Source organism: Sinohyriopsis cumingii, chromosome 12 (genome assembly GCF_028554795.1).
Source record: "Sinohyriopsis cumingii isolate HCF-2022 chromosome 12, ASM2855479v2, whole genome shotgun sequence".
NCBI classification, from domain to species: Eukaryota; Metazoa; Mollusca; class Bivalvia; order Unionida; family Unionidae; genus Sinohyriopsis; species Sinohyriopsis cumingii.
Window position 1 is genome coordinate 127,133,735 of NC_142972.1, and position 144,179 is coordinate 127,277,913.

At 36.6% G+C, this 144,179-nt stretch overlaps 1 protein-coding gene across 1 annotated transcript; it reads right to left on the reverse strand.

Moving 5' to 3' along the window:
- Nucleotides 1-27,526: 27,526 nt before the first annotated feature.
- LOC149787425 (uncharacterized) lies at nucleotides 27,527-91,578 on the reverse strand. Its single transcript, XM_089976102.1, has 6 exons — nucleotides 91,220-91,578; nucleotides 63,551-63,659; nucleotides 58,839-60,574; nucleotides 51,605-51,653; nucleotides 32,881-44,715; nucleotides 27,527-28,248 (listed from the first exon to the last, which is right to left on the reverse strand). The coding sequence occupies exons 1-6, from the start codon at nucleotides 91,576-91,578 to the stop codon at nucleotides 28,126-28,128; spliced, it is 14,211 nt and encodes a 4,736-aa protein (XP_089832228.1). The 3' UTR covers nucleotides 27,527-28,125.
- Between the last annotated feature and the right edge of the window lie 52,601 nt (nucleotides 91,579-144,179).

The window sequence follows — 144,179 nt, forward strand, 5'->3', positions numbered from 1 at the left end:
CAGATTCCATAGGCAAGATTTTAGTCTATCCTTGCTATGATAAAGAGGCTATATAATATAGTCCTGTATTTCATTCATTTAACTGCTTGTTCATTTTTTCATTTCTTTAATTGTCTAACAAAATATTGAATATATATTATATAGCACCATGCCTCTGCGTGGAACACAGAAGTGTGTATGGTTACCTTATGGTAGTACTTAAAAGTGTAACAAGTTCTGTACGACAGTGTACTAAGCTCAGCATTATGTTCTGATTAAGCGTGGAAGTCCAGGGATGAAACCCTGTTTGGGATGTCAAGATGGAGTTTGAGGTCAACTCCAAGTGTATCAGTGCTGTGGAGGACGAAACATCAGAGAAAAAAAAAACAGAACTACAAAGAAATCCAAAACCATCAGAGCTACTCAACGAGTTTCTGACTAAGATTAAGCAGGAAACGGCGGAAAATGTATCCCGTGTTTAGTCGTTACGAGGCTAACGAGGAAGGAGAGGTGCGTAGTACGCACAAAAATCAGACACGCGTTTAGATTTAGCACCAGCGGATATTCCATTGTTTGCGTGTTTGTCCATGGAGTGAGGGCTAAGATGTACCGTCATCATTTTCTGTGTTAAGCTCATCCTGGAGTGGTTCCCATTAGATATTCCGCCTTTCTTTTCCACGAAGATACCTCGGATAATCGGCTGTGTAGTTTGGATATAAGGGTATAGCAAAAAATATTTCAAAAACCGTGTTTTCACTCCTTTTTTATGATGCCTTGGTAGATCTGTATAACAACTTAGGAGTTCTTCTCGATGCATGCAGGAGATACAATGCTTGAACAGGAGTTATTTATCGTAGGTTATGTTGAGCGTGCCACTGTCGTAGAATAGTTTCTGCTGAGCCGCTGTGAGCAAGACGAGGTCGTGCCCTATATGCACACGACTTTGGTGTGCGTGAGATCTACGCTGATGACAATGCTGCGATGGAACGCGTTGACGATGGCTTCCTCGAGATCTTCCCGATTTTCAACGATGACATAGGTACGATACCGCGTATGGTCTGATACGCTCTCGGTCATCTCTACGTCCTCCATGGTTCTGTACTAAGAAAATTATATCAACGTTTTTTCACACAGGCATCGAATGCATTGCTGTCTAATCAGATGCTTGTCGTAGTAGATACCATCTCTGGATAAGTCTGATCGTTGCTGTCGTGTCATTAAGGTCTGTCCACGCGATGCTTCATGTGTTATGGTCAGCATCAGTTCGATGTTCATAGACACGTGATTCCGTAAGACAGGAACAATGGCTTCGTAGAGCAATTCGGAGTGATGCAAGATCGTCCATGGTTCTCATTTCGCTGATCAGTAACGCCATGTTAAAAGGAGCTCTTCTCATATCTCATGGCTAGAAAATGTTGTGGAGGTGGATTTTCACATCCTTAAGGATATGGTGAACACCAAGACGTCCCCAGACAAAGATCACTTTACTGTTCAGGCAGCTTACGGAGTATTAAACACCGTCACTCAGAGTTATGGTACCTCCGCCAGGACCAAGCCAGGATGACCTGACAAATGACGCATGACAGAGCTCGACAACCATTTAAGACAGTACAAAGATGGTCTGAAAGAAGAAGGCAAGCAGAAAGAATAAGAGTACAGAGACGCCCTATAAAGGTCACGTCTTCCATTGTTCATGAAACAACCCATGGAAGAATCGTCCGCCCAAAAAATAAGTATTACAAGGAACAGCTGAAACTCATTCCTATGCCTCGACCTAGAGAAAAGCAAAAACATCTGAAAGCAGAGTCGAGAAACTGACCTACTCACTGCTGCTAAAACTAGCAGAGGAACGCGTGAAATCGCAAACAAAGTCACATTACTTAGTACGTCCTCGGGAAGAGATCCCTGTCTTCTTCACTACTCAGTCTCTTCCCCAGGATTAGACACCGCTCGATTCAAAAAAGGATCAGAAGAAGGAGACACAGCAAGCCTACCTACGAAGGAAGTAGCATCCTCCTAATTAGAGATCCCTCCATCCAAAGAAACGCTTGCAAAGATAATAGTAGCCGAAACAGTCGTGCAAAAATCCATTGAGTATCTAAAACAAAATATTCCCGATGAGGAATTAAGAAAATGGGTCATCAAGGAAAAAATGAAGTATTACCAGGAGGAGGAAATGCATAATCCTGTTCCTCGTACGGAAGAGATGAGACAGGGATGTGCGAAAGAAGCAGACTTTGCCCGAGTTGGTCAAGTTATCTATACTGCGTGATAGTCGGCAACCGAGAGAGAAGCAGGAACATGAGCCCAAAAGACAGAAAATGAAAGCGACTCTCACAGAAGTACAAGGACTCTGTCGTGACGGCAGCATCCGCTACTTTCATACACATGCCGAAATCATCTCGCGTCTCAAACTGCTGGTCGCTTCTAAATAGGCGGACAACGTCAGTGTAGATATCGATAACGGGATGGTCGACATACTCAAGATCAAAACCCCGTCATCTGAGAGCAGTATCTCATTTTGTACGAAGACTTGATATAGATGACATGGAGGATACCACGCTCTTGTTAGACTCGAAGTAGCTCAATCCCACGTTGAGGTATAATCTTCCCCTGGAACTGGACCACAACCGTATGAAATCTCCATCATATCCGACGCAATATGGAACAGCATCTTCAACGTCACTGCGAACAGCAGTCGGTTTTCGTATGTCGTCGCGTTTCAACAAACAAAAAAACGATCGCGATCTCTTCTGGAGGATTCAGCATCACCGACATCGCCACGGAAATCTCCCGTCTGATCACCGCCAACGGAGATATCTCAGCCAACATTAAAATCGAACATAAATACTCTACGCTGCTTACTCGTCTCACCCTCTCGCGAAATTACATCGTGCGATTTGACATCGCAATCTCTGTTGGATCTCTTCTTAAGTTTAACGCGGAAACGTCCCTGACTTAAAATGGAGTGTACGAAGGAGATCTGCCCGTCAATATCACCAATGTCAACAGCCTCCTCATCAACTGCTCCATCGCTCAAGGATCCTTGTCCTCCATAGGCTCTGCCTCCAAAGTCATTCAGCTCGATTATCGTCCCTACAGTCTCGCTCATGCAACTTCATCCTAATCCTTTCATTTACAATCCATTACCAACACGTACACGATTTAGGAAATCATCATGTGGCTGACCGATCAGTTAGGTAATACCGTCGATGACAATAACAAAAGAATCACCTATTACCTGCAAGTGAGTCAGATTAAAGAAAAATGAGACCTTCACGCGTACATCAAAGTAAAATCATCAATGGATTTTTTTTCCTCCACGTCTTTTTCTTCCGTACGAGCTGCATCACCAGGCATCGCCGCCAAAACCGCCTCCATCTCTCTCCAGGCTACCGAAGCTGGAGCCACCGGGAGAGCCTCTATTGCGGGGACGGCGGTATGACAAAAAATAGCCATCAAAATCATGCTTTCGTAGCTGCACCGATGACACCCGTATCTCAGCGAGAGTTGTCCAAAGAAGTCAATCGAGCTCTTCAAAACATGGCTATGGTCCTCGACAGTCGATCCGAAAGAATTTTACAAGACCTTGATAGAAAGATGAGTACGCGCAATATACAAGGCCCCTCCTTGTGCGTCGTCATGTCCGGGTATCGCTTAAAACGATTATGGTAATTTTTTATACAGTGTTAGCATAACACGATGTATTCGAGCTTCACTCCCGATTATCGTGGGATATCATGACATCAACATCACCAATCTCGAATCTCACCGAAAAATAGAAACGCGTGTAACTGCTTCCCCATAAGGCCGTTCTGGAAGTCCACGGAAAAAATACAGACTAACACCCACCCACCAGTGGACTATAACGCCAATGAAAAGATCACACTCCCAACTAACCGGGGATAGTTATTCAAGTCTGCGCAATACCAACTGAACAATTAGACCGTGGAAGAAATAAATGGCTACTTACCTCAAGTCAGCACCATTCTGTACTTAGTCATGTACAGCGATGAATACATGTAATCGTGCGCCTCCAACATGTGGTGGTTCAGAGATGCCGATGCAGCAGTTTCAGTAAGCAACTAATTTGCTCCTGATGAGCATAAAATCACTGCGGTAGTTGTGGCAAATTGTAATAATGAAGTGACTGAACAAATTATCAGGGATAATTTTAAATTTACGCGTACTGCTGGCTACAATGTGTGATTTGCCGCACGACGTGCTCTGACGGGTACTAGCCACGAAATCTGTAATGACGCTTCCTGTCAGTAGCATATTTGGGGTATGTCGAGATATCCGTACCATCTTTAGAGGCGTCAAACACACATTGGTGCTGGAAAGAGACTCACCAGCTCAATATATGCACAGGTCAATAGTTTCAACAGACAGACAATTCACCATGACGTGGTTGTCGTTGTGGATGCCTAAAATTACACCCTTCACTACACATATGCTTTAGCTGGAAAGACGTTTGCCCGATTTACCACAAAAAAAGAACAACTGTACTTAAAACAACACCGCATCTACATGCAGCAATTTCTTGCGGTTCAGACCTCTACTTCATGTAGAGTCGCCACCAATTCACTCAGCAAACTTCCAAGACACGTCTTCCCCGGCTTTTCAGCCGGCAGAGCAGCCTAACGCTCTTCAACCACAAACTCAACAAGCACATCTTCAACAATCTCAGTCTGTCTCGCATTCATGTCCGCATCAACTCCAGACAATAACCTGAGCGAGAACTCGATTGAAACTTTGCTGTGGCTACCTGAAATTATGTTCGCGCCTACATGATGATGATGGAAACCAAGCAAAGTATCAAGACGTCGATACAGGCACGCAAATTTCGATAAGCGATTTTGCTGATTTGTACCCAATATTCCACTTCGATGTCACCAAACATTCCAATCGTCTGAAAGACTCTCCCGCTGACATCGAAATCCGATAGACGGTCTCTCCAAGGGCGGATTACCTCTGGTACGTACTGGTCACTTCAAACCGATTCATGACGCTGGATGTCCTCAATGGAAAAATCGATATCCTTGTATAGACAACATTCCTAGGAAAAAGACAGTTCGACGTAGACGACAGGACGAGGCTCCATTTCCAACAACATCGTTCCCTTCATCAAGACCATGGCTCCTAAGTTGTTTCCTAATGTCCTGGCACCCTTAGGACTGACTGCAGCCACGGGAGCTATCACCGGAGCTACTCAGAGGGCAACCCTAGGAAACGATGTGCGTCGAAGACGAGCTCTGATAAAAGGGCACCGTTTGGTGACAAGAAAATGGAAAAAATAATAGCATTTTATATAACATATCATACTTTCCAGTCGATGTCACGCTGTCCCTACAACATAAAAAGTATTGCTGAGGATGACAGATTATACTGACCCAACGTCAAGCCACTGCCGTCGCTAAAGATAAGGCGTCTCGGAATTGCGTCGTTCTGAACTTATTCCTCGCTCAACTGTCCAAACAAGGAGGATTTATCGCTCATCTGCTCGTAAGCCTGGTCTGAACCTTACTGCTAGGATTGCTTGGTATCGGCAAGGTGCCCTTGCTGCCAGGCATCACCAGAGGCAAAGGCAAGAAAAAAAGGTATTAAGCAACTTTGATCTTGAACATCTTTTAGACTTTCCTCATTTTCGAGAGGTCCCAAAAAAAATCATGCCAGAGGAGAGCTGCGTCATTAATCTCCAAAATTATTACGATGAACAAGGCACACACTGGGTCGCTATCGTCAATGATTCTCATTCTAACGATGTCGAGTACTTTGATCGTTTGGTTTACAGCCTCCTGAGGATGTTGTGCGCTCCACCCATCACATAAAGGAGTGGTCTATAACTAGTTACAACTTAAAAAACGTTGACGATAACACCTGCTTATAGTACTGCGTCAATTACTTCCAGAGCTTGCGTAAAGGAAAATCCCCTGTAGAAACACTGTTAGATCTTACACATTACCATGGATTCGTGGTGTCTCAAGTGTAAGGCCAAGACGGAGAGTGTCGACCCCGTTGAGGTGGTCACCTACAGTCAACGCCTCATGATCAAATCCACGTGTTCTACCTGTGGTTCCAAAAAATCACACTTAATCAAGACAACTAAAATGTAGAGAGATCTGTATAAAACATGCATCACTGCAGGCAGTGTGATAGCTTGATACGAGTTGTGAAGACCTTCTCATGGAAAGAAATCATGCGTGGGAAATTGTAAAGGTAGCGGACATCGACGAATTCTTGAGGACCTATCGATGTCCATGTGCTCATCGGAGAACTTCCCAGGCCTCGAGGCAGATGGACTCTGTTGTTGTCGTTGTGGGGTTTAACGCTATTTTCAACATAAGATAGGCTAGTAATGGCTGCCAGTATTAATGGTGGAGAAAGAAACCGGGAAAACCTCGGAAAGAACCACCGACCCACGAGAAGCCACTGGAAAGCTTTCTCACATACCCACATAGGCCGGATCCGGGACTCGAACCCACGCAGACAGCGGTTAGATGGCAGTGATATGTAACGGTGACCGCTTTAGACCACTCGGTCACTCGGGGTCCCGATGGATGCTTTAAGGCCAAAAATATACAGGGCCATGGAACCCCTTAGAACAACAACTGGATGAAAACTAAAGAAGAGCAAGTCCTTCCAGGCCAGGAACCCTACAACGGTGTCGATGCCATCGCGATGCACCACGATATATGTTACCAAGATCATCCCAAAGATAAAGCGGAATACGATCGATTCATAATGAGGGACTTAAAGAACTCAAGCTTAAAAATTTCAGGGAAAGTGTAGACCGAGCTCTCGTCAGAGGCATCATTGGCACTAAATATAAGTTGGGAATAGGTATAGGAACTGCATAAACCCGCACTGGATAACATCGTGTTACGTATATTTGATTGAATTTATATTTGATTTAATTTGTGTTTGATTTGATTTGATTGTTTGTGGGTTTAGTAACCTTTCAATTTTCTTTATATGTCTATGTAATGTAACTTTGTTTGATAGGAATTTGACATTTTTCCAGAAAATTCAGTATGGCCTGAATCTTTCCAAAGATACATAATAATAGAAACACTTTCTTTTTTTTTACTTAGTTCCTGACCTTGGTTGAGGGTCAAGTAAACAACTTTTTCTTGGAGTAAAATAATTGGCTTTTATCCAGGACTTACAGCGGCTACGTGATTTTTGTATGTAAACACGATCACGTGATCCTCTATTTCGCAATTAGGAATTTCCAAAATTACGAAATACTTAGTATTAATAGTGATGTTTAGAGAGAGAGAGAGAGAGAGAGAGGGGAGAGAGGGAGAGAATCTCAGAGACCGGGCTTTTAAACACTTGATGTCAAGTGGTTTTCTTCTGTTGTGACCAGTTTTGAATTCTTTAGTTATTTGTTCATTTTTCTTCAGATTATTTGGACTCTGAAAGATTAATTCGTTTCTCTGGAAATATTATTGTATTCATACAGAATTCTTGTACAAGGACATTTTGGAAAATTTTATTTGAATTTCTAAAACCGGAGGATTCATTTTTGTGTTTTTACCGTAGACTTCAACATTGCATACGTCATCGCCTTCTATCTTAGATTCTTCGTCGGGACTCGGACTTGAAATCATTAAAACATTTCATCATTAGGACTTCTAAAATTTTGATCGTGGATTATTCTTGGATTATTTTTGAATTTGATTCTTAAAACCGTAAGATTATATTGTTTTCATTTTTACAGTATTTTTCCAGAGAAAAAAATTATTTATTATATTTATTCGAGCCTAAACACGTAAAATAATAATCGTAGGAAAACGAAAGCCCCATAAACTTTGGGCAGATCATTGAAATTATGTTATAACATCACCTTGTACAGCACTCAAATCCCTCTCAAGGCTTCTGTCGTCGAACGCTTAAACATAACTCTCAAAAGTCGCACGTGGAAAAGATTCACTAGCGATAATATTAACCCATACTTAGATTTTCTCCCAGACATCTTTGACAACTACAATCATACTGGTATCGAAACATTCTAACGAATCTTGTAGAAGCCTCCTCCAAAACCCCAAAACGACAGGTCGCAGAGGCCTTGTTTTTTAGAGCCAAATTCAAAGTAGGGATCGCTTCAGAATCAGCAGACAAAAATCCACCTTCGAAAAAGGATCCACTCCGAATTGGACGGAAAAAGCCTTCGTCGTCGATACCATAAAAAAACCCACTCCAGTCACCTACACACTCTTCAGAAGAACCCATCCAGGACGTCTTCAGGATTGAAAAATCCTCTCTACCAAAGGTAAAAATTACTCAAGTCGTTTGGCTATCCTGAACAATTCAACTCCCGGATTCCTACAGATTCCTTGACGACGATAGCGCCTCCAAAATACTCTTATGATACTCCTCCATCAAGATCTTCCCAGAGATGGTCTTACATGTTCACCATGTTAGTGAAGATCCATCTTCTCAAAGATACGCTTAAACACATACTCAAATTTTATGAAGTTTGCACGATCCACCAACTGCACTCGATTCATCTTATTCAAACCAATAATAAAACTCATTTCGCTGGGAATCCGACAAATGAAAACGCTTCAATTTATTCCTGATTTAATACCACTTATTGTAGCGCTGCACTGGGCGCTGGTGACGGTGACTAAGCCTTGCTTACTCCTCCTCTTCACAATAAATCATCTCAGGCACATAATTCAGATCCTTATTCACGTACGCACATAACTCGGATCCTTATTTACGTACGCCATCAAATCCTCTGCACACTTCAACCATGCCTGAGACTCCTCCTCACTTAGTTCCTACTCTGGATCTGGACTCTCCTTGCTCAGACCCACGTTGTCTATACTCCAGGGATGATATGGAAGAGACATCTTCGCTATACTGCAAAGCACATCTCTAATACAGTTAGCTAGAACTCCCCTTCAAGCACAGGTGATGCAAAGTGAGCAGAAATTCTCCCTTCCAACACAGGTGTGCCAGAACCCACATAACACAGTAGTAGAGTTCTATGAAGGTTCTCACTCACCTAGACCACGCAGTGGGATAGGTGAGTCAGAACCCCCATACGCCTCTACTACTCACATATATTGCAGGCCAGACATGGAGGATGGACACAGTTATTAAGCGATTTTAAATAAATCATGAACTGTAAGACATTGGTGGCAATAGTTGAAAGGGTTACATTATTACATCATTGACACACTTTTCAAGTAATTTGTAATATATACTTAAAAGTAGGCCCTAAAAGGGCCCCAATTGGTGAGTGACATGCCAACTCTGCACCAGAATATTATTCCTGCCAGGAATATGATGAACTCAGAGGGAAATCACTTTCCAGCGAAGTAGGTTCCTAACCTAAATGCAAACGGAAGGGGCATGGGTGTCTCATTGTCATCTGAGGTACGCTACCAATAGTGTGATGTTCAAGGAGACCATCCTTACTTGATAGACGCACTCCTGTAGTGCTGGAAATACCACCTTCATTTCCAAATATGTGAAGATAGCTTCTTCCTGGGACCAAGAACCCTGAATAAACAACACGTCTGGCTCCAAGTCAGTTCACCAGCCTGAATCTGAACAAATAGAAGTGGGTTCGGGGTGCACATGGAAGCTCCGGTTAAAAACCGATCCCGATTTACCCACTAACACATGTGGTGACAAAAGTTTGATCTTAGAGACATCAGCGCTGTCAAAGGATCCCTGTGCGGTTTCCTATTTGTCATGAGAATCTGAAGCGAGCAAACTGCAGTTTTTGTAGGGGAATCGTGTCCACAGAGTTAACGATCCTCAGAAGGGACAGATATATACGAGCTGATGACAAAGTCTTGGTTTTCAGTGCTTACCAACGGGTCAGGATTCTGTCTGCTCTATCCAGTGTGACACAGACTAATTTCTTGTTCATAAGGATATTCATCTCATGTGAAATCCTGAGATGGAAATAGCTCCGAGTTTAATAGTTTTGTCGTAAGGCCCAACCGGATCACTATGGACTATCAGCGAGACAGATAATGTCCGAGATACTCTATAATATTATTGTGGATCATCGAATTATCGAAATACTAGAGGCTAGGAATCCAAATTGATTTTAGGATGGGCGGCCACTACATCATTTACTCTGAAAAAGGTCACGGGTGCAAAGGCTGGCTGAAGGTCAGAGTAAAAAACTGGAAAGCCTCTTGGTTCATACAAAACCGGAGGTACTTTCAATAAGGAGGACAAATTTAGATATGAAGGTACGCATCCTGAAGATCGAAACAGACCGCCAAGTCTCCGGGCCTTATGGTATTCCTGAATGAAGCTATGGTCTCCATCCTCAACGGTTCCTCCTGCAGAAACTTGTTTAAGGCGGAAAAGTTTATAATCAGCCTAAACTTTTTGTCTTTTGTGGAAACCAGAAAAAATCCGTGAGTAGAAGTCCAGAAACTAGCCGTTTAACACCCTCTCTATTATACCCTTCTGAAGAAGGGAGTGCACCTCCTTCCTTAACAGAAACAGGCTTGACTGGTGGAAACACATTGTGTTCCTTGTCAGAAGAGGATGTTCCCATAATTTAAGTCGGTATCCTTCATTTATTACAGGCAGGACCCATCCTTTGTTTATTACGCTTGACCAGACCTCTGAAAAGAAGGTTAGTTGAGCACCTATGGGAATTGTTGTTAGCAAGTTGCACTGCAGAGAGGTCGAAAGTCCCAATGGTTTCCTCTCCCTTAGTTAGAAAAAGTATAAAATCCTCCATAGACCTTCCCAGCGATACTGAATAGCGATGAGCAACATAAATTGTTTTTGTTGTGGGTTCTTTTTACTGAGACTGCGCCGTTATAAAGAACGACATTGACAGTCACAATGTGCAATTATAATGAATCTGCTTCCTGGCCAGTTTCAATGGGACATGGATGGATGCAATGAACTGGAGTTATTGGTACTTCAGGTCTTGAAATGCCATGTAGAAAATGAGCCCTCCAGAAAGGTACTCTGCCTTGAAATGAGCAGCCTTAAAAAGGTTTTACTGTGCTTGGAGCAACATCTCTGTCAAGGTGGAGCAGCTCTGCTGATAGCACCATGGACAAGGATAAGGCGTGCATAGAGGTTTTGGCGACCACCTCTAGCAGGTGCTATAGCACAGCTGAATACTAAGATTTCTTCTTCAGAATACCAAAGTAAGCTACCAAGAAAAGATCAGTATGTGAGGCTATGGTGACAGTAAGTTCCAGTGCCTTCGGCGTCTTAACTGGAAGGTAGGCTTAATTCCCCATGGATATGCCCACTTGTGGTACCCCAGAGTCCAAGGCGGGAGGTTTAAGGGTACTGACAGGGAAGTGTACACTGTAGCTAGGTGCAAATATATGAGGTCTTAGCAGAGATGGGGAACTGGCTGCACATTAATGTTTTCTAGCAAGCTCTTGGTTCTTATACAACCTTTGAGAAAGCTCCCCACATCAAAATGAGGACAGCAAAAGGAGACAGCCCCGGGGATTTTTTTCAAACTTGAGAGCTTTTTCCTTTCCTCAAACCCCAAGGCACAAATGCTTCAGTAAAGGGCTCCACTGCCAGTCACTGGGTGGGTGAAGGCAGGAGACTTGAAGGGAGGAGGAGGTGCCATCTCAGCATGTTCTTCAGCGAATTCATTTGAATTCACGAAAACTGACAGGACATTTTTGTCCAGCTTTTGCTATTTGGAGACAGGACTTTGTGACCCTGCAGCCTGCAACATCAACCCTGCTTTAAATGGGAAGGACAATTCAATTTCCTGAAATGGACGTTCTAAATCTCATAGAGAAGGGTAGATGCCAATCTGACCCCATCCTTTGTCTGGTGCATGTACGCAACTCACAGTTCACAAAGGGGTCCAGTGAGAGGGGAATCTCAACCTGATCCCAGCTGCCTTACCAAACGGGCTCTAATGACCAGTGACTGGTACTCATAAACTGGTGAATGTTTACCAGTGATGGTTGACCATTGCCCTGTGTTTGGTGATCAGTCACAGGCTAATGACTGGTCAGACAAACTCTGATCTGCAGGAGGACCCCTCAGCTAGATTGTAGGTCTCCCCTTCCAGCATTGCTCAATTGGCTTCTGTCCATTCCCATCCTAGTAATTCATTCATGGGGAGGGACCCTGGACCTAACCCTAACAGGTTTCTGAGCCCAAAGTGATTTTTAAAGGATCCAGTGCATTATTCAGATGAGGAGGAAGAAGGATATTTCCTCCTCCCCTACTTATGTATCCCATGGGTTTCTTTGTGCCCATATTTTCCTCCACTTTGCCAAATTCTTGCAAGAAGAACATTCTGAAAACAAAACACTAAAAAATATTTATTATAATATTTATTATAATATTACTGAAGGGTGTGAAACCTGAAGTAAAACACAGTTTAATATTGGCAATACTTCAACTGCCCATATGGCAATGAATTGTGGTGTAATGCTGTAGTCAGAAATATCAAAAATCAGCAAAACTTAACCCGAGTAGTGAAGTTAAGTGGTCATATGTACTTAACCCAATTATTGAAAATAATGAATGATGTGAAAGCAACAAAACACAATATCATTATAAAAGAAGTGTGCGACTACCTGGACACACTCATAGAAGATAATGTTAATGTGTAGCATCCTTATGCGAGTTTAATAATAAACACACAGGATTAGTCAATAAATCTTCAATCAAGATATTCTCACATTGAATTGTAAACTGAAATAAAGGTCACAAACAATTCCAGGGATAAATGAAGAGACTATGCTTACACTAGAGTCTAGACAAACAAATATAATTGAATTATGATAAAAATTAGGAACATTTACCGATTACCTTATCACCAATGGGGAAAGGTAATGCTAATGGGATTTGATGACAAACTGGAAAAATAAATGCCTAAAATCTCACAAGAGAGCAGCAACTATGACTAAATATACAATGGACTGAGACTATAAACATTCCAACTATACAGAAACATGCAATTCGATGCCAGATACGCATTACGACATGAAAGAAGAAAATTCTGAAGAGCATAAAGAATTGAATCAATCGACAATATTATCCAGTTATTGTACATGGGCCTATGGCATGTGGAACAGACTGGGTCTGTGTTCTTTCTAGTTCATAATTTTCCAGAATTTGCTATCTAATGGGCGGATGGAATTTTTATTGTATGGATAAGGGTAATTTCCAGCCCATAAGGCAAACAACACAACAGCAACAGGCAGCACATTACTGATATCAACATTTGTACCAATCATGCTGCTCTGCAGAAACCATTATTCTAAATGTTTCCATGATCATGAACAAATGACAGGTTTCCTCTGTGAGCCTTTTACAAAAGTGGTGAAGCTCTAGTTCATTAAGCAGAAATCATTGGTACACATCAGGTCCAAAGGACCTTGACCCTTAATCAATTGACCACTTAATTTTTAAGTGTTGTCCCACAAATGTTATTTAAATTTAAGATGTCCAAAAGAATACTGGGGTGGAAACAATATTCTTACTAGATATGTGTAAAAATGACATGGATATCCTTCCCTCATCCCTCTCAACTAGTAATGAAATTTCAAGGTCATCAACTGAACAAGGCTACATTGATAGAAATAAGAGGGCCATTTCAGGTTATTCATGAGAGGAATCATAAATGCAGAAGATATAGGGTTGTCAAATTACAACATATGTTTCTCTTTCAAGTATCATAGTTTCAAAAAGCTAAAAAAATGACTAATTATTATACCTGAAAGACTTTTATAAATGTGAAGATTTGATGCTGCTTCTTCTCATAAAGAAAAGTCATATGAGACAAAATATGCATAAGACTTTGGTCGTCATAGAAACATGTTCCCACCAGGCTTATTCATGAGAAATAATAGCATCAAATCCAAGACATTAAGTTCATATATGTCTGTTTATCCAGTGACAATTAAGTTAAGAGAAAGGGAGACGGGGTGAGTATAAATCGGATATCTGATAACTTAGGAATAAACAAAATAAAAACAAATGCAGCCATAATCCTAAATCTGATGATAAATGAATCTTCAGACTTCTTCCTTGTCATAACTTGTCCCATGTGTACATGTGTGTGTGTGTGTGTGTGTGTGTGTGTGTGTGTATGTGTGAGAGAGAGAGAGAGAGAGAGAAACACAACAAAAATAGCCCCAACTGTAATCCTAAAACATGAGAAAACTGATCCAGACGCTTGCACCAGAGAGAGAGAGAGAGAGAATGGAACTGAAATGCATGCATAGAGATTTTAAAAAATAAAATAAATACCACAAACTGTGTTTTTGCAAGCTATATTTATTTTAAAGGCAAATCCATCTATAATTTGAAAATGAGAGCAATCCATCATATATGAGCTACAAATACTGTCAAACAATCAATTAGCCATGATTGTCTTGCAATATGCCCAAAAATGCCTGACTGTGTAAGCATCTGAGATTGGTTTATGTTACTTCACATAATGCCAAATGTCAGCTGCATTGTCATGTCAAACGTTCAGGTGGTCTTATAAGCATGTAAACAATATATTGATTAACAGAATTCCATAAAATGCGATGTTTCACCAGCTCCACTATGGAATAATCCAAAATCCCTGAAACATTGCAAGAACAACATAGTAGATCACTGTGACCTACGTTAGTCCATGATGAATCTTGCCTTTTAAGATGAATACACAGTAAAGTTTTACCTAGATTATATATACAATCTCAGAGAAATTGTGTTTAAAGTAATTACTGGAGAATGAAAATCTGACCTATTTATGTGCATGTAGTACCCTCCATGATTAAAGCAGCCATCATGTTTCATGGCTGTAGATACAATGGTATTAAAGCAGCTTAGCTCAATGTAACAACTTAACACTTATACCATTAACAACAATACCACTGAAAACGTGATTGTTCTTGTTTTACAAACACTTTGCAAGAAAGAAACAAGCTCTTGATTGGTACAATTTTGATAGATATGTGCCAGCTAAATCTTGTCCCTTAAAGCCTGTAAATAAAACATGTTCTGAAAACATCTCATTAACATTATTTTGAGAAGTATGTTGGCTAACCATGCCCTTTGACCATTACCACCACCACAACTTACGATCTGTAGCTATGTCCTGTGCTTAAATACAGTGAAGCAGTATACCTCAAAATTGGTTTGCAGAGAAGTTTACTTGATAATCCACTTGTACAAATAACAAAAAACTTGTACAGTTTCTCCTATCATCTGTTTCTATTTTGATCCTTAAGAGAACTGAAATGAAAAATACGATTGCAAACACACTTGGAAGAAATGACTTTTCTTCTACTACTATGATGAAAAGCATTTACATTCTAACTGTGCCTCTCTAACTCTAGTTCATTCTAAAATTTAAATTTTGATGGTCTACATAAAAAACTAGATGTACTTGTCTTTAATTTTCAAATCTGAATGAAAGATCACAAAATACATGTTTAATTACAAATCACTCACAAATAATAAATTGTGTATATATTTCTCATTTAGATAATTTTTGTGTTAAAAATTTCCCTCAGCAGCAGAACTTGTCTTGTCTTCATTAATTTATGTGCAGTTATGGTCCAGATGAAATGCACGTTGCTGGGGTAGGAGTCATGAAGACCTCCCCCACTAGAACCACCTCTACTTAAAAAGTACTTTTGAAGAGAAACATGAGTCCCCTGAAGTGACTGATTCCTTATTAGTAAAAAAAAACTTTACAGGAATCCGCAAGTTCATTTTCTTCTCTCTGTTTATTCCTTTTAAGTGACAAGTATTGAAGCCATCTCAGATATTCCAGAGAAACTCCAACATCTGGTAACAAATATACTTTCTTGTACGTCTGATGTAATATGTTCACAAGATACTTTTAAGTGCCAGACAAAATTCTTCCTCATGGTCTTTGACCTTAAACCTGATGTCATGGATAGAAGACCACTGAACTTGTCTCAGATACTGTAAACATATGGTCACAAGCTTTGTTTGGTTAAATATACAGTATCATTAAATTTGTTTTGGAAAAAAAAGTCAAGTTACTGAACTGGTGTCATTTACAGTTTTCTTCTACAAACATAAAAATTCCATTTACACTTATCTTTGTTATCAAACTCATAAGCCATTACAGATGCAAAGTGGAGTCAAGACTTTAGACTTTAAAATGAATGTCAGAGTGCTGGTGATCCGTATGCTTATTGGAATGCAACTAAATTCAAGGTCTGGTCTAAATTTATTTAGGAACAACTACATATTTCAAAAAAGGTAGGATTCTTTTTTTAAAAACCAAAAACTTTTCTAGTATGACCATTGCTTTTGGAGAAGTTGCTGCAACAAGATTTTTCTCAATAGGAATTGTGGTGGCTACTTTGAGAGGTACTATTGGCACCATTTTCATTTAGTGAGAAGTGTTTAACTATGATATATCATCCTTTCCAGACAAGTTGCAATAACAAGATTTTAAATGACTGCCTGATTAGCAACACTTTCACTTAGGACTAACTGCATATTATAAGAAATCTCATACTTCAAGCCAGTTTAACCATTGGTTCACGTGGTGTAACAATTTCTTTTCCCCAAGGCATTCATTATGGATTATACATTTTGATCAGCATGACTTTTATTATGGATCAACACTAAAGTACTGAAGACTTTTAGTTAACTTTCCATGTTGATATGACCATAGGCAGTCATAACAAGATTTTCAAGATCATTGCAGTAGCAGTCATCTTGTTGGTATATTCTGTACTATCATCATTTAGGACCAACCTGATGTCCTAAGAAGTCTTTCATTGAAACCCCACGTAAATATGATCTTCTGCTCAGGGGTAGTAGCAATAACAGGATTTCATAACTCTTTTAGTTTAAACCCCATGTCACCACAACTGTCTGTTCAAAAGAAGTGCCTATAATAGTATTTTCAAGATGGCTACTATGGTAGCTATCTTAGAAGTTATTTGGCACCATTTTCATTTAGAACCAACTAGACATCATAAGTAATATTTTAGTTAAAACCCCATGCTGATATGACCATCCATTCAAAAGTAGTAGTTGAAAAAAGATCATCAAGTTAGCCACCATGGCAGTTGTATTAGATATCTCAGCAGCAGGGTTTTCAACTTGACTTCATTAAAGTCATTTAGTAAAGATTTGAGCTGATATAATCATCCATTCAGAAATAGCAGCAATACAATCTTCAATATTGCCACTGTAGTGGCCATACTGCATGTACAGGGGATACCATTTTCAATCAGAACCATTTTGATTTCAGGATTAAACAGCGTATCAAGTTTCATGATCTTCCTCAGGTGGTCATTTTGGGATCAGTAACAACTAACAATTGCAGATGGATGATGTCCCATTGTACATACTGTTTTGGTCCTTGACCAATGCAGCTAAAAATGCAGAAGATTGGCAATATTAAGACAAACAGATTAACCAATTTGAACATCTAACCCTGCAAAAGATATCTGGATCTAACAGTATCGGTATCAGAAAAGGTTTAAGGTTTAAAAATATGTCAAAGACAAATTCTAAAAAGATGCTGATAATGATGTACATCAGCCTCCACTGTATTAACATTTGTCAGGATTGCTCTCATTATCAAAATATCAAAAAGCATTACATAAAATACATTATTCATGACTTAAATACATAAAATAAAGATTGTCATTATTTATAAATCTTAGAAGTAATCCGAATCTGACAACTACCCAAAACATAACTGATAAGTATAATGCTTCAATTAATTAAACACCACACCTCACCCAAATAGTGTATCAATTTTATCTTTACAATCAAAACCTTGTGCAATTATGACACAAAAAAAACAGTCTTTGACAGATAAATCCATTCATTACATGAATAGTTGACATAATTTTCACTGGCATAAATACAACAAAAATGCCAGATATTACACAAAAATAAACAAGGTTGGTCTGAAACAAAGTTTTTTTTCTCTTTCATTCGAAAGCTTATTATCTAAGATTTTAATTCTTCAAGGACACTGCATGAATTAGCAAATAAATCTGCGTGAAAAGTCTATCTATTAAAATTGTGTAATTAACATATTCTTAAATTAAACTGATAATTTATTTTATTTTTTTTAAAAGATTGGTCAATAGGAAAATGCAATAATCTCCTTTAATAAAATAAAAATTACAAAAAAGAATTAGTAATACACTGTTCACAAAATTCAAAGAAAATATAAGAATAATAACTGTGCTCATCTATCCCAAAAAGTTGTTAAATATATTTAGAATCAGCACAAATGAATGATTCATTGCCAAGCTCAAAATCTGTTATTTCAGTATTATACTGATCAACTAGATAAATTATTTTCAAGGCCTGAGCAAAAGATTAGACTTGCCCTTATGTTTACTCCTGATTATTAAATATTATTAATGAACATTAAATGATGGCAGATACATCATCACTCACAAGAAAATATCTGCAAGAATCAAAATCCCACTAACTGTGAGTGGATTAACCCTACATCATGAAATTTTTGTACTAAAAGTTTGAAATCTGTCTCTAATCATTCAAGCTTAATGCACTTACACATATATCACAATTTTTTGTGCAGAGTATCATTTTCTGATAGGGAAATTGCTGACTTATTAAGTATCATTTACCTATTATGTGCTTCGTAACTATATGGGAAAAACTCCAGCACTCAATGACTGCTCAACACATTTTCTTGTTCAAAGAATAATTTCTACCTGTTATGGTAGTTAAAGTGACATCTACAAATGCAGGCAATATGGGATCTAATCAGTATATTTGATTACAAAACTTTTGTCATCATAAATGTAATACTGTACTTGTATATTTCAATTAAATATAGCAAATGATGATTAAGCTATAAGATTTTCAAACTTGGTTGCAAGATCTTAATGTTCCTGCATCTGCTAAATTTTGGATTAATACAAATATTTTTCAAGCAACTAAAGAATGATAGCTGGCTCATAACAATGAAATATTGCAATACTTCAAAGTATATGTAAAGAAAATGAGGATGCAAGTCCTTAAGACAGGGACCCATAATATATATTTCACAATTAAATTTACACATATTTGCATACTGATTAACTTTGCTATGGAATTATGCAAACTTCCCTTTTTAGTACAATTTAAATTTCAGTTAAGATAAATAATTATTATCATACAAATTAATGTTCAATACAAGTAAAATTATATTTAAAAATGCAATGTTTAACATTTCAATCAAACATTTAAATAGGTTATAATACAAACTGTATAAAGAATCCTCTACAGTCTCATCAATCTGATGCCAACCACCATGGTTAAAATGTTGGACAAACCCAACAGTAAGATAAATAGGTCTACATTTGAACGACTATATGCTAGTGGACCATAAAGTGGGTTCAATTTTGATGCATGTTTTATTTTGACTTTAGTCATGATCAACAAGTCTTTAGCACTAATGATCCATACAAAATAAAATATTAATAATGCTTGACAGAAAGCAGCATGAAATTATAATGGCATGAAAATATTACAAGATCTGAAGCACCAAACTGAATGACATGCATCTAATTGCAAATAGTTTGATTTCAAATCACCATTGAAAAATAGGTTTATTTGTTGGTTTTAATGGCACTTTTATCACATTATTAACTATATCAAGCTGAGGAAATGGGAGTCATGTGCCTTTTGCAAGGACAAAAAGAGGCAGTCAACCCAGAATCTCCCGAGTTGGTAATTTAAAGAACTTGTGTCCCTTGGATTACAAGTCTAATGCTTAGCAACCAAGTTACTGTTGTTCCTTGCAAAATGCACAGCACATACATCAGGGTGACAGTTTGTTTGAAACAAAAGGCAGATAGAACAAGGCCTTTAGATATTGTCTGCTATGAATCCTGTAGCAGCAATGTATCTTAAGATTTATAGTAACCAAATATCTAGACATTTTGTTGATTACTGCATCCCATTAAAATTGTAAATAGCTGGGGAAATGACAATAAAGGATGTCTTTGAAAGTGAATAAATACCTACTTAAACCAATAGCTGATTTACCTTTCACTGAATAATGTATTCCTCTCTATTTTCAAATTAAATCATGTACTTTTTATCCCAATCACTAAGATTCTACTTTTATGGGTTACAAATACCGAAAAATGATCTCACCCATGTCATTGGCTTCCAAAAGAATAAAAACAGTATCGATAATAATATGCAATCAATATGACAATGAAAAAACTTGCCTAACATAATTATCAGATATGATGAATCACAATACAGTTTATTTTCATGTCACTTAATTTTTGTGAAGACTTGAAATTGAGCCACTTACAATTCAAAGACATCTGACTATCAATACCAAATCATATGCTTTCTCTAAAACATAATTTTGAATTTAGTTTCCTCATGGCATTTCATTAGACTCTGGTCTGCTAACATGGTGTAATATACAGAAGAGAGGATTAATTTTAAATAAATCACATACATTCACACTGCTGAACTGAATCCATTTCGAAAACAGCAGCAGCCAGATAAATGTGACCGGACTGTACATTCATTCATCTGAATCAAACCTTAAAATTATGACAAACTTTTCCTTAAAAAATTTGGTCAGTTAAAAAAACAGTAGCCAAACTTTTTACTGAAGCAAACTCCATTTAGAGTTTTATAACAGATGGCCATACATTCTTTGACCTTAATTCTTTTTTACCGATTTGGTAGCCATTTCAGCACCATTATTTCATACAATTGTTTTCCTATTATTAGCTTTATTACTGGGTACATGTTTATTATATTTCCAGCACTATGGAATGTTCCATTTCGGTAATTAATGTATAATTAATTTCAGCTAATAATCTTCATATGCATGTCTTATTGGGAAATGTGCAGCTTGTAAACTGACTCTCTGATTCCCAAAACCAAGTTATTTTCTCATTACACCTGTAGGTAAGCAATAATTTCCTGTTTCATTGAGTTAACTCCCTTTCTGGAAGGATTACATTTAAACAGCTGTAAGAATATATTTTGGCATACGAGATCTAAAACATCAGGGCTTGTAGTTTAGCTTGTGATGCTTGGTGAGATCAAATAATTTCATACAATATAGTTACAAAGAAAACGAATTCATCTCATTTGGAAGCAAATTTTTTTAAACACAAATAGCATTTTTTTCAGGAGCATGTCGAAGTTCTCTAAGCATCCATTATTTTGTGGTGAAACTACTTCCCTACAATTTACTTTACTGTGGCTGTAGTAATGATGAATCAAGTTTATAATGATTCCCCATAAAATGAAGTTAGCTTTGCATACAAAACTTTTAACCTGAATCAATTTCACACATACACATAATGCACTAGCACACATAAATTTGTTTTAGAACTAAATATAACAGCATAATCATAATGTATAGTTCATGGTCTGACCATACAACTATTTTAACGAAAATCATGATTATCAGGCTGAAGTAATCTGTTGGACATATGTCATATGCTGTACATCAAAAATAAAGACACGGAAAACAAAATATAGATGACTGAAAACATTTGACAAGAATAGATATGTATGTATTCTTTCAGTTATCTTTTCATCAAAAGCTTCCAAGAAATGTTTGGAATATACTCTATGTAAGCATAGCAAACAATACATGTGCAAAGAGATTTAATTACATGCTGGATATGTTATTTATACCTAATAACAAACAGATGGGTTTAAATTACTCAAGAAAATAAAACTCCTTTTTTGATGACATGTTCTACAAAATCTAACTCAGCACAGCATGTCAATTTGTGCTTGAGGAACATCTAATCTTTTCTTAAATTAACAGATTATTGTAATGTTTGATACCATGACACAAAAATGTTACAAATAATGTTAATGAATGCACTATACATTGTGAATACTGCCGAGGAAAGGTACACATTTTTTACTCTAAAAAGTCTAATGATGAACATGTTTTCTGCTTCAATTCTCTGACGCAATAAGCATGATTGAAACAGATTATAATCATGTAACACTTACAATATGTTACATAAAGAATCAATTACATAAAGTTGAATCAAAAAGCATCCTATGTGAAAGTAAAATTATATTTATAGGTATCATTACTAAAGTTTTTCTTCTTTTTTCATTCATTCAATCACCAAAACTATTTTTTCTCCTCATACAACAATGATGTATAATACATTATACTGATCTGATACCGACTGTATGATTTAAATTATACTAATGAACAACTTTTGCAATGTGACACCTGATCCAAAGCAACGAGTTATACACAAGATAAGTTTCTGATACTTTCTGTCAAAATGTAAATCAAGAGGTATTAAGAAATATACTATGTCTTGGGGTTTTAAAAGATGCAGAGATAAAATTAATTACTAAAGTCTACTTACAAAATCAAAATTGCAGGGCAACTTTCTGCAGATAAAATGAAAGCAAGTGTTAATAAAAATGACTGATACAAGTCACTTTCAAGTCCTCACGATACTTTGCAGTCATTAGTTATTGACAAGACTAACCATGCTGATGACAGTTAATAGGATAACAGAACCATTACTGATACAAAAGGGTCATAAATGCTTGTGCAACCAAATTATGTACAATAAATATCTACAAGGAAATCTTCAACACTGTACAAATAAATGTGCCAATACCATGATCAGCTACTTCTTTAATGAATTCTAGTTACAAATTAAACTTGTACCTCAACTACTATAATAATCTGTATTACAAAATACATAAATATTAAATTCAATATTGCAAACACTAATGATGAAGCCTGTCCAATTAGTAAATGTCAACAAGCAGTTCAACATGTCATGATCCTCATCAGACTTGGAGATCAAATGGCTATGGAAGAAATTCTTAAAGTAAAAAGATAACTGAAATTTGTACACAAAAAGAAACATTTTGAAAGTTTCTGAGTAATACCAAAATAGATGTATGAATACTATGATAAACAAAGCATTAACTCACAATTCTGACTCTATGAATCAGTACAAAACAACTAAGAGGAGAATGATAAAAACCACAAGGTATGAAGCCTGTATAAAAATTATCTAAAGTTATTATTATTCAGATAATAAAACCACATAAAACAATTATAAATAAAGAGTACATGAAAAACTGGTTATAAAGCCTACATGGTGCTATCCAAAGCCATCATGTCTTTAAGTAGAACACCAATCTACCAATCTTTAACCTCTTTACTTTGTACACATAAAATAACTATCTGGTTGATTATATTTTAAATATGCAGAACAGAATATTTCAAAGACATCTTGGGCTATCTTGAGTTGTTATTAATTTTTTTAAAAACCATTTTGATCACCAAAACATGAAGATATTTACATATTTTTATACAAACAATGCAACAACCTCAGAGTTGAGCAAGTAATCGACAGTAATGGTTCTGTGTACGGCAGTACTAGATTATTATATAAAATTTGTACAGCATTACTCTACTCTTCTACATGACCTGAACTGACATTCTTTTGGCTGAGACACGAGTGCCTACATGTATTTTTGTTTATGAACATCATAAAGAGCTAACAAAACAAAAAAAACCTGATAATTAATTGATTGTTTTCATATGTTATTAAATTCTAATATACACAGATTATTTATAAAGCAGCTCATGTAGGACTTTTTGCATATATTCTTTGTAAAACAAAAGCAGGCAAATAATAAATTTAACAAGATAAGAAATCCATAATCTGAATAACGACAAACCTGTAGGATGATCACAAAACATTGTAATAGGTCCATATATGTATTTTACAATAAAACATGTACTAAAATACTAAATGTACCAAATTTTTTTAAAACAACTGTGTCAGTTCCTCTATTAGTAGCTCTTCTCACAAACTGCTTTGCAAACAAGACTTTGTGAAATAACCTCAAGGTGCAATACTTGAATTTTAAATGAAGAAAGAATGAACACAAAATTAAATATAGAGCTTGATTTAAATTATCTGAAGTGATCCAGATTTAAGTAATACAAGTTTGCTTTGCAAACTTTTGCTGGCCAGATTCTGACTATAGGATAATTGCAAAACCTTTATTCTATAGGAACATACTTATGTTCCAATTACAAGGAACAATTTAGAGCTGTTTGTACAATTTTGCAAAGTAATCTCAGGTTTCTTGTAAAACACTCAATAAATGTTTATGATACTGCCTATTTACAGAGGGAATAACATATTCTTGAAGCAATACACAAATATGCATTCACATTTAGAGCCATTTCTACAGCTTTTGTCCCATTAGGTCCCCCCCCCCCCCAATCGTTCTGGGTTCATGACAGAACAAGGTAGATAAAAGAAAGCAATTTCTCAAATCATTACAAATATCTTATATCCCACATCCAGGTATTAAAGAACCAAACATCAATAAATCATATTTACAAGAGCTACACCAAACAACAAAATACTTTTCAATTATATGATATGAAATATCGTCTTGAATATACATACAAATTCAAACTTTTAAAACTTACAACCGCAAGCCAAAATATTATTGAGCTTTGTGAATTTTGTTTTTGCCATGTCCTACTAAAATTTCTTGTCTAATTTGTCTTCAACATGGATCACACTCTGACACTTCTAAAATTGTACGAATTCATGGCAAACATAACACTTGAGTTTTTTCCTGTTAATTTACTATGCAGGACCATTACACGCAAGATCTACTAAGATACGTACTATAATTATCAAGAGTAAAACATGAAAGCCACAAAAAAATATGAAACTTATTTAAAAATCTGTGCTCTATTTACATGGTATCGTCTCTGCTGCAATTTCTTTTCAAATCAAAGGGTACAGAGATAATCATTATCAACCATTATTAAAGCAATATTAAATACAGTTATGTTATTCTGCACACCATATAAACACCATACTAATCAAAAATATTTTATGTACATTAATATGTATGAACAAATTACATATAAGTTAAACCCATCTTTCACTCAGACCACTCTGAAAATCTAGAATCAAGAAGTGTACATAGATATCAACAGATCAAACAAAATATAAAAACTGCAGCACACAACATAATAATGAACATTTAAATATTCAACAATTACTTCATCTTTTAAGCATGCCAATTGATCAATGTATGATCAAAATACAAAATCTTAGAAGCAACAAAGACAAATTTTAGAACTTTATATCAACAATGTACATATATTTTTATAGATGCAAACAGTGCGAACTAAAAACTAACCTCATGAAATTCTTACTTTTTCAAAGTTAATGTTTTTATATTTTATAACTATAAAATATGTTAATTAATATATACAAAGCAGCCCTTTCTAGTTTTGTGCAAAGTTATTTTCTGTACTTATCCCCCAATATATTACATTCCATTTGTCACAAATCTGTGAAAAATACAAGAACATTAATGCAATCAACCAACTTACAACTTTAGACACATGCAATGTGATTATTTGGAGTCCATCTCGAATCATACAATTTCAGCAAAACTGAAAGAATGCAAATAGTGAGAAATTCAATAAGCCAAATTTGCACAACATTCTGTATGAAAGAGCCGACATCACTGCTGAATTAAAATAAGAATGTGCAGCATGGTAATGTTTTCATCATGACCATCCAGCAATCAGTTTTTATGATACCATTGGAAATACAGTTTGTTCAGATGCTGGAAAACAAGAGTACACTATCTCCAAAGACAGATATGGCTGTTTCTATAAACAACAAAACCTCAGCAGAAAATATCCTTAATGAAATAAAAGAAAATTATCATTGGAAATAAGGATGAATTTAATTTTTTATAACATGGGAATAAAAATTTACTAAGACTGAGAGTGTTGAAAATCCTACAACTATGTATGTCTTAGCCTCTTGAACCTGTTATCAAAGTGAAACCATGTCTAGGATCCGCAATACCTATTTTTTGACTATTTAGTAATATTATACAAAAATCCACGAACACATCTGCACCATGTCAAAATGAGCATCACCAAAATGGTAAACAGCTTTTTATTGCTGTTGTTTTTCACCCAGAAGGTCAATTAGCATAATAAATTTACTCCATTTAAACCAGCAACATCATATGAGCAAGGGAACTATTATCATAAACAGAGTCAACTCATAGAAAGGGCACCACAAGCTGGTCTTCGTGAAGTAAAATTTATATACAATATGTCTGTACGGTATTTATAAGTACTATGCACATGATAACTTCAATTATTTCCAAACTGCTATGCAGACACTTGAATTTAAAAAAAATCATTTCAAAGAATTCAACAAAGCAATATTATTTACATTTTCTTATTTACAGATTTTAAACACAGGTAATATATATATGATACATATAAAGCACAAACTGAAAGAAAATAATGAGCTAGAAAATCAATGAAATCAATACTTGGAGCAGGAATGTAACAACTGGGTATTTTATGTTTGGTTAACAAAGCAACTCTGGGAAATTATAATATATACAATATGTGTACAAATAATTACTTTTTGGAAAGGAAAGGACTAAAATAAGTGCAGTGAATGGTTACATTTCTTGCAGTCAGTAAACCTCAGAATCAGGGCATGTAACTAGGACTTTGTGCCTTGAAAGATGAAGCTTGTACCATGATGCAACATCAAAACTCTACATCACATGCTAAAATACAGAAATATAATTTGTTTCAGCTCTAGTAATTATGAACATTATTACTATATTAAACATATGTCCATTTTCAAGCACTGATCCTAGCATGGCTTGTACAAGGGAAGCCAAACCTACAACATTATGATTTTCCTGGAATTTACCATCATACATGCTGTGTGTATCATTACCACTTTACATTATGGATTTAATCAGTGTCAAAATTGATCTAAGTGTCTTTTGTTCAGATATGCACTGCCAAAGTGTACAGCTCCCAACACAGTCAAAGGAAGCTTACCCTTCTAATATATACATATCCATGATTGTTTATATCGCCAGTGTGCTTTCATAATGACCAGGATTAATTTAACAAAATTTAATCCACAAATAATTAGGCACATGTATTATTCTCAATAAAGTTTTCTGTAAAACGAGTAACAATAGTGCATGAAAATGCACATGTGGTTTGTTTATATAAATTTGCGCTAATTTTTTTTTATTTGATATTATTTTTTGTTAAATCAGATTAATCTAGAACAAAACATTGGTTGGAAAGAGTGGACTTTAAACACTATAATACTAGTCATTTCACAGTATCTGTTCTCATGAATAAGACTACTTCCGTGTTGGCCTACTAACAATGAGTTACCAACAAATGGGAAAAATAAAAGTCATTGAAGTGATACTTCTTATCTGACTAATTTAGGGCAAAGTTCAAGTCTGCCTCAACAAAGAAATTTAAAGTAAATGTAACAGATTTTATATACAGATGAGAAAAAAAATGATAATGATACTAGTAGTAAGTAACAACATCTTAATCATATATAAAAGTATGATGATTATATTTTTTTATAAAATACAATATTTACATTGTAAATGTAATATATATATATATATATATATATATATATATATATATATATATATATATATATGACATGATAGGTATCTCAATAATTTATGAATTAAACATTAGGTACAAACTGTTCCATTTGACTAAACATTGACTAAACAAATTATAATGACATTTTAACTAATATCTGAATCCCGTAAAATAATTTAACTCCAAAATCAAAGTATACATGAATGTAATTAAATTTATCAGTGGTATACAGGTATATCAAGAAAATAATGGTATCCACACTACTGGTATTCTCTATGACAAAACCCACAGTTAGCACATTTATTAATTTAACACTTTTGCATCTGCATTGTCATTTCTTTTAAAATCTGAACCCATTGCAGAACAAATGTAGTCAGTCATAACCAGGTATATATTTTTTTAATTTTGTAGCTGTACATGTGCTAACAAATAGGGATTAATATCCTCAAAACAAATATTCTAATCAACTCCTATACAGCAAGAAGTGAGACTGCAAAATGTGATATGCTACATGATGCAAAAGCAAACCATATGATGCATGTACCTGATGAATGTTCATGAAACTATACAATAACAAAAAACAATAACAATGTATCCTTGGATCCTCTGTGAGATTTTTCCATGGACTAAATCTTATTATGAATCAAACATAAAGACACCTGATTCTCTATGGAAATTATTCCTTACACATCATCATGGGTGTGTAATTATGTCTTGCTGTACCCTTTTGCTACTGCTCGCCGTCGATTTGCCCGAGTTCCCTGAGTCTTGGTCTGGCTTGGAAGAGATTGAAGCATCATAGTCATGCGTTGGTCCTTTTTCTTGCTTTCCTAAGGACGAGAGACAGACTATTAAAAACTCCTCCACTAGACAAAGTTGTCTACGAACATAATCCTACCATACTTTTAAAAAAGACTAGTTTATTCTTAAATGTACTTATCTTCGTTCATGTATAAACTACCAAAACGTTTCAATGTATGAATGCATTAACTGGGCACGAATACTGATTAAAATTATGCTTTACAAAAAAAGGGATTAAGTTATCAGATCAGAATCTTCAAGACACAGCACTCCTTCATTATATACTACAAGTCATGTATTCTTCCAACAATGGATTATTGTTCAAATGTATGGGGAAACTGTGCTAAATCTGAGCTTGACAGGATTTATCAACTTCAGAAACAAGCAGCAAGCATAATTTTAGATACGTCTATTGATCATCCCTCAAAAGCATTATTTACAGAACTCAAATGGTTCACAATAAATGACAGGATAGATTTTCACAAGGTAGTTCTTTTATATGTATATCTACATGGAACTGCACCAGAGTATCTTCGGGACTTATTCAGGCCTTTTTTAACACAATACCAGTTGAGATCAATATCACATGGAAACCTTCTAGCACCAAAACCAAGAACAGAGCAATTTAAAAAGAGTTTTCAATACTCTGGTACAGTTCTGTGGAATAAGCTTCCACTAATGTAAAATCTGCTGAAAATATTAGAGTATTTAAGAAGAGATATCATGAGCATGTATGTGCTTCTACTTGATAATGGAATTTAGTATTTTAATACTAAACATGTTAAAATAAACAGTAATTATTGCTTTCTTCATATATTGTGCATTTTTATACTCTCCTTAAGAGGGCTTCAAGGGAGAATAGTCCTTGACTAATGAGTCACCCTCTATAAATAAAGTATTATTATTATTATTATTAATATAATGCTGTACATGAGTATACTTCCTTATCAGCTTATATCAAAAATGTTTTATAATGAAATTCCTTTAAAAATACTTAATACAATGTAATATTTGACCATACTCACCTTATAACAAGACCCCTGCAATAATGAAGTTAAAGTGAACGAGTCCTATGTACATATATGGCTCACATTCATAGTATCTACTGCAATCCACACAAAAAATGCTCCTCGAGCTAGTTTTAAAGATGTACCTGATATGCAGAAGATTGATGAATATGACCACATTTGAATGGCCCAGATAGGACAAAATTGGTGGCCAGTCTATAAAGGAAGCTGATTTATAGCAGTTTGGGAATGTTTTATAATATTTATAGAGCCGTTTTTCATTTATATTTAAGGTATAGCTTTACAAAAAGAAGAGTCCATCAAAAGGAAATCCCAGGAATTCAAGATAATAAATTTTGCTTCTTTTTAACTGCCAAGTGTTGAAACCATCTCTAATATTCTTGAGCGACCGGATTTTCAAACTGGCAACTGCAGCACCCATAACCAAAACACGATCTGCACCATTTACATTTCAGGCAAACTAGACATCATTAGTAGACTTTTGGTTAAAATCCTTTGCCAATATAACCATCCATTCAGTGGATGTCTGTAGGACACCCTTTCATTTAGGACAAACTAGATATCACAAGTCTTTTGGTGAAAACCCTATGTTAATATGAGCATCAATTCTAGAGTAGCATTAACAATATTTTCAAGTGGCTGCTATGGCGACCATACTGAATTTCAGATATGCTTCTTTTGGACTTATCAATACAGGTAAAAACCCTGGGGTCCAAAGAAAAACATCTTGATATAAGCGGGATTGCATTAACAAATTTTTCATAAAACTTCCCCATAGAAAACGTGCATTAAAATTTCAATGTCATTAGTTTTAACTAAACTTATCATATATCATTTGCTTTGTTCGCCGCAGTTATCAGATATCAAATATACTTCAGTTTTGAGTTGTATACAGCCAATATGGTGGAAACGGTGCATGGTTAAGTTTTAAAGGCAACATTAAACGCAGTGCTAGGATTATAAATCTGCTAGGGATATGAATAAATAAACCTTTCCAAGAGCATGTAATTAGGATGTTAAAAAGGAAAGTCACCTTAAAAAAAAAATGGGAGCCATGCTGCCATTGCATTATAAGCAGAATTACATTATAACAAATCATGTTACATTACCTGTAATTAGAACGATAAGAATCTTGGTGAAAACCACATCAATACAACTTTCCATTCAGGAGGGGAACTGATAAGATTTTCAAGATGGCAGCCATGGTAATTATTTTGGAGGTCATATTGTTGGTACCATTTTTATCCAAGACAAGCTAGATAACGCAACAAGTTTTCTTTTGAAGTTGATATATAACTTTAGACTCAAGAGTAGCAATAACAAAATTTTCAAGATGACTGAATGGGGGCCATACTGAATTTCAAAACAGGTACAATTTTCATTTAGCACCAAACAGACAAGTTAAGAAATCTTCTGGTGAAAACATGATGTCAATAATATTCCATCTAGGAAGAACAGTGGTAAGATTTGCAAGATAACCACTGTGTTGGCCTTATTGGACATTAGATCACAATTTTATTTAAGATTTACCAAACCCTATAAGGTCAGTGGTGAAAACTCCATGCTGATATGGCTTTTCATTCAGGAGTTGCAATAAGATTTTCAAGACTAAGCTACAATTTCATTTGGGACCACTTGAAATCAAAAGAAGTCTTTTAGTAAAGATCCCATGCTGACATGGCTCAGGAACAATCATACCAAACTTTTCAAGTATGACTACCTCACCCACCCTCACTCACCCAACCAAACAAGTAGGTAGGTATGTATGCATTGGATTCAACAGCATAACAGCAGAATTTTACCAATATAGAGCCAGATAAACCAAAACAGAAAAAAATGCACTCTCTGAACAAGGCCAAGTCCTTCTGGAACATCATCATGGGACACAATTCAGGTCAAAAGTTTACTGCCATTAGTTATCTCATACAATAGGAGGACCTAGGTCAATCTTCATCGGTGAGGAAGTTATTGACCTGTGGGTCTCAATGACCTCAACCTTTGGTCAAGGTGCTTAGTCTTGAACTAAAGTTACTGTACAGAAACCATTTTTTTCTTATTCCCTAAATGTAACCATAATCTTTGATCTTATGACTCCAAGCTAAACAAGCTTCTTTCTTACTCAATGTGTAAGTTACCATAAACGTTGGTGAGAACTTAAACATTTTTCTTATTTCTGTCAGTGACTATGACTTTTGACATATCTACCTCTAAATCTATGGGCTTCTTCCTTAACCTTAAGTGCAAGCTATTCAAATATTCTGGTTCAGGGTATAGATATAAGGTTACAGCTGTATGAAAACCATTGTGTGAAAAGCTTCTTCCAGCCATAATAGCATTGGCCTCTGATCTTTTGATCAAAAAATCCATAGGCTCCTCATTGCCCCAAGTGCAAGATATCCACTTTGTTTGGTCCAGGTATGTGATGCAGAACTAGTATTATTCTGCAGAAACCATTTTTCTTTTTTCAGTCACTGTGACTTTGATATTTGACTCTTTAACCTAAAACTGATAGGCTTCTTCCTCAAGTTAGCCACCATGTCTGACAAAGGTATATACTGAAAAAGTGAAGTTATGTTATGGACTTGCAGTTTCACAGCATAATATGATCAATAGGCAGGCATACAAAATAGAAAAGGCAATAACATTTCCTAAAAGTACACCAAAAAAGTAACCTCTTCAAAATCAAAAGTAAATATGTACCATGGTACAAAGTATAAAAGGTAGTGACTTATTTAAAATTTTAAAAATACTTCCCTGGAAAGGCAACTAAGGCCAAAACAAGAATCCATTGATGGGACTGATGCTCTACAGACCAGACAGAATTTATAGGAAGTCCAGACAAGACTATTTCTTCTTAAATACTGAGTATTGCAACCATCTCTGATATTCTTAAGCAATAGCAAGATATTCAAGATGGCTGCTATGGTGGCCATACTGGATGTTGGAGTGGTACCATTTTCATGTAGGACTGAGTAGACACTGTAAGAAGTCTTTTGCTGAAAAACTACATATTGACAAGTCCATCCATTAGGAATATCATTAAGATTTTCAAGATGGTCATCATGGCAGATATACTGGATGCATGACTGGCGCCATTTTCATTTAAGGCCATCTTGTTATCATAAAATGTATTTTGGTGAAATCTTCCCCATCCATTCAGAAGTAGCAATATCAAGATTTTTAAAATGAACACCATGGTGGCCATATTTGTAGTCAGATTGGCATAATTTTCATTAGGACCAGCATTAGGCACTATAAGAAGTATTCTGGTGAATGGTGGTCATAATGGATGTTTGAGTGTTATCATTTTAATTTTTGGACTACCTAGACCTCTGATCAATGTGTGTGAAGTTTCATGGCTAATTTCCATGTAGTTTTGTATGAGCTGCAGTAACACACTTGTTCTAATGGATGGATGGATGACAGATAACATGATATAACATAACCTCTTCTGGTTGATGACCAGTAGAACTAAAAATGGGGTAATATTAATTTAAAAAAAACAAAGTCAAAAGTTACAAGACATTCTCAGTTAAAACAAAACCAAAGGACATGTAGGAATAATGACAAATAATGATCCATTTTTACAGAAGAAGCTCAAGTAGCATATTAATATGGAATATATTAACTTACCTCTACTTTTGAATCAAGCAGCTGGAAAAATGTGTGCACATTTTGAACTGTAACATCTTCTGGAAATAGCATTTGTAGATCTTGCACCAGTTCTCCATGCTTCAATATGCCATTGCTCACCATCCCAAATGGCCAGAAGGAGTCTTCACACAGGTAATTTATAATCCTTTGTGAAATGTCTATGTTCACAGATGACAGACATCTGTGAACAAAACGCTTTACTGCCTTTAGAGCCAACTCTGCCAATTGTGTATTCTTTGACAGAAGATCAGAGACTTTTCTCTGGGTGTGTGATGACAACTTTATACGGAATGTATCATCCAAAGAATCAATTATGCTGCCTGCATTCAGTTCTTCCAGCAGTTCATGCAGAGACACAAGATGACACAGTCTAATGCTGTTCTCAGGACTTGGCAGCAGGACTTTGGGAAACGGACGAGTCAGTATGTTCTTCCAGTCATCCATGTAGTCCACAAGGGAAGTGTCCGGCTTTCCAGATGTTTTCTTTAAAAGAGACAGGATCATTCCAAGATGTGTTAGGAAGTCCAAAATTTGCTTTGGGTCTCTCTCCTTCTTTTTACTGATTGCCAGAACTAGATCTGAAGGTAAAGGTTCCTGTTCTATATTCTTCTGAATATGCTTAATCATTGCAACATAATTTTGGAAAAGCTCATCAGCATAGATTATCCTTGGCAAGGAATCATCCATTAGCAAGTACTTAATATTAGTTAAGATTTCACTTGCAATTTCAGCCTCAATCTTTTCAAAGTCATATATAATATGCCTTCCATATCCATACTGCACATTATTCTGTGAATATTTGAGGAAACTGTCATCCCATTCAAAATTTACAACATCTCTGCTGATCAAATCTGTCAACAAAGTGCATGGGATCATAGCTTTTTCACCTCTTCTCAAAAAGCTTAGTGACAGAGGTTTCATTTTGACAGCTATTTTTAAAGTCTCATCAATCAACCTATTTTGCATGCAAACCAATGTGGACAGCACTCTGAATATTGTTGAATGAGGTCCATCATAAAGACAGTGTTTTAGCTGTAGCTGACCATGGACATGTTCCAACAAGGGAAATTCTGGATCAAACTCTAGCAAGGCTTCTTGGTTTTCCATAATATTATCCCATGCTTTCCTAAACTGGTCGAACCTGTCCTTTATCAATTGTCTTCGTTTTTCATCAGATTCTTTGTGTAGGAACTCAGATATTGTCATTTCTTCAGCCTCTCTTTTCTTGATTGTAAAACTCACATTTGCAAAACATGTTAAATGCCAATGCAGAATTGTACCAATGTGTTTCAGGAGATTTATCCCTTCTAAATTGCTCAAAACAAGATGGAGAAACAGGAAATCCTCCTTCTTATGTTGAAGCTCTGCAACAAGACTCTCAAATGAAGGTGCTACTGTTGATCGCCATAATGATGGCATGGTTTGTGTTCTATCCTCGAATTTTATTTCATCAACTTCTTGAACAAAGTTTTCCAAAGCATCTAGTGGGAGACCATATATAGTATACTGTTCTCTCCTCAAACTGATAATTTTTGCATATCTGTCTACAACTAAAATGTCAACTTGTTTCGAAAATTCCTTTTCCCATTCAGCTCTTTCTGCCTCTGAAACCATACATCTCTTATCATCACAAAGCAGTGCTTTGGTTTGGTACAAAATGTGATGAAGTAGTACAATTGTATCTTGCTGCGGAAGGCCTAGGTATAAACTGAGAAACCTCAGTTCCATCTCCATTGCTTCAACAAGAAAGGAACTAGTTTCTTTCCTTTCAATTTTTTTGTCAAGTAGGGTATGAATATCATCTACTGATGCAAATCCAACTGCAATTGATCCCAAAAGACAACCATGAAGGATAACATTGAGAATTGTCCCTGACAGACTTGAGATCTTTCTTGATCCAAAGGCAATCTCTTCAAATTTAGAAGTGTGCTCTAGGCAGTATCCTTTGCAAGGTATGTAGCTGACTTCCAGGTCTAACTTGCAAAGAGTTGAGATTTGAAGATCTACAATCGTACCTTCCCTCAGAATTCGGAAGCTTTCATCCTCACTAGTAAAGCATGCTGATGGGATATGTGACATTTTTTTTTCTACTGTTTCAGGCATGCCTGGAAGAAATAGTCCTGACAAACATACAGGATCCAGTAAACTTTTTGCAAAAAGAGAAACGGGCTTTCCAGCGTCACACCCATACCCTGTCAAAATCACAATTAGACGGCCAACAATGGAGGCAAGGTCTTTATGTAGGGAAGGAGATTCTTCATGTAACTGCAATTCTTTGACTTGAAAATCACTAGTTCCACAGAAACATTCAAGAACACTTAGTGCCCTTCTTTCCATTTTCATTTCTTTTGCACAGTTCACTATCATCTCACATCGTGTTATGTCAATTATTTCAGAGATAAGTTTTTTCATGTAGAAATGTCTCATTACTTCATTATTTAAGTATAGCATATCCTCTGTTGAAGATGTTGCTCTCTCGACCAAAGTTTTTATAGATTCCTTATCCTTTGCTGCATCAAATGCAGCTGATGAAATGATCTGGGAAACATGACATGAGACTGGACTCATTTCCACAAATTTCAAATCAAAATCTTTTTGCCATTTGTCCTCCTCATAACACTTGACATGATCAGAAAGTTTCTTACATATTCTTTGCAGCTGGAAGATCCATTTTTCCTTTCCAAGACATTTCAGTAGAAATACTTGCAAAGATCTGATCCTTTTATCATTCTGAGACAATAAAGCATTTACTGTTTGCATTACAACTTGGCACCCTGAGGTGTCATATTTCCTTTCTTCCAAATCCAAGGAAAGTACTGTCATGAAGCTCCTTATGTAAGCAATTGCTGTAACATGTCTAAGGGAAAATGTATCAGCCTGTAATATTTTGTCCGCCTTCAAAAAATAATTAACTTGTGGATCTGTTGTAGAAATGGCTTCTGCAATACGTACTGTGATCCATTCTCTCATGATATCCTGGTCTAGGATATCAATAAGCAAGGCTGGAAAAGGTGAATCCACAAGCCCAATATCATAAAGTTTCTGAAGACAGATATCCATAGCTGATAGAAAGGGTGACTCTTCCATTATTTCAAGTGAGCTGTCAACATTTTCCAGAAGTTTGAAAAATATATCATGATCCAGGCCGAGTTCTGTATGAAGAGCATGATGAATTGGAGGTTTCAAATTTGTCATCGTGTTGTCTGGTAAACACTGATCTGATATCAAGTCCATCAACCAACTGATTATTTCAGTGTCCGGATTTGCTGCTATGCATCTACTGCAATATGCAGCAATAAGCCTCTGGGAATTATCTTTGTGAATGGTTTTATTAGTTTCTATCACACCTCTCATTAGATCTCTTATTTCTTTGGAGTCCAGAAGTAAATCATTCTGCAAAAGTGATCCCAATTGTTTCAGTCTATCTATCTCACTTGGTTGTTGTAGTACAATCTGAATGACAACATCACAACAAAGCCTCAGTGCATGAAGAACACTTGGATCCATGGAAACTTGGTTGGCAATTGCCAATACACTGGTGACCCTTTGGTGCCAAACACTTACATCAGAATATCTACTTAAGGTTGTATCAGTTGGGAGAAGAATTTTGCAAAGCTCTTCAACCAACTGTTCACATCTTTTCTTTTTTTCTTGATTAGTATTTTTGGACACATCTCCTTTTGGAAGTGGAATTTTATCATCTGGTTTCTCTACAGTTGTATCATGCATACTGGAGCCAACCTCAATTTCAATGGTTGACGTATTATCCAAAATGCCATCTTTTTCTTGCACAACATCATCGGTCAGTATTCCTTTACTTGCTGATACTTCATCATCTTCTGTCACATTTTGGCATTCTTGGTTACTGAAATCTGAATCCAGTGATCCTTCAGTGATACTGTCATTTGAAAAACTTTGCAACAAATAATCGATTCCACCCTTTTCTTCTAAAACCTCCTTGCACATGTCAAGAAGCTGAAGTTCTGACTGGAATAAACCAAAGTGAATCCAGTATGCTGCATGCAGATTTGTTATAATAGCTGTAGCATGAATATCTTGTAATTCTACCTCTCCATACAAGCACCATCTCATTGCCTGAGCTCTCTGCTGGCTGGAAAGTCCTTTGGCAAGTTGATATGATGTTACATGGAAGAAGTCATTTTGGTAATCCTCCAGCCACTTGCTGTATGTCATTTTCTCCAGTTCTTGAACTTCTTGGGTGATCATGTTTTTTTGATTCAATAGTAGCTCCTTCCAAATAATATCTGGTATTTCATGGACATCCTCTATTCCTGCAGCTGATTTTACTGTCTGCACTGCCTCTAGAAAAAAAGACTTGGTGGTCTCAATTTTTTCATATACAACCCTGAAGAAAGGCATCTTGAACTGCAGTATTGGGTTTGAGCATGTAAAACATTCTGCCTCAGTTGGCTTTGGTGTATTATGAATGGAAAACAGTTTTGGGTCATTGAATAACTCCTTCCACATTGACTGTACTTCAGTTGATGCATCTTCTTGCAAGAATGCAGACAAAGCATCCAATTTCTCAAGCTCAAACAATATCCTTGCTAGAGGATCATTGATAACCTGTGAAATGTAGTTTTCAAGAGCAAGACTGAATGTTGATGAGGAATAAAGTGCATGGGTATCACAGGCCACTTCAACTTGCCAGTTCTTCACATCCATATGTTCTTCCTGTTCTTCAATCCATCTGAATATAGCATCATCCAAAATTTTCAAGAAGTTTCCTGATGACTGAATTTGTTTAATAACCAAGTCGATGCTGTGGACATCTCTACCCCCTGGTGCATATTGTATTCTGGTGAAAGCCCAAAATAATTGTTCCTGAATGTATGTATACAGTGGTCTTCTTTGCTTAATTGTTTCCACTAAGCTCCTGCCAACTGCTTTTGTAAGTGGCAATCTTGGTTGTTCCAGACTATCAAGCATTACAAGTTTCCAATCTGTTAGAAAGTTGATTTGAGGCACAGCTCTTGACCCACTTTTCATTCTGTCAAGGTGCATGATCATGCAGACATGTTTTGCTGATGCACATGGTTCATCCAGATATTCTTTCCTTGTTCTTTCGATTACATTCCTTGCTAACAAAATATGTGCTTCATCATCTGAAGGTTTGCACTGTAGTACTAACAGTTTTGGGTCTGGTTCTGACCAGAAGTGCTGCATCCTGTTTGTTAACTGTTTCTCTGATTTGAAAGCTCCAAGTTTGTCAACCTGGCACCTAATATCTGACATGATGGCTTGTACATTTGTGTGTACATTGCTATTAGTAAATATCATAAACATTCTGCTGCTTTCACTTCCTTCAGATATATTATTAATTTCAGAGTGGAAGTATGTTTCAAGTCCCTCATGAATTGGGAGATTAAAATAATCCTTAGTAATGCTCTTTAACTCCTTTGCATGCTTTGGATTTGTTCCAAACACTGATAATTCACATCTAAGTACAGAATCTGGTTTCATGATCCATAATAATCTCTGCTTGCAGAGATATTTCAGTTTATCAGGAAATTCATCATCAGCAACATCATGAATTCCATCTGTTTCCATTTCAATGAGACATTTATGCACCAAAGATGAAATCATATCAGCACCGTAAATAGGAAAGATATCAACTGGCTCGAAATTATAGGTTGGTACATTTGTCAAATGTTTCACCCAATTGTCCAAGTCACCTATAATAACATGTTCCATCTCTGACAAGATAGCTGTAAGTTTCAAATTTTGTTTTTCAAAGCGATTAAGGAATGGTGGATCTGCATGATCAATTTTGCTCTCATCCACCAAAACTATGCATCTGAAGTCATCATGAACCTGGCACATTGGATTACTGTATGGTCCCAAAGCCACTCTACAGTTCTTTTTTTCCCCAACAATTGTGTAGTTCTGATTTAGCATATCATACAGACTTCCATAAATGCTATCCAAATCTTTGAGGATGAGGACAAGACCCTGTTCCATACAAAGTATTATCCTGTTCAGTATTCTATAGTTGTAGTCATCAGTGAGGTCCTCTTCAAACTGGCTTCCATATATTGTAATTTTGTCTCTTCCAAGTTTGTCCAGCTGTTGTTCCAAAATATCCAATGCAGCATCACCAGAGGTAATCAACATCAGATGTCGTGCCATCCTATCTTGTATGTTTTCAGTAATCAAGTCAATGACAGGTACTCTATGATCTTCCAAGGACTGAAGGTTAGCTTTGAACAATTCATGCAGTGTTGAAAGTTCTGAATGCTGTCCACCAAAATTTCTCAGCAGCCCTCTGGTGATTACATCCATTTTCACTGCATCTGTTATATCTTGATCTGGCATTTCTGATAGAATTCTTGCTATGAATTTGACAAGTGAATAATAGTCCCGCAAGCCATGAAAATTTGCAAATGTCTGCTTTTCAACATACTTCATGTATGAATTTGCTAAGAATTTGAGTTCCTTATCCATCTCTACTGCTTTTATGGTTTTCAATCTTGTACGCCTTGTAAGTTCATGGTCACTGTCTGTCATCTTTCTTTCCATGGACTTGCCAATTGACTTCCCTGTCATGTACAGTTCTTCCTCATCCATCTCTGGTCTGGAAAGATGTATTGCACGGTTCATTTTAGCTGCATCCAATGACCAGTTTGAGATTCCAACTACAGCTACATCTGGGAATTGCTTTCCCTCGGGCTCTAATAAACTATGAAGCACCTTTAGCGGATTGAACTTTGATATTTCTGCCAATCCAATTTCATCCAAAATAACAACTGACAAAACCTCTTCTGGGTCATTATTTTCTTGGTATCTCTGTGCTTTTTCAAACACTTTGCTGATGCCATCTGACGTGGAAGATTCTGAACCCTGAAAAGAAACACAATTCAGCTGAGGTAGTAGCTTGAATAGGGGATCTTTAGAATCTTTACCCCTTAGATTGCTTCGGATGACTTGCATAGAAAGAGATTTACTGCACCCTGGTTTACCCACAACAAATATTGGCATTCTATTTAAAATGCACACCAGTATAACAAACACATTTTCCTGCAAAGCTGTGTTTTGTGCAGTGCCAGCAGGAAGTTCCATCTTGTTCAGAATATCTCTCTGCTCTTCTGTGATAATGTCTAGTATTTTATCCTCATTATATTCTTTAATGTTATGGCAGTAAATGACATCTGATATTCTTTTTCTGTAACTCTTCCTGTCCTCTGCATTTGCCAAACGACTGTGGTAACAATGAGCCAAAGACAAGATCATACACCGAATTTCAAAATCTTTGCTTAAATAAAGACCATGTCCTCTTTTCTTCTTCAAGAAGTCTTGGAACCATTTTGCCAACAATTTACACCGGTTTACATCTCGTAAACTCACACAGGAATCTGACTCTTCAATCTCACGAACAGTTCTCTGGGACATGATTAAAAGATCTGCAAGCAAAGCATCCATTTTTGGACTTTTTACAAAGACATTCTGAATCATGCGATGAACATAGGCTTCTTCATCTTTCTCACTGATACTTCCAAAATCCCACACATAGTCAACCATGGTCTCTGGTAATGGGAATACTCTATAAACCAAACGAGACATTTCATCAGTTTTTATTTTTCCTTGGAGACCTGCTGTCAGTACTTTCTTTTCTGGCCTCAGTTTATAAGGATTGCAGGCAGCCATTACAACAAGGTTTGGGGACAAAGTTTTACCAAAGCACCTGTGATGACAAAGTATATCACTGATAAGTCCAAGGTGGTTACAGGTGTTTATTTCATCTAGGAAAAGCCAAACTGAGTCTGCTAAGTTTTCCTCTGCTTTTCTGTTTATCTGATAAATTTTGTCCAATATATGCTCCTCTTCTACACCTGCATGTATCTGAACAACATGAAAGGAAACTTCACAAATCTGAGATAAATAGCGAACAAGTGAGGTTTTTCCACAGCCAGTTTCTCCCATTATAAGGACTGGAATATGTGCCTTTATTCTTAACATTATGAGAACCATCTTCAACAAGTTGTCTGGTGTAATTGCATAATTCTTTGCCATATCTTCCAGCTTTGTCTTGGTGAGTGACACAGTATTAGTTCTTGCTACTCTCTGAAGTATATCTTGCAGTTCAGAAGCAGACTTGGACTTGAAGTCTGGAAGGACTTTTTTTACTTGACTCTCAAACAAATTTTTTATATGACCAGGTACTTTTGAGTTATCTCTGTACATAGCTGATAATGTCTGAATGTCTTGATTATGAAATACAAATATCAAATGATTGCTGTCTTCCCATCTAATCATGCCCTCTACCCTTTTAATTAGTAAATTTTCATTTCCACCACTGGATAGTTCAAGAGATTGAGAGTGTAACTCACTGTCTGACTTTATTGCTGAGGCCTGTACCTTCCTGCAGTTATTCACAGACCTTGAAGCAAATTCACTTGATGTGTTCAGAAGAGCATGCAGAAGGTTACTTTTTACAGTAATAAGTTCTTTCTCTCCTAAAGCAGCTTGCAAATTTTGTGTCCGGAAGAAAGTACTACAACTCATCTTCTTCAGCTGGTCTGCTAAAACATTTATAAAAATTCTTGCCATGTTGAAAGACATATCTCCAGTTCCAGGAAAGTACTTTTTAAGCAGCTGCTGACATCTTTGTGCTTGCAACAGACTTGCAGCTTTTTTACCTGTAAAGTAAATGTCTTTGCTGTCAATTGTTCCCTCATCAAGTACATTTAGATAGTGGCAAACAACTTGAACAGGACTATTGATATCACTACTAATAATGAAATCTGTATAGTTTTGCCAGGATAAATTTTCCTTCTTGAAAGACATGGCAGTCTGAAGTGCATCTCTTAATTGATGATTTATTGTATTGGCAATCTCTATGAAAATGTCCTTTGTGGGCAAATGAACATATGATCTGCCTGCTGATGCAAAGCCAAGGATAATTATTTCAAACAAAAAAGAATCTAGTTCCATTGGATTGTCAATGTTTCCAATGTCGATATGGAGAACATGGTGTGATCTGACTCTAAGTTTAGCTAGTCGCTCAACAAGTTTGGCTTTGTTGAGAGGTCCACTGATGTGAAATGTCACTACTCCTTTACCCTGCCCATGTGATCTTTGTCTAATAGTCTCTGTCTTTCCTAAGCCAGGAACATCTGAGGTAATTGAGCAAACATCAGGCCAGGTCATTTGTAAAATATTTCTGAATGTTGTGCCTGACAAAGGATGTACTGGCAAAAGAAATCCGCAAAACTCATTCACAAAGGGATGATTATCGGTTCCACAGCATATAATAGCAAGAAGGAATGTTTGGCTCTTGGGTAACTTGTGCAATGCTTCAACAAGTTGGAACTGTATTTCATTGGAAAGCATTTCCACATTAGCAATTACAAAAAGGTTTTCCTTGTCTGATCTAACACAGCGATGTAACAGAAGCTGAATTTCCACCCATGTTGTATCCTGACTGCAAAAAAGTACCTGATGGGGTTCTGGTAACTTCTGTACTGTGTTAATGTAGAGGGCTAGCATGGTCTTCATCACCTTATTGCTGTTTTCCTCCAGGGCAATAATTGACAATTTACCTGGCCTGATGAAGTCTGTTATCTTTGTAGAAACCATAAAGCTTCCATCTACTGGCCTACAAACTGGCTGTAAATCATTCAAGACATGATTAAGTGTCAAGGCAATTTTGTCAAGTATGGAGGATTCTGACATCTCAGAGCTCATTTCTGCATAGTACTCTTTCATTCCTTCTACTTGTACATCTGGATGAATAAATTTTAACATACTAAGAACTTGGTCTTTTTCTTTTCCTGTTTCAAGAAAGTCATAAATAACATGCAGTTGTTGACCAAAAATGAAATTCATCCAATAGTGCTTTTCTCTGCATTCCTCAAGTGTTGCACACCAACTGCCATATTCCATGTCAAGATTTTCCTTTAAACTTTTCAGGCCACTTGCCTTCATCTTTTTTTTATATAATTTGTACTTAAAATGACCTGATATATGTAGATTTGTCAATAACTGGCTTATTTCTAAGGCAATATCAACATAAAGTACAAAGGTTTGAAGATTTTCTTTCTTTTTAGTTGTTTCATATGTCTCAGCTTTGCTATCTGTGTTCATTAGGAGCAAAGCTCGACTTCGCATGTCAGTCAAATTGTCTTTATCGTGATGTCCATGTTTTTTACCATACTGATATTCAACACTAAGCACACAGTCATCACTGGAATCCACCTGAAAGCTGAAGATTCCATTCTTGATAACATTGTTGATGATTTCCCTGGTCTTCATACCTCTATTGGCCACATTATTGTACAAAGATCTCAGATTGTGTACATTATCTCTGCAGTCCATAATCTTCCCCACAAGTTCAATTGGCTTGATATCTTTCATTTGTTCAGAAATAGTTTGGAACAGTTGTACAATGCCAGTCTCCATGTCCTTCTTCAGAACAGGCTGGAGAAACCTCTTCACATCAATAAGTCCTGATACTGTGGCTTCATTTACTGATTGCTCTGAAACCTCTTCCACAGCATCTATTAGATTTCGAAAATCAACATCAGCTACTTCTTTTACAAATTTAATTAAAGATCTTGCTTTTGAAAGTGCCCACAACACTTGCAATCTTTCTTCATTCAAGTCTGATGCAATTCTAGTAATTGTATTTAATGCCTTATACACTTGTTCCAAGGATATCTTTCCAATATCAGAGCAAGTCAACTTATCAAAAGCATTCATGGCATGATAAAAGGTTTGGTCTGAGCTTGGTGCAATTTCTAGTGCCTCTAATGCCGCCTTTATGGCTTTAACTTGGCCCTGGAATTTATCAAAGTCATGATATAGTTTAAGTGCTTTTATTTTGTGACTTGCAATGGGAAGTTGGATATTTTTCTCCTGAAGGTTTATTTCTGTTAGAATATCTGCATTTTCAAACATTTTTACAACATGTGTCATTGGAACCTCTTCATTCTTACAAAATATTGTCCAGTCCTCTCTGTACTTTAGACCTCCATATTTTACCAGGACCTCAAGGAAATGGACACAATTGGTAAAGCTATCTGATTCCTGATCACTCTGACAGAATATATATTTCAAGGAATCTAGTATTCTCAATTCTTTCTCCCCATTACAAAGTTCATTTTCTGGAACATCTTCTTCTGCAATTGGTTCATTTTGCTCTGCAAGATCAGGTTTGTCACAAAGTATGCTCAGACATGCATTCCAAAAGACTTGGGAGTCAATGTAGCTACTTAGTTTCTCACTTACTTCTGGCAAGTTCAAGCAATGAGACCAAATCTGAGCACCATCCATGACATACCCAGTGCTAAGTTTGCCACCTTTAAGTCTTTTGTCAATGTCTTTGATATGTTCTTCAAAGTTCTCCCATCCTGCTGGCAATCTATTCCCAGGAATGGCTGCCCTGACTTTGTGTAGGACTTCCAAAACATGAGTCATTCTTTCTTTCTCTTTCTGGACAGCTGACACAGCATTTTTCCAAAGCTTGTCAATATCAACTCGGGACTTTATGCCAATGGCAGTCAACAATTCCTTTGCATCATGAACTTTTGAAATTTTCTCTATATAACTACAAGTAATACTGCTTGATGCTAAAGACTCAAGAATGAATTCTAAGCATTGCATGCCTTTCCTGAACACATCATGCTTCTTTGTGTTGAGTGACTGACGTCCTTCCATGTTAACAAGCAGCATCCAAAACTTACTAATCTTTGTCATACTGATAAAGTTTTCATACTGATCACTTTCAAACGATCCACAATACAGCTCCATCATCTTCTGCACTAGTAGGGAAGTGATCCTGAAACATTTAGTACATCAAAGTATCAATATGTTAAAAAGTGGAAGAAATAATTCTTTTGAGAGAGGGAGAGAGATATTATCATGGCTTAAAATGACTTACTGTAAATTGAAGAAAAAATCAGTCAGAAAACAGCCGAAGAAGGGTGCCAGTGTTTTCACTCTATAAACTGATTATGTATTTGTGTAATGTCAGTCTAAATTGCAATATACTAAACCAAAGATGTTCGACATGGAAACTTGTCTACTGCTACTTGACTGTTAGAAATATCATCTGTATGCAAGTGCTGTAATAAGGTACTAATACCCTCAATTTGATGCTAAGGTCTAGCAAACACATGTACCATGAACAGCATATTATATCTGCCCCATATCAATCATCTGTGCAATGATTAGTTGGAAATAGCTGAATCTGGAGATTATTAACCATCAAGTCTCAATTAGCTGGACTTTCATTAAGGTATGTTGTTTTGAATTAATCTTTCTGTGGAAGAACTCATTATTTTCTTAATAGACTCACCATGATCATAACATTTGACCTTTGATAAAGAAACTTACTCTACAACAAAACATGTTCACCATCAAACCCAAATTTCTCTAAGTCACAATGATCCTGACCTCTGACCTCTTTGACAACAAATTTATTAAGTTTCTTCCTTACACCAAGTGCAAACCATAAGCAAAGCTGGTCAAGGTCTCTGATGCAGAATGAATCTAATTAGCAGCACAAAAAAATTCTTTTTGCAGTCAATGACCTTGACCATTGCCCTTTTGTGACAAAACTCTACAGGTTTCATTCTTGCACCAAGCATATGTCATGCACAAAGTTTAGTAAAAGAGTTACTGGATGGAAATGAAATTGAAAACAGATGGACAGACTGATAGACAAATAGATAAACAACATAGTAACATAAAATTTTGTGCCCTGTAACATAAAAATCTGTGGTTCTCCTTCCACCTTGTTATCCCAGCCCTTCCAAAGCTGCCTGGAATACAGAGAGAAAATATTCATTCATATGAATGTTCCTGAGTTCCTACTACACCAATTATGTTAGACAGCTTTAACTTTAATCAATGATGGTCCAATGGCTGTACATTACAATAAAAATTTGGTCATGTCCCTGATAGTGGAATTTTAGGTGGTAATTGTAGGGATGATATTGCAAAACATTTCAAATAATTCCCAAGATTTTTGCCTCATATGTCAGAAAAATGGTAGTATGATCAAGGACCCATGTCAATGTGCACCAGATTAGGACAATTGAGTCATGCCGCATGGTCTTTCCCTAGCTCCAGGAACTGACCATAAACAAAGAAACTACCGAGATCTCCAACTTATAGCCTGATAAGTGCAAGTGACACTGAATCCACCTCACTACTATGGGAATGAGCCCCAAGACCATAACTTGGACACTACTGTGACACAACTTATAACAATTCAGCAAAGATAAGAATGGTTCATTGAGCTAGAGGTCATGTGAATGCTACACTACTGTGTGATCTTCTTATGAGAATAAACAAAGCAAAAGTAAGATTACTGAAATGTAAATTTGATGATCTGTATTGTTCAAAAACAAACACAAGAATTTTCTGCAGATCAAGTGGACAAGGATAGGGAAATCTAAGTATCTACCCTAGTCAGAGGAAAGTGAATACAATAATTCTCAGTGACATTTAGGTTACCCACCCACCCCATAACTCTATGGGGTGGGTGGGTAACCTAAACATGAGAGAATTTTATCAATATTTTAACTGGAAAACCAATGTCAGAGACCAGTTGCTTTCAGTTGAATTTAATGATGTCAGAGGTAATGACTGATACTAAAACAGACCCTTAAGATTCCTTCAACATACCCCTCAGCTGTATATAAAGCAGTCACTAACTTTAACATGGAACATTATGTAATAAGTGTTTTCCTTACTCTTCTTAAAATATATTAATATATTTTTTATAATATGCCTAAAACAATGACATATATATATATATATATATATATATATATATATATATATATATATATATATATATATATATATATATATATATATATATATATATATATTGTCATGTTTACCCCGACCCAGAGTAGCCCAGTTTGAAACATGTATAATCAAGGTAATTCTGACGGGTCATTGTTTGATGTCGAACATTGCCGAAGGCTAGCACTAATCCGTTACGTAAGATTGTTGTGGCTAGAATAGAAGAACAGGACATCGGAGTTGCAAAGTCACAGACAGCCAATTATCACCTAGGTGTCGAAATGTTTCCAAGATCAAAACAAATTGCCTGAAGAAGTGGAAGTGTCCTAACTTCTTTCCCCTGCAAACAGACAGACAGGTTGAACTGGCCGCTAAGACGATTGGACAGGGGCACAGCGCCACCCAATCAGAATCGAGATGGGGGGAGACCTTGATTTGGGTAGAATGATATCCCTGCGTTTTCCGGCAAAAGTTAGTTCGCTGAGAGAAATTACCCAGAGAAGAGGTTAGCGTAACTCCGAACAGCCATTCGTTATTGGCGGGAAAATCTTAGAGCGGAAAGGTCTAAGTACAGAAAGCTTCAAAAGGTCAGTAGATATTTGTTCGGTCTTTGTGGAATGCGACTGCATTTTAATTGTAGGTCGTATGTATACTTTATTAGTACTAGAATCGTAGTACGAATAATTACTTTGTTTTGTTAATATGTTTGCATATTTTGAAGAAATGAGTTGATATTTGTAAAGAATTATATAGATTGCCAGCCGTCGTAAGAGTTAATATTGTAATTTACTATGTGGGTATTTTATAGTAGACTAACACATATGTTCATATGATTATAGATTTTGCCATTGTTGAATATTTGTAATGTACAGACATGCGTCTGATTTTGTCAGATTGTAGTACGATGAGATTAAATATATATGTGTATATACTGACGTGACGCAATGTATTGATGTCTGTATAACAATTCGCTGATACCGTGTTATTACACCATTGTTTACCCTGCAAGAAGTGTGTGGGAATTTCGATGTGTATGCATGCGTGGCCGAAACAGTGACAGCTATCTGATGGTTAATTGTCGTTATAGAGTGAGGTGAGGTTCGATAAAACATTTGTTAACGCCTTGTGGTTTTTCACAGGAAGCTTTGAGGGACAGACCAGTTAAAGTTTGGTCCCGTTGTCTCGGATAGAGAGACGGAGGAAAGGAGGGAAGGGGAAGAAAGTGGAGTGAAGTCTAGGAGCGAAATTGGAGGAGGAGATAATAGAGAGGGAAAGGAGAAGAAAGGAGAAGTTGAAGTCTGGAGCGAAGTTGGAGGAGGAGGTAGTAGAGAGGGAAACAGAGACAAAGGAGGAGTTAGGGGAACAGAAAGAAGGAAGAATCAGCGGGAAGAAATAGATGAGTAGATGCAAGGACAGGGGAAAATCGAACTCACACTGTAAATCACGGGATGAATTAGGCTGTCACTTGGTCGAGGGAAAGACGAGTGATTGGAAGTTATCGTTTTTAAATTATCACATTTATTAAATTGTTATTGATTGAATTTCATCTTCGTGTTCTCTATAATTTAACCGTCAGCATTGATGACTGGGGGCTCAGAGCTGTAAATCTACATCATCACTAATTTAACTTTCTAACCTAACGAGCCAGGGTGGAACTTTCAATTTAATTTAATTAAATTATATTGGGAGAGCCCCACCCCAATACGACAGAACGTCACATATATATATATATATATACATACATACATACATATTAAAATACATGTGTGTGTGTTAAGTAGGGTAGATACTTCCCATTAGACCCTTAAACCGGTATGCAGAAATCAATTTGTTTGTACGTGAAGAGCACATTCCTGTATCTCTTTGTATATCAAAAGTAAGTATAGTTTCACAAGTTGAAGAATCAAGACGAATGTCTACAGCATGTATTCATGTTGAACAAGGTATCAGGAAAATTTAAGATCTTAAAATTGTAGCAGAACTGATGCCGATAACATTTGTAAAAAAAAACATCGTATGAAGAAAAAAACTTCTGCGAGTGTGGTGAAATTGTTAACATAAACCAGTCTTTGTTGTAGAAGTTAAATTAAGCACATTAGTGTAATAATGTATTGATTTTATATCATGAACCTCATATACATGATGAGTTCATTGCTTACTAATAGTCTGGACAGTATAATGATTGTAATAAAGATGAATCATGTAAATACAATTTTTATTTATGTCAAGACCTGTCTAAAATACAATGTCACAGCATATTTACAAAATATAATTAATTTCTTTAACCTGACATGTTAAATATTTTTGTTTCACAGTGTATACATGTTTTACAAAAATACATTTATCACATGCTGAATTTCTCATTTGATGTATTTTTATTAGCAGGGATCATCATACTTAGGATTGTTGAATCTATGAATAGACAACTTTTGTAGTACAAAAATTTTTGCACTTTTCAAGTAAACTTTTCACTCAATTGTCCATTTTAGTAGGTATTCACTTTCTTGTTTTTGTTTCTGCCCTACATGAAATGCGCATGCATGGAATTTCATTTCCATTGCGAGAATGTCAAAGGTGAGTGAATTGATGTATATGTTTACCCTAAAAGGTGAAGAAAAAAATCACTCAATCTGAAAATTTTATTCTTTTAATCTATTCTTTTGCTTCTTATCAGCAGAGATGCTATACCTGCCCATGTTGTTTTTAGTATAAGTGTTGTTCTTCGTTTTTAACAGTGGTACATATTATTATTATTATTACAATATTATTATCTGCTACCTGAAGATAGAAAAAAGACAAATTTTTTTATACTGAATAAAAACTTAAAAATGTATAGATCCCAAGATAATTGTTTGTTTCACAGAGAGAGAGCTTGGAGAGAGAAGGGAGGTTGTTCTTTTTTTTTTTGGACACATCCCATTCTGCTAGCATTCTGTAATCAATAAAGCTACACAATTAATTTCAATGCAAGTAATGCCAACACATGTCCAATAACTGATCATACAACCATGGAGTCTACTCATGGAAATCAAGAAGTCCAAGCAATGCATCTGAATCCCCCACTTGTCAAAATCAGCAACTTTGTTAAAGACAGATCTCTTCTCATAGGATCATCAATAATCAAAAGAGTAAGAACAAGAGGATTATATAAAACTGACGTAAAAACAAATAGAGGTGCAACTATTAATACTACTGCAGGAAAAAATATTGGATATGGATACGTCACCATATCGTCACCATATCATACTGTAATTCTTCTCATTGGTGGCAATAAGTACAGTAATGGTCAATCTTCAAAGGGCGTTGAGGATGATTATGAAATACATGAAATCTATAGAAAGTGGGGGAATAAAACTAAGCACCTGATAGATAGGACTTATTCAGGCCTTTTTCAACACAATACTAGTTGAGATCAATATCACATGGAAACCTTCTAGCACCAAAACCAAGAACAGAGCAATTTAAAAAGAGTCTTCAATACTCTGGTACAGTTCTGTGGAATAAGCTTCCACTACATGTAAAATCTGCTGAAAATATTAGAGTATTTAAGAAGAGATATCATGAGCATGTATGTGCTTCCACCTGATAATGGAATTTAGTATTTTAATACTAAACATGTTAAAATAAACAGCAATTATTGTTATCTTCATATACTGTGCATTGTTATACACTCCTTAAGAGGGCCTCAAGGGAAAATAGTCCTTGACTAATGAGTCACCCTCTATAAATAAAGCATTATTTATATTATTATTATTATTACTAAATTTTATACAGTACATGTTGCTGTAATCTATTTTCAGCAGATGGTACCTGAGCCATACAAGAAGCAGTGGATGTTTCAGGATTATTTAGAAGAGGTGGTTCACTGTACTGAATCAGATGATTAACTGTCTTGTTTTCACCTAAAAGTGTATTGTATCAACAGATGGTAGGTGGGGGACCTAGCAATTTGACAACAACCACCACCTACCTCCATCTCGATTTGTATTGAAGTGAAGTAGAAAGTCTAAACCATAAAAAGAAAAATGGACCCTTCATCCATTAGCATTACTCGGAATGTCATGGATGATGGGCATTCTTTGAATGCCAGACAAAGCTGGAAGAGTTCATGCTTTGATTTTCTCTTCTCCTTTGTCATATCAAAATAGAAGAGGGTGTTGTAACAATGCTCAATTCAGGTTTGTGATATTTATGCAGAACTAATGATTTTGTTGGTCTTTAATGTTAATATTTGGAATGACACATTATCTTCTTGTATTTTATATCATCAAGATTCAATACAATCAAGGTTTGAGCTCTCTGACCTGTTACCACGGCCATCAAACATGCTAATTTGTATGACAGATCTTTCACTGACAGCTGTTTTAAAGGATACATCTGTGTTAAGTAAATTAAAACAATGGGAACATCCCATGTTTCCATATATCTTGGTGGGTTTAGGTAGTATACACCTTTCATGATATGAACTAGTTGTTGATAAACGAGTTATTACCAATCAAAGTTCAAGTTTGAACTAACCTGGATTTGTGTGTTGACAATACTGTATGACTTTCCAGCATCATGCAAGTTTGTCAGATAGTTAACAATATCTACTTCAGAGGGATCATGGGAATTATGCTTGCATTTAGAACAACAAAGACACCATTTTTGCCATGCAAGATCATATTGTTTACATGTTGATTTTCTCCATGACCCAATGATACAATCTGAAGTTCTGTTTGAAAAACCCTTGTGACTAAGGGCTGACCTGACACATGACATGCTACTAATCTCATCTTCCCTTTGAGTGTTTCTGTCCATTGCAGAGATGGATCAGTAGACGAGCCATTTTTGGCAAAAATACTGGGTTGTCCACAAAAATTGGTAATAAGAGAGGAAACCAAGTTTGCATTCTCCAAAGGGGAGTGAGCATAAGAACCTTGTTTACCAATTTCACCAATTCAACTCTGATTTTCTCTAGGATTCTGGTAGTCAACCTGAAAGGAGCAACATTGAAATGTAAATGGAATCAAAATGTGCCCAATTTATAGATAAGGCATCAGTTGCAAAAGCATTGGGGTTTGGATGCCAAGAAACACATTATCAATTTGATGATCTGCCCTAGATGCAAATAAGTCAACTTCTGACTGACTCCTGAAAAAGCCAGGATAATTTTTTAGCTTGAATGTTAGTTTCCCCTGGAACATGAACAGCAAACAGATGTATTCCTCTTTCAAAACACCATATTAATATTTCTTTGGTCAATCTATACATGGAACTATATGAGCTACCAGCTTTGTTAATGCACTCATAATGCAAATATGCTTGTTGATTATCCCACTACACAAACTTTTCAAACCAAATTGAACAGCTAACAATTCCAAATAATTTACAGTTGATTCCGGTTAACTGCACAGCCTCTGGCCCGTCACGAGACTGTGCAGTTAAATGGAGTGTGCAGTTAACCGAAGTACGGTACAGTACAGCTTTAAATCAGCAAGGCACGAATATAGGTGAAGAATAACGTATAAAGATGATTAGAATCCACTCTTTCAACGTTTACTTAAATGAAACAAGAGTCTACAATGAACAGCACTAACGCCATATTGTTAAATCAAACACAATGAAATTGACGATTTCCGAAAGAAATCAGCAATTGATGTCTGCACACAAGTTTTACTAATAAGTTGGTGAATTGCTGACTCTATTTAGTAAAACGGTTCAAACAGCTCACATTCTCTCTGTTCCATGAACCTGCGTAAATTTGGAGTGACTGAATAGTGACTTTAGATGAAACCTGGTCATCTACTGCATCGTCGTCATCACTTCTTTTGTCATTTTCTTCTTGTTTTGTCTCTGTAAGAGCTACAACGATGGTTAAGTCGTTGATTTCACCTTCTGTGTGAAGACCGTCATCTATTGCAACATATGATTGTTCCCACGCTATTGCTCCCTGGTGGGCGGGAATATACATGTATCTACCACGTATGGCGTCCTTTACATGTCAATCATTTACAAAGTCGCATTTATAGGCTTAATTGTCGGCTTATTTGAAGAGCTACAGCAGTGGACTGGCAATAACTGATCCTGACTATACATTGTGCAGTTAACCGGAGTAAAATTGTAACGAATAATGTGCCACGGGCAGAACATTTATCGTGCTATTATCCTGAGTGTGCATTTAAGTGAAGTGCAGTTATCCGAAGTTTGTTCCCATTGAAAAGCATTGGGAAAAAACGGGACCGGTGTGACTACGTGCAGTTATCCGGGGTGTGCAGTTAACCGATGTGCAGTTAAGTGGAGTCAACTGTATGTGGAATTTTGTCTCAGCTTCTATCCATCTGCCACCAGTTTCAAGACAAATCAAATGTGCACACCAACCAGATCTGGATGCATCAGTAAATAGGTAATGAGAAATAGATGGTGGTCGAATAGCATTCCCAATCATGTTTTCCAAGTTAGACAACCACCAGTGAATTTCAGTCTTACTGACCTCTGACAATGTCATCATACCATTATAGTTTCCTTTACATTTGGTCAGGATTAGGTTCTTGTCCCTATCCAACTCTCTGTAATACAGGTGTGCCAAGCGAACTTCTTTCACTGAAGACATAAACATGCCCACTAAACTTGCAATATATCTTATTGTCACTGCGTTCTCTCTCAACATAGAAGTGCGCCAATACAGAATTTTCTTAAAATTATCTTGTCCCAATGATACTGTCGTATCTAGAGAGGTAATGACAAAAACCCAGATGAACAACTTTCTGAAATGTAATAAGAACAGATTTCTCAAGATTGATTTCAAACCCAACATCATGAAGAGAAGTTACAAGCATCATTCAAACACTTATTGTGCAATAACCAAAGACTCATCTAAAAACAGACAACACCATTTGATCTCACAAAAGCAAACACAGGTTTCTGAATTTAGGTGAAAATTCTAGGATTTGATTATAGACCAAATGAAAGAACACAAAAATGATATAGCTGACCTTTCCAGACAAATTTCAAATATTTCCTTTCAGGTTTGAAAATAGGAATGCTGAAATAAGCATCTTTCAAATAGACACAAAATAGCCTCCTTCTTTATTTGAGTTAAAAATGATATCAATGGTTTCCATTTTGAAATGGAAATATTCAACAAATCTGTTCAGAGATTTCAGATTTATAACAGGTCTAAATGTCCCATTTTTCTTTTGAACAAAAAATAAGTTGAATGTGAATTGGCCAGCTTCGTGCTGAGCAGGTTCAATAGCCCCTTTTTTAAACATAGTTCATGAATCTTGATATCTACTAATTCCCACTCAAATGGTGAAAATATAATAGGTTTTTGAATAAATCTTTGTTCTGGCTCTTCTAAAAATTCAATTTTGTAGCCTGAAGCTATTTTTAATATCCAGGGGTCATCTGTCAGTTTCTTCCATCCATCTAGGAAGCAAGATGTTCTACTCAATATACTAACACACACTTTATTTATTTGTGCAACTAGATTCTGCTCGATAATGGGGTAGCTGATGGCTTGAATAGTTTTTCAGGTTCTGCCCTGAGTCTCTGGCATTGGCTTACATTGTATCTACCCCGCCTGGTTCCAGCCCCTAAAAAATCACCAGACACAAAACAGTCCCCAAGTGTAAAATCTATTAAAATTCTAAATTTATTTCCGTTATACATGTCTTCTACAGCTTTTAAGTGTTTTGGGAACTCATCCCCAAACAAACCACTCTCTGATATAGGTACCTCAGTATTACACAAATACTGATGAGATGGTTTGAGGTCTTAGTGCATAAAATATCATCTCTGAAGAGACATCTCTCTAAAGGCACCCCAAAGAATTGTCAAAATTTGTATGACAGCCATCTCAATTTGAGACAATGACAAAGTTTTCTATTTCAAACCAGCTGCCAAGTTTAAAACTGGTACAAAACCAATCCCCACAAGTTTTTCTGAATATCTTAAGAGATTTATCCCACTGTTGTATAACAGAAGACAGCATTCTCCAAATTTGAGGATTGGTTCTTGGTGGGATAATAAATTTGCAATTCACAGGGACCAAGTTTTTATTATCTTGAACATATTTGGACTAACTGGCCTTGTTTTTAACTACAGTGGACAAAACAGATTGTAAAGAATCATCAATTGGCAGGCTGAACACCGAGTGCTTATCAGATTCAGACTCAAAACTTTCATCATAATCAATTTAATGAACATGAGCATCAGATGCAACAGTGCCAATAATGGATGTGGAGGCATTTGCTTTAAGTTTGTTTCTAGCCTCCTGAAGTGCAGCCACTTGTTCTTTTGTGGTAATATTCTTTTTCTTACCTATTTTTTCCACCTTTTTTCAACATTTTGGCTGTTCCTGAATGACAGCCAAATCACCCATTTGTTGAAACCCGTTTGTTAGTTTTAGGACAACCAGAACTGTCGTCCGATTGCAATTACACGGATGGAGTTACATTGGGTACAACACCACGTGTTGACCCTGTTTGAGCAATTTTCTTTGTCCAGGTAAACAAAGTTTCCACTGGTGAAAATTGTGAGAAAACATTTTTTGAGCAAGAAGGAACTGCCTCCTTTTAACCAATCATTTTGACAACTTCTTCCCTCATAGCAAGAGGTACTTCATTATCTGAAGAACCTTCAAAAATGCTGTAGGCATCTGAGCCATAGAGACCCAAAGAATCAGAATCATCCATGTGGGAAAAACACCCAACAGAAAATTACATACAACTGCAAAATGGCAAAAAGGGCAAGAAAATATTTAAATTATTGTTAAAACTTAAAATTTAAACTGCAGAGTTAAACATGTACTCAAGTCGCAGGTATCACAACAGCTACCTGTTTGTGTACACCTGTAGTGCTAAATTGAAAGTGGATGTGACATGGGCAACACTGGGTTTTTATAGTGGTAAGGGCGAAGGGCAGGTCAAAGGTAACTCTTTCTTTCATTTCTTGAAAGTAGCACATGCAGTCAGTGTCTGAACTGAAATGCCAATTGAACCCTGAACAGCTTTGCTGGTATGGGAAAGAATGTGAAGATTTTCCCTCATATTGGAGAAAATGCAAGAGGTTCCTTGTACTGAAGAGTTTGCTTTTCTATGGATCAGTCATGATTTCTGGAATCTTTCCTTTCAATCGATATGATCCAGAGCATACATCCAGCAAGTCTCCTTTACAAAAACTTGCCACAAGGTTCCAAATAATAGCTTGCTCTGTATCACTTTTGCGCAAGGTTGTTGCAAGCTTGCATTAAGAGTTTGCGATCATGGTTTGGGTTTGAATGAATCTGAAAGAGTTTCCTGCCTGGGTATTTTCTGTCAAATTTGATCATACTCTCTCAAGAAGACTTTGAGAAGATATAGACAAAAATTGTGAACAAATGGACAACACATTGGCCGACATATGGCAGACACATGTCCATACTCAGCTTACTTGGCCTTATGGAGAGGTAAGCTAATAAAAATAATAACAACAACAATTACAATAACAAACAAACCAACCTTCCATATACATACACACACACATACATGGTTATAGGGTGGAGATCTCAAAGGCTCCCAAATTAAGACCCAGGTGAAAATCCCCTACCCCAATGCCATGAACCAAGGTCTGTATTGAATATTCATCTTATTCTGTCTCATGATGCCCTTAAAATATTAAGGTAATAAGGAAGGATCTCAACAGTTCAAAGTTGTGAATCAAATGCAAGGAGACTCAGGACCTGTACAGGACATATCTGATTTAAACCAACACATGCCCTTCAAACCTATGTATCGAAATGATGTTGCATTATCAACAAGTTTATGATCTTGGGGCATCCTTACCCTGGGGCAATACCCAAAGGTATAACCATTCATGACAGTATCATGTTTTTGAAATGTATTTGGTATTAATGCAGGGAAAAAAATATTTTTTATTTTATACAAAACTGCCCCTGAATTGAAGCATAGAAGATTCTCTTTAGCACACCAACACATTATTTATAATTTCACCTCACTTTCAACCATGTTCATTGGCTGATAATTTTAGAAGAAAAAAAAAATATTTAAGAAAGTGTTATGTGTATTTAATTTGCTTTGTTAGTTTTATTTTATTTAATTACATGCTATTGTAATGAAACATTGTATGTTGGACTTGACCTTATCCAAAACTGAGTTCATTTTTGCTTGACACAATTTACTTTTTGTATTTTATTCACTGCAAACAATTCTTAAATAGATAATTCATTCTCTATGTATATGGGTTTAAAATCAGTATTATTATTAATAGAAGAAGTAGATATGTTTATTTGGGTCCAAGTTTTGGAACTTCCTGAGTGTAATCCAGGTTATTGTTTTAATTTTGCAAACATCAGGATCATTCTAGAAGGTTAATTTCCATTAGGTAATGTATTTTTTTTTAAAAAAATGCTAACTGTGACCTGAGGTCAAGTAGAGAACTATATAGAGAGGATTTTATCATTCCTGCTTTAACATCTAGTACTTTCAAGTTTATGTTGTGTCCAGTTGGGATAAATTTTATTTCTTCAAATTACTGAATTCAAGTGATTATTTTCTCTGGAAATACAAAAGTACTCTGATAAAATTCTTGGATAAAGACATTCACAGACAATGGAATTTATACTAAGTTCAAACCTGGAATTATATTACTGTGATTCAACAAAAGACTGTTGACACGTCAACACTCTATAATCTTTAAGAGACACATCATCACCTTCAGTTTTGGATTTCTTCAGGACTTGTACTGAGTTTTAATCAGGAGTTTAAATTACTAGGACTTTTGTCTGTAACTCTTGGATTATTTTGGACTTCAATTTGCAATATGTTAAGTTCTTTTTTCTCATTTTCACTTTGTGTTCTAGGGAAATAAATTATTTGTTAAATTTTACAAAGATTGTTGTCTTTCACTCTTTTCTGTTTATTTACTTATTTTAAGAACATAGACTAGTAACAAGAGGGGCAGGTTTGGGATGACCTACTATGTTGCAATAAATGACGCTGACATTTTTTATTTTTCCCTATCTGACCACAAAGTAAGCCTGATTTAGCAAGCACATCACACCAGGTTTTTAAAATTGCTGTCAATTTTTAAAATTGTTCCTACTAGAGATGAATTGTGTGGAGTTAAATGTCTTCAGCAATAAATAATTTTCATTTATTTCTTAGAGCTGAAAAGTACTAAAATTTTTCTAGTTGTAAGTATAAATTATATAGGTACACAAAATCATGCATTTCATGGCATGATAGGGGGCCCCAGGTGGCCGAGTGGTCTAAAGTACTCTCCATTACGGATCACTGCCATCTCACCTCTGTCTGTGCCGGTTCGAGTCTCAGATTCAGCTAGTGTGGGTATGTGAGAAAGCTTGTTGGTAGCTTTTCGTGGGCTGGTGGTTCTTTCCAGGGTTTTCCTGGGTTCTTCTTCCTCCATTAATACTGGCTGCCATGTATAGCCTATCATGTGTTGAAAAATGGCTTTAAATCCCACAACAGCAACAACATGGTATGACGGGAAATCTTGTATTTTCACATATGAAGAATACTTTGCTAATAATTTTCTATATTTCACACTTAAGTACGTATATATATATATATATATATATATATATATATATATATATATATATATTACAGTCCTGGACTTGATGATGAGACATGTAACTCTCCAATCAACACCTGCAATATTTAAGAAAAATGATTTGAGATCATTTTTTTACAAACACCCACCCCACTCCCTCAGGGTTCATATGATTAACTGTAAAACTGTTGATATTTTTGAAAAAGCTTCATCATATTCTAAGGTTTGAAGTCAGTGGTTTTGAAGGGGCCACAGAAGATCCAATGGTCAAAAGCACTTGCCTTTAATGGTTCACTGCCATCTCACCTGTGTCCATGTGGGTTCAAGTCTTGAGCTTGGCAAATGTGGGTATGTAAGAAAGCTTGCCAGTAGTTTATCATTGGTCATTGGTTCTTACTGTGGTTTTCTAGGGTTCTTCCTCCACCATTTATACTGGCTACGATGTATAGCCTTTCATGCGCTGGAAAAATGGCATTAAACCCAAAACAACCACAATGGTGTTGAAGCGTTACACTACTTTATGAACAAACATATGGAAGTACATACAGGCAGGACAAAAAAGTGAGGAATAATAAATTATTACAGTTTAGTTACTGAAACCTTACCCTGAATTGACACGAAGTTCACTCCCTGTTCCACACACTGATAACAGGATATCCTCTGGTCTAGATGATTCACACTGGTTTTCAAGCAGCTGCAATACATGTTTTTGGTACAAGTCAAGGACCATGGACTTCTTCTCATTCAGCTTTTCCATGTCATCTAATTTCCTAAGGACTTGTTTGATATCTAGTTTTGATAGCCATTTAAAAACATAGTCTTCAAGTTTTGTCTGTAACTGACCATCTTTTGGTAAGACTGGCACAGCTAAGGCATCATGAAGATATGCATAGCATCCGCATATCTCATCTTCTCTCCTTTGATAGACATCATCCTTCACATGGTATTTTAACGCTGTTTCCAGCCACTGAAGAAGTAGATTTGAATGCCGTATCAAGCAGTCACTGTACTTTGAATCCCAAAGAATTGTTATAAAAAGTCCATGAAGAGTTTTTATTTTTGACTGTCCAAGCACCTTCAACAGATGTTCATGTGTATTTTTGTCAACAAAAAGTTTTGTATTAAAGATCATCTTCTCCAGACTCTGTAACTCAGCTGGTAACATCTTGTCTGTTCTCTTTTCAACAAAACTCACAAGACATTGTTGCAATTTATCTCTTACTTTTAGAGCAACATCTTCTTCATCTTGAACAATTTCCCACAGATGAAACAATTCTGACATTCTGCCTTGGCTAGCATTAGCTGATATGTTTGCCACAAAAGACGCTGAAAGTGTTGCATTCAACTTGTCTTTCACACTATTGTGAATTTCATTTGTTGGTGATAGGCAGATTGTGCACAAATATTTGTAACCTTTAAAAGACAAAGACAGAGGAAGGTGTCGAAATAATCTTTCAAGTAATCCAACTGCTGGGGCATTTATTTCAACTTTGCTTGCGATGATAAAAATAACTTCTCGAAGAATTTCAAAATTTGCTCCATCAGTAAGGATGAAATGTTTTTGACTGGTTGCATGCTGAACAATCTGTTGAATGAATATATTTTCATCTAGGAAAGGATATGTCCAATAAATGAAATGAAGCAGGTTATAGTCCTTGCCACTGTAGAACATGCAGAAATTCTGAAGCAGATGTGGGAGAAAATTTCTACAATACTCACTGAAGTTTACAAAATCTGCACCTCTAAAGCTCTCCATTATGGATTTCACCATGTCCTTGGACATTCGATTTTCTTCCAAATATTTCCTAATATTCTTTACATTTATCATCATAACCACAGCCAAAATTATCAAACTTTTGTGACTGGTGCTTGAAATTACTGACTGCAATTTGGCCATTATGTCAACTGCTTCATCAAATGAGAAGTTGCAGCTGTGTAGTCTTTCAATCTGATGAATGCAACTGAAGACATCTAATCTGTTGCTAGGACTCAGAATATGCATGCAGTGCATCAGATACCCTTCCTTTGTTGAAGAATCTTGTAAAGAACCATCCTTTGGCACAAATTCATAACGCTGAACACTACTCAGCATGAATTTCTGCTGACTTGTATAGGTTCTGAATGATTTAAAATAGAAACCCTCTTCCTTTTGGGCTACATAGCAATATGAGGCACATTTCATTTTGTCAACTGGAACTTTAACATGCCCTTCCCACATACCTTCAGAACCTGGAACTGCTTTCAGTTTGAGCTTATCAAGTTCTTGACATTCTGATAACAAGAAAAAGAAGTCCATTTTTGCCTTTTTTGTTAGGAAGACGTAAAAGTCACAACAGCATGTCTGAAACCAAATAAATAAAACTAGATAGACTTTTACTCATATAATCTGTCATTACTTCATCTAATAAAATCTGAATGTGAAAGACTTCATCTAAACGACAGTGATAGTTCTTTTTATAAATGTACTGCTGTGCTGGGACAGTCATATGACAGTAGGGCCAAAATATGTTAAAGTTATTTTAAAGTTTATTAACTCAAAACTACTCAACAGATTTCCTTAAACTTAGTATGTGCCTTCTTGTGTTTGAAGGTTTGGTTTGCTAAGTTGCTAGAGCAATATAAGCTGGGGGGGCGGGGGTGCAGGAAAGTGGCTTTCCCTTGCTTTGCCTTTAGGTCACTCAACATTTACATAATACCATTTCCCAGGCAAAAATAATTTGTAGCACTTTTTCTACATATCAGTACTGGAATCCTACTAAAATAGTACTATACACCTGCCAAGTTCAAGACAATAAATGCATTATACAAATATTCAGCTAAAACTATGCTATAAAGCTACTGTTTACAATGCTGGATTCCTGCAAGGTTGTAACTATCTAGCTAATTTACATCTAAAATGAATTTTTTGTCTTGTTCTAGATTAAGAAGGAGTTTTGGCAGGCTGCCAATTTCCAGCTACAAAATGACATGCATTCTATGTATTAATACTCTTCTAGTGATTCTGCTAACAAAAATAGCTTACTAATATTTTTTGTATATAGGTTTGCTAATCTTGCCATTCCAGCTCGGTCTCAACTGCTAATACATCTCAGTAAGGTATAAATGGAACACTATGTACTGCCAAAAATGTATTAAACTTTTTTTCACATCAATGCAGAACATATCATATCCTGCTGAAAAACTGCTAAAATGTCTTAACATGCATGCCTCCACTAAGTACCAAAATCAAAGTATTCATCATACAGATATACCATTCAAAGAGAACAAAGGAAAGAAGGGAGATATCAAATACGTATAAGCATTTCATACTCAATACAACATTCTCTTATTTTATAACTGTCATAGAGTACAATGCCATATTATGAGACCACTTTATCACTTAGAATGAAGTACACTAAAGTATTACATTGAGAGAAATAATCTATATAAGGTATCTTACAGAAAACTATATACATCTTAGAAAGTAAAACTGATTTCTCACTGATTTTAAGCATCAATCAATCTTGTTTGTTGCCAAGAGTCTTTCAAAGCGACATATACTCTACTCGCTGAAAAGAATGTTCCAGCAATTCAAGATAAGACCATTTCTTTTTTTCATCTGCCAAGTGATGAAACCATCTATGATATTCTTTTGCAATAATAATACTTTTTAAATTAGGTGCTATCATGGACATATTGGATATCATATTGATACCATTTTTGCCAACAAGACATAAAAAGCCTTCTGGTAGAAAGCCCAAGATATATTATTCTTCCATTCTGAAAAGGTATTCAAGATGAACATACTGAATGTCAGACTGTTGGCACCATTTCCACTTAGGAACATCATAAGATGTCCTTTTGAAAGCACACTACTGATATGGGCAGCCATCCAGGAAAAGTGACAATAAAAAGATGTTTAGGATGGCCAATATGGCAGCAATACTGTAAGCTCAATTGGCACAGTTTTCATTTATATCCAACTAGACAATATAAAAAGTCTTTCAGAGTGAAAAAAAAAAATGCCATGGATATTACATTCAGAAGAAGCAGTGATAATACATTTTTCAAGATATATATGGTATGTCTGAGCAGCAAGAGTTTCATTTAGTACCAGCTAGTCATCATAATACGTCTTGCAGTAAAAACATTATGTTGATAAAAGAATCTATTCAGGAGGAATAGCAATAACAAGTTTTTCAAAATGCCCATACTGGATTAGCAAGAACGATTTTCGTTTAGAACCAGCAAGACATCATAAGAAGTCTTCAGGCAATCCTCTAAGAAGTACAGGAGTAGTAGTAATAACAATCCTGTGATAATGGACAAGCAACAGACCATCCCATAAGCCCTCCTGCTTTATGACCAGTAGAACTGAAAAACATATTTTTTGTGAAAATTATAACCCTTCAATAAAGCTGTGAAAATTTTAGAACAATTCTACCAGGTACCCATTGATCTTATTAATCAGGCTTGATACATTTAGTACAATTCCCATTTGATTGAATACCAGGTACTCAATCAAATGGGAATTGTACTAAATGTATCAAACCTGAACTGCTTTCTTGTAGGTTGACGTTGGCATGAGCGGCATGCAAAAGTGTACTTTTTTTAGTGGTTGAAGTGCACAAGTCAGGGTGTATTTTGCATGTCAGATCCAACTGAAGGGGTGGCTTGTAATCAGTGAGTCAGAGTTGCATTTTGTTAAAATTAATAAGTCAAAAAGGATGGATGGATGGATGGACTGACAGACAGATAGATAAACAGATATCCACAATGCTTGACATTTTAAATCCATAAATCCATTAATTCAATTATAGGTCATACACCAGTATAAAAATAGTTCAGAATGATCCAATTCACAAAATCCCGTATGTTAATTTCGTGTCTCTTACAAAATAATCACGAAGATTGAAAGGTACCTGGTAGAATTTTTCTAAAATTTTCACAGCATTAGTTATAAAACATTGGGTTAAACTGAGGTTGATTGTAGCTCTTGACACAGCACTGTTTTTTAATTAACTATATTATGGTTAGTTGAGAGTTTATTTTCATTGTAATTAAACTTTGGTCAGTTTAAAGTAAATTATTGTCAATAAGGAATTCCAAGAATCTTGTCTTTGGAAAAATTCAGTCCTTCATTATAAAAGGCTCCAGTCATCTGATTTTAATTTTGCTCATTTTTGCCATGTAGTTTTTCATACAATCTTTATAGAAATAGCAAACACTACCATTAAAATTTACTTGACCTTCAGCCAGGTGACTTCAAATTGTTGGTTTGTTACATACCAGGTGAAGTAAATATTATTACATCGATGAAGTAAGTTAAGTTACTTACATTGACTTCTGAGGTCGTTGTAAGTTGTTTCTCATGTGGGTCAGGCCAGGACTCTGTTGCAGGCAGTGGTATTACTGACATTATGCTACCACTGACAGGAACTTTCACACTGTAGAAGAAAACATTAAATTAAATCTTTCAAAAACATTGCATGAAACTCTATCTCATTGAACAGTTCCAGTAATATAAATACTGCCTGCTTTTCTGTAATACTTCATCTTTTTCACAGTTGAATTTTTCAATGCACCATGATATTTTATATTTTATATATGTTGATGTGTTCACGGATGCTTGTACATATATTCCAGGCTTTATACTTTGATTTTTAGAATCACTTAATTATTTAGCGTCAAGCCAGACTCTTCACATCATGTTGTATATACTGTATATATTGTACATAAGAGATAGAAGGCTTCAAGGCATATTAGTTCTGTAACTAACCGAGTTACTTCTCTAAATAAAGTGTTTGTTATCATTATTATTATTATTATTGTTATTGTCTACAAATGTCACTATCATAACACCACTAGCTACTAACATGGGCAAAACAAAAATCAAAGCACATCTTGGATACAGTCGTGCACAATGAGGGCACTAAGAACGTTTTAAGCTTGGATCCACAAAACAAGTTTGGACTTTTTAAATCTCTATTTTATGCAAATAACTGGATCCATTCCCATATTTACAAAGCTCAAGGTTGGTGGTTTCCTTTCATGGGTACCATATATTCATCATCATAAGAAAATGGGTTAAAGTTTGACTGCAACAGACAAGTAGCTGAGAAATTACTATCAATATGTTTCAATGTTCTAGTCCTTTCTAATAAATTAAATAATACAACTATTTCAGAAATGGGTGTCATTTTTTAGAATTTGGGTCTCCATACCTTTAAGTGGCAAGTATTTACTTCATTTGGATTTGTAAACATCCATTTTCCTTTGAAAGGTCATTATTTAGATTCCCACGAGAAGTGCATAATTATGGCAAAATCAATGTTAAAGTACATAAACATTTTTGGATGAAATGAACCTAAAGGGGTGATCCAGGACAATCCGGATTGAATGTCGCATGCTGTGATGTCACAATGAAAGCTACGCATATTGATCAACAAGTCTGTACTAATCTCATTGTGATGATTCCACTCAATGTGCTTATATTGACCCAAGTTTAGTACATGGCCACCATTCTAAAAGTCCACAGTGATAGATAATTTTTGTCAGAAAGTTTCTTGATGACAGTTAAGGTGCAGAGCATTCAATAATCAGGATTGAATAGACTTGGGTTAAAGAAAATCAGCATTAAATTTTAAAAGAACAATTTGTTTTTAATTTAACATGAGTGAATGCGCATACATGACCCATGTGACTTGTACTTTAATCCCTGCAAAATGAAGTGTCTCTCAAATGTTGTTTACCATGGGTGTTTACTAGCAAGCATACTGTTTCCATTTTCATGCAAATCCTAACAACCTGTATTTGAATTATCATTTGTGTTTTTGCTGTATAAACAGTAAGCTGCAATAAAAGTTTTGATTTAATTGTATTTTCCTTTTCCATAAGTCAGAATTAAGTGACAAGGTTTCTGCCAGTGCATGTCGCTCAATAAGCCCTTGGTTTGTAAAGTTGTTGTTGTTGTTGCTGTAGGGTTTAATGCCATTTTTCAGCACAAGATAGGCTATACATGACGGCCAGTATTAATGGTGGAGGAGAACCCGGGAAAATTCTGGAAAGAACCACCAACCCACAAGAAGCTACTGGCAAGCTTTCTCACATACCCACATTGGCAGAATCTGAGACTCGAACCCACACAGAGGTGAGATGGCAGTGATCCATGACGAAAAGCGCTTTAGACCACTCGGGGCTCCCTCAGTATGAATAATAACTCTACTTAATGTCTACTAAGGATAAAATAATTAAATGGGCCAAGTTTAAGACCGTGTTGGTGGAACTGAAAAACCACAGGTGAATCTGCAAACATATACAGAATTTGGGAATAGTGGAATTAAAGACAGTAAAAGTTGAGTGATTTCCTTTTAAAACAAAAAGTATATAACATACCAAAAAACAAGCACTGTGCATTGTATTTGTCATGTCACAATCTCAAAGACATGTTTACAAGTTGAGTGACAACAGTGTTTTTTTTTTACATTGGATACCAATTTAGTCCAGTTTTTTACCCTATATGGCTATCCTCTTGCATGGGCACTTGTTAACTTTCATGGATTATAATCCACAGGTTTGCATGTATACATGTGTAATTTAATGTGATACGAGGACAAAGTTATTTTGGGGTAGATGGCTGTGACCTATATCAGTATCCAAAATCTAAAACTACTATTATCACACTACTGTTTGTGTGTATGTCTATACTGTGTGCTGCTAGATTGTAGGCCCTGTCTTTGGACAGTGATGAAAAAACAGTTGCTGGAATGTAGGGGTGTTGATTGGATTGCAATAAAAAAGTAGGTACATTAGCTGGATTGTATATATGGTGTAATAGATTGTACTTTAAAAAAATGAACATTACCATACCTATTTGTCTCCAGAAACACACACTGTCAAATTGCTGTTAGGCTATAGAAACACACAATGTAACATTCCCTTTTGATTGTAGAATACCCCACAATATTAAATTCCTGTTTGGCTCTAGACTGCTTCGTTTGTAAACCTATGGCATAATTTTGTTAGTTACTGTTTAACTTAAGGGTGGCTTGTATAAGAATTCATACCCGAGGTGAAAAATTGAGAAGAAAATGCAGTTATGAGCTGAATTTCTTTTAAAGTTAAAAATTCACATAACTACATCAACAACATCTGATTGGAAACCTAAAATCCAATTAAAAACCCTGCATGCCTGAAAGCCATCAACAGAACAAAATGACTAGAAGCAGCAGAGGGGGCGAATCGGACATTTTGTCCAATCGTTATTTTGCTTAACTATTACTTTCTGCAACTCAACGATCTAGTGTCGTCAGCGCCTGGTAAAAAAAAAACGACGACGTCGTTGGGGGATCGTCGCGTCGTCATTTGGTTTAATTAACACCTTCTGCGCGCCGATCCCCAGCGTCGTCAGCGTCCGGTAAGCACATCGACGACCGCGTCGATGTCATCGCCCCCTCTGCTGCTAAGAAGTTATTTACAATGATCTTACAAACAGAGTGATCACTAACTCCTCCTCCTGTAGATCAATTAGGTTATTTGACTGATCGGTGAGTTTAAAATTAATTCTCGTTAAAAACCGATCATGGCATCGCATATAGACCGAATTAATCGGATTCTCAACGATTAAAAATCCCGGAGGGGCTGTTGGTGAAAATGAATAAAGGATATATCCCTGTTGAGCTTGATTTGATTGATTGGTATCTACCTGGTAACTCCCTTCGATAACATCACACACTAGATTGATTGCTATCACCGATGCGATATTTACGTTGTATGGAGCAATATGTATACCATCATCCCCGTTATCGTGTCTGAGGATATAAGTTGATGGGGGGGTGTCCGCGGGTGGATTCTTAGGCCATCCTAGTATGGTTCTTATTGAACTGTTATAAATATCAACCATATACCCCGGTGTGCTTATTTCAATCGTCGATGATAACGTCGGTTCATGAACCGTAATAGCGATTTTTGATTCCTTTCCTGTGATCGATTTTATTCTGCGTTGAAATTCTTTATTGATTTGCTCTATTTGGTATGACCCAGTTGGTATTGTAACCTCCTCCCAGTCTGGGGTCCCATCGGGTTTATTTTTCCGTGCAAAAACCAGCGAGTTATTAGGTTGTTGTCCGTTAAATGCGTCCGCTCGGATATTAGGCCAACTGTGATATACTCGCAATTTTGCCAGCGCTATTTCCTTTACTGGAACCGGTGATGGAAAGTTTACACTGAATTCGGGTTTCGTTGATGTTATCGATATCATATTTGTTTGTACCGGAGTGGTATTCTCCGCGATCCGCTGAAGTAATTGAGACCCTTCGGGGTTCAGCGACATTATTATTATTCGTTGTTTTTAGTGTCTAATTTTAACAACCAGGTGGTTTCGGCTTCCAGTTGAAAATCCTCGATTTTTGACATCGCGGAGCTATATAACTGGACCATCGTGGAGAATTCAACATCGGATACGAACAAATTATCAATCGATAACGAGATCAACCCGGATAATTTCGAGTATGCGTCGGATACTATTTGATGTTTTACTGTATACTCGTTGAGTTTTTTCTGAAAACACGATGATATCTTCCTAGTGATTGCGTTGGCAACTCCAGCAACTGTTGTCATTGCGGAGACAGCGATTGGAACAGCGATTGGGGCTATCGTGGTCACCGTGGATAAAATAACACCGGCGCCAGCTACTATACCCGATACCGAGTACACGACCGCGTCGATGGCGGTTATTTTTCTGCGGTATTTTTTTATTTTTGCACGGTATTGTTCGGAAAGCGTTTTCAAGTTCGCGGAAAATTCTTTTGCGGTATCGAATCGATATTGATGTGACGTCGGTGATACCTCTGATTCAATTTCCTTGGTGGTCATTTTTATTTTAAAAGAGCTAGTGTTTTTAATTACTTAGATTCACTGCAAATTCCACATACCATGTAATGTTTGCCCGGGCTAGATTTCTATCAACGGCATAAATTGTAAACTGTTCAGTTGCGTTCCTGTCTATAATTGTTGATATTGTATTGTTAAACCCGGATGAACTCGACGATAATATATTAAACTGCATCATTGAAACCAGTGTCAATCGATAAATACCCTTGACAGTTGCGGTAATATTTACTGTATTCTGTGTAGGAGTCCAATCGAATGATCCATGCCGAATTGTGTATACTGTGTTGATGATGTTCTCATGAGGGATTTTTATTTTTTCGAATTGCTCTGCTACTCTCGGTAGTCCGTCTTTAATCGCTTCAACATCAGTTTTAATCGTTCCTATTTCCTGTATATGCGTGTCCACATCTTTTTTGTTCGCTGCAACCCTAGTAATGAGTGTATTTATTTCCTGTATATGCGTGTCTATACTTTTTTTGTTCGCTATAACATTAATTTTGAGTACTTCTATTTCCCCTTCATGCACGTCTATACTTTTTTTGCTCGCTATAGCATTAGTGTTAATTGTTTCTATTCTCTGTCCATGCGCGTCTACATTATTTATGATCGTTACAACATTAGTTTTGATTGTTTCTATTTTCCGTGTATTCTCGGTCATACTTTTTTTGTTCGCTGCAACATCAAGTTTGATTGTTCCTATTTCATATGTATGCACGTCTATGCTTTTTTTGTTCGCTTCAACATCAGTTTTGATTGTTCCTATTTCCTGTGTATGCGCGTCCACACTCTTTTTGTTCGCTTCAATATCAGTTTTGATTGTTCCTATTTCCTGTGTATGTGCGTCCATATTATTTATGATCGTTGTAACATCAGTTTTGATTGTTTCTATTTTCCGTCCATGCGAGTCTACATTATTTATGATCGTTGCAACATTAGCGCCGATTGTTTCTATTTCCCGTTCATGCGAGTCTACACTCTTTTTGTTCGTTGCAACATTAGTTTTGATTGTTTCTATTTCCTGTCTATACGCAGTGATATCATTTATAGTTATTGTGATCTCATCCGGCTTGGTATTTTTTTTACCAAAGAATTTATCAAAGTTGTCATCGATCCTGTTAACATTTTTTCGTAACGAGGTAAATTGGCCCGGCAGCGTCATAAGATCCGAAATAGCATTTGTTATTATTATAAAATTCGGTTCGGTTGCCGTCGGGGGCCCCCGAAAAAAACTATCGACAATGTGTCGCACATCGTCGAAATGCGTTAGCGTCAACACGATCCGTTCTTCATACGATTTAATTTCACTACGTAAACCTTTTAACGAATTTGACATGGTTATATAATTGTCGCCAAGTGTACTTATTTTTCCATTTATCGTCAAGATGGATTCACCCGGTTTGAGTCGTCCGTCGCTGGTATACAGCGCGATAGTGTCCTCGGCGGCATCACGCTGTCGTATTAAAACGTCATTCAGTGACACATTACTGGATTTCAATTTACCCTGGCGGTCTTGAAATACAACTATTTCATCTGGGTCAACACTGGTTAAATTCAACGTATCAGCGATTTCATCCTCAATTAGTTTTTTTATGTCATCGGTGGCGGGCGTTTCCGTGGGCTTTTTCAGCGCCGAAACCGGTCGTCCCCAAATATCAATCATTATTATTGTAAATGTTATTCTCTAAAATCCGTTGAGCTTCTACGACTCCACTAGTGTATTCGTTTACAACCACATGAGGTGGTTTTCGCGATGATGAAATCGCCGCAAGTACGTTTAATACCTCGCGGCCACATATCGGTGGGTCACTTAATTGCTGTGTTGGCAGCGTGGAATAAAAAACCCGGGCCGAACACGCCCGGGCCGAACACGCCCGGGCTGAACACGCCCGGACATACCGCATGAACTCTTTCGGCGGAGCTAACCCGTATGAATCAAAATAGACGATCGCACGCGGATCAATCGCGTATGCAACCCAATGAGTTCCCGCTCCGGAGGACCCATCGAGGTTAATTATGCCGGTTTCAATATTCCTTGGTGCCGCCGGTAATTGATCCCTCATAAAAACACCTCTGAAGTTTTTTATCGCTAGCGCGTTTGCGGCGTCTATTAAATCAAAATTAGACATGGGAGTCATTAAACGGTTCCCGGTAGTCTTAGACCCTTTCCCGAGTACCATGAATACGGGGTTCCCGGTAGTCTTAGACCCTTTCCGGCCACGGGTCGTTTTTTTTTGTAGCCTTTCCCGGTTGCCTTCTTCAATGCCATCCCCGCCGCGGTACCAACGGCTCCTAACGCCGCCGCCTTAGCCACTGCTGGTGCGGCCGCGGCAATCAATGCCGGAATCGCAGCTAACAGCGGAAATATCCCACCGGTCTTTTCCATGTTTTTAATTGCTGCGGCTGAAAAATCTATTTGAACACCCTTTTTATTCTTCATCGCATCATTGAAATGTTTTATTTGACGCGCCGTCAACGATATCTTATGATTACCACCCGCCATCTGTGACGGCTTCAGCGTTATTGTGATCCCGCATTGTTTAGCCGACTTTGATCGTAATTTCTTGACTTGACCATCAGTCAACTCTACATTGACGACACTATACGACATTTTATTGTAAACGCGTTTTGTGCTTTCAATTACATGTTTTCCACTGGCGCATCAACGATTCTCATTCGTCCACCAACACCTTCTAGCAGCATTGATTTATCGCTGAGAATGACAGCGACCGCTCTATAATTAACACCACCCGGGGCTATACGAGCTCGGAAGTGTATATCAACGACGGATTGTCTCGTTAAATCAAGATGTTCCAACGAAAAGTAATAAATCGGATACAGGTTTTTAAAATCAAGTTGTGATATTTGCAAACCAGTGTCGACGTTTTGATCACGACCCATATACGACAGCAATCGATGATACACACGTGCGATATGGTTGTCGCCGTAATTAAGCTGTATATCCTCGGATGGTTCCTGTTGTCCGTTTATTCTCAGCGAAACATCCCTGACTCCTAATTGATCAAATATCATATGGCTGCGTTCTTGACTGCCCAATCGTTCCCTATTCTGCAGCGCTATGAATATATGACGCGGGGCTGAAACACCTTGTTTTGATGCCAGGTGCCATGTAAACGTATCGGCGACGTTATCCTCTTTAGCATCAGTTGTTACCGCTAGCCAACTCAACAACGATTTCCCTCCCTGTTCCATAAATGCTAATAATCGTGCTTCCGTGGTAACTGATGGAGTCAGCACCGGCATCCACAATGCTATTTTAGTTAAAACGACTTTACCGGCAGCGACGCCAGCAGCATGCCATATTGCATTGTTATCATCGCCCCTTCGCGTCAGCGCGATTGTATGCTTAGCCCCATAGATAACCTTCCTGACATTTCTGCAGAATCCAAATATGTGATGGAGTGGAATCGCGCATGAAAACTGTCGGCGTGGTCCTTGCAACATTCCTACTCGTGCTGCGAATCCTAGATTGTAATCATTGTTGGTGCTTTTTATAACAGTGAAATTAGCGCCTGGTCTTGCTCTGCGGTCTGGATTGGCTGCTTCAGCCTGTGGGTTAGTTGCGGTATCTCCTTCCACCAGCACGTTGATGTACTGAAAATGATCAGCGTTATTAGTGGTGTCCTTTGCGAACATTATAGATGGGCCCGCCGATCTTGTATAATCATCCGAGTATCTCGCCAACCCAATTATCGTCGTTGCAACATCAACCTCGCGTTCTATTGATTCAATTTCTCGCCCGTCAATAAGATATCTGGCGCTCTCAAATAACGCCATGATACCGTTGTTGACGAAGCCAACTCGAACACGATGGTCATCTGCGTATGGTGCATTATCGGCGGCATTTGTCACGAGTTCTCCCTCGATTTCGATAAACGCTTCACACGGCAGAAAGTATTTACTGGTATCTTGGACCTGAAGTTCAATTCGCGATCGTAGGTCGGGTTGCGCTGCATAATAAGAATAATATTGATAATCACGGACAGAATCATCCCTGCGCACTGGGGCGTCCATATCAAACGCGGGGTCAGCGGTACGCGCAAACATTTTATTATTTATCATGTTGATGTTTTCAATTGCGATTTTTTCGTCGTAAATTCTTTGAATTTAAACCACTCCCCGCTATCGCGTTCATGAGCGCGTTGGTTGCCGCATCGGCGGATGGCGAAGTCGCCAACGACGGAGTCGTCGCCAACGACGGAGTCGTCGCCAACGACGGAGTCGCCGCCAACGACTCTAGTTTTTCTTCCACGGCGTTATTTATTACTTTACTGACATTTGCAGGCATCACTGTCGTTGATGGCATTACTGGTGGTTTCTGTTTTTTTCTCCTGGATTTCACCAACGACATTAGTTTGTCTCGCGCGGCTGAAAGCGCCTTTCCGGCAACATCTCCAATAGCGCTGATTCCCTTATCACGAATAACATCAATAGCCTTCATTCCTAATTGTTTGGCTAACGGCGCTACTTTTGGAGCCATTCTTGTAAATAACCCCGCAATGGTGCTACCGAGACCATCTCCATAGTACGCGCGGTAAACAGGCAATCGCGAGTTTACCACGTAGACGAGTACTGGTTTATCATGGTTGTAGTGTATGATCATCCTTATTAAAAACACCAGTTTTCCAATTAATCATCCACGAGTTCGTCTATGAGCGTTCGATATGAATTAATGTCTATGATACCACCTGCAAATAACCGCTTGCAAATATCAGCGGCCTCATTGATTATTTCCGTAGAGTTATTTCCGGCTCGTTTTCCTCCGATTAGTACCTCTAGCCGTGATATATCACTGAGAACACTATTAGGACAGGTAACGCCGTAGGATTCTTTACCAACAGAGTATCCTTTTCCTTTTTTTGGTGTTATACTCTTAACTTCCTTGTGGAATGCGTCGTAATCGGATTTACTACGATGTGGTAATGCATCTTTATGTTTACTTGCTAAATACACTATTCTTGCCCAGTCCTTTAACGACTTTATATTTTTCTCGTAACCGCTATTGATATGCTTCTTATCTCGTATGTTCTTAGCAAAATTGTTGGCAGTAAAATTAATTAATTCTTCCCTGTTGCTGAAGTCTCTAATTTGATCTATTGTGCTCTTCTTGAGTACAATACGGGGTATATTCCCTTCTTTTTCTTCCGGTATTTCTTCTTCCGGTATTTCTTCTTCTTGTATTTCTTCTTCTGGTTCTTTCGCAGTAGCGCCTAGTTCTTCCTCGTCGGCCATTGTAACATAAGGTTCTTGTGGTTCGGTTATAGCGAGTGGTGGTGGCCTCCGTGTTGTAGCAGCCGCTATTTTTGCAGGGAGTGTTTCTAAAGACCTTTTTGTTTGTTTTGTCTCTGCCGCTATCTTTTCAAGCGCACCAAGAACGGGTACAGTTACCGCCGTAACATCCTTAGTCGCTTTAGTTACCGGGGCAAATAACTGTTCACTTCCAACAGTAAAATCGGTTTGCATTTGTTGTCGCGTTTGAAGTTTCTCTCTCACTCTGTCTCGTAACGGTATGAACTTTTTAAGCGCTGCTAGCCGCTCTCTGGCTAGCCGAGTAGTAAGTGATTCACCTACCATTATTGTAAATTGATCCGCAATTTTCTAATTTTCCGCCGAGTGTACCATCGGGGGCTCCACGGAGTTTTCGTCTATAATCCTTCTAATGTTTTTGATCTTACTAGAAATCTCCCGGCGTCGTTCATAAACACGTCCGAGTTTTTTTCGTATTATTTCAACGGCAGTAAATAGTCCAATGAATGCATTTGCGTCATTGTGGTACAGGTTCTCATTAATCGTATGTTGTAATCGTTTTACAAAAAAGTACTCGCGGGCCAGGGTAAAACGCCCCCGTTTCGACTGTTCGTTAATAATTTCATAATCGGATAATATTTTTTCACTGTTGAGACCATCAGATAATTCAATTCCTTGATTTTTTAATTTTGAAATCTCGGCTAATATATTATTGATGTCTTCGATATTCATTATTCTTATAGAACATCTTGTTTTTAAATAAAAAAAAATGAAACCCCGTGTATCAATCCCGAGGTGTTTAATAATTCGTTTTCTTCCGGAATGGACAATTTATTGTCATGGCGACTTCGTCAGCGCCATAGGCGCCGGTGACTTCGTATCTACATATGAAAATCGAATTCTATGCCCGGTCTTTTTTGAGATTGCTGTTTGATATACTCGTTCTGCTACTTTTCGTATTGAGGCGATACAAATGTCAAAGTATCTACTGGCTTCATTCATCGACTGAAATATTTTTTCCTCGTGAGTTGTTGTATCAAATGACTTTACGGGTTTTGCTTTCTTTGGGTATTTACCGGTTTGGCCTTTTTTGGTATTTTGACTCTGCGAGACAGCTTGCAAGTTTATAAGAGAATTATCAGTCTTATTATTATTAATATGATCAATCACAAGTCCATTTTCGATTAATCCGTTGAATACCTCAAATACCGCCCTATGAACATGGTACTTCTTCTTTCCGGCACCAAACATCAGATACCCCTGATTACTTACGGTACCAACCGGCTTCTTCAGTTTGCGGTTTCTAACAATGCCGTCGCGAGATGCCTCGTAATTGACGAGCAAGGGGTGAGGTCTGAACTCTTGGTCCATTTATATAATAATACTACTTGTCTAATTTATTATTTGGTTTAATTATGAATCTTTCAACGTAGTCTTGGGGGGTTTTGATGACGAAGTCAGCGGTGGGGTCAATGACGGCGTTTTTTATTCGTTTGTCATAATAGCGTTTTAGTTCCCTGTATCGCTTTCCGCCACAATTGATACACAACTGCGATTTTCCTCTTACACCGACGTGGCAAACCAAGCACGGGAGGGGGCCAAGAGAACCATTACGAACGCTTTGTAAATGGTACCCGCAGAATTCACCTCTACATGATTTATTGCACGGGGTTGTCGACCCAATCATCAACCATTTGCAGTGATTCATTATACTATATTCTTTCATTTAAATACTTGTTTTAATTATATGGATGAGTTCGAGAGATTGGCAGCAATTAAGCCCTGGAAAAATATTAAGTTCAATCTCGATAGAGTCCTCAAGGACACACCAAAAGCGTTAATAAACGATAAAACCCTGTTGAGTAAAATACGCGATTGTATCAATGAATTCAAACGTGATGGTGCATCTCATAGTTGGTCAACATTTCGAATTGATGGTGTTGTTGATGCTACCATGAACGACAACCGCGCAGCAATGATAATATCACAACTTGACGGTAAAAAGTATTTCTTCAGAGTAAAATTCGTTGTCCGGGTGGAATCAGGTGATTGGATCATACGTGATAAATTTGAACCAGTTCTCAGCGACATGAAAACAGTCATTGTCAGCCGCGACTCCAAGCCGGGGTTGTTAACCGGAATTGATAGACCATACTATGAACGAGCGTATCCTGAAACAGCAGTTGTTTATGGAATATACCCGTTAAATAAGAAACCTGATATCGGAAAACTGAAACCGATGAAACAGTCAACTGGGATAAATTGTGTAGCAGAACGAATAATAGAGCATTTTACAAATGCATGTCGAGGAAACAAATTGACTGATTTACGACGTAGCAAAATCAACCAGTGGGAACTAACCGTAAAAGAGCGTGGAGCAACCATCAGCGACATAGCGAGATTAGAAACATCGCTGAGATTTCCAATAACCGTTACAACAATAACCGGTGAAGTATTATACGAATCGAAGTATAAATCGAAGGGAGCCCCAATCAAAATTATTGATCATAACGAACACGCATGGACGCCCGCGATCACAATATTTCCACGGGATAGAACAGTAAAGTATATACCCGAAGAATTCCTGGGAGAACAATTCTCCAAGGACGGTTTTCTCGCGGAGAGGAAACTATTTGATGCTATTGCCTACTTGTGTAAAAACGACCCTGTATCAATGTGGTTACTTCGCAGCGCTGAAAACGATGCGGATACCTTTGATCAGTTTGTAAGACCAAACGGCGAATTATATCGCACTGAAGCATTTCACAACAGGATGAAAAAAACCGCCATGGAATTTGAGGAGCATGATGAACAACTGCTAACAAATTGTTTTACGATTCCATCGGTTGTAGCTCATGTTGCAGCAAGGAAAAATGCGTGGAGACCAACGCGCAGGGAATTTCTACCGGATGTACAATCCAGTTGTTTGGAATACTATCACGGTGGACTATGGAACACTGAATACAACCGCGACGCTATGATCTCGGTTGATATGGTTGCCTGTTATCCAGCGAGTTTTCTCGGGTATGGATCCGCCGCTGAGTATTTCAAACGATTTGGACACCCCAGACATGAAATGACTCGTGTTGCTATTAATGGACCACTGCCTGATTTTGATTTAACCGGATTCGCTCGCATAGTATCATTTGAATTCGCGGCAGGACTCCATCGCTGTTGCTATATTTGGATCGGTAGACACATGGCTGAAAAGAAGTGGCTGCCAATAGCGCTGCTACGGTATATGATTGATTGTAGCATGCTAGTTTCGTTGATTGTCAGTGACGCGATTATATCATACCGGGCGCAGACTGAAGTCTGGTTACCAGAACCGGAGCGTCTAGATAGCATAATTGACGAGTCCAGAAAAAACATTGATGCCGACGAGGAATATATCATCGAATGGTCCAGGAGGATATTTAACCAACGAAACCGCGAGGCAAAAGATCTCGGTAGAAGAATAATTGGTAAGTTCACACAAGGTGGAAAAAACCACGACTACAAACGATATTGCTCACGGCTGATTATAGATGACGCAGAATATGATTTCGTAATCAAGGACGCAGTGGCAAAAAATAGATACGTGAACTGCAAAACAGCTTTCTTGTCCAATGGAACGAGGTTGGGTACAGTTGTTACCTACAGCGATGGAGACAGCCCGGCGTATCCACATTTGAGGGCGTCTATGCTGGGTTATGCCGCTATCAATTTATTCTCGATGATAAATAGATTTCCCGATACCGCGGTTAGAGTAGCCGTTGATTCGTTTTATGTTGACGTAGCGTATAAGGGAAACGTAGCCGAGTTTACTAGTCCGGACGAGAGTTGGGGTACATGGAGAATTAAAAATGAAATACGACGCGATTATTCCCCGTCAGCAGATGTCACCGTTGAGAACAACTACTTACGCGGTGATAAATTGTCAGAATGGTCTAATGCACCATCGTGTTCTGATCCAATTTGTAGACACAAGACGGTTTATTTAAGCGGCTGTGGCGGGTCAGGAAAGACGACTCGGGCAATTGAATTATTTCGAACGCGGGCAAGTATAATCGTGCTTACACCGACCCATAGACTAGCGCGAGAGATAAAACAACGAAATGTTGACGCCGTTACTTATCACAGCTTTTTTCGATACAGCGGCGGTGAGTGGACTCCTGATCGAATGGGTGAAAAATTTATTCCCGACATTATCATCTGGGATGAGATATGTACTGTTTCGTTAGATACTTTACAAATGTTTCTTGAGTGGTTGCTGCGCGCGAATACAGCGGTGATCATGTGTGGCGACCATGGCCAACCACCACCATTTGTCGGTGAGGGTCCACATGATTGGTTAAGGGGTTTTGTGGACTATTATGAAGAAACCGATACTGATTACCGAGCACTTGATGAACAACTGCGCGAGGTTAAAAAACTAATCAGATTACAGCCGGATAGAGTTCAGTGTGAAATAATCCGTGAGGTGATTCCGGAAACGCCGTTGAATGAATTCTGGGAAACATGGAGACCAAACGATTTGATTGTAGCGAGTAGAAAGATAGTCAGAGACACACTTCAGCAGAAGTTGTTTATGTGGCATAAGGAAAAGTTTCCAACGCGTCCAGTGCCGTTATGTTATAGACCCGCGGACACACGGCGGCAGAACATTGAAGTTGAAATTCCAGGCCGGACAGAAAAACAAATTCTCGTGCTGAATGATATCGTGCTCGTTGATATCGGTGTCGTCGAGGACGCGCTACGTGCTGATAAATCCCCGTGGACGCTAGGATACGCAACAACAATACATTCCTCGCAGGGACTAACCATCACGGACACAATTGTTTGGATAGTTGATAATCGCATCGAATGGTCGAATCTAGTCTATCTTGCAGTGTCCAGAGTACGAAGGATAAATCAGCTTCGAAGAATTGTTATTGACGGAGCCGGTGACGGAGTCACTGACGAAGCCGGCGACAAAGTCACCATCGATGCAAGCGTCATTGATAGAAAACTCTCGGGTTACCGCCAACAGGATAAAAAAAAACAGCGGCGTTTTGATATTGATGCCGAATTAATAATCTCGCTACGACAACAACAGAATAATCACTGCGCGAGTTGCAATTGTATAATGAGTTGGCGTTATTCGGATAAAGACACTCGCCAATTTACCGTGGATAGGATCGATAACAGTCTCGGTCATGTCAAAAACAATGTGAGGTTGACCTGTCTTGAGTGCAATAGACGCAACGGTGCTAGTTAAGACCACGCGGGGGTAATTGAGTATCGTTAGGTATCACTTGTAGTTGCTCGCGTGTAAATCCGCGCTGAGGAGCAGTTGAATCCAGTCTATAGATCGGTGGTCTACCAGTTGATCGTGTTATCGTTGATATGTTATGTGTGGTAACACTCCAAATAGGATCGGTAGCCCTTTTTTTACCGCCTTCAAGCTCTCCTGGTTCATATAGATATCTAACAGTGACATCGCCAAGAATCGGCTTGGAAACGCTATTTATTTTTGATTTTCCGGGTATATACTCGTATTTAATCGCGTCGCTGGGCTTCATGTTGATTGCTCGGGTAATCTCGTTATTTAACGCTGCAATTACACCTGGCAACCTTTTAACCCATTCACGAGATCGTTTTTCTTGGATGAATTCCTTCGCGTATTGATATCCAAATAACCGTTCAGCGAGAGTCCGATTGAATCGTTCAACAATTGCCTGATCACGATGTAGCGCAGTATGACCTCGTCGTATCGCGACGCTATGATGTTTCAGCGTTGATAAAACAGCGCCGCGAAATTCACTACCGGGATCAACTTGTAATAGATTTGGCCAGCGCAGAGGGCCTCTTCGATAAATTCTTTCAAACGCAGCGGCTACTTCAGTTGCCGACTTTGTTTTTAACGGCTCCGCTTGTTTGTATCGACTCGCAACATCAACTACGGTTAGCGCGTATTTGTAACCGTTGTCATGCGGCAAAAATAGTATATCAGCCTGATGAACTTCATTAGGTACGCTGACATCAAAGCGCGAGAAGTTGATTTGTTTAGGCGGTGGTAGATAGATTTGCCATATAGCCTGTTTGGATAACCAATTAGCCGCAGTGGTCTTTGTTACCTTTGCAGCGCTTGCAAGCTTACCAATTGCGGCCTTCCCCTTCCAGTATCCTCTCGGAGAATAATAGATGGATTCCATGTTGTTATTATAAACGCTATCGTTTTCAATTACCAGCGCCAGAAGCTCCGCTTCCAATCATTAATTTACCTTTCATAGCCGATTTTACCAACCATGAGGCCAATTTTTCTTTGACGGATTTATCAGGAATAGCATTTAATGCGTGAATTAATTTTACATCCGCGATATGACGCTGTTGCAGATCGTTACTTTTGTAAGCAACATCATGAGCATGACACGCCTTATCGATAGCGTTTATTGGATACTCACCGGGTTTGGGCTGATTTTGATCATCGAGTCTAATATCTAATCGTGTTCCGGGGCCACAGTAGTTATATCCTGGGAGGTGTTTTTCTCCTGGATACTTTGCCCACGGTGTTCCGGGGAGTTTTGCCAATTTGGCTGCGATGTCACCTCCTCGCTTTTTTTTAAAACATCTCCGGGTCTAATAGAAATAAATCTAAATTTCTTTGTACCGCATTGTACACACTTACCAGTAAGCGCCGATCTGTTATTTCTTGTCGTAACGGTTGTCATATCATTTGTGCCAGTACGCACTCTACACTTCACACAATATAGATCCATAATTTATGTATAGAGATATGAATATAATTGATTTTTCGGCGACTAAAACAAGAGAACCAGTTAAGCATGTTGCAGCGTTACCAAACTCGATCCGGATGATTATCATCGGACCATCTGGATCCGGCAAGACGCAATTGTTACTCAATTTAATAATGAGATGGATGAAGTGGGATAAGTTGTATTTGGTTGCTCCTAGCGTAGATGATCAACGATGCTACGAGGTGTTGAAAGATTTCAACGAGAATGCATCAGCGATCGCTAAAAAGAATGTTATTGAGTTTATTACGGATATCAATGATGCACCGGGTATTGATGATATTGATGGCGACGTTAACAATCTAGTCGTGTACGATGATGTTATGTTAGACAATCAAAAGAACCCAGCTAGGATATTTTCCAGAGGCAGGCATAAAAACACTGACGTGATATATGTCACTCAACGATACACTCAGATTCCAAAAGTAATCAGAGATAACTGCAATATTCTTGCTGTATTCAACGGCGTTGATACACACACGCTACGAAATATTTGGCAGACATGGTGCGGCGGTGACATGGACTTTAATGTTTTTCGAAACTTTTTTAGTCATGCTCAGTCGACCCCACATGGATTCATAACGATAAATTTACATGATCCTCGGACACGATATCGTATCGGACTTGACCAAATATTCGGTTAGTTGTAAATAATTTTCATTGTAAATAACCACTTAGCAGCAGAGGGGGCGATGACATCGACGCGGTCGTCGATGTGCTTACCGGACGCTGACGACGCTGGGGATCGGCGCGCAGAAGGTGTTAATTAAACCAAATGACGACGCGACGATCCCCCAACGACGTCGTCGTTTTTTTTTTACCAGGCGCTGACGACACTAGATCGTTGAGTTGCAGAAAGTAATAATTAAGCAAAATAACGATTGGACAAAATGTCCGATTCGCCCCCTCTGCTGCTCTAGACGACTAAAGACAGACACGTAAGACTTAAGTAGAAACCAATACTTTTTCTGGAGCCAAATTATGGAATTCCATACCACCTTATATAAAGTCAGCAGACTCATGCCAAGCTTTAAAAAGCTTCTTGGTCATCATCTATAGAAACAATCATTTGTATGATTTTGATTAATTCAGTGTTACTACTTTTTACAACATTTTTATATGTACTCACCTATAATGTTTTACACATGTTCTCTACTACTATTTGTATGAATCCTGTATGTACTCATCCTTGAAGCATTGCACATATTTTATTGTAGCATTTGTTGTCTAAAGACACCTCATCTTGTAAAAATTGTGCAAATATATATTTATTTATATCTGTACAAATGTAATTGTAGAAAGCCTCATGGAAGATTGGTCAGTTGACCAAATGAGCTGCTTCTTCAAATAAAATTATCATTATTATTTTTATTATTATAATACAGAGAAGACTGAAACAATGAACACAAAATTCTGTAATGTTCTCAGCCACTTCAGTGATATGACTTCATCATGCATATTCCCAAAAGTATTAAAAATGAGTAATACAGTGGCAACATATTCAAAAGTTGCTAGACAGTTTAAACGTATCAAAAACTTGATGGCCATGTAACAAATTCCAAAAGTATTTAAGGCTTATTTGGGTGGGTATTGAAACCACGACCCTTGGATTATTGTCCCCCCCCAAAAAAAATACCCAAACAAAAAAACACGACTATACTGCAGAATAAAACTTAAGATCCCAAAATATAATACAATGTATGAAGTCAGTTTAATGTTTTGAAGCTGAAAGATATCAGATGAATTATTGTTAACATAGTACAGTGCAATGTAAAATCCAAACTGAATTTACAGATTGTTTTTTCTCTAATATTATCTATGGCTTGAACTTGACCTTTTGGATACAGACCATCTGCTCGGAATGAGGCCACTGCTTTTTCTCCCTTAGGACATGTTTTGCATAAATTCATTTTCTGTTTGAGAATGGGACTGGAAAATAAGGGGAAGGTTGGATTTTACAACATACCTTTCAGTTTTGGTGGTGCTATCTGCACTTGGGTCAACTCAAATTTAAGGAACATAAAATGAACTTTTTCTTTCAGTCATCAACACTGGTTCTTAGAATAGATCAAATTTCCACAATGTTTGCCATGGCCCATGGTTCCCACGCTTTTCTAAATATGAATTTTCAGGTCTTTTCCAGGTTTATTAATTAATTTTTTCAAGGTTAACATATAACCTTTACTAAACGGAATTAAAGAACATTTTGGATTATAAAATATGCATTGTCTAAATCTAAAGATGTTTCTCTTTCAAGACTCTCCAAAACATGTATGTCAGAAAAGATGATCATGTACAAAACCACAACATGTGTTACATCAAACAAAACTGATTATATTCCTATAAATTGGTATTTAAAGTCACTTCAATGTACAGAATACAAATTCTAGCTTTACTTTGCTGACCTGCATTATGTTGCAACGTGGAAACAATATAATGTGCATACATTATTTTGTTTCCTTTCAATCCTTTAATTCTAAAGAATTCTAGAGCAATATATGTGCATGTTATACAAAGTAAACATTTCCTATCATAGTATGAAAAACCCCAATAAATGCAAAGTATTAGAATCTTATCTTGTAATGAAAAAAGTTTAACCCTGAATTTATGTGTACCAATAAAATCTCAAACAAGATTTTTCAACCAACCTAAACTCCTTAAGACAATTTGGTTAAAATTTCCACCATTTAAAGACATTTACAAAAGTGTTGATTTGAATTTTGACAAAAGACCTTAAAAATTGTATATAGTTGTATAAACAAGGACTGAATTTTCTGTAAAATCAATAAACCAGTCCCAAAACCTGTATTGATACATGGGCTCTTATCGTTTCTTATATATAATAAAAGGGACAACAATTTCCCATTTCACCTGCATTCCATTTAAGATCTGAAATCAATGCTTCAAGCTACATGTCACTGTGTAATAGTTTCGCACCAAAGTTCAGCTAAAAGATTAAAAATTTTTCTAATCTGGGTTTCCTCTGAATATTTCAACACCATTTTTCACATTTGGGCATTTAAGATGGAGTGTGGGTTCAGAGCAATTATATATCAAACATTTGGAATCTGCTGCCACCATAAGATAGCGTACCAGCAGGCCTAGCAAATTTAACTATATTATATCGATAGGAAAATTATTTATTTTCTCAAAAATGGCAAGTAATATAATCACTATGTCTTTAATCCACTGACAGACTTGACGAAACTCAGCACAGATGAAACCTGACCTGGTACTCGACATTTGTGTTAATAGTCACACGACTTCACAAATCTCAAATAATCACATCGAAAGTCCAATAGTAACGTGATATCAACAACAAACTCCTTTTTAATGTTGTTATACAAAGTTTCAATTATATTAAATGAAAGTCTGATACCTTTTTAAAAACCAGAAAGAACATGATTCTCAACACATTTATTTCGAGAATCAATACAAGGAACTTGGCCAGCCTGATTCATCACACAGAGTAGTCTGGTTCCTGCTTTGTATGCTCCCTGCCTGAGAGAGCACATGTCAACATGGTGGTCATGTGATACAACAAAACTCTGGAAGCTGGTCTCGGAAAATAATGTTGTGCTCCTTCATTTTTGTATTTTTATTACAACCAGAATACGAATTTCATTTCACTTCTACAAAAATTGAAAATGACGTTTGTGAGATCCTGTGTTCTCGTGCGCCTAGCAATCGAAATCGCTAATACCAGCTCAGATTTCATCAACGCATTAGTTTTATTGTCTTTCAGCAGATTAAAGACATAATGATTTTAATACTCGCAATTTCTGAGAAAATAAATAATTTTCATATCGATTTCATGCAGGTATAACTCATATATATGCAGGTATAATGCATCTTTTACCACGTTCTGGTGTCTTGTCACATTTCTTTCGGTATTCCCTGAAGAAATCTCTATATAGGCACAATCATGACTTGTACATATCCACACAAAGTCCCTATACAAAAATGGTGCTGAAAGGTATTTAGATGCTGTCATCTGAGCTTATTAGCACGGATTGTCAATGCTGACTTTATAGAAGTGAATTAAAAAGAACAACAAATAGAATGCATGGGCAGTAACATTAAAAGTGAGTATCCACAGAACAACTACAATCGTGATCTTTATTCCTAAAAAGCAATTTGTACAAGGTGCTGGGGTGAAATGATACACCTCTGCTGCCTATTGATACATGATGGTCTACTCATCTTTAGAATGTCACTTAGTGGTGCCACTATACACATGTCGACATTTTGGTTGTAATTCTGTTACGCAGACCAGATTAAAAAGAATTTTAAATAGATTCTTCCAAGCAGACTACCTGTTAGGTTTCAGTGAATTTTATTCAAAATTGTAGGCAATTTCAAAACGTATCATTTGATCAGGAGTGGACTGAAACCATAAATAGAGAAACCCCAAAGTACAAATCTGAGCTTTTGGCAAAGAAAAAATCCATGAACATAGCAACCCCAAGTACACCTCACAAAGCAAGAAACCACAAGTATGGAAAATTCTAGTACACAATTATCACAAGGCAGTACAGTATGAATATGGAAACTGACCACATTGCAATATGGCACTGAACATGCAGGAGTAAAGACCATCTCTTATCTCAAGCCATTTGCCATCTTTATAATATTCCACAACTGATGTCATGCAATAAACACAATATAGTTATATTATGACTCCGGTCACTGCACCACAGGCAGATACAAAATATACATCCAATAAATTTGTATTCACATGTCATTAACAATGAAGTGTAATACGATCAATAATATAGGTCTAATGTCAAAATGTAGATTTCTTGGGGTTAAACTAATTGTACCTGTTGCTATTGCATATTAAGTACTTTTCCAAGAGGAAAATATCTGACTGAATGACGAAAGTTTTCTCTTCTCATTAGTGTGAACCAGGATCTTCCATAACACTAAATCAGCCCTTCTCTTTGGGAGAACCCCATACATATTGGGCATGTGAGAAGGTCCTCTTCCTTCTAATTTTTAGTCACCATTTTGTACGGTTAAACATCATTTATGTAATGAAGATTAGCTGCCATTTTAGTGGGTCAACAACAAATTATCATCTGTGCTAAATATTCTCAGTGAATATCAGGGACTGATCGCAGATTTTTATCACCGTTTAATTACCAAATATGCTATCTTGAGAGTCTTTTTAGAATGTTCCTTGTGGTGTATGCTGTGGCAGTATATTTTTCCACCTTAGGACTTCAAATTTGCATTTAAATAACATTTGCCAAGCTGCAAGGGGGGCCCTGAGTGGCAGAGTGGTCTAAAGCGCTCTCCGTTACAGATCACTGCCATCTCACCTCTGTCTGCATGGGATCAAGTCTCGGATTCGGCTCATGTAGTTATGTGAGAAAGCTTGCCAGTAGCTTCTTGTGGGTCACTGGTTCTTCCTGGTGGTTTCCCGGGTTCTTCCTCCACCATTAACACTGGCTGCCATGCATAGCCTATCATGTGCTGAAAAATGGCATTAAACCCCACAACAACAACAACCAAGCTGCAAGGGTAGGCAATTTATGTGAATTTTCCTACCCTTACATTGTGCAGTCTACATACTCAACTGCCAATCATTTAAAAAATGGCCACTATCGCTTAACCAGCTTGAAGCAGCTGCTCTGCTTTTTGTGCCGTTTTCATGACATGTGCTTGCTGCTTGTCTTCGTCTACATTATTTTGTTCATCATGTATTGGCTGTTCAGTTCGTATATGTTTCTTCTTCTCCTTATTTTGGAAACGAGAACAATTCGACTTTTTCTCAGCTGTCTTGCTCTACTGCTACAACTTCCTTTGTTGTTGAACAAACCGCCATCACGTGATACTCGCCAGTCAACCCGTTTATGCTATAATGGACCCTCATTAATTGCTTTAAATGACCACTCCTGGGCTCTCCACACTACATTGTGCTCAAGACTAAATGAACTGGGACTACATTCATCGTTACTTAAAAGTAAACAGAAGCGAAAAAAGAAACGTTTCAAAGCTGGCCGGCATAGAACACGAAGAATTCCAGTTATCTCCCTTATGCCCTTTCCGGCTCAACAACAAGTTAAAAATTTGACTGCTAATTTAGATAACCTAATTCAAATCCCTATTTAATCATCAACCTTTGTGTCAACTATCCAAGAGATACCTCTGCGTGCTGCATTATTCAATGCCCAATCATTAGGACCACCGGAAAAGCACACAGAAATAGTTAATTTTATCAATGACAGAATATCAACATCTTTTTCCTGATAGAAACATGGCTAAAAACATCAGGCGATGAGCCCAAGTGAGTGAATCTAACACCCACTGGTTACTCAATCAAGTTGTTCCCCCCACCACTCTCGTGGAGGTGGAACTGCTATCATCACAAAGAATTCCATGATCAAACGTCTTAACCCCACCACAACATTCAATTTCGACCACACATCGTTCGAACTAGTCCAAACCATACCCACACTGGAGCAAAGGTCAGTCCATTTTTTCAGCCTGTACCGCCCTCCTCTTAATAGAAAAACCAAGCTGACTGAATCTCTCTTTCTGGAGTAGTTTCCAAATCTCCTGGAGTATGGAAATTCGATAGGTGACAACCTGATTATTCTTGGAGATTTCAACTTTCACTTTGGCTGTCCTGGAAACCCAAACACATCAAAACTCTTAGATTCCATTAATGTTTTCAACCACAAACAGTCGACTAACCAACCCACCAATAAAACATGGTCACATTTTAGACTGGATTCTTCATAGACCTGATAGTAACATTCTATGGTCCACCCTGGTATCCCACGAACTTGCGTCAGATCACTCTGCATTATATGCCATCCTGACGTATCAGTCCCTAACCCTCCACCTTCATCTGCTACTAAGAGAAACCTCTGTACGATAAATAGAACCAAACTAATGCATGACATCCAAGCAAACCTAACTACTTGCTTACCTCTTACAGCACAACAACTCCATAGCTGCCAGCGTTCATTGCTCAAAAAAAAAAAACACCCCTGAGCTACCAAGTGCAGAGTATCAATTCAAAAGTGTTCTCCATAGTATAGCAGTGTTATGATCCAGTCTTGCACTCCTAAAAGAGACCGTCGTAAAGCTGAGAGGCTTTGGATTTCCACCAGACTTACTATTCATAAGCAAATCTATAAAACTGCTAAGAAGAATGTCACAAATATAGTCCATGCAGTGAAATCAGCCTACTACAGTAGTAAGATCATGGAAAGTTCCAGCTGCAAAGAGCTCTTCGAGATTACTAACAAGCTAATGTCAAAAAACAAATGTACACCACGTCCAACTACCTTCTCTCCAATCGACCTTCCAGACATGTTTGCAAATTTCTTCCATGACAAAGTACAAACCATTAGAGATAAGCTTGACACCACAATTTCAACTGACTCATCACCATACAGTTGGGATACAGAATTTCAGCAGCAACCATTAGCAGCATTTGAACCTGTCTCCATGGATTTTATATGTACAATCCTGATGAAGAGTACACCAAAGCCATGTGAACTTGATCCAATTCCAACATCACTGCTGCTTGTGTGCTTAGATCTAGTATTGCCTTCACTAACTGATGTTATTAATACCTCTCTCTCACCAGGGAATTCCCATCATTTTTCAAAACTGCCATTGTAAAGCCTCTTCTGAAGAAACCAACGCTAGACCATAATGATTTAAAGAACTACCGCTCAGTTTCTAATCTCCCAGTCATATAAAAAATCTTTGAAAAGGTTGTTCTATCCCAGCTCCCAGCTTGTATCTCATCTGAATTCAAACAGTCTTTTTAGCAACATACAATCTGCATATTGCCCTTGACACAGTACTGAAACTACTCTTCTAAAAGTAGTTAATGACATTCTCTCTGCTTTGGATAGCGGAAAGATTACAGATCTCACCCTCCTTGATTTGTCTATAGTATTTGACACAATAGACCATGATATATTATTTCACTGTCTCCAGCATGTATTTGGCATTCATGATACAGCCTTACTGTGGTTCCAGTCCTACTTGGTCAACAGGACACAAATTGTATCTGCAAATGGAATACACTCCAGCCCAGTTGATCTATGTTGTGGTGTTCCACAGGGGTCTGTTCTGTTCTTGGTCCTGTTCTCTTCATTCTGTGTACTCAGCTGCTCTCAAGTGTCATAGATCATCATCCAGTGTCTCATCATCCACTGTCTCACCCAAATATACAAATCTAGCCACCCAACTGAAATTGATGCTACCATCCAAGGTGTAGAGAGGTGCATTTCTGATGTGAAATCATGGATGACTTGTACCAAGCTGCAGATGAATGATGATAAAACTGAGGCCATTCTGATCATAACACAAAGACTTTCTCATTCATATCCTTTACCTCAAACAATAAATATCAGCAACACCAACATTAAATTCACACAATCAATACGAAACCTAGGTGTTACTCTGGACAGTACTCTCACATTGCACCAACATGTCATGAACATATGCAAGGCTGCATATCTTGAGCTGAGACGCATCAGCTCCATTCACAAATATCTTTCAGTTGATGCCACTAAAACACTTGTGTGTTCATTAGTACTTTCAAGACTGGACTATTGTAACTCAATTCTGTCTGGTTCATCTCAATATCTATTCCAGAAACTTCAAAACGTTCACAACACAGCTGCTCGGATCATACTTAGAGTACCACGATCAGAGCACACCTCCCCACTGCTCTGTACCCTACACTGGCTATCCATTCGATCCAGAATCAAACACAAAACTTGTTCTCTGTGCTACATTTCACTGTCGGACTCTAGTCCAAGATACCTATCTGACCTCACCCATGTGTACACACCAGCAAGATACTTATGCTCCTCTTCTGACAATCGTGTACTCATTATTCCTACTATCAAAACAAAGTCATATGGACAGCGTTCTTTTGCATATCAGGGCCCAGCAGCATGGAATGAATTGCCCACTGAACTTAGACACAAAGAGACCGTCATCCCATTCAAGAGTGCTCTTAAAACTCACTTATTTTGACTGCAAGAACAAATTAGGAGCTATACATAGTCCTCATTATTATTATTATTATTATTATTATTATTATTATTATTTATTCACTTTACCTTTATTTATTCACTTTACCTTTATTTATTCACCTTTATTGTGCATTGTGGCATTTTAATTTGAGGTAAGCAGGTGCCACACCAGTTCTTTATTTCATTTTTTTTACAAACTTCACTGATTTTTTATTTTTCCTAGTCTTAGTGCTGCTTCCTTTTTACCATTTATTCTTAGTGTAAGGTGTCTTTTTGCTAAAAAATGTTATTAACATAGACATAGTCCACACTTTATCTGGTGCATTTCTTTCATCATCTGCCTAGAGCATTTTGAAAAAGGTCTGTCTCCACCCTCTTTCAGAACAACAGATATAGTATTACCGACATTAAAATATTTAATAATTATCAAAGTATGCCATTAATTGTTACTTAGAGTAACTGTCGACAAAGTTGATTAATGTCAGACATGTTGTTGGTAGTGCAGTTTTGAAGGTGCATGAGAAAAACTATGATTTCTTGATGTGACATTTGAGCACCACGTGGAAGCTATGTGTATCTAAGCTGCTTTGCTATGGGTACTACGAGTTTCAGTAATTGCTATGGGTACTACGAGTTTCAGTAATCTGGGGAATCCTACCTTGAAATGTAAACTTGCTTGTGTCCATACTTTGGGTTTGCTGCCTTCAAGAAGTTGATATTCATATCTGGGATTTATGTATTCAGTGATTCCTGTTCTGTATTTTTGTTATACTTGGGCATTCTGTACTTACAGTTTCAGTGTACCCTTGATCAGGTGCAAGGCAAGGTAAATGCACCCTTTCTTTCTGCAAGGCACAAGTGCTTTTAAAACATTTTATTACCAATTTCACATCTTCACTTAAATTTTGAACGCATTTTGGTATTATCTTCAACACAAAGGATATAATTTCCTCATCCAAGTATGGGTGTGGAGACGACTAACAACCAAATCCTTCATATTGTACTTCATATCATACTGTGATGCAAAACAACTGCTACAGACACTTATTTTTGTGAGTGGAAAAGACAATTATTGACAACACCCACACTCATTCTACAAATTAACAAATGTGACCATAACTCATATAGTTTGCCAATCCTGTGCCAATTGTTTTCATCTCATAGTCATGTTCAATGGTGATTGACGTAAAAGCAGACATTCCAAACTTGTTCCCCATGTATGATTCAAATACTTTACAGAGCTATTGCACTGTATCTATTTAAATTAAATTTTTTGATGACAATCCTTCAGCTATTGCATGCAGTGAAGAAATTACCATTGGTTCTGATAGGTGATTATTGTTTTACTCTCGACTTGAAAAAATATTAACCACCAGTCAGAAATGAATGAACCTATTTCACTGCATGACACTCCAGAAGTATAGCCCTCAGAGTAACCTCACATAAAACTGAATATTAAATTATCAGTAAAATATCAAATCATAAATGGGGAAAAAAATCTGGAATTTCTTCTTTACCTTAAAATATGTTATCAGGGGTTGAGTATGCTGACAGAACAAAATAAACAGCATGAAACTGAAAGGGGGGGGGCAGATTTCAAACAATGTGAGTTAAAAGTCATGGCGTGTTTGTCAATTTGTAGAAGGTGACTGGGTGCTGTCAATAGTTTTTCTTTTTGACTTGGACACAAATAAGTGTATCCATCTGCTACAGCAGTCTCAAGTGAATTCTCGGTTCAAAGAATAAAATGGCAAAAGGCAACCAATAATTATTCACGACTGTTGAAAGTTGAAGTATTTGTATAGGATAAGTATCATTCTGTATCAATTCTTTAACTCTTTCATACTAATATGGGCATCCACATAAAAAAGTATAAATATATCAATTTTTCATTTCACTTCTAATGAGGAAAATGCACCAGTGGACAGTTTGGATCATTGCTTATAAAATCGTTTGTGTGCTCCTGTCATGATGAACTTCATGAAATTTCTTCAAGCACAGTGCACAATGCAAGTATTACATCAAAACAGGGATCATTAGAATTAGAGAGATATATCTTACCTATCAGCATCTTCACACAATACTGTCATGTGTTTGTGATATTCGGTCTTTCCCAACTCCATTACCAGCCTAAGATTTTCTTCCACTTTCAAACCTGCCATTAGACCAAATCCATTTGACATGGCATAGTCCGTTAACACTTTAGACAAGACTTTTGCTTTGCTTGCTGTGTAGAAATTTTCCAGTTCTTCTTCAGTCTCCACTTCAAAAGTAAAGGTTATGTCATGCCCTTTTTGGTAACTAACATTTCTTAACTTGATGAAAGACAACTTGTCCCTTTGAAACTGCCCATTTATTAAATTAATGTCTTCAGAAAAACTCTTGTAAACAGACTCTAAATCTTCATGCTTAAACTCCATTTGCTTCTCTGAAGAAACTTTCAAAGGTAGCTGAAAGGCTGAAGATGAAAATAAAGATATATATCTATGTGTGTGTGAAATGTGGAAAATTCACACGAAGATTAGAGACAGAAGGAGACAAGGAGGGCCTGGAGAATGGAAACAAGGGTACTGGTAAGTACCGAGGGACGGGAGAACAGAAACAAGGGCTTGTCTAATGTACCAATTGTTTGACATGTAACCCATGCTAAAATTTGGGATTTCTTTAAAGGATGACAATGAATAACACTTAGAGATGTTTCTAATACTTGTGAAGTGATTTTTGAATACTGAACTAAAAAATGAAATGTTTTTGATGAACAAGTAAATAGATTTTTTTTGTTCAGGATAATACAGTGTAGTACATGCTGTTGTCGTCTATTTCAGTGGATGGTACCTGAATCATACAAAAAAGCAGGGGAGGATGAAGGGTTTTATTCTGAGAGGATTTGTTTAGAAGAGGTGGTTAAATGTGACTCACAGTGCTCAAACAAACATGTTTTTTTACACAGGCCACCAGGGCTCAGGTGACTAAAAGAAAATAACAAGCCATGACTCAAACTGCAATTTCCATGTTCCCAAAACTGCCCCTTTTTTAGTATTATTTTTTAGAAATTGTTGGAACTGCTTCACTTCAAACATGGATAAAAAGAAACAAAATCATATTTAGTTGACTCGTGTGTTTATCTGAATCTAGAAAAATTTCATCCAAAGCAATGTTTTCCTCCAGGTCCTGAGGTCAGCCAATGTCTAATTGCTCTAACAATGTCCGTCTTGCACAGTCGATCAACAGTGTTTATGATCATTAGCATCAGAAGCATGTCTTTATTTATAAACATTTTCCATTTACACTTTTGAAGTTGTTCATAGATGCCACTTAATTTGTTTGAACAGTATTTCATTAGTGTAAGCATGAGCAAGGGAGAGCTGAATTATTTTTCATTATTCTTGAACAGTGCAATAGCAATTAAACAAGACCAAACAAAAATAATAATTCTTGCACAAAGTTTTTGCCAAAATCTCAAGGTCGGCCAATTTTTGTAATCAAAGACTCAAAAGCCAACATAACCACATCTGACCCCTTCGTTACTTATAATACCTGAACAAAAAGCTTGTGTTTCGCCTAAACTCTTCAGATTATAACAACAACATTTAACAGCTTGTCATATATACACGTTAGCCTTAATGGAATTATGTGGCCATTCATCGTTGCAACAATTGCTGGAACAGTTCCTGTCTCCATTAGACTGGTTCTGACTGGTTTCTGACACAAATATCTGACACAAATATCTGAAATGGTATTTCATAATCACACGTACTGTATGTTAAATCCATGTCAGCACTAGATACAGTAACACAGACAATCTGTTCTCCATTCATAGATCACATACCACTTTCAATAAAAGTATGGGGTAAAGGGCATACATGGGGATAAATATTAATAATTTACCAGTCTTCCAACATCTTGAAATTTCAACATTTCATCAGTGGGACTTATATTTTCTCAGATGACGGGCACCTTGGGTGTTAGGCTATCAGACATTTTTTTAGCACTGAATATAATTCAAATGGCTAATATTCTAGTTTTTCACCTAATAGTGTATGATTTTAACAGATAGGAGGTGGGGGGATCCTGTCAGGATCTCAGCCAAATGAAAATTATTTTCTATGGAAATCTTTTGTTTTCGTGAAAAACTGTCATGGTCTTCTAGCCAAATATTAGTTTTGTCAAGGCCAATATTCCAGGGTTTTCCATCATAGCCTGGGATATTAGTCCAAATAATTCATGGTTTTCAATGCTAAAATTTTCCATAGCTTTCCAGTCTACCATGGACAGAGCCTGGAATATTAGTCCAAATACTCCATAATTTTCCATGCTAGAATTGTCTAGGGTTTTCCATACTTTTCTATGTCTTTTTTTCAATGGTTTTCTAGCCTACCCTGGAAGGAGCCTGGAATATTAGTCCAAATTAATACTTCATGGTTTTCCATGGTTTTTTTTTCTCATGGAATACCATGGAAAATCCACAGCTGGGTACTTGTCTCTAACAATTAACTACCAGGAGGATTTTGTTCAAAGAGTGATTATGTTGCACCTACAAGTGGCATTTATGTTATGTTGTTTGCACAGTAATTACATACTTTCTTGGCAAACAATTAAATGGACAAAAGTTGGATTCTCAAATATTTTGATGCATGTCACTGATATGGAAGTGTTTATAAGATTATTGTTAGATACAGGTAAATTAATAAAATTAATGTCTGCAAATCTTTGAGCTGTGAGCATAAAAAATCATTACAGTTTTGCTTTAATTCTCTCTCTCTGTTTCTCTCTCTCAAAAATGTAGCTATTTCCAAGAGCTTTTGTACATGTCCATTTATCTGTCTACATACATGAACATGTCTGCTTTTGCTCTTCCATCTGTACTTTTCTAGCTAATTTACATATTTATCTACAAGTATTATTTACATATATATTTTATCAAGTGAAGATCATTTTCTGGATTTGTCATTATTAAAGAGTGGCAACAGTGACAATAATAACAACATATGTGTCTGCAAATTAGGCTTAAAGTCATAAAGGGTGTGATGGTATAATGTATGTGTTTCTGCTTTATGTGAAAAAGCTGATATTAAAATAATATTTCAGTTAGATCAAAACAGTACCAATCTTGAAAAGGTCTGAATCTAACCACAGGCTGGAAACAATTTAAAGTTCTTGATGGAATCAATCGAGTTGTAATGACACTGCCACATTCAAATGCAGACACCAAAAACAAAAAAAGACATTTTCCATTCTGAGGAACATTCAGCCTGACTCAAAAGGAACAAGTAACAGTACATCATCTCCTCATGGCTTTTAAATTTCATGTATGAAAGATCCCTCTAAGTATGGGACTATTAAACTCTTTATAGTTATTATAATCCATATTGAAATGATAGAAGCCAAACTATCAACAAATCCCTTAAGGGGAGAAAAAGTAATTCTCTACCCTTTTTTCTATCTTTACAAAACTGCCACATAAAATCTATCTTGATCATTCCTAGTACAGAAATGACAGACAGGGGATTTCAATCCAGCAAGGAGCAACCAAACAAAGCTGGTTTTCTACTAAAAAGCCTGGTTGGCAAAGGAGAGACACCAACTTATAATTCCCACTGATCCAAAGACACCCTTGTTTTATGGATAGGGCATGAAGCATGCTCTTTCATCTCAAAGACACTAAGGAGTTAAGTACCCAAAACAGTCTTCATTGTAAGATTCTCAAATGCATGCATTTGGAAGACCTCCCCATCCATGCAAATCCAATGGCACTGACTGTAAGGAGGAAAGATAGGGATATATAAGTACACATTCGGAAGGTCAATGAAGACCGCCCATTGCCTTGAAGACCGCCAATAAAATTCCTGACTGAGCCTGTAGTCACCATCTTAACAGGTATCTCATGTAGAAACTTGTTTCAGGATGAAATATTAATAACTAGTTCAAACTTTTTGTGTACTACAAACAACTGGAAGTAGAAGGAGAAGCTAGTGTACCTCTTCCTGTAATTGCATGGAAGCACATGGAGGACATTAATAGAGGACTTTGGGGCATCATGCTGCAGACACATAGCATCATGTCCCACCCAGTGACATTATTCCTGATATAAGGCCGACCAGTCAGAACACTAACCTCTTAATGTTGAGTGCCATTTTTAAAAGTCTCTGGTATGACACAGCTGCGGTTCGAACCTGCAACCTACCGCATCTGAGGCGTATGTTCTAACCATTTAGGCCACTGGAGTGGTCTAGTGCACGATGTAACAGCCTCTCCAGGGTCACACTTTACCCATTAGTGTTCATTTTGAAAGTATTTCTGGTACTTTCTTTAAAGTTTATTTATTATGATGCTAACTGGTAAAGTTTTATGACAGGAAACTCTTCTTTTTTCACTCTTGTCAAAAATGTACTTAAGAATGACAAATCAAATCAATATTTTCATCATACAGTAAAACCTCTTATGAAAGAGTGCCCATTCTGCCAACAAAATTGTTCTCTCAAGACAGGTGGTCTCTCATAACCAGTCTGTACAAAAAGACCAGTTTCCAAGGTAGTTTCATAACTATCTAAATGACAACAACCACAATCACTTTACATATATTCTATTCTTTATTAATATTTCTTGCTTAAATATTGCATGCATTAACTAAAAACAAAATTATATAGCAATACAGATACACACCTCTCCCTCGATAACTCGTGCATATCGGGGTCCAAAAACATAGACCGCACTATAAGCAAGGGTGCGAGTTATTGAGGACCTCCAAAAGATCCACTAGACATTAAGAGAAACATGGGGTTGAGGGGAACTGGGCTGCTCAATGACTGAATCCTCGTCTTACAATCGCGTTGATAATGATTGTCAATAAAGTGCTTTTTCCGATGAAGTTGTTCGTTATTCTGTATAAATTAGATTTATTTTTAAAATGTCCAACATCTAAAAGATTGATAACATAATTCCAACTGGTTTCAACAACCAAAATGGTGCACAAAAACATTTGTGTATTATGTCACGGCTGTTTGTTTTAATGATTAGTCTGGTTCCAGAAGTGTTATGGATAGTATTTTCCGAAAAAGGCTCTTCCAAGCAGGAAACCAGACTAACTGTTGATACACTACCAAAAAAGATTCTTTTCTATTTTTTAAAAAAAATGCCAACATTTTGTGAGACCATTGTCTACGTTGAAAATGCAATTTTTTAATTGTTCAATTAGTAAGATATTTATGCCATGATTTCATCGCAAGTAACAGTGAAATTTCTCATCATCCTCGAGGATATCTCTATGTGCAAATTCAGGAATTCTCCAAAACTCGTTTTCCCCACAATTGTCCATATCTGTGCAATAAAGCTCTTTATTTTACGAAGTACTCATTTTGCTTGGTTGACTTGCTATCTTTAATCAATTATGAATGTGTAGGTTAATTTAAGGCAGTTTAATTAGATTACATACACAATAACATTTATAACAGTGTTCGATTCATTGACTGAAATGAGTTACCTGACATACGATAAGGGCCATTGTTTCTTAAGGATGTAGGATTTGTATGCCTTTTAACTTTTTTTGTTAATTCCACCTCCTTTGATTAAAAAGATGTAATTAATGTGATAATAGAAAAGGAGGCCTGTTTTTTATCTAACACAATAATACAACAAATGCTTCCGCTAGTCCGATATCAAAACACAGTTGGCAATTAATTAGGTTCTCAGAGAAATGCTTGTTGACATAGCTGTTACAGTAGATTGACACGTTTCACATTTAATTACAAGACGACACATTGCACTTATGATGATTACACTTAAAAGGAACTAAAATACAGAACCAGAACACAAATTTCAGTTAACAAAAAAATATTTAATTGGCATTTATTCATTTAAGTATTGCCTCCACTATGCGTAAGCGACATTTACATTGATCAAAATTTCCTTCAACATTGTTAATTATGGTTGACTAAGAATTTTGTTTGGAAAGAAAATGTAACAAATTTTACGACTTCTTTTTTAAGTTGATATTTCAAAATGTTGATTAAAATTTCCAAGTCCTATCTACCATTTTCAACGATAAAATGAGCAATATATCAAAGTTTCCATTACCAATTTTGATCACATTTTCTTCAAATTCAACAAACAGGGATCAGTTTTGGGGTATTTTCTGATTTAAAAATGGTATCCATGCCTGACCCCGCATTATAAGCCAGTTTGCGAGTTATCAGGGCACGAGTTATATAGAGGGAGTGGTGTACTTCTATATCATTAAACAGGAAATCACATTTACATTTGAAGATCACATATTTTAACATATGAAATCGTTTCCGACTTACTCCTTTGCCTTTACAACACCCTAAATTTGCTTTACCAATGTTTAACACCTAATTTGTGAGGGGTCTGCTCTTTTTCACTTCTTTCAGTTACAGTAATTATTTCCTCCAGCATTAAAATTTGTCTCTTTTTAGTCTGAGGTTCTTCCATTTTTATTAAGGTACTAGGTGCTAACATTATTAGTGCTCAGTTGTAATATCGACTATAATGACAGTTTTGATTAGGCTTTGAGAAAATATTAAAAATTTATACATGTGCATTGCATATCCAACAATTAATGAAATAAAAAGAAACAGTTATCTCATCCAGAAACAGAATCATTTACTCAGAAACAAACATCATCGGCTTAATTCAAAGAAGACATACAGGGATTAACTGTATAAACAAAGTGTGTAATCTGGTCACACAAACTTGAATAGGTGACAGTTTGATGACTGGGATGTAATCACTGTCAGATTCAATGTAACAGCGGGAAAAAAACAAACACATCACAAAACTTTAACACAACCAATTGAATCCCACAAACGATTCTCTCTTGCTGGTTTAATAGATAAAGACCTTATTCACCCCAGACAATAAGGATTAACTGTAAAGACAAAACAATATACTCGACCACTACCTTAATTTCGGCACTACAATGGCAATTCACAACATGTACATTCGCCTGGTTCATGAACTGTACCATCTGTCACTATATACAAACCATTAGCCAGACCCCTTTTTTATGCTTGTTTTCTATCAGAACAATCTTAACTATTCAACTGTAATTGTTACAAATGATTACATAAAGGTCAATGGTGTCAGTCTCTTACTCAAGATAGAACTGGCTACTGGGTCCATCTCATACATACTGGCTATGATAAGTCTGGGAAACAGGCCAAGTGCTGGAATAATCTACATGTACTTTAGTCTGGTTTAGAAAAGAAAATATACAGCACTTATAATAAGCATAGCTACAATTTTTTTGTTTTTATTACTTTTTTTCATTTTAGAATGGTATAGGAGGACATTGTAACAGGGGATTAAATAAAGGTCAGTGGAGTTTATCCCCATTTTTGCTATGCAGCTGTTCATAACAGAGTCAAAATGAATATTTTGCCAAGGTCGCTGGTTGCATTCAGGAGGTGGTTGCTCATGACAGTGTTTTTATAATAAAATCAATCTGTGCATTACAGTTGTGGTCGAAATGACATGTGCTTGCTCAAAGCAGAGTTCACTCGTAACAGGTTTTACTGTATTAACAATTCCTGCTTGTGTGAATTTCACGAGCAAAATCTTGCTCATGTGAGGACATGTTGCTCACATGAGTGAAAAGTGAAATCTTGCTCATATTAACAATACCTACTCATACAATTTTCAGATTTTTAAAGATTCTGTTGCTCATGTGAGTTCTACCTAGTTTGCATGTTAAAATGCACACGAGATTAACACGAGTTAGATCTCATGTGAGAATTTAGGTGCATAATGGTAGCCAATTCTGGTGTGGGACAATACCAAACATAAAATACCATCCTTTGATTTTATTTAATTGAACTTTATATTTGACAGTAAGTAACAGTAAAAGGTTATTTAAGAATTTCTCTTAAAACATCTTGCACAAATAAAATCACGTGTCTTATAAGAAGATTGGTGAATATTTTTCTTTTTTTCTTTTGCAAACTCAGTTTACACTACAGAATGTTCTATACATGTAACAAATGGTGAAAATATGGTTTGATGGTTTGGGGCTTTACAGCAAAGCAACACAAGTAGGTTATTTGGCGTCAAGACAATAGGAGACATGTACCTGGCCCAAGGGCACCATGGTAGCTGACCTGGGATGATCCAATTATATAATTAAAGCCTGCACCCCACAGGTCAAAAGTCTGGCATGCTAACTACTAAGCCACCATAAGTTCCTACCTCAATCAACTACCTCTTTCAAAATAGTAAAAACTCCATGAAGATTTTTTTAGAAGGAGTAATAATAAAATAATCATGATGGCCAGACTTTTTACTGGATGTCAGTTCAGCACCATTTAAATTTAGGACTAACTAGACATCTTAACACATTAACGCCAAGTGACGACTTTACAGGGCAGGAGGTAGTAGCCTACTGCCAAGCTCTGTAGAGTCATGGTCATGCATGATACACTGAAGTGTGTGGTATTATAGAAAGGTAGACAGATGTAGCTCTACAATGATACCAAATAATCTAGAATATCTAGTTGCACTACAAAATACAGATAGAAAAACCTCATTTTTTGGATCCGACTTTATTTTACGCAAAATTCGCCAGTGGTCGGAATTCGATTTTGTGTCAGGATTTTAGACTTTTTGGTCTCAGATGTAAGGTAAACTGGTATGAACTGCAAACAGACAGATAAGCCTTTGCAAAAAGGTAAGATAAGATGGGCATTTGGAATAAAGAGTGGTCTCCATATAAAACTAATGGCTCCGTTTAGCAAAAAAAGGAAAGAAAAACAAAAGAAAAAAAGAAGTCCAACTTTTACTCTTCTGTTAATGTGCGAGTCAAATAGCCAACGAAAAATGATGTTTCTAACACAACTAGGCAGTGTATTATTGAAAGATGACCGGAGATTTGGTGTTTTAGAGTCTATTCAGAAATAGCTTTTAATATGTGTTTCCTACTCAAGTTTCAAGCAAAAATGACAAAAAGCTCCAGGGGTTAATGTGTTAAGAAGTCTTCTGTGAAATCCCATGTCAGGAACAGTACCCATATGAAGACTTTCCTTGTGGCCACTTTGGCTGTGGCAATAGTGTTTGTTTGATCAATACCATTTTCACTTGAAACAAACCTGATATCGTAATAGTCTGTTACTGAAAATCCTATTTGACTGAAGGAGTAGCAATAACAAAGTTTTCAAGATGGCCACCATGGCAGCCATATTGGATGTCTTAGTGGCACCATTCTTTCTTCATTGAGGACCATCTAGACATCACGTTCTAAGTGTCATCGCAATCTTCTGCATAATTCAGGAACAGTAAGAACAAATTTGTGCAGACAGACATTACATCATTGCCTAAACACTTCTAGTCTTTCACATGTTCTCCTTCAATAACTCTTGCAAGAAAGGAACCTCCCAGCCAGAAACTGAAAACAAGACAACTGGAGGGGGTCTATTTAATGATTTAACACTTGTTTTATAATCATGTTGGGAATAATTGTTCACTTTTCTGAATAAATTAACTATATTCTAAAGATAACCAATATTTCAAATCCACTGATAAGCCTTATTCCATGAGTTTTTGAGACACATCATGTTTACCTCTGAATGAACAGTGTATTACATAACTACTTTTTGCATGTGAATGTAGATAGATTCGAGTGTTATTATTGATTCCTGATAAAAAAAAAGGTTTCCTTCCATTCCACAACTAGGGACATTTAATTCATGAAACAACAAATGTCAATGTCGAAACCGGATTTTTCACCAATGTTGTTCTATTAGTAAAATAATGACATGTTATTTCATGCCAGTAATAGTAACATCTCTGATCATCCTTGAGCAAATCAACTGAATATCAATTCAAGAGATTAAAGGTCACTACAAACTTCTGAAGTCACTTCTCCATAATGAACTATGCCTGTGAAACAAAGCTATTAATAGGATAAACAATTAAGTAATGTTAGATGCTTTAATTATTTGACCTAGATGATAATATTTAAAAGTGTTCAACTGATTAATTGAAATGAGTTGACTTGACACACTGTAATGACCACTGGCTTTTATGTGAATAGGATTAACATGCCTTTTAACTTTTTGTTACTGTTATTATTCCATTACCTTTATTTAATTAGATACAAAAGATATAATCAATATGATACCATGATACAAAGCAACAAATACTTCTGCACATCAGAGATCAAAACTCAGTTCGCAATTAATTAGGTTCTCAGAAATATTTGCAGACATACCTGTGACAACAGACTGATGCCTTTTATTTTTTTTAACGCAAGAGGGCATATAGCCTTTATGACGATTACACTGAAACCAAATTAAAAGATGGAACTAAAACATGAACCTTACTTGATAAAACTTATTTACATGGTATTTATTTGTGAAGATACTCAGTCACCAGTAGACATTAACAACATTTCCAAAGAGTGAAATATTGTTTAATATTGTTATTTACAGTGTACTGATAAAATCTGGGTACACCTCCAAACATGACTTCTTATTAAAAGCTGCTAATTTCATGATGTTAAATCAGATTTCCTGGAAACTAACTGACATTTTCCATGATAAAACAAGGATATATCTAAGTTTCATTTACAAGTTCCAATCGTGATTTTCCTAATGTTCAACAAATATGAGCCAATTTTTTTGTATTGTCTAGGAAAAAAGGGAATTAAATCCCGATTCCACATTAAAATTGGGTTTGCAAGTTATCTGGATGTGAATAATCAAGAGAGAGGTGTGTGGCTAAAACATCAGTACTGACGAAGATCAAAGATATAATACAATTTTACCATATTTCTTCTGCTTCTTTGTTGCTGCTGCCATCTTGTTTTCTTTAACTAACTGGCAAAAGAAATATCCTATGTTATTTAAGTTGGTTTTAAATGACACACCTTATATAACAATAAAAATAATAATAATAGTAACAACAACTTTTACAATGACTGCTTGCAATTAATAACAGTGGGGATGTTTCCTAATGTCCTTCAGTAAAGCTAAACAATAAGATTAATATCTGTATCTATGTGGTTAATGACAAAATATGAATGTAAATGTAATGAATGTGTATAATGATCACATTAGATTTAACGTAAGAATATGATGCTGGATTAAAGAAGAATCTTTGCTTATGATCACTCCTGAATCATCAGACTTAGATTATTTCTGTCAGGTCCTATTAGTGGAGGTTGTATCACAAGCTTAACCTCCAAAATGACCCGTGTAGTGTAATATGAATATACAACAAAATGAAAAATTTCATTTATGGAACATTTAAATGCTTCAAGCAATAAAAGTTATTCTTTTGATTTCCGGTTACAATGTGAAGTTACAATCAAATCTAAATATAAATGTATTGGCATATGTATGTTTCAACATCAACACTTTACAAGACTGGTAGAACTTACCTCAAATAGAATTAAAATGATCTGTTTGTGTTGAGTAAATCATGTGGGTTTCCTTTTGGATGACCTTATATCAAGTCACCTTAAATAAAATAAAAACAAAATTAGCACTATATCTCCAAAACCAAAATTCTCTTATTTTTCTGCATCCAACCTTACAAGCAGTCAATACAGTATGTTGCAACAATATTAGTTTGGAAATTACACCCTCACATAATTAAGCTTTCAATGTCATATTAAATATCTGTGCATAAACACGTACTGTACCATTCAAGTCGATTTGCAAATTTGCTAACACTTTTACTGATCATCTCAAGTCATGACTTAAGTGTACTTCAACAAACCATTTGTATATGAGAATGCTCCACCCACTAATTAGTTTCACTATTTAATTTTAATCTGGGTATTTCCCCACTTACAAAAAAAAAAAAAATCAGGTTGAAGTACAAATACATTGTAAGTTGTAGAATTTTCATGAAATTTTATGAAAAAGTATGGAGTTAGAAGCATACAAATATGTATATGGCTTATACATAGGGAAAAATAAACTGGCTTAGTTGAACAAACTCTTTTCTGCTGGCTGTAATTTCTGTTGGTGGTCCCAGAATTTTTATTCTGAAATTATTTACATTTGGCTTGACTGAATTTTTCCCTCATTCCATTCCATCCATAAGGTATGTTACTGGATCGGAATTGTAACTTTATTCCTCACAGGAAGTCAGCTTAATGATAAAAGAGCTTGTCATTGCTTTGTTATGTGCATTTAAGGCATAATAAGTATTCATATCAGAGATTCTGCAGATCAGCCAATATCATCAAAGCATTGTTTTATCATTTGCATAAAATAGCGAAAATTATGTTTTAAACAATACATTAGAGAAAGAAAATGAAAAAGTTTCTGACATTTACAGGAGCTGTGTTGATAACAGGTGTCATGAACCAACAACATGACAGACCAATAGCTCAAGTTTCTTCTGACCCTTTCCATTTCATTTTATATATTTTCACCATTATGTGGTCAACACCAGTTACCAATGAAAGATGGATTTCACTGCCATGGCACAGTGACAGCATAGGGTAGCCACTTACTGTCAAACTTAAACAATCTTAAATCGAGCCATACCCACATAAAATTGATAGAAAAATAATTTACTTTCTCAGAAATGGTAATTATAATATTCACTGCGTCTTTAATCCATTGACAGATGAAATGAAACTGTGTTGATTAAATTTGACCTGGTACTTGCCATTTGCATTACTAGTCACATAACTACACAAATCCTGCAACCTACATGTCCATGATATCTAAGGTCCATTAGTCATGGGATATTATAAACCTCTTTTCAATGTTGTTGTACACAAAATTTGAAAATATTAATTCAAAGTCACAATGTTTGTAGAAAGAACTAAATGATCCTTAATTCTCAACATGTTTATTCCAAGAACAATGATCAGAAAACTGTTACTGTTGCAACATCCTGGAGAAAACCAGATTCATCAAGGAGAGCACATGTCAACGTAATAGTCACGTGATGTGAACAAAAACATCACTGACAAGTGTTCTTTGCCTCATGAATCTGGTTTTCTTTCTCCAGGTGACAGCAAATTCCATCTTTTTTATAGCCAACTGACTCTGACACTACACACCAACATAAATGTCAAAAATACTAAAATGGGTGGGAAGGGTCAGAGGAAACTTGTACTAAATAATCCATTCCACTATCATCAGTATCAGTCACCAACTGATCCACACACAATTAATAACTCTCGTTCAGAATTCACTTATAAAGTGAATAATTAAGGTGTTTATATGAACTGTTTAAAATGTTTCATTTTATTGCTTGGTTCGAGTGAAAGCCTTCAACTTCAGCATGGCTTATAAGATCACAAGACTACGGTTATCAATAACTAGAAAGTGGCAAAATTCAAACCATGGTGGTTCATCGGCAAACAAACATATTATTCTGATATGAACAACAAAAATGAAGCTTGGATTAGCATATAAGTAGCAGAAATAGGGGGTGCTTTATATTTTATTGCAGTTATAGGCAACAACACCTGTCGGAGAATTGGCTTATCTCTTTAATGGCCTCAGGCATTGTTTTGACAGCAACTACACAGAATGAAACTAGCTTGTACATTCTCTCACTTGTCAAGATTCAACACCAATCCAGTTCTATGTTCCAGAAATTTCATAACCATGGAAACTCCAGCCCTAACTGTAAAATGTCTACTTTAACTGACTAGGGAGACAGAATAAATACTGTATGCATATACTGTACCATTATGCCAACTAAAACCGTCAAAGAGAAAAGCAGACTCTTCTGGTGTTGTGTTGTTGGCAATCACTGATCAAAGTTGACGGGGATATGAGACTATAACTGCATGGGAAGAATAGTCTGGCTTCTGACAGACTTTGACATAAAAAGAGTTAACTTCCAAGACTTAAAACACATTTTACAGATTGTCTATATATGAAAACTGACTCTCATATTTTTTTCCCTGGTACAGTGACAAATTTTACCAGTAAAAACTGGCATTTACAGGTTTAACCACCTCTATGCATATTCTCCAGTGGTTTGTGCATGGATGAACAGTTGACAAGTGAGCAAGCAGATAGCTTCTCTATTTTCACATCAATGAATATGTATTCCTTCTTTAATTAAAATGATTTTTTTCTACTAGCTGTTTGGATAGTTGACAATACATACATATACTTGTAATGACTGATACACAATGAACAGAGGCCCTCAAGATTCTTCTGTCACTGGCACCATTTTCATCTTTTGAGTGAAAAGCACATGCTGATATGTCCATGCAAATACAATATTTCCAAGATGGACATTGTGGCATCCATACTTGATGTCCGAATGGCATCATTTTTATTTAGAAGTAAATAGACCATGAACATGTTTTTAATGTCTCAAGGCAATCTTCCAAGTAGTTTAGGAGGAATAGTGATAAGAAACTTGTGCTAATGGATGGAAAGACAATGGAGTAGACAATCCCACAGCTCTTCTGATCTATAACTAGTATAGCTAACAACCACAAAATCTGGTGTTTTAAGACAATTAAATTAATGAAATTACATGCAATTTCTACTTTATAATGGTGGGATCTCTGCTAGCACAAAAGATTTATCCACAACCAGTTATCCTTTTACCCTAAAGGACAATGTTGTGAAAAGAAATGTTGTTGTTCTAGGGTTTAATGCCATTTTTCAGCACAAGATAGGCTATACATGGCAGCCATTGTAAGTGGTGGAAGAAGAACCCTGGAAAACCAAGGAAAGAACCACCGACCCACGCGAAGCTACTGACAGGTTTTCCCATATACCCACGCTAGCCGATCCTTGGACTCGAACCCACGCAGAAAGAGGTAAGATGGCAGTGATCTGGAACAGTGAGCGCTTTAAACCACTCGGCCACTCGGGGGCCCCGTGTGAAAAGAAATGTGAAAGTAAATGTGGAGATGATATGGAGCAGCACCAATATATAAAAATTTCTTGAAGGTAAGACCGCAGTATTATAGAAAACTAGCAATATGCATATTATCTCTGGCCACAACTTCAATGCAACTTTAACATGATGTCCTTGCTAGAGATAACTGTTCTGCACATGGGTAAGCGAGGTACAAATGACATTCTTCCACTTATGGGGAGATGTTTCCCATTTGAACAGAAGAGGTTTTTTGTAATGAAGATAGAGTAAGATACAACCACCATCCAATCAGAAGGAGTAGATTTTGAAGGTAGCCACTTTATGGAAGCCTACTGAATGTCAAATATGCACTGTTTCCATATAAATGGGCATCAGAAGAAGTCGTTTAATAAAATAAACCATGTTGATACAACTATCCATTCTGTAGGAGGAGTGGTAACACTATTTTCAAGATGACCACTGATATGGCCATAGTGGATATGCAAGCAGTGACCATTTTACAACTGACCTGACAAGAAATTTTCTAAGAAAACTTCATGGCAATATTACTTTTCATTTAGGTGATATAGCAATAACAAGATTTTCAAGATGGCTGCTGTTTGGGCCATACTGGACATATACAAGCGACACCATGTTGTTTAGCACTGGCTAGACCAATAAATGAATGTGTATGTGTGAAGTTTCATGGCAATCCTCTATGTGGTTTTGGAAGAGTGATAGCAAATTTGCGCTAATATATGGACAACAGTCCATCATATAAGATCTCTCGGACTATGACTATACAGTACATATAATAAAAGCTATTTATATTTGGCACAAAGTGCTACTTCTGGCATGCAAATGGATTACTCATGCTTAAGCAGAATCATTTTGTGTTCTAATGGTCACGTACATGTTTAACATTTTGTGTAAACATGACAGTCTTAATAAGACATGTGTTTAGAACACTTTATTACATACAAGTCAGATTCAGATGTGATGATGAAATTAATATATTTGACATGTAGTGAATGAAATTTGAGAAAACTGACAACAATTTTTTAAGGGATCGCTCTATAGATAATGATAGATTGCAGAAAAATTTCATTTTGATATTAAAGATACAAAGAAAAACCAATGAGTTTGCAGAAAGCATGTTTGTAAGATTTTGATTAAGGTATTCAGGTTTGAATTTTTCCCCTCTAACAAAGCAGTTCAAGCAATCAAATTATAATATGGGCCTTATGCAAAGATCAGTCATTACAACAAATTGTTATGCTTCTCATTACCCCTCAAACGTCTCAGCTTCTGACATATTTACATTTATGGCAGACTGACATAAACATGTAAACCAAAACGGCAGTTCATTTAAAGCCAAGTGATGCATATGATCTCCTATGCCTCACAAAACACCAAAGATTTTCTAACTCAAAATAAATGTAAGCCAATTTAATTACTTAGCTTCTGTGTAAATTTAGACATCTCATGCTTCAAATTTATGCTCAAGCCCTCTACCTCAAAAGTTAGTGAGGGGTGCAAAAATACAAAATTATACAGTAAGGACAAAGCTAAGAGACACCAGGAATGAATAAAGTATGATGGCATTATTAACTGTTAGTATGCTTGTAAATTTATCACTCCAGAATGACCATTCACTGTTGTTAGTTAAGCTCTGCCCAACGCTACCTAAAACTAACCTTACTAAATGCAGCCCTCTTTTAAATTTAACTGTCATAGAGATCAACAGCGCAATTGCACATCTGACATAGCAAGATGACCAAAAGGTTATATGTCTTCACCATGAATAAAATATACATCCAGTGGTTTGCCAGGACCAAAACAACAATATGAAAGACAAGCCATTTCAAGCCAAGAAGATTCTATTGTAAATTAGTGTCTGTACTGCTGGATTAAGGCCTTGCCCTAACAACCGGGACTTGCCATAATATCCAACAATATCAACCCTATAATCTATAACAGTTCAGTGCAATAGCCCTCTTAAACTTTGTTTGCATGTGTGTGTGTGTGTGAGTGTGTGTGTATATATATATATATATATATATATATATATATATATATATATATATATATATATATATATATATCACACACACACACACACACATGCAAACAAAGTTTAAGAGGGCTATTGCGTGTGTGCAGTGATTCGTCTTTCTACAAAAAGTGTGGTGTCCTGCCCCAAAAAGCCTTCAATGCCCTCCATCCTGCCCTCAGGACCCTTTTATCCCTTTCCAGATCATTGAAACACCCTCGTTTTCTATTTATTATGCTTAAAATTGGTCTTTTTCTAATTCAAAAAGGATTAAATTCTAAATTTCATGACTGACTACAGAAGTAGTGAAGTAGGATACTTTAGTGTCAAGGGGACTTTAGTGTTAAATTGGGGGGAGGGTGTACCCTGGCATCAAGGGGAATTTAACATGGGAAATTTTAACATGGGTGGGACTAAAAGGCATCAAGGGATTGCGACTGTCTAGCAACAAGGGATTGGGGCTGTTCAGCAATAAGGAAAATGGAACAGGTGGGATGACGTCATGGTACTGGTAATTGGCAACAATGTTGCATGGGGCTGAACTCAATCTGGCCAAACAGAAACAGCAGGAAAAAAAGCTATAATGCTTGGCTCGGCAGGACATATAACTTTATATAGCGCATGGCAGACCGGGACATATAACTTTATAGACATAGACAAATAAACAAATACACAAACACAAACATCGACTGGTGGGGCAGGAACCTGTGCTGTTCATAAAAAAACAAAAGCACCGCCTGGTGGGGTGGGACACATAACTTTATAGACATGGAATCACCTAACAAACAATCCATAGTGATGAGAGTGCTAATCTTAAATAAATTTTTATTCAAAGCCACACACACTATCACATTATCTACAATCAACACTTTGTGGAGAAGGAAATTTAATATTTACAAAACATATCATAACCTACAATCACATCATTAAATGAGTCAGTGTTTATATTGATACTACTTTCACAAATAAATAATATTTTGTGCAGAGACAAGGTTTTTGTTAATAGAAAAAACAAACACACATACATGCACGCAAACGTATGTACTCACAAACACAAAAATACACAAACACACACACATATGTATGTGCACACACAAACACATACACACAAACATTTGCATGCACACAAACACACACTCCAAATGCCATGTGTTAGCACAGAATGCAAGAGAATGAGATAAAATCTCACAAAAAAGACTATCTCTTACACAACCAAAAATTCCTATGGAATAACCCAAGTATATTTATAGCCTCAAAGCACAAACCTGATACATAGGAAATCTGTTGCATCTAAAATTTTGTCATTTGCAAGTTTGCAATCAAGATGAAACAATTGCATCATTTCATGAAGAAATGAGAAGAAAAGAAACATGACTGATCGCCTAGCGCAGTAGCTGAAGTCTTGGCTCATATCCAAGCCAGCGATTTTGAAGATGATATGAGTGAGCCAGAATCCAGACCCAGAAATTCTACATCAAACCAAAGTCCATCACCAGTAACCCCTAAAAATTACTACCACATTAGAGAGATGGATAAACACACCTCTAGAAAATTCAGAACTATGGCATATATTAAAAGATTTCAACTCCGACATACCGCTGGAGAAAACAGAGGGGTTCATCTTCAATTTGTGGGATTCTTTGTTAACCACACTGAGACGGCAATGTCGAGCCAATGATGATGATCACCTGACACTTTCTATTTATCAAGATAGTCTGAAGTACCCCGTTTGGATTGACAACTTCCAAAGTCATAGAAAGGATTCAACATGTTCAGCAGTCCAACGACAAGTTTCACATCACCGATGGAAAAGCAACACTGTACATGGCCCACATTTCTCTTCCCAGATGCAAAAAGGTGGACAACCTTTGCAGCATAAAAAAGAGCCTCATCCGAATTAACAACCCTCAAGACAAGATGTGTTTGGCCAGAGCCTTCATGTTGGGGCGAACGTATGCTACAAGAACATGGCAGAATGGAAAAGAGCCTCAAAAAGTATTCAACAATTGAACAGAGCCAAACAACAAAGAGAAGCAGAACTCCTGTTACAGCAAGCTGACCTATCCAAAGACATGCCCTGTGGCATTCCTGAAATGCAAAAGCTGCAAGATGTGAAAGTGCACCCTCAAGAAGTGCATGGATCTCTGTTGTTTCGAGGCAAAAAATTTCAAGAACTGAAAATACATTCGTGTCTATCATCACAATGAACATTTTGATGCCATTACCAGTATCACCGAATTCCTGGGATACCATTATTACTGTGATAAATGTGACTATGGCTATAACAATCGAGAGAAACACAAGTACTGTGGATTGAAATGTGAGGGATGTTTGGCCTCTCAACCCTGTCTGAACGAAGGACAAGAACGAGTGCATTGCCCTGCTTGTAAGCGCACTTTTGTCAGCCATACGTGTTATCAACAGCATCTGAAGACGCAAGGTTCACAGCGAAAAAGTGCTTGTCAACTCCTGAATTGTTGTTCTACTTGTGGTCAAGTCATATGTACCAATAGTACCAAGGCTCACGTTTGTCCGGGAAAGAAACGATGTCACATTTGTCAGCAAATCGTGGACTTGGAATATGAATGCTACATTCAAAAATACCAACCCCCACAGAAGGAGAAAGAAGATGACCACCAGAAGAAAGGGTATTTCATCTTTTTTTATTTCGAATGCATGCAAGACACTGGCATTCACATTCCTAATTTCTGTGTGGCTATCGAGTTTGCGAAAATTGCATCCAAGAACTGATCTTCTGTCATTGCCCTCACTGCAGCAAGATTCCTGGAGGACATGAAAAAATCTTTTGGGGACCGAACATGCTGGCTGATTTTGCCCAATGGATCTTTGACCCCACTGAGGAAACGTCAAGAGGACATCGAATATTATGGAAATTGACCCCTTCAACTTTCTGGAAGACATGTTATTATTCATGCAACATGGAGGGATCGATCCTTTGAAAGAAGCCTGCACCATTGCCAAAGCGTGTTCCTTAGTGTACCGCTAACGATTCATGCCCAAGAAACCCTGGCTGTCATCTGCCCTCAAACATCGAACTTAGTCAAACATCAGTAGTTGGTCAAAGCTCTATGCTGGCTACATTACTTAATGTGACAAAGAAGACAAATTAATCCAATAAGATCAAAATGGATGAGGCGAAAAGACCATCGGAACATATTCGGTGGATGGCTGGGACATAGAAAACCCTCAGATTGTGTACAAGTTTAATGGTTGCTTATCTGACGGATGTCCGACCTGTTACCCTCAACAGTACACTAAAAATCAGTTTTTTGGGAACACAAGTACCATCACCATTTGAAACTGATCTTGAATTTAAACACATCATGGAAAGTTACAAGTTGGTGGACTCTCTGAACCCGCAGGACAGTTTGTATGGAGGATGGATGAATGCTGAAAACTTATATTGTGCTAGTTGGAAGGCCTTGTATCTTCACCATCCCTTTAGCATGTTAATTGCTGGACCAAGTGATTCAGGCAAACATTTGATCGAACATAAAAATCATTTGATCGATCGTCCACCTCAAAATATCATGTGGTGTTACAAAAAGTGGTAATCAGTGTACAGCCTCCTGTGAGAAAGTAAAGGAGATTCAATCGTGTTTGTGGAAGGCATTCCTGGTGAAGACGAGATCGTGTCTGACCCCAGTCAAACTCATGCGTCATCTTCCACAACATGTTAGGAGAAGACGAAGAAGAAATTAAATTGGTTTATGTGCAAAGGGCATCATCGTAATGCCAGTGTCATTTACATACCCCAAAATTTGTTTCAACAAAGGATAAACCATCGCACCATCAATCTCAATGCTCATTATGTGGTCTTGTTTAAAAGTCCTAGAGATAAATCGCAAGTGCAAGTGTTAGCCAAACAGTTAGGAACTTCTTGGCTGACTCGTGCATACGACGATGCCACTCAAACCCTTCACGCCTATTTACTCATGGATTTACAACCCATGACCCCCGATTATTTGTGATTTTGTACCCATCTGTTTCACCACTGATGCCAAGATGGAGGGCCTGTCATGTATACATCACCGTCGACTTAAAAAATATCTATAACAACCTCAGTCACTTTTGGTCCGTCTCACAAATCATCAATATGATGTCCCTTCAGTCTCATCTTCCCATCAAATTGATTTGTGCCATGCACAGCATCAGTCAAGAAAGAAATTCACAAATATGTGCTTGTGTCTTAGAAGCCACTCTTGGAGAAGTCTTATGATGGTTTACGGTGACAGCAAGTCAATTACTGCAAGGCATCGTTCACATCCCTCATCAAACCAAACACTTTTTGGAGAGAAACAAAGTAGCCCTGATGCAACTGGCAGATTACAGCATCAATACTCAAACCAAAAGGCAAATCATTTTGAAACCTGGAGGTAGCTGTTTTCTATGAGGCGTCATCATTCTCTCTCTCTCTCTCTTAAAATGGGATCCCAATGCTCCCAAAGTCATTCCCAAGAAAAAAGCCACTTCCCGACCCAAACATACCCAGAAGAAAAACAGCAGGGGTGTCAAAACCAGGTCACAGCCCCAGAAAAAGAAAAACCCACAGAAAAGAATGCAGAAAACAGCTTCTACCCACAAGAGAGGCACTTTGGCCAGGACACAATCTTATATCCCAAAGCCTAGATCTGCAGCGATAGTGACTGCGTCTCCAGTAGACTCAGGTTCTTCCACTTCTCCGTTGCTGATGATGCCAAACCCAGTTTGACACACATCTTTCCAAATCTGATGAAAATATGGAAACCCGTGTCTCAGAAACTTCTCCAGTGGTGATACCCTCCAACTCTTTAGTCCAACAAAGATCGAGCATGTTACAGAGTTTCCTGGATTTATCCAAGCAAGAACTGTCCCAATTTAGTCCATTGGGAACCCCTCAACATCGCATGATGCCTGCCATAAAGATGATACAATGGACCAACAATCAATGGTGATGCATTCCACTATAAAAAAGACCTGTACCAAATGATAGGCATCAGTATTTTTGTGCTACAGAACAAAAAAAGATGTCACCCCCCCCCCAGAAGTCATCCCTCTTCTAACTCCAAAGGAAAGAAAAGGAAAGGACTGCCTCCTCATTTAGCTAGACATTGGGACATGTTGTCCGTCCTGTCTAAAGCTCCTCCACCCATATGAAAACAACTCAAACATCATCCAAAGATGCCATCGATACCATGTGTGAATCTGCCCGGAATGTCTTGAAAGGCATGATACTTTTGTCTCAACATCAGAAAGAATGCTTAGCCAAACATAGACACTTTCTTCGCCAAATGGTCAACCCATCCATCAAAACAAAAGATGCTGATACAACACGGAGGAATTTTGCCCATGTTGTTAGGATGATAGGACCCTTGCTGAAAGGATTATTGGGAACAATGCTGGGAAGACTCATGGGAGCAAGATAAAACAGGACCAAGAAGATAAAAGGAATTTTTGGCATCAAAAGATCTCAGATGTGACTTTTGGAATCCGATGGAAGGACGAAAACTGACTTTAGTGGTTTACAAACGATGGATGGAATTCTATCATTGGCAAGAACAACGCACTCCATATTTACCTGCCTATCTTCATTTGACCGAGATGTCTCAGTTACAACATGAATTACAATCGTTGATGGATTGCAGCGATTTGTCAGAAACGGAAAAATTACAACAGTACACTCAAGTATTGCAATGACTTCAACTCTTTCAGCAGAAAGCTTTAAACAAAACAGCTAGACTAACTCTGAAATGTTTTAAGACCCTGATGATGCATCTCCACCACTAATCCTCAGTGACCATGACAGATGCAGTCACATGGGTGCTAGAGGAAGAAGGCGTACAAGAAGTCTTTCAAACACTGCCAGCGGCTCCCATCCCTAGTAAGATTCCAGTGTCCTTGTTGACACCTTCTCCCACAACCCCAACGAGAAGAACTCAAAGCTTGGGTTTAAAAAAAAGAAAGAAGGGAAAATAGAAGTGAAAAAAGAAAGCAAGACCAAAGCCATCCCATTACCACCACCACCCTCGACTTCTACTCCGTCAGACAAGTAAAGCCATTTCCAAACCACTACCTCACCCCATCCAAAGTAGCACCAGTGAAGAGTGGGTGACTTATTTTAAAAAGAAGTCCTGATGGAGTAAGTGTAAGCCAGCATTTACTATGATCCATCCCATTATGCAGGTTACGGGAGTTCAGAAATTGTATCAAGCTGCCAAAACCTAACTCAAAAGTATCCACTTACCTTAAGTGTAATGTTGCAAGAAGAAGCCATATACACCTTGCACAAACCCATTCGAAGAACATTTTCCAGAAATCGCACCTGAGTCATCAATCATCAGTGGCAAGCCGATTTAGCTGATGTCTCTCATTTGGCCACCTACAATCGTGGCTACAAATATTTGCTTTGTATCAACGACATCTTTTCCAAATTTGCCTGGGTTGTGCCATTGACTTCCAAATCAAGCATAAAAGTTAGTGCCAGCCCTAAAACTGGTGTTGAAACAAAGTGGTCATCACTCTCTTCAATGGCAAACCAACAAAGGCACTGAATTTCTGAACCAAACTTTCCAAAAAGAATTAGGTGGTCTCTCATAACAGGTTGTAATGCTATATAATCAATAAATCTGTGTATGGGGATTCTGATCTCTCAACAGGTGGTCTCTCAAGACAGGTTTTACTGTAGCGCATATTCAGGTCAGCAACTTGCAAAATTGTTACCAATTTCCAGTACCATGATGTCATTGAAGCTAGAAATGAGTTCTCCTGGCGGGAAAATACGTAAACGGAAACTACATAGGAACGCCGACAGAAATCGGTTCACCGCCAGAACTCAAGGAGAGTGGACAAAACCCTAGTGGAGGAATTTCTATGGGACAGTTATTCATCCCAAAATACCAGGAATAGACATTATATACAAATGGCTGCAAGAGAACAACAGAGTATTTACAGTGAACATGGATAATGAGAATGAAGAGGATAAAGATATCCAGAGAGTGAAGATATGTGTGATTTTACTAGAAAATTACAACACTGCTATACAGTTTACCATAAACTAGATGGAAACCACAAATGCACTTTTACAGCTGAAACACAGTACCATATTGTATCAGAACTAAAAAGTCAAACAGGTCAAGTGAGAAGCAAAGATAACAGACTGTGGCATAACAAGTACTTTAGAGAGCTAAAGGAAATATGTGAAAATATTTGCTGAGCCAAGAGTCAACAAGTAAAATACATTGACAACATAACCAGCTACTTTAAAACAGAACCAAGAACGATTGTTGGATTCACTAGTAAAGCAATGGAAACGTTTTGGCACCCAAGAGATTCAAGAGAGTGCAAAGACAACACAGATTATCAAGAACCAAGTGCTTCCAAGAAAAGACAGAGGAAGAAATACTTGAAGCTACAAAGATACCCAAGCATGAGACAGGAAATATATGTTCATCTTTTAAACAATATGACTATGTTTGAAGAACTGGTGCCAAAGATACTATACCAGTCATAATTAGAGAAAACAAACCGTTACCTCCATCAGAAGCTGAGGTTGCTGTGATACAAAGACCAGGTCCATGTTTAAATTTGTCAGATTAAAGCGGTGCACAGATTCAGGAGGAGCATTAATTGCAAACAATTGTATATATTCAGGATTATGCAAGCTTGCAACAATCTTCTGCTAGCTTGCAATATTTCTTTCATGTGGTTTGTGCAAGCTTGCTGGGTTTTTTTCAGTGCAGATTTGCGGAAGCTTGCATGAAGAGCTTACAATTTTGGTTTTGTTATATAAAGCTGTATAAATATCTGCTGCTTGGAAGCAAAAGAAGAAACAGTAAATATTTTATTCCATCACTATATGATGCAGAAATACCAACAGTCAGCATAAAAAATAGTTCATGTGCAAACATTTAGATTAACAAGTGTTGCTGATTAGAAATGCAAATGAATTCTAAATAAACTCTGACCAATATATATAATATATATATAGATATATATATATAGAATATATGTATAGTATGTACGCTGTATCAATGAAAAAGGAAACGAGGCTTGCAGAGTTTCCTTTTACTTAAAAATTTATATGAGTGGTATATCACTGATACAGCATACATACTATACATATATTTTATTTATATCACATACAAATACATATATTTGCCATCTGAATGGAGTTAGATTGAGGAGAGGCAACTGTGTATTGACTGGGTGAATGAACTCACATCCCTGTTGAGTGTGTCCGCTACAATATGTAGTTCTGTCTTTTTGTGCCTATTCACAATCACCTTTTCATATTGACAAGTTGATTGTTTTCATTTTTGAGTTTCTATTTTTATTCACATTGATTAAATCAATATTAAGTTGCACTTATGATTTATACATAAAAGTTTTAATTAAGAAAGTAGAACAGAAATATTGATTCTTGAATACTGAACGCTCATCAATGCATTGACATACAGGTGCAAGGAAATTAGCGTGGAATAGAATCTAAGTGAAATGACAAACATAAAACAAGGCTTGCAGAGTTTCCTTTTACTTAAAAATTTATATGAGTGGTATATCAGCTACAATCCTCAATAAAATTTTTCATCAAAGAACTCGGCACCAAACTTGAATAAAAACAATGGAATGTGATCTAGTGTTGTTCCGATTATCAATTATAATCGATCATCAGTTGGTTAAGCGAACCAATAAGATAATCGATTGTGAAACTCCATAATCGATTATGTGTAAAGGGAGATTACTTTTTAGTTGTATGCAAAGGGAGACTACATTTTAGTTGTATGCAAAGCACAAAGGTAAGTAAAATTTCCAGCCACTAAAGTTGATCTGAAATTTATTAATTCCCTTCACAACTACAAATATAAAACCATGATATTTAATTGGTGCAAAATTTCATAATTAGGAACATATAGTCATTATTACATGATCAAGTTGTTAAATAGTTGAGGTAATAAATTTAAACACATTTTGATGATTTGTTTCAGTTTTAAATGCAACATTATTTGTAGCATTTGTAAACAATGACAAACAAGAAAACCATGTCCTTCTACACTTAAAATTATAGACACATCACATATGAATGAAAGGATTTTGGGGGATTGTAGCAGTATTTCAGTTGCATATGACTTATCAGCCATAAAAAGTTGCGTTCATTTAACAAAGATGTAGAACAAAAATAACACAACACAATTGACAAAAATGTAATATTATTATCAAGTTAAAGTATACATGTCATTAAAAGAGATTACTCCTGTACATTTACTAACATCTTAAACTATTGATCAAAGATATAACTGAATAACAAACAAAAATTAAAATTTGCTCTTAGTAACCGATTATAATCGATTATCAGTTGGCAAAGTGGAACCGATTATCGATTATGAATTTCTGACCGATTTCCATCACTAATGTGATCAATCGCTGCATTTTCCAAATTGATCAGTAATGGAAACAGTTTATAGTGCTGTGAAAGTTTCCTTTCTTACTTGAAAAAAAATACTTTATGCTTATGATGACCATCAACTGCAACATTACAAAAAAATGTGTCAAAAGTTGAAGGTGTTTGTGAAAAATTTATTAGGCTTTCATTTACCTTTCCATAGCCTTATCTCCTTAGTAGCCTTAGCAAGAATGAGTACATGACCAAAATCTAGGTCAATATAAGTACATCTAGCATGTAACAGCAATTATACAGCCACACGCTACTGACGACAATAAATATGTTAGGAAACTATTTAGAGACGTACATTTGTTGTCAAGGGGATGTAGATCAAGCAAGAACTACCATTTCTTGTTCTATGTGTTTATATTGATGTGTTCCAACGAGATGTGACCAATGCATGAATTTTCTTACATGTGACCTATACTCTAATTCTTGGATTTTAAACATACATGGCGAGCACTGTATGCATTATGGACTGTATTACACAAAGGTAACACAAATGAAAGCTGTTAATACACAAGTGTATTTCAAACAGGATTTGTCTTCATTACCAAAATTTTCACTGTTTATTTTCTCTTTGTGTAAATCCTGCTCACTGATGACAGGTCACCCCATACGACCAAATTTGTACTTGTATGTGAAATCTGATTTTTTTCAAGCCCCCCCCCACTTATGTCAACAATATTGCCTTGCAGGGCCTGAGGATGTTGAGATAAACTGGTAGCACTGTGCCTCACTAGCAACCAATGATCAGCTGCACTTTTATTTGAGAAATAACATCCCTGGCAGTGATGTATCACGTAATGATCACTAATTGGTGTTTAGATGAGAAATAAGTACAATTTCTACACATATGAACAAGCAGTGAAGTATTAACCGATTTGACCCTGATCCTGTCTGTAGGCGTGATGAGGCTGTACCCTATTTCTGAGCTCTGAAGCATCAAGGTCATTTAAGATACACCAGTGTGGGTGGTATTTAAAAAAAAGCAGACATATACAGCTCTAAAATGATACCAAATAATCTGAAAGTTCTAGTTGCACTACAAAATACAGAGGGAAAACCTCATTTTTTGGACCCGTTTTTTTCACCCAAAATTTGCTCGAGGTCATAATGTGATTTTGTGTCTGGATTTTTTGGCCTCAGATCTAAGGCAGACCGGTCTTAACTGCACACAGACAGGTGATTCTTTGCAAAAACTAGGATAAGGTGGGCATTTGGAATAAATTGCGGTCTCCATACGAACATGATTAAGCAAAAAAAAAAAACAAAAAAAACTCTAACTTGCGCAAGAAAAATAACCAATGGAAAATGATGTTTCTAATACAACTAGGCATTAGGCTCATGGAAAATCTGTTGAAAGCCGATGTATTATGATGTATTCAGAAATAGCCCCCCAAATGTCTTTCCTACGCACATTTCAGGCGAAAACAACAAAAACCTCTGGGGCCAAATGAATTAAACACAATAAATCATTGCCTAGTATATATTATTTTCAATTATAGCATGATTTAAAACCTTTTTAAAACATCTTAATGTTAAAAAATGCTTTTACTACCATATTATCAATCTCTGATGAAAATCCAAAAGGCTACAAAGCAAACATTATATCAACAACACAACATGCAATTACATCGGACTGGTTACATACATATTAAACTGTTAAGCATTTTTATGACATTAATGGGACAGAGTGAACAAAATCAGGTGACTCCCATTTACTCGTGTTGAGCACACAAAGATATTGATTGTAACTCAGTTTTCAGTGGTGTTTTTATTATTAATATACTCTGGTTGTTTCAAAATTGTGAATGAAACCAATGTATATCATGAGTGATGTGTGTCATGCCTTCTTAAAGAGAGCTCATTCAGGCAATCACAAACTGTGCACAACTGGAAGTCTGGTCTATAGTACAAGACCCCTATCACGCATATCTCATTCATTAACAATTTTATTTCATTCTTACTGAAAGAGTATTCGATAAAAAGCTACATATTTTTTAGCGATTATATCATTGAGGAAAAAAAATATTTTCAAAAGGTCAGTCAAACATTACTGATATTTCAGCGAAGCACTTGACAGAAGCTGAAATTTCACTAAATAATTTGATCACATTTTAGTGAAAGTCTGGTAAGATCTCACCAAAATTTCATTTTAAATTTTGTGAGATCTTGCCAAAATTTACAATGAAATTTCACTAATATTTTTAGTAAATTTTTCAGTGTATTTTCAGTGGAATAATAATGAAATTTAAGTGACATTTTTGTCAAATTTTCACTAGGGAGTTTTACAGGTTCGCTCTGTGTGACTGGATCGACATTGATACATTCTTATTTTATTTGTTGTCTTCAATAAATTTGACAAGAATGAATTTACATTAGCAGTTTTCCAAGCAGTCTATAAAAAGCATATAAAGCAGTTCAGTAACCGTTATTTTACCAGTCTTGGCAATTTCATTTATTGATTCTGCTCATCAATTAATATTAATGTTGTTGGCAGTTAAATTTAAATTTTTCAGACAAAATAGCTGCCTTACAGGTGAGGCTTAAATAACTGCTAATTAAGACCTGTCAAGGAATACTGACGTAACTGCTTGTAAATAGATTGATGGACAAATCTTGATATCTGCATGAACTGCTCTGCAAGTGATAAACAATTGTAAAAACTATAAAACTGCTAAGGTTATGAAACAATTTGTAAAAAGCCTTCCATTTTGACTTGGCATACTGCAATGTCAAGAAAAATCCCTCTCTTTTTCCATAAGATTTTTGGAAAATCAGGTTTATCATACTTTAATGAACATGACCATGCTGGGGGATGGGATTCAACAATAGTGTTTTTCATCTGACATGCCAGGATATGACAGGTATGGTGCCTGTAATCCTGTCTAACCTTCCATACTCCAACTTTGGCATACACTTTTAACTTGGTGCTAATTTTCACAATCTCAAGCATTATATATATATATGTGTGTGTGAGTGTGTGTGTGCATGTGTGTGTGTGTGTGTGTGTGCGTGTGTGTGTGACATTTCCATTTACTTACAAACACTGCTCAGATAAATGACTATGAGGCAAAAATAGTACCAACCTTAAGCAAACCTCAAAATGTCAAGTACTGAAGCAGTAATTCTGGATTCTTCTGGAAGAACAACTCAAAACAGTTATCCAAGTCACCTGGAATTAAAGAAAAAGCAATTAGAATACAAAAAGATATGTTTTAATTGGAGTTAGGAAGATTAAAACAACAAAGATGGGAATACAACAATAAGCAAACATCAACTCAAAAGATGGATGGAGAAACTGAGTACAATACATAACTACAATCAGACCAATGATGGTTGAACTTAAAATGTATGCAAGCTAGAGATTGTTGTGTTGTTGTGGGGTTTAGCACCATCTTTCAGCACATGACAGGCTATACATGGCAGCCAGTATTAATGGTGGAGGAAGAACCCGCGAAAGAACCACCGACCCACAAGAAGCTACTGGCAAGCTTTCTCACATACCCACATTGGCTGAATCCGAGACTCGAAGCGGCACTGACAGAGGTGAGATGGCAGTGATCCATAACAAAGAGTGTTTTAGACCACTCGGCCACTCTGGGCCCCCACCCTAATGGAAATGTGTGTTAAAATGTATGCAAGCAATGCACTCTAATGGAGATGTGTGGTTTTTGGACTTTTGATGTAGCTGTAACAATTATAGTCATATCACTAAAATGTCTGGCATTTTATAATGATGTCCAGAACTGGGGCATCATGCTGCAGACATGTCACCCAGTCACATTATCCAGACACCAGGCCAGCTAGTACTAACATTAACCTCTTAATGCTGAATGCCATGAAAGGCAGCTTCTAGTATATTTTTATAAGTCCTTGGAAGGACTAAGCAAGGTTTCAAACCTGTGAGCTCCTGCATCCGAGGCCATTGGTCATTGGAGCAGTCCTAAAGGAAACAGTTCTTAACAATTGAATTTATAATCTAGGTATATATAAGGAAAACTGGGTTTGAGATAAAGCATGCCAAATTTAAGCCCCAACAATAAAAGTGTGCATATTTAGTAACAAGGTATCTTAATAGGAAGCACAAGACAGAACGAGCCAAGATATAGAATAAAGAAAAGAAAAAAATACAAATGGAAGTAGGGCAGTTTTCAAAAGAACAAAATACTAGACAGAAAGGACACCCCGATACAAATTACCATGGTCAGAAAGCTGGATGGGTGGGAAGTAGCATCCTAGTAATATGTTCATGACATGTTGGTGCAATGTGAGAGTACTGTCCAGAGTAACACCTAGGTTTCATACTGATTGTGTGAATTTAATGTTGGTGTTGCTGATATTTATTGTTTGAGGTAAAGGATGTGAATGAGAAAGTCTTTGTGTTGTGATCAGAATGGCCTCAGTTTTAACATCATTCGTCTGTAGCTTATTACATGTGATCCATGATTTCACATCAGAAATGCACCTCTCTACACCTTGGTTGGTAGCATCAACTTCAGTTGGGTGGCTAGATTTGTATATTTGGGTGTCATCAGTGTATAATGGGTGAGACACTGGATGATGATCTATGACACTTGAGAGCGGCTGAGTGTACAGAATGAAGAGAACAGGTCCAAGAACAGACCACTGTGGAACACCACAACACAGATCAACTGGGCTGGAGTGTATTCCATTTGCAGACACAACTTGTGTCCTGTTGACCAAGTAGGACTTGAACCACAGTAAGGCTGTATCATGAATGCCAAATACGTGCTGGAGACGGTGAAATAATATATCGTGGTCTATTGTGTCAAACGCTGCAGACAAATCAAGGAGGGTAAGGAGTGTAATCTTTCCGCTATCCAAAGTAGAGAGAATGTCATTAACTACTTTTAGAAGAGTAGTTTCAGTACTGTGGCAAGGGCGGTATGCAGATTGTACATTGCTAAAAAGACTGTTTGAATTCAGATGAGATACAAGCTGGGATAGAACAACCTATTCTAAGATTTTTTATATGAATGGGAGATTAGAAACTGGGCAGTAGTTCTTTAAATTGTTATGGTCTAGTGTTGGTTTCTTCAGCAGAGGCTTTACAATGGCAGTTCTGAAAAATGATGGGAATTCCCCTTATGAGAGAGAGGTATTAATAAGATCAGTTAGTGAAGGCAATACTGAATCTAAGCACCCAAGCAGCAATGATTATGGAATTGGATCAAGTTCACATGACTTTGGTGCAGCCTCTTCATCAGGATTGTACGTACGAAATCCAAAGAGACAGGTTCAAATGCTGCTAATGGTTGCCACTCAAATTCTGTATCCCAACTGTATGGTGATGACAAGTCAATTGAAATTGTGGTGTCAAACTTATCTCTAATGGTTTGTACTTTGTCACGGAAGAAATTTGCAAACATGTCCGGAAGGTCAACTGGAGAGAAGGCAGTTGAAAGTGGTGATACTACTCTATTATTGTAGAAACAAATTCCACAAAGTGTATTTATGCAGGCAAGCATATCGAAGTGATCAATACAAACAATGAATGAATATACTGTATACAGACATAGTTGAATTATTGATTGTAACTATACTATATCAACAAAGCTCTGTATTGATTTTTTTCTGCAGCATGATTTTGTACTGGCAAAAAGAGAAACATAGAGTTGAATTGTGAATATTTTCATATTTAGGAAATGCTTGTGGTGGTTTATTTACAACTGTTGATAGCAGTAGCCAGGTCATTAACTCCCAAGGTATACTGAAGGAATTTATGGAGGTCTCAAACAGTGGTATAAACCTGCCAAATGATTGGAATATCTAAAATGTGATGGATAAACTGTGATCACTATATGTTTTTAATGCATCATACAGGTTTATTAAATAAGCAAAGAATACGTATGCATTCTCCAAAACAAATCCAGAATACACTCACAAGTTGGTTAACAAGAGAATGACCGTAGCAATATAACAAAGTAAACTTGGGCGGATTTTTGAGGCAAATAAAACTAAAATGAATCAGCAGAAAATTATTGTGCATGAAAGAGTACACCCGCAGAAGAAAAATAACTTGCACCGTGCATCTGACAAAAGTGACATTTTTGATGAGGTCAGTGATGAGGATATTCAAGAGCAAGCTAATTAAACAAATACTTCTGGGCCATAAATAGAAGGATGTCATGTAAACTCACTTGTCAGATGATTTTTTTTAAAATGTGATACAAGTATAAAGTTAACAGAGGAAAAAAATGAACATTTAGTAAGTAATCATATTTATCAATCTGATCTTCACTGGCAGATATAATTCTGTTCATCATGTAATGACTGATGTATAGAAACACTGTAGTTTTGGGGGTAGGTGATCATGTGACTTCAACTGGTCATTCGATTAACTTTGCAATGTCATAATTGCGCATTATTTTTCCTTATTACACGGATTCATACTGCACAATATGTGTCTCTAAAAAATTATTGTGCATTAAGAACTACTTCAACCATATACATTCATGTCATAGAGGAACTACTTAAACCATGTACATTCATGTCATGTAGGAACTACTTAAACCATGTACATTCATGTCATAGAGGAACTACTTAAACCATGTACATTCATGTCATAGAGGAACTACTTAAACCATGTACATTCATGTCATAGAGGAACTACTTAAACCATGTACATTCATGTCGTAGAGGAACTACTTAAACCATGTACATTCATGTCATAGAGGAACTACTTAAACCATGTACATTCATGTCGTAGAGGAACTACTTAAACCATGTACATTCATGTCATGTAGGAACTACTTAAACCATGTACATTCATGTCATGTAGGAACTACTTAAACCATGTACATTCATGTCATAGAGGAACTACTTAAACCATGTACATTCATGTCATAGAGGAACTACTTAAACCATGTACATTCATGTCATAGAGGAACTACTTAAACCATGTACATTCATGTCGTAGAGGAACTACTTCAACCATGTACATTCATGTCATGTAGGAACTACTTAAACCATGTACATTCATGTCATAGAGGAACTACTTAAACCATGTACATTCATGTCATAGAGGAACTACTTCAACCATGTACATTCATGTCGTAGAGGAACTACTTCAACCATGTACATTCATGTCATAGAGGAACTACTTCAACCATGTACATTCATGTCGTAGAGGAACTACTTCAACCATGTACATTCATGTCATGTAGGAACTACTTAAACCATGTACATTCATGTCATGTAGGAACTACTTAAACCATGTACATTCATGTCGTAGAGGAACTACTTAAACCATGTACATTCATGTCATAGAGGAACTACTTAAACCATGTACATTCATGTCATAGAGGAACTACTTAAACCATGTACATTCATGTCGTAGAGGAACTACTTAAACCATGTACATTCATGTCATAGAGGAACTACTTCAACCATGTACATTCATGTCATAGAGGAACTACTTAAACCATGTACATTCATGTCGTAGAGGAACTACTTAAACCATGTACATTCATGTCATAGAGGAACTACTTCAACCATGTACATTCATGTCGTAGAGGAACTACTTCAACCATGTACATTCATGTCATAGAGGAACTACTTAAACCATGTACATTCATGTCGTAGAGGAACTACTTAAACCATGTACATTCATGTCATAGAGGAACTACTTCAACCATGTACATTCATGTCGTAGAGGAACTACTTAAACCATGTACATTCATGTCATAGAGGAACTACTTCAACCATGTACATTCATGTCGTAGAGGAACTACTTCAACCATGTACATTCATGTCATAGAGGAACTACTTCAACCATGTACATTCATGTCATAGAGGAACTACTTCAACCATGTACATTCATGTCATAGAGGAACTACTTAAACCATGTACATTCATGTCGTAGAGGAACTACTTAAACCATGTACATTCATGTCATGTAGGAACTACTTAAACCATGTACATTCATGTCATGTAGGAACTACTTAAACCATGTACATTCATGTCATAGAGGAACTACTTAAACCATGTACATTCATGTCATAGAGGAACTACTTAAACCATGTACATTCATGTCATAGAGGAACTACTTAAACCATGTACATTCATGTCGTAGAGGAACTACTTCAACCATGTACATTCATGTCATGTAGGAACTACTTCAACCATGTACATTCATGTCATAGAGGAACTACTTAAACCATGTACATTCATGTCATAGAGGAACTACTTCAACCATGTACATTCATGTCGTAGAGGAACTACTTAAACCATGTACATTCATGTCATAGAGGAACTACTTCAACCATGTACATTCATGTCGTAGAGGAACTACTTCAACCATGTACATTCATGTCATGTAGGAACTACTTAAACCATGTACATTCATGTCATGTAGGAACTACTTAAACCATGTACATTCATGTCGTAGAGGAACTACTTAAACCATGTACATTCATGTCATAGAGGAACTACTTAAACCATGTACATTCATGTCATAGAGGAACTACTTAAACCATGTACATTCATGTCGTAGAGGAACTACTTAAACCATGTACATTCATGTCATAGAGGAACTACTTCAACCATGTACATTCATGTCATAGAGGAACTACTTAAACCATGTACATTCATGTCGTAGAGGAACTACTTAAACCATGTACATTCATGTCATAGAGGAACTACTTCAACCATGTACATTCATGTCGTAGAGGAACTACTTCAACCATGTACATTCATGTCATAGAGGAACTACTTAAACCATGTACATTCATGTCGTAGAGGAACTACTTAAACCATGTACATTCATGTCATAGAGGAACTACTTCAACCATGTACATTCATGTCGTAGAGGAACTACTTAAACCATGTACATTCATGTCGTAGAGGAACTACTTCAACCATGTACATTCATGTCGTAGAGGAACTACTTCAACCATGTACATTCATGTCATAGAGGAACTACTTCAACCATGTACATTCATGTCATAGAGGAACTACTTCAACCATGTACATTCATGTCATAGAGGAACTACTTCAACCATGTACATTCATGTCGTAGAGGAACTACTTCAACCATGTACATTCATGTCGTAGAGGAACTACTTCAACCATGTACATTCATGTCGTAGAGGAACTACTTCAACCATGTACATTCATGTCGTAGAGGAACTACTTCAACCATGTACATTCATGTCGTAGAGGAACTACTTCAACCATGTACATTCATGTCGTAGAGGAACTACTTCAACCATGTACATTCATGTCGTAGAGGAACTACTTCAACCATGTACATTCATGTCGTAGAGGAACTACTTCAACCATGTACATTCATGTCGTAGAGGAACTACTTCAACCATGTACATTCATGTCGTAGAGGAACTACTTCAATCATGTACATTCATGTCGTAGAGGAACTACTTAAACCATGTACATTCATGTCGTAGAGGAACTACTTAAACCATGTACATTCATGTCATAGAGGATCTACTTAAACCATGTACATTCATGTCATAGAGGAACTACTTAAACCATGTACATTCATGTCATAGAGGAACTACTTAAACCATGTACATTCATGTCGTAGAGGAACTACTTAAACCACGTACATTCATGTCGTAGAGGAACTACTTAAACCACGTACATTCATGTCGTAGAGGAACTACTTCAACCATGTACATTCATGTCGTAGAGGAACTACTTCAACCATGTACATTCATGTCATAGAGGAACTACTTAAACCATGTACATTCATGTCATAGAGGAACTACTTAAACCATGTACATTCATGTCATAGAGGAACTACTTCAACCATGTACATTCATGTCATATAGGAACTACTTCAACCATGTACATTCATGTCGTAGAGGAACTACTTAAACCATGTACATTCATGTCGTAGAGGAACTACTTCAACCATGTACATTCATGTCGTAGAGGAACTACTTAAACCATGTACATTCATGTCATAGAGGAACTACTTAAACCATGTACATTCATGTCGTAGAGGAACTACTTAAACCATGTACATTCATGTCATAGAGGAACTACTTAAACCATGTACATTCATGTCATAGAGGAACTACTTAAACCATGTACATTCATGTCGTAGAGGAACTACTTAAACCATGTACATTCATGTCGTAGAGGAACTACTTAAACCATGTACATTCATGTCATATAGGAACTACTTCAACCATGTACATTCATGTCGTAGAGGAACTACTTCAACCATGTACATTCATGTCGTAGAGGAACTACTTCAACCATGTACATTCATGTCATAGAGGAACTACTTCAACGATGTACATTCACGTCATAGAGGAACTACTTCAACCATGTACATTCAGGTCATAGAGGAACTACTTAAACCATGTACATTCAGGTCATAGAGGAACTACTTAAACCATGTACATTCATGTCGTAGAGGAACTACTTAAACCATGTACATTCATGTCATAGAGGAACTACTTAAACCATGTACATTCATGTCATAGAGGAACTACTTCAACCATGTACATTCATGTCGTAGTGGAACTACTTAAACCATGTACATTCATGTCATAGAGGAACTACTTAAACCATGTACATTCATGTCATAGAGGAACTACTTAAACCATGTACATTCATGTCATATAGGAACTACTTCAACCATGTACATTCATGTCGTAGAGGAACTACTTCAACCATGTACATTCATGTCGTAGAGGAACTACTTCAACCATGTACATTCATGTCATAGAGGAACTACTTCAACCATGTACATTCACGTCATAGAGGAACTACTTAAACCATGTACATTCACGTCGTAGAGGAACTACTTCAACCATGTACATTCACGTCGTAGAGGAACTACTTCAACCATGTACATTCACGTCATAGAGGAACTACTTCAACCATGTACATTCACGTCATAGAGGAACTACTTCAACCATGTACATTCACGTCATAGAGGAACTACTTCAACGATGTACATTCACGTCGTAGAGGAACTACTTAAACCATGTACATTCACGTCGTAGAAGAACTACTTAAACCATGTACATTCATGTCATAGAGGAACTACTTCAACCATGTACATTCACGTCATAGAGGAACTACTTAAACCATGTACATTCACGTCGTAGAGGAACTACTTCAACCATGTACATTCACGTCGTAGAGGAACTACTTCAACCATGTACATTCACGTCATAGAGGAACTACTTCAACCATGTACATTCACGTCATAGAGGAACTACTTCAACCATGTACATTCACGTCATAGAGGAACTACTTCAACGATGTACATTCACGTCGTAGAAGAACTACTTAAACCATGTACATTCACGTCGTAGAAGAACTACTTAAACCATGTACATTCATGTCGTAGAGGAACTACTTAAACCATGTACATTCATGTCATAGAGGAACTACTTAAACCATGTACATTCATGTCATAGAGGAACTACTTAAACCATGTACATTCATGTCGTAGAGGAACTACTTAAACCATGTACATTCATGTCGTAGAGGAACTACTTCAACCATGTACATTCATGTCATAGAGGAACTACTTAAACCATGTACATTCATGTCATAGAGGAACTACTTCAACCATGTACATTCATGTCGTAGAGGAACTACTTAAACCATGTACGTTCATGTCGTAGAGGAACTACTTAAACCATGTACATTCATGTCATAGAGGAACTACTTAAACCATGTACATTCATGTCATAGAGGAACTACTTCAACCATGTACATTCATGTCGTAGAGGAACTACTTCAACCATGTACATTCATGTCGTAGAGGAACTACTTAAACCATGTACATTCATGTCGTAGAGGAACTACTTAATCCATGTACATTCATGTCGTAGAGGAACTACTTAAACCATGTACATTCATGTCATAGAGGAACTACTTAAACCATGTACATTCATGTCGTAGAGGAACTACTTAAACCATGTACATTCATGTCGTAGAGGAACTACTTAAACCATGTACATTCATGTCATAGAGGAACTACTTAAACCATGTACATTCATGTCAAAGAGGAACTACTTAAACCATGTACATTCATGTCGTAGATGCTTTTAGTTGATTAGATTGTGAATGAACTAAAATGAGCAATGTGGACAAGTTCATTGAGTCACAAACGAAACTTTCAAACAAGCAAATGGATGAACAAGACATTTGCAATGTCAACAACAAACATGAGAGATGCAGTAATGGGAAATATTATTCTGATCATTTGAACAGTTATTTAGTAGGAATATTTTGCAAATAGAATGGTTCCTTAGGGTTTATAAAATAGAACAAAAAGCATACGAGGCCAAGCCCAAACCAAAATGCATCCTTGCTGAAAGCTTGTGGCAAGCTTGCGGTAAGCTTGCGATAAGCTAGTTTGATGTTTATAAGTTAACATGGATGCTTGCGCAAGCTTGTACAAGCAAGTGCAGGCTTAGGCAAGATAGCTGGATATAACCGCAAGCTTGCACAAGCTTGCGCAAGCTTGTACAAGCTTTCTTGTTTGCTTCAGAAATTAAAACTAGCTTGCACAAGCTTTCCTGTTTGTTTCATAAAGTAAAACTAGCTTGCGCAAGCTTACTTGTTTTCTTCAGAAAGTAAAATTAGCTTGCGCAAGCTTGTTTTCTTCAGAAAGTAAAACTAGCTTGCGCAAGCTTTCTTGTATGTTTCAGAAAGTAAATTTAAACTAGCTTGCAACAAGTTTCTTCATATATATATATATATATATATATATATATATATATATATATATATATATATATATCCATTGCTTGTGAAAGTTTGAGACCATGTATCCAAGTAGCAGGCACCATCACTGTCACGCCCCTACGAAAACAAAGTCATGACTTGATGAACAATCATGAAGTGTTCATGAAAGTTCCTCAAGTAAGTTCATGAACTTCAAGAATTTTGATGAATCATGTACTTGAAGTTCATGAACACACTGATGAATTTTTATGAACTATTATAATATCTTTGAAGTTCCTGAAATGTCATGAACTAATGGTTCATGAACAATTCAAGTACTTTGATGCAATACCATGGTATTTCTTTAAAAAAATGTATATTAAATATCTGTATCATTATATTCATAAAATGTTCATGAAAATTTATCATACAAACTTCTCACAATATTAGTGAAATTTAAATAAAGGTGAATTTTTTCTTCTTTTTTTAAAATGATATACTGTATAAATGTTCATACAGATCTTTAATTCAATACTTGTTTACTTAACCTGAGTATTTCTGGATTAATATGGGAAAATATTTTCTGGCCAGCAACAACAAAATGTATTTGCTTTAAAAAGCTTTCAATGACTTTGTCCTAACGTTTTTTTTCTTCTCTCCATTACTGTTATAAACTGCATATTCTATTGACTTAGTCACTGGTTGCCAATTTGCAGTAAAAACCGAAATATATTAACAACGATTATTCTGATTGGATGATTTTGAAAAAAGACGTGATATGATTGGTTAATATACGCGCGCGATTTCAACAGTTAAGCTTCCTCAGAAACCAAAGATCATGCAGATGGTTAGGCAAAAACCTCGAACAAAAACCGTGGACTCCATGGAATGGACAGATGAGAATATTTTCAGTATCATTTTTTTAAAGTAAGTAGAAGTGCAGAGAAGCGACTTTGAAGAATGTGAAGGAAATTATTTGGTGAGAGCAAAATTAGGCGGAAAAGCGTACCAAGCCCGGATGACCAGAATTACGGTGAGTATCTTTTTCTTGGTCATTCGTGATTATTTCAGTAGAAGTTATATGGATATTTTATTGGTTTATATATGTCATCATATTATTTATAACCAAGCTAATGACACGATTTTGTTCAGACCTAATTTAAACTTGCTCATCGAAGTTTTGAAAATCACTAAACATTTATCACCCCCACCCCCCAGTTCTCGATACCAGACGTGGTTCGATATCGATAGGAGTTGAGATGTTCGAGATCGTTTTCTTTTACATGACATCACTATTTCTATAATCTGATGTAATTTCGTAATTTAAAAAAAAAACCTTAAGAAAATAGTTAATGCGTGAAACTGTTCACAATAAAAGTGCAAATAACAACGTGATGAAACCGGAAGCAGCTATACGCAACATGCGGAGTCGGAGTGGATGCATTAGTGACATACTAAGGGCCTATACCACACAAGTCTGGCGTTTTATCAATAAAAAATGGCGAAAATATTTGAAAGCATGAAATAACCGTTATCTGTAATATATTCGGTTATTTAGTGTAACGGTGTTGTCAAAAAAAAATGTCATATTTTACTGAATAAAACATCCGTCTCCTGTGACTATACCTATGGCTAGACAGATTCAGTTAATATAAAACAGTGACAAAATTCTGCAATAATATAAATGCTCAGTATTATGTGTAAGGGATTAAATCATTTTTGAGTTGGATCATATTATTCCAGTAAGTAAAGTGGGGTACAATGATAATGTGCTAAAAGCTAAAAACAATGTTGATCAGAGATTATCTGTAATTAACTAACTATACCTTTTTTTCAGACCAGACAGCAGAAAAGTAAAATTGTTAGAGGATGAAGTTTGTAGGTTAAGGATGAAAATTTGAAAACTGGAGGATTCAAGATGGAAGAGACATTAAATTGTGACTGCTGCAACAATGTTAAAGATCCAAACAGTAATCAGATGGAACAGCTTAAGTTGCAGAAGGAGACATTCAGTAGTGACAATGGACAGGATTTGATTAAATTATAGACCCTGAACATCTTCACAAAAGAGTTATCAGACAGGTCAGTCTCTGGAAGAAGATTGGTCAGGAGAAACCCCAACTGAAAGACAGCCCCATGACGATGAAATATGCTTCAACAGTTGATTGCAGGCAACTGCCCCAATATCTCTTGAACATTTTTCAAAGAAAAATTACAGAACATACAAAAAGTGTTGCTAAGGGTAAAAAAAAAGAATATCACTTGTCAGTTTAAATTTATCTGAAATCAAATACAGTTTTTAAGATAATATGTTGCATTTTATACTGTATTAACCCCATCCCCCATCTAAGGTTATTGTATGATTCAGGATGAATAGGTATTTGTGACTTGTCAGGTTATCATATTTTGTTTTATAGGCACTGTTCGTGAAGTCATGAATCATTGAGAAACTTTGTTCATCATAGTTCATGAATATGTTCATGCACTTGTTCATGAATGATGATGATCCAATTTGTGGACTGTTTTCAATTCATGCACATTCTAGAATAATTCATGAACCTTTTGATGAACTTTCATGAATGGTTCTTGAACCAAGTTCATGAACAGTTCATTCATTATTCATGATCATTTCATAGGGGCGTGACACTTGCAGCTAGGGGAACACATAATGCTTCTGCAGCCTTGGGTAAGCTTGCAGTGAATGAATAAACTTGAACAATGGAATTAAACTTAATGTTTTGGCAGAACAGATTTGTTTTCCACTGCATTGCAACTATAAGATTGCATTATTTAATCATTAAATATGCAGATTACTTCATTGGAATGAAGTAAAACTTTGCAATATATTATGATAATTTGGTCCACCTGGAGCAGTTGAGTCTAAAATGCATTTTTGGACAGGGGCCTTCGGACTCCCAGACCCCACCCCCTTTCACATTTTCAGGGGGTTTTTTGGAAGGGGGGAAAACACAATCATGTCTGATTTTTGAAAGCCCAGATGCTTGTAGCAAGAAATCTCTGCAAGCTTGCAACAAGCTAGTAACAAGCTTACGCAAGCTAGTAACAAGCTTGCGCAAGCTAGTAACAAGCTTGCACAAGCTTGTGTATACTTATTGTACTAGGTAAATAAATAACAAGCTTGCGCATGCTTGTGCAAGCTTAAGCTTGTGCATGCTTATGACACTTTTGTTAAATAAGCTTGCGCAAGCTTGCTGCAATGTTCCAAATACAAGCTTGCCGCAAGCTTGCTGCAATGTTCCAAATACAAGCTTGCCGCAAGCTTTATAAATAAGCTTGCGCAAGCTTGCTGCAATGTTCCAAATACAAGCTTGCTGCAATGTTCCAAATACAAGCTTGCCGCAAGCTTTATAAATAAGCTTGCGCAAGCTTGCTGCAATGTTCCAAATACAAGCTTGCCGCAAGCTTTATAAATAAGCTTGTGGCAAGCTTGCTGCAAGCTTTAAAACAAGCTTGCAATTTTGGTTTGGGAGGGCTATCAAATATCTATCAGAGATGTACCATTGTACAAGTCAATCAAAACACTAAAAAATGCAACTGAAAGTTTTCGTAGGAAACTAAAAGCATCAGAGCCAATAATCCAAGACAACGAAACATTATTATTTCTGCTGTGTAAATGGACCGTCACACAGCTGCTTTGCAAATTTCCCCTTTAATTTTTTGATACAATGTTAGGCTAGCAATATAAGCCATTCAAGTCATAGCTGGTGTCCCTCCAACGGTGAGCATGTAAGTGGCATGGCATAAACATGTCATATTTAGCTGGTGATAAGAATGGCAATAAATATACTTACATGTATGTATCCTGAATTTCCTCAAAGTCTACTTTCTTAGTTCTGCAAAGCAAGATGATATGACCCACACTATTTGTTCCAAGACTTGAAATTGTAATTTTGACTACATTTCCAACTGAAATCAGACTCATTACTCCACTCAAGGCAAAATAATTGTGATATTCCATAGCGATTTTTCATAATTTCAATTAAAAGAATGAATATTTTGCACATTATGATTCCAAAACATTAATGACGGAACAGAAACAGAGGTGTGTTGATTCAATGCCAGTCCACTGCTCAAATCACATGTACACCACGCAGATTAACTCAGCTATTAAAAAAGAAAATCCAGTCCATCACAAGTAGAAATGCAAAATTGAGTTAGCTCAACAGAAAAATAAACTCCATACATTCCAGACCAACTGGAAAAGTTGTTCTAATGCACATTCATTCACAATATGACTCTAAATTTTAATTTTAAGTAGACCCAAACAAGAGTTTTTTTAAACTAATGTCGAGCACACAACGAAGTTCAAAGGTCACTGGTCAGTACTATGTGCACAATAATAATGTTACTGTGTATAGATGAATCTACAGTTCTGTATTTATAGGTTACTGCATTTGTATGGGAAAATATGAACAAGTTTTTGGGATGGAATACTGCATGACCTTGGGAATGCAGTATATCCTTCCGACAAAACAGTTCATAATTTCCCATACAAATGCATTAACCTTTTTATTATATGCTCATTTTTTTATTCTACCTAAGTCTTAATTATATAAACACAATACACTACAAGAAACAATGTAAATGCATTCCAAACTAAATACACAAGTGCAGATTCATCATTACTATACGCAATCTATACTACATGTCATATTCTTCCAACAATGAATTATTGTTCTAATGTATGGGGAAACTGTGCTAAATCTGAGCTTGACAGGATTTATCAACTTCAGAACTGAGCAGCACGTGTAATTTTAGATGCATCTGTTGATCATCCCTCAAAAGCATTATTTACAGAACTCAAATGGTTCACAATATATGACAGAATAGATTTTCACAAGGCAGTTCTTTTATATAAATGTCTACATGGAACTGCACCAGAGTATCTTCAAGACTTATTCAGGCCTTTTCAACACAATACCAGTTGAGATCAATACCAAAACCAAGAACAGAGCAATTTAAAAAGAGTTTTCAATACTCTGGTACAGTTCTGTGGAATAAGCTTCCACTACATGTAAAATCTACTGAAAATATTTGAGTATTTAAGAAAAGATATCATAAGCATGTATGTGTTTCTAACAGATAATGGAATTTAGTATTTTAATACTAAACATGTTAAAATAAACAGTAATTATTGTCATCTTCATATAATGTGCATTGTTATACTCTCCTTAAGAGGACCTCTAGGGAGAATAGTCCTTGACTAATGAGTCACCATCTATAAATAAAGCATTATTATTATCATTATTATTATTACACAAATCAACATTATTACTGCGCAGATAACTCCGCCCAGATAAATTTGAACTTAGTTGTGTGCTCGACATAACTTTCGGAAAAAAATGGCATTTATAGTTAAAATTGAAATTTGGAGTCTTATTGTGAATGTATGTTCATATTGCAACAACTTTTTCATTTGATCTGGAATGAATAGATTTTGGTATTTTTCTCGATTCTAGGAAATTTTGTGATTATGGACTGGATTTGTATGTGACAATTCCACACGAAATACATGAAACTGAAGAAGCTATGGAGAAGCGTGTTGACATCTGCAAATATGTTTCTGTTTCTGTCATTGAATGTTTGAAATCATAATGTGGGGAAAATATGAAGTCTTTCAATTGCAATTATCAAAAAGATGCTATGGAATTTAATGCTTATATTATTTTGAGTGCATTAAGGAGGATGTAATTGCACTTATCATCGAAATCACAGTACAATTTCGAAATGTGTAATCCAGATTGATTGAGTTACAGATTTGTCTGAACACTGACATCAAAGAAGAATCTCTTAAGCAACCCCAGTTTGTATTTAAACTAAAAAATGATAATTGTTGCTTATACAAAATCTAGCTTAAAAATTATATATTGCAGTCTGTATAATCTTGCTTTTATTTGTACTTTGTATTCACTTAGAATATGTCAAAGAAGTATACGTGTTCTGTTTGTTCTCAGGATTGTAAGACGGATTTTATTTATTGTGAGGTAAGTACCTTTTTCTCATTACCTAATTTATTCATTTCTGTTGTAAGGCTGTATTAATGATATGATGTCTTCTTACATCAATGAAAATGACCAGTAAGATAATGTCTCCTGGGGAAACAGACAACTCTGCAGAGTCAATAATAGTACAATATTTTTTTTTAATGTAAAAGTTAAGTGTACTTGATGCATTGAACATCTAACTTGATTAATAAACTCTAAAATGTAATAAACATGATGCCATAATGTATCTGAAATCATTGTGATTGGTATACATGTAAGATCCTATGATATCAAGAGAATGGCTAATAGGTACTCTTTATATCATGGTGCAGATAGCAAGATACATGTATAATAAAATACTCCTGGTTTAAGAAGATAATATGCGTTCATTTAGATTTTAAGATTTTCCTGTGTCAATGGGATCACTTATAAGGACTCAGATATAATCACTTAAACATTGTAGATGAACAATATTGCAACTACCTAACATATCTTGATGTAATATTTTCTTAATATCAGCCTTAAGACATCAATCATTGCCTGCTACATTCAGTACAAGACACACATACACACACATTACTCATAATTCTGTTGTAATTGTTATTCAGTGTCATTTAAAACATGGATGAAGTGAGCATGTCATTAAGCATCGGAACTGTAATGCTTCCCCTAATGTTGTGTTGTTTGCACAATATATTGTGTTGTTTATATGCATATGCACAACTGAAGAGCATAACCCTCGGTAATGCAAAAACTCCGTAAAACATGATAACCACTACATGTATCTATGAATCACTTACATACATATATATTCATGCACATACACACACACACATACACTTATGCATATATACACACGTACAAAGATCTACCAATATTCATTCAATTAAGTGGGATAAATTTTTATATGTGTTCGATGACAAGATTTTGAAGTTTAGGTAGATATAAGGATCTGTTGGTTTTCTAAAAATGTCAGCTGAAATATATGTTCCCAATAATTTAGCTAAGTTAAAAAAGAAGGGGATATTTGTGTCATATTCAAATATTTGGTACAAAATTTACTTTTGTTTGCCGAATTAAGAAAATAAATATTACTGGAATTATTAAAAAAGTTGACAGTAGAATTACAGCGTATAACGAATTTCAATACTATAAATGGCCATTTCAATTGACTTATTCTTTACGTGAATTTTCTTGACATGCCAGACATGAGCACACTACAAATGTCAGGGCACTGACGAACCAGACAGCAAAGAATGGCAGAGAATACCCATGGACTATATTTATGTGTCATGTTGCAGTGCTTGCTATGGGTCTTCTTTCGACTACCTCAGGAGTTTAGAATGCTTGAAGAAGGTATGCATCTATCATTTATGATGATGATAATGCTTATCATAAAGAAAACGATGTTTGTTTGCTGTGTTGTTGTTAATGATGATCATACTGATAATTATATTAAAGATGCTAATGGTTTTATTGTTTCTGAAAAGCTTGATGTGTGTGTGTGTGTGATTTGGAGTTTTAATGTAGCCTAATAATAAACTCTTAATGCTGAGTGTCAAGTGTGGCAGCTGATGGTACCATTTTAATAATTCTTTGGTATGACTCGGTATCGTTTCGAACCTGCAACCTCACGTATCTGAGGCAGATGCTCTAACCACTTAGGCCATTGGAGTGGTCAATGATGATGCTGATGACTATGATGATGATCTCAATAATGATGCTGATGACTATGATGATGATCTCAATGTGTGTGTGTGTGTGTGTGTGATTTGGATTTTTAACATAGCTTTAACAGTTTTTCAGTCATATCGCTACGATGTCTGCAGTGTGGCAGTTTATAGTGATGTCTAGCACTGGGGCATCATGCCACAGACATGTAGCATATGTCCCACCCAGTCACATTATCCTGACACTGGGCCAACCAGTCCTAACACTAACCTCTTAATGCTGAGCGCCAAGCGAGGCAGCTGTTGATGATCTCAATGATGATGCTGATAATGTTATACAGTATGATTTTGTTTGCTTTCAGAGCGCTAAGAAATGTATAAAGTCCTTGACTGTAGCTGCTGAAAGATAACATCTCTATAAAGAATACTGATTTAGACACCACAGTCCATACAAACTTTGAAGGTCTCGGATTGGACCCAGTCTAAAATACCATCATAGTGGCTTACCATGTCTTGAAAAACTGCACTGAACAGTACTGGTGATGAAGACTGCCTGTTCAACTCCTTGTCAACCTATCTCATCGGCAACAAGTTAAGAAGTACTGAACTCTGTTACAGATGCAGCATCAAACTTGTCCAAAACAGAGACAAAATTCAGAAACATCCCATGTATTCAGGCTTTTTACTGTGCTCACCTGACTTTCACGATGCATGTCTGAAAAGTCCAACTTTTGGAAAGCCTGTAGCAGTGTTTTGTATGATGATCTTAACAAATTTGTTAAACTTGAAGGCAGAATCAGTGTACCCTGCAATGAATGAGATGAAGGATTATAGCTTTGTCAAACTGAATTGTGAATTTACACCAACCTTCTGTGAAGTGATCCAGAGGAACCAACCATAACCATCAAGAACATGTCATAGACCCAGTCAACAATAGTAAAATTACAAGCACACGGACAAACAACTCCAAGAGTGCAAATCATGTCCTAAAATTGGCCACAAAATGGCAGCTAGCTGAGTTACCAAAATTTGTCAAACTGCTTCAGCAATTAGTGACAAGTGATCAGAAAGAGAGATGTCATTCCCCGAGAAGCATGGGTAACTATTGCCTCAGTGAAAGATATTTGCACCACTGTGTCAACATTGATCACTGGGCCAGAATGATGGAAGAAGAACTGGATAAAAAACCCAAAAAGGTTTCTCACCATCTGTGGCAAAGACCATCAAAATATGATGTACTCAAAAGATGGCTGAAGAACAGCAACCAGAACTCCTTCTGCAGGTCAAAAGCCGAACGAAATTTGAAGAAAGCGGGCAGAAAGGTCTAGAACACCATCAAATATGCAAAGTGCAAAATGCAAATGCTAGAGTGCAGTCTATACAAATTAGTTCTTTAGCCACACCAGATGCAGACTGTTGTTACATGATACTCAGATGAATTTTAGCTAATATTCAGACAAAATATCAACATAATAAGGTGCATGGACGCTCGTGAAATACAGTAAAATAAAAACATCACTACCATTAATAACATCCGAAGAAAAAAGAAAATTTAAAATTGAAACAAGAATACAAAATAAAAACAAGACAATATTTTACACAAATACTAATGTTTAAATTTAATAGATGTATGCCGTTTTGAAAGAAATCCACAAAATAAAGATTTTAGAATCACTTTTTGCACCTATTTTAACTTTATTTTTCAAAGCCAAAATCAAGATGTTTATAAAAGATATTTACACTGATGCAAATATGGATAACGAAAACCTTTGCTATTACTTGTTTTAATTTTAAAAAATGTTGAGAAAATTACTTTGTTATAACTTTGAGTGACCAAAATTTGGATTTCAGTTATAATATTAGCTTTTCATAGCAACTGTGGAAACAAACTTTATTGTGAAACATTATCAAATGAAGGAAATCTTGTATAGGGCTAACAGTTACTGTAATTTTAGATTTAATATAGCTTTTGGGAATAATTAAGCTTAAATAACCAGTACACAAGGCAAATTCTTTCATCTTAGCTTACATTAATTTTTCGTATTGTTTTTGTTTTTGTAACTATTCATAACTTTTGGAACTTTTTGCACTTTAGTCATACCCATTTCCAGACGTTATTCTTGCCTTGTGGTGATGCTGTTTTCCATGCATATGTCAGCAATTTAAAAGTAAGGTTATTAATAGATGTATACATAGGTGTTCTGTTCTGACAGTGATTATTAATAAAAAGTGAGTGTTCTGAAGGATTTAATGCCTTGGGTCAAAAGAAGAGGGATTTTTGTTACCATCCAAATACCAAGGTAAGTCAAAATAAATTTATTGATTACTAGCGAGCAGTCGATAGCCAGAATTGATGGGGAGGTTAAAACAGCAAAAACCTTCTGTACGGAATATGGCCCAACAGCATTGGTTTCCGCTTGTCAGAAATAAAAAGGAGCAGAGACCTACTTGTTGTTCTAAGGGTCATGCTAATTCTGCACAATGATACGTCATTTCTGATACGATGTGCTGAATAGGCCTATGTTATGTTTTGCTAAAGAACACAAAACATAGTCCTAATATTTTGTTCCTCAATCCAGTTGTCATCACTGCATATAAACTGATGTGATATAACAGATGTATTATGCCCTTTACCGCTTCCAGTTTCTAATATTCACAAGACACAATATAATTCAGAAAAATTATCCAATTCACGTAACAAAATCTCTGTATCTTGCAGGCTTATTTAGACATCCACTCCTTGTTTGAATCTCTCCCTCTGGTTTGGCTCATTGATGATTAATGGTGTCTTGTCATTCAGTTCAGTGACCTTGTTAGTATCTTTGCATGTATCACACATCTCTGGTAAGGTCTCTTTTGTTTTAAACAGATGTCTTCGGTTTCTTCTGTATATAGCACCATCCTGGGTTTTCATACAACCTTGGAATGCTACTTTTTCTGATGACTACAGCTGGTTCCCAGAGATCTTGTATTCTGATTCTAACTTTATCTCCAGAAGTCAGAGTTGGAAGCTATTTAGCTGTTCTGTCATACTGTTTCTTTTGCTGATTTTTCTTTTCACCCAGTTTCCACTTTAGATTTCTTTCTTTTATAACTTGCGGATGTAGCTGTATGGTGGTAGTAGGTAAAGTCAATCGAAGTCTTCAACTCATCAGTATTTGTGCCTGAGATCCAATATCATCAACTGGTGTATTTCGATACTTCAATATTGACAAATATGGATCTTTTCCATCTCTCTTTGCATTATTGAGAACTCCTTTGACAGTTTGAATGGTTCTTTCTGCTAAACCATTAGACTGGATACTTGGGACTTGACGTAGTGTTTGAATCTCCAGGATTTTGCAAACTGACCATATTCTTTTGAGGAGAACTGTGGTCCTTTATCACTCCTTACTTTTCATGGTATTCCATGAATTGCAAAAACTGTCGTTGTGTGTGTGATTACTGTGCTTGCTTGAGTATTTTCTAACTTGGCAACTTCAAAATATCTGGAGCAATAGTCTACCATCATGACATAGTTGTAATTATTCCACGTAAGTAAATCTTTTCCAACAATTTCCCATGGTGCAGTAGGTTGTGTAGACAACTTATGGTTCTTTTTGAGTTTCTGTATTCCTGGCAAGTAGAACAATTCGATACTGTGTCAGCAATTTGTGCATTCATGCCAGGCCAATACATAATGTCTCTTGCTCTTTGCTTTGTCTTCTCAATGCCCATATGACTTTTGTGCAACTACTTTTGTATTTCTTTCTGAAGAGCATCTGGTATAATTATAAACTTCTCTCCTTTTATAACTAATCCATCCATTTCTGAAAGTTCATCTCTGCATTTCCAGACATTTCTGATTTCAAAAGGTACGAGATAGTTATAATTTGGCCATTTTCCCTTTTGATTTATTTTTTGTAATTTGGTCATTTTATTATCATTTGGCCATTTTTTCTTTTGATTTATTTTTTGTAATTTGGTCATTTTATTATCATGTTTAGTTCCATTCTTTATTGCTCCTAACTGTGTATCTGCAATCTGTATATCTGACATGATCATGTGCATATAGCAGTCAATTTCCCTATCCATGTCCATCTCAGACATGTTTGTCTTCATTACAGTTCCTACAACAGATGTTTTTTTTCCTCTTCACTTGAGTATTCTGGCAGACCATGAACCTGTTTCATCTTGCAGCATTTCAGAACATGATCTGTTATCGACACCTTGTAGCAAGTTTTTCCATCAGCTGGACACCTACCTTTTCCACGTAATTTGCCACATTTACCACAGTTGAATAATCTTGAGTCTGATTTCATATATAACATTTCAGCTTTCTTTGGTTGTGTCATTCTCTTTCCTTTTTTCTTCATTTTCACACCATGAACTTCTGATGCAGCAGCTTCATTTTGCATACTTTGAATCCGCTTTTTGGATTCTTCATCTGCTCTGCAGATAGCCAGTGCTTTTTGTAATGTCAGTTGATCTTCTCATAAAAGTCCTTTACGTTTTCATAATTAGTCCCACAGACAATTCAATCTCTAATCATTTCATCCTGTAGATTTTCAAATTTGCAGTTCTTTGCAATCAATTTTAATTTCAATTTACATACTGGTCAATGGTTTTATTCTTTTGTTGCATTCTTGTACTGAATCTGCCTATCTACTGTAATATTCTGCATTTGGACTGCAATAGTCCTCAAATTTCTTGACAAGTGGAGCAATTTTTTCAGCTTCATTGGCCTCAAAAGTAAATGTGTTGTAAATGTCTCTACCATCCTGACCAACAGTATATAGGAAAGCACTGTATTTTTCTCTGTCTTCAGTATCTGCTAACGCAACATCTAAGTAAAACTGCATAGTCTGCTTACACGTCCTCCATGTTTCTACTAAATGCTGGGAATTAAAAGTCCATTTCAGGTGGCTGATTCAGTTTTTCCATGGTGTCACAATTAACACATGAAACTTGTACATCCAAATTTCAGAATTGTTATGGAGATATATTTCTTAATGGTATAAATCCAAATTATTCCAAATTTTCACTTCTGACACCATGTTATGTTTTGCTAAATAACACAAAACATGGTTTGGTCCAACTACTTTAATGGCTAGATAAAAAACTGACTAAAACAGAAAACACGCATAATCATGCATATAGGGCTACAACTGAGAGCCTGGAGCTGACCTGTAACTGTCAGATCTTGGGTGGCTGAGTGGTCTAAAGAACTCACCATTATGGATCATTGCCATCTCAATTATATCTGCATGGTTTCGAGTCAGTGTTAAAACTTGAAAGGCTAGAATTTATGACTGAGCAAGATTCAACCAGGGCATTGCAACACTGTCCTGAGAAAGTAAACATTTGAACTACCAACCATAACCACTTGATAGGACCCCATGTCAAGTTGTCATTTTCAAAAGGAAATTGATATCCACTGTAAGCTAAGATCTGAAGAAATAAATGATTATCTTGGGAAAAATTTAGGAACCGCTGGTTATGACTGGCCAGAGTAAATTAAGGCGTACACTTTAGAAGTAATGTAAATTTAAAGTGATGACCTTAGTTGAAATTCTTTAGTCAGAAGTCCTGAAAGAGAAGTGGCAGCGAGGATGCCTAAAAAGAATAGTGCTTTCATTGTTAAACAAAAAATGGGGACCAGGTGGCTGTCTTGTAAGAAAAGACAGGGTTTAGTGCAAGGATGCACAATTTCTAAAAGAGAACAACTTTAACCCTTTACCCCATAGAGCATAATTACAAAGTGCAGCGTGCTATAAATAGAACACCTTTACCTATTCGACCCCAGACGCATCGGCCTGCCTGTTAACTATTAAGCAATGTAGTGTATGTTACGTTAAACAGCAATTTTAACCATTTTACATTTTTGGTACACATCTATTATGTGTGGAAAAATTTAAGAGTAAAGTCTGATTGTTATAGCTGTATCATTATTTTTCATGGAAGAATTTTTTACGTGCTTTAAAATCTTGAGAGAACTCATTCACCATCAAGTCAGTGAGACCATGTGACCAACCGTAGCTGCCATTTCTCATACTCGAAATTTACAAGTTTTTCGTCTGCGTCTACATCACTAAGTCATCCGAATTAGATAAATTATAAAAACTAATTGCTGCCTACATCAGTATCAGAGCCTTTACGCAAGTTATTGAATCTTTCATAGTTGTGATTCTAATCATGAAAACTTTTAAAGTACTGAATGAAATCTGCGACCTCCATTTTGGAGAGTGGAGATTACGAACCAGTTACATTAAATAGCAGATATCGACCAGAGCATAAACAGTGACCACGTGATCTGACGTAATTGTCATTCACAGAAATGAATATAATATTAAATAGGGGTTTTTCCCAGAAGGTGGCGCTACAAAAT

Bases quoted from the DNA above. Each gene is read 5' to 3' on its own strand.
- LOC149787425 (XM_089976102.1), bottom strand. From the start codon at position 91,578: ATGGAGTTTAAGCATGAAGATTTAGAGTCTGTTTACAAGAGTTTTTCT. The intron at 63,660-91,219 runs GTAAGATATATC...TTTCTTCTACAG, and splicing joins TTGTGTGAAGATGCTGATAG to TGTGAAAGTTCCTGTCAGTG. The intron at 60,575-63,550 runs GTAAGTAACTTA...ATTTGGTTTCAG, and splicing joins CAACGACCTCAGAAGTCAAT to ACATGCTGTTGTGACTTTTA.